This window comes from Littorina saxatilis, linkage group LG5 (genome assembly GCF_037325665.1).
Source record: "Littorina saxatilis isolate snail1 linkage group LG5, US_GU_Lsax_2.0, whole genome shotgun sequence".
NCBI lineage: Eukaryota > Metazoa > Mollusca > Gastropoda > Littorinimorpha > Littorinidae > Littorina > Littorina saxatilis.
In genome coordinates this window covers 8,667,334-8,811,512 of record NC_090249.1, presented here as the reverse complement: position 1 = coordinate 8,811,512, position 144,179 = coordinate 8,667,334, and the positions used below count along the sequence as shown (strand labels likewise).

Here is a 144,179-nt window from a genome sequence, read left to right as displayed (position 1 = left end):
ACAGGTAAGCTGTTATCGAGTGATCGTATAGAAAACAGAAAAAGCTCTGGTCTTGTACATCCGATTTCGTATGGGAAACAGGCTTTGAGAGTATGTAAGAGTGTATTGCAGAGACTGTGAACGAGTGTGCATGCATGGGTGTGTGTGTGTGTGTGTGTGTGTGTGTGTATGCGAGTCGGTACCTCTAGCAGGAAGCGAGACAAAACTGAAAATTAGTAATTTACATGACATGATTGTAATGTTCTCGTGGAAATTTGTAACTTTCACCACATAATTATAATTTTCACCACATAATTACAATTATGTAGTTCTGGCGTCATAACGGCTTACTAGTGCCAAAACCTGGGGACCATTATCACGTGAAAATGAATAATTACCACTGTCAGTTCACGTGTTAATTACTAATTTTCATGTGAAAATTATTAATTTTCAGTTGTGGCTCTAGCCATCATTTTGACTGACTTGCTGGGCAGCACGCCAAGAAGCGAGCAAAACTGAAAATCAGTAATTTTCACGTAGAAATTGGTAATATATACGTGACAATTAGTAATTCTAACGACATAATTACAATTTTCTCGTGAAAATTAGTAATTTCACCACATAATTGTAATTTTCACGTGATAATAACAATTATGTAGTTCTAGCACTAGTAAGCCGTCATACTAATGTCCTCGTGGTCAGCACTGCTTCACACCTGAAGCACGCGCACAGGCACAGGCACACGATGCCATCACTGTTGGGGAGGTCTGTGTTGTGTCTTTCTGTTCAGAGAACCATTCTCTGCCGACTGAGACTCAGAGGCACTGTGCTGACCAGCTGAACGTTGACCGTAAGTAAGTCTTGTTGTTGTTGGGGTGAGTGGGTGAGAATTTCAAGCCTCAAGAATGCCTGTGCATGGCAAGTGTCGCACGCTTGACCGTGTCGTGTTGTGCTCTGCTGAATGTCAACATTCCATTTTACTGCATGTTAACTACTTCTTCGTGCGTGTGGAAGTTTTCTTCCTTGTTGACGCGTCTAGCCTTACACGTACGTAAACATTTTGTTTTGTTTTTGGTATGAGAGACCGCGAGGGTTATTTCGCTGAGTGTGTCCCAGGTAGCAAAAGATATGGAAATCATCTGCGGGACAGATGCCAGTTGCCACATATTGTACATATGTCAGAAATCGTATGGATACCACATGGTTACAATTTGTCATTTCTCACATGATCTGACCATGACCAGCGGCATATCATAGCCAGCTGGATTCTTGCTGGCGCGGTCAGCTACTCTACTTTTTCAAGCTGAATCATTTTAAAGCTTTTGTTTGTGAACAATAAAAATTATGGTATTTATTTTGCGAATTATTATATATTAATTACAAAAATGACAATTGAAAAATCTGAATTAAAGACAAAGTATTGTATGCCATTTTTGTTGTTGAGTGCGTCTAAACCCTCCAAATAAGGTTTTGAGTGTGTGTAAAAAAAAAAAAATTTTTTTTTTTGTTTTTTTTTTTGCAATTTGTTTGTGTCATTTGTTATTTTGCAAAAAAAATCTATGTGATACTTTTTGCAACCAGCCGAAGTTTGCTGTCTGAGTTTGACTATATTTTATAAGGCAAGCGTCCCCAGCCACCATGATCCTGCATGCGTTTTGTTTTTTTTTCATGCTGGAATGCGTGACACCTTCGCTAATCGCGCCTTACATTTCGTCAACTTTTACGCAGATTGTCGCAGTCGAAACAATTTCACCACGCTTATTTGAAAAGGTGATTGCAATCTTTGTTTTCCTAATTTAATACCGTGCATTTATGTTTCTTCTTTATAAAAACACTTTTGTTAATCTTTTTTTTACCTGTATTTAATTTTGACATGTTGACATAAAAATTAGTTATTCTTCTTGGTGACATTTTTTTTATTTAGAATTTTAATTGCATTAAAACCTTTATTCGGTTATTTTTAAAGTTATTTTCAGTTTGGGTTCAAAGAATACATTTTATTTTTAATCAAATATTTTTATTTTATGTATTGGATTTTTATTAAATTTTTATCATAAAATTTGTTCTCAGCTTTTTGTTTTTTTCTTTTTGATAAAATAAATCCAAAATCAAAAAGACTGCCAACCTTAAATAAAAAAAAATTTGTTTGTAGAAAAAAATTGCTGAAGTTTTGTTTTTTGGTCAATTGAGCATTTACACTCATTTCAGTGAGCCGTTTGTTTTAAGGGAGACAATAACAACTGCAAAGAGCAATATCTTTCAGTTATTTCCCTTGTTAATTAATTAACTCACTTGACTTCCGGTTGGCGCTAGATTATTATGCCACATGTTTTGACGTTTTTCACCCTTTTATCTTCCTGCCTTGTATTTTGAGTTGCTTATTGGATGTAAGGTAATCCTTGTCTTTCATTCTAAAATAAAGATTGATTGTCTCACGAAGTACTAAGTGAATTAACTGATGGAACAATTTCATTTCGAATTTGATGACTGATGGACTCACAGTCGATCACAGTCTCGATTTTATTTTATTTTTTGCGTAGAAGAACACTGTTCTATTCATCCAAGTTTGTTTTTTTCTGAACGAGGTTTGAGTCAACTAACTTTTCCAAAAACATGATGTTGATTGATGTTGTGGTTTGTTTTTTAGAATAGAAGTTGTAAAACTAAAACAGTAAAAGTGTGAAAATGCTCCGAGTCCGGTATTCGCTGGTCACATAACAAAAATCGGGGAGGTTGCTAAATTACAACACATGTCTGATGTCTTACCCGTTCGCTTCAAATATAATCCAATCAGTTTAAAACATTGTTCACAAGTAGACGAGACTCTGCTTTTCATATTCATGATATTGATAGTGATTGAATAATATATTTTATTCGCGAGCTGATCTACATTACACACGATGACAAAATTCAATCAACCCGATTTTTTGTTGAAGTAAACAAATGTATGTAACCTGCGAATTAGATTCAATCAACCCGATTTTTTGTTGAAGTAAACAAATGTATGTAACCTGCGAATTACATGGTAGTTTTTACATTCTGTTTTAACATTTATCAGCTTCCTGTCTCTTGGTAAACTTCTGGTTTCTAATACTTATTCTAATCTACTGATACATTCCAATTTTGTTTTCATTGATGATATGAACAAGTGTGGACTTTTTAAAGATTTTTTTCTGTCTTCATTTAAAAAAATGTCATCCATCAAATGTAAATTGCATCTTCATCAAGTGTTAACTATTTCTGTGATATTTTTTCAAGGTGGCGGTACTGAACAGCTTCGGTCAGTTCAAACATACTCTGAACTACAAACAGGACCTTGCGTATTGAGCCGAGGTAAGTAACCATTCATATCGCTCTGCCTCATAAATCAATAACCGTTCAACTTCAAGATTTCTCTCTCTCCCAACCTCAATTTTTTGTTTTCTCTTTGGTGAGTCAGGTTGTGACTTTTGTTTTGCATGGCAGACTTTGTACCAACTTTCCCCCTACTTTGAAACAATTTTAGTCAGCGCCAAATCAAATCAAAAGTGCTACCCTTGTGATGTAAACTGCTAAACAGCGCAAACTGTCAAACTTGTTTTAAGCAACGATTCTTGTCAGACTTTGTAGGCCAGTGCAGCTATTGGAGCTACCTCCTAATGCGACAAAAGCAGTCTGGCTATAGTTTGACTCTATAGCTAACCAATCAGTAAGCGGCGATAAGAAAAGTCTGCGGAATTATATCTTTTTTATTCCACGGCCAAGTCCAGCAGCTTTTGTAGTCGCTGCTAAGTCTTACCTTTATTGTTTCTAAATTATATTATACATTCCAATTTTGTTATTGTTGTTAGTGTGACTTTGAGGCTTGTAAATGATGAATCATTGTGTTCCTAATTAATTTCAAGGCTTTATTTTTCAGAAAGCCATGATTGAACTTGAAGAAAGCTGAGATGGACAGTGACCTCAGCCCTCAACAGACAACATCGCCACAGATGCCGCTAACGCAGACTGTGGTTTCGCTACTGCGGCCAGGTGAAGATGTACAGGTATATCTCGATAGCAACAAATGCATCGTTGACAGCGACACATTTGTCAGGGTCTTTTTGTTTTATGAATTTGGCTTATTTTGTCTTTTATTCTTTTGTAGAACCTTTTTAAAGTAATGAAAGCAGATGTGTCAGTGTCACTTTTTTTTATTTTTAAAAAAAATTTTTTTTACTGGTTTAGGGAAACAAATGCATTGTTTTCAGTAAAGAGGAAAAACAGGGTGGTATGTTGATGATTGCTTTATTTTTTTATTTTCAAATTACCCAGGCATGTGTGTTTTTCATCGATGAACAAGTGTGGACTTTTTAAAGACTTTTTTCTGTCTTCATTTAAAAAAAATGTCATCCCTCAAATGTAAATTGCATCTTCATCAAATGTTAACTATTTCTGTGATATTTTTTCAAGGTGGCGGTAATGAACAGCTTCAGTCAGGTCAAACATACTCTGAACTACAAACAAGACCTTGCGTATTGAGCCGAGGTAAGTAATCATTCATATCGCTCTGCCTCATAAATCAGTAACCGTTCAACTTCAAGATTTCTCTCTCCCAACCTCAATTTTTTATTTTCTCTTTGGTGAGTCAAGTTGTGACTTTTGTTGACATGGCAGACTTTGTACCAACTTTCCCCATACTTTGAATCAATTTTAGTCAGCGCCAAATCAAATCAAAAGTGCTACCCTTGTGATGTACACAGCGCAAACTGTCAAACTTGTTTTTAGCAACGATTCTTGTCAGACTTTGTAGGCCAGTGCAGCTATTGGAGCTACCTCCTAATGCGACAAAAGCAGTCTGGCTATAGTTTGACTCTACAGCTAACCAATCAGTAAGCGGCGATAAGAAAAGTCTGCGGAATTATATCTTTTTTATTCCACGGCCAAGTCCAGCAGCTTTTGTAGTCGCTGCTAAGTCTTACCTTTATTGTTTCTAAATTATATTATATAGTTTTCAGTGTTGTTGTTGCGAAGCGAAGCGGCTTCCCAGTGAGTGATGAGGGTGAATGAGTTAGTTAAACTGTGACTGAATATCTATTGATTGATTGATATTAAAGTGAACATCAGGGGGGGGGGGGGGGGTAGAAATGCACCATTGTGCACCCGCCTTGATGTAAGAAACACTACTGCAGTCTCCAACAGCTTCAAAGTGGGTTAGACAGGCTCTTGATAAAGACTGAGGCAAAATGTGCCAAATCACACATTGTCTTGTAAGAAGGAAAAATCTTCATTTGTCACCTTTCTGCACTTCTTTGACTTTGTGTGCATAGCCACAATGGTCACAGACAAGATGCATCAAACAGATTTGAAAAAGACCCCAAACTGAACTTGTTATGACTATTTGTAACCCCTCTTACCTTTTTGACTTGGCCGTACCCAAGCAAGAAGGCTAAAAAAATCATAACTAATTCCATGTTGACTTTTTGGTGGGGTGGACCTATTGTTCCAGACTCGCCTTGATTAGAGCAACACTAGTGCAGTGTCCAACAGCTTTTAAAATTTGTTTTGACCTCTTGACAATGTACATGTAAACATGTAACCCTAATCCCTGACTTGTGTAGTAAGAAAAAATCTTCATTTCTCCCCTTTCTCCACTTTTTTGTGTGTCAGTGCATAGCCACAATGGTCACAGAAAACATGCATCAAACAGATTTGAAAAAGACCCAAAACTGAATTTGTTATGAATATTTCTCACCTTTTTTGGACTTAGAAAAATTTGGCAAAAAAACCACACCCAAAATCTTCATTTTTCCCCTTTCTTTCACTTCAATTCAAAACTTTTTGGAAGAACAGTTTCTTACTCTTGCAACTGTCTGTGAACTTAATTTCTCGCAATGGCATAATGCTGAAAGGTATTTTTCGGAAAGGTAGTGCGATGTTCGAACATTAGCGTCTGCTCACGTGCAGCGCGTTTGCAATATTCACTGTGATACGTCACTTCTGCCCCGGTCGCGTTGAGTTATCTTTCGTCAATCGTTCATCGTGTGACGGGTCAATGGCCTACGATTTGATCTGTGATCGGCCCCCGATCGGATTGGGGGAATAAATCTCACGATGGAATCGCCCGTGTGATTCCAACTTATGGAAAGTAGCCTCCTTTTAAAACTCAACTAAATATTCTTTTTTTTTAAATTATATAAAAAAAAAAGCCGACCTACCGACACTTATCCTTTTTGGTCACATTACCCTACACCAATGTATATTTTTGTTTGGCCTAACCTGTCTTTGATGACAGCATATCCAGCTTTTTGTGAAAGTTGACGGCTGTGGACGGGACATTTTGAAAACCTCCAGTCCTATGCGCATGTGATCAGAAATTTCAGAAACTAGGGACCTCCCATGTTGTGGATCGTCCATAATTGGGCAGCCGGCTTCATTCCTCTGATTTGGTTGGTTATGTTTCTTTATCTTTCTGTTTGCAGCTGCAGTCAGACGTACATTCGCCAATGCCACAGAACAGGAGCTGGACGCGGCCCTGGCCTTATGGCTGACATCGCAACGGGATAGGCAGATGCCACAGCTGCCTGGTCTTCAAGGGAACGCTAATCAGGAGCATTTGTAGGAACATGCAGTAAGCTACGGCTGCCTAGAGTGTAATTTGTTATACAGTTTGTCTATGAATTATTCAGAACTTTGCCTCCAATTTCAAACCAGTAGTTGCTATTACAGAGTAAGACATCCGTCTCTGAAGAGAAGTTTTTTTTTTAAGCCAGTTTTGTGAAAACGCACTCATAAAATACAAAACAATAGCCAGGCAATCCCTATATTTGTTAGTGTGGGTGCATGCAGAATGCCTCTTTACTCATCTACTGTAATCTTCAGAATCACTATTTGTATTAAAATATGATTTTAACAGAGAGTTAGGCATAACCAGCGCACTTATGCACACAAAAGATCTCTAGTTCTCAGAGGATGTTGAACTGCTAGGCGGTCAGTTGGTGCAATTACATTCAGAATGCCTTTTTGATCATCTATTGTCATCTTGAGAATCAGTATATATGAAAGAATATGGTATTAAAAGAAAGTTCAGTATTTCATGCACATGGTGCACAAAAAATATCCTAAGTTTGTAGGGAAAGTCTCAGGGCTAGGAAAACTAGAAGGCAAGGATGCATCCTCTGTGTCAATCATAATTGCCACTCAGTACTTTGAGGAGACAAACCCAATGCTGGCGTGTCGAAGAAGATAGCCACAGCGGGCTTGTCAAGTCAAAGTATCATACCATATCCTCAGCATATTATCAATTACTATCCCAATGTAGGCCAGCCGGTCTGAGAAATCTTCAAACCCTAATAGTCGGTCAGCCAGTGCAATTACGTACATAATGCTTTTTTGATCATCCCCTGTAATCTTTAGAATTAGTATTTGTGTAAGAACATGATTTTAAAAGGAAGTTGAGCATTTCCAGCACAGTGTGCACAAAAAAATCCCAATTCCACAGAGAAAGTCTAAGGGCTAGAAAAACACAAAGAAAAGCATGAATCGTCTGGCGTGTCGAACAGGACAGCCACAGCGAGCTTGTCAGGTCAAAGTATCATACCGAATCCTCAGCAAATGAGTATTTATGAAAGAATATGATTCTTTTTGTAAAGTTCAGCATTTCCAGCACATTGTTCACAAAAAAGAGTGCATTTTGCGGTTGGTTGTATGTAAGTTGTAGTTGTACTACATGTCTTACTACTACTAGATTTCCCTTATGGGCTCTTCATACCTGTTTTTGTTTTAAATCATTTTATTTGGAATGTGGAATATTCCGTGTCTGTTCCCCAGGCATGCATCAAACTAGAGCGGGCTGTGTTAGTGTGTGCTTTGGCAACATTTAATTTCAAATATTTGGAGAAGCATAAAACAATGAAATACATCAGAGAGAAAGTATTTAGTGAAATCGAGATCTATGCTAATATATGTTCCAATTTTGTTTTTGTTGTGACAGTGAGTGAGGCTTGTGATTCAATGTGTTCCTAATTAATTTCAAGGATTTATTTTTCAGAAAGCCATGACATTGACAGAGGAGAGTGCTTGTTTGAAGAAAGCTGAGATGGACAGTGACCTCAGCCCTCAACAGACAACACCGCCACAGATGCCGCTAACGCAGACTGTGGTTTCGCTCCTGCAGCCAGGTGAAGATTAACAGGTATGGCTAGATAGCAACAAATGCGTTATTGGTAGTGACAAAGTGTCAGGGTCTTTTTGTTTTGTGAATTTGGCTATTTTTTTTAGAACCTTTTGTAAGTAACAAAAGCAGATTTTTTTTAAAATGTTGTAGTGTTTTAGGTAAACAAATGCATCAATCAATTTTTAATTTTCTCTTTGGTGAGTCAGGTTGTGACTTAAGTTTTGTTCACATGGCAACTTTCCCCCTACTTTGAAACAATTTTAGTCAGCGCCAAATCAAATCAAAATTGCTTCCCTTGTGAACAGCAAAAACGCTCAAACTTGTTTTAAGCCACGATTCTTGTCCGACTTTGAAGGCCAGTGCAGCTATCGGAGCTACCTCCTAATGCAGTAAGAGCAGTTTGGCGATAGTTTTGATATAGCTAACCAATCAGTAAGCGGCGATAAGAAAAGTCTGCGGAATATCTTTGTTATTCCACAGCCAAGTTCAGCAGTTTTTGGAGTCGCTGCTTAATCTTACCTTTTCTAAATTGCTGGAGCCGTTCCCATGGCTGACTTTTTGCCGACAAACCAGGAGGTATTTTCAAACGACTTCGAGTCGGGGGAAAGTTGTTTGCTCGTCTGTCATGTGAACAGCGCTTAAATGTTTTCAGATGATCTGAAAATCTAGGCAGGGATATAGTTTTGTGTCGGTGTGATTATTCATCAATTTATTTCAACTCCTTTCAGTGCAGTTTTTGAGTGGCTGTAAGCTCGTTCCTACCCTTTTCACCTTTTTTCTTTGTGTGTGTGTGAGAGTTATGCCCCGTAATTTGAGAAAACATAATGGACCAGTCTCTATGAACCTTAACTGTCAAATTCTCTCGAAGATTTTATTAATTTAAAAAATATCAAATGTAAAAGAATGTAGTGTCCCCCAGCCATACTCATGGTAATAGGCTCAATTTTCTCAGTTTTATTATTCAGAGGATTTATTTTTAGTTCTGTAACCTGAATGGGTTTTTTTGGTAAGAGTTTTTTGCAATTGCATATATGTCTTCATCAAGCATTAATTATTTCTGTGATATTTTTTCAGAGTGGCATTAATGAACAGCTTCGGTCAGGTCAAACATACTCTGAACTACAAACAAGACCTTGCTTTTTGAGTTGAGGTAAGTAACCATTCATCACTTTGCCTTATAAATCAATAACTGTTCAACTTCAACATTTCTCTCTCTCACCGGCCAACCTCATTTTTCTTTTCTTTGGTGAGTCAGGTTGTGACTTAAGTTTTGTTTACATGGCAGACTTTGTACCAACTTTCCCCCTACTTTGAAACAATTTTAGTCAGCGCCAAATCAAATCAAAATTGCTTCCCTTGTGAACAGCAAAAACGCTCAAACTTGTTTTAAGCCACGATTCTTGTCCGACTTTGAATACCAGTGCAGCTATCAGAGCTACCTCCTAATGCAGTAAGAGCAGTTTGGCTATAGTTTTGATATAGCTAACCAATCAGTAAGCGGCGATAAGAAAAGTCTGCGGAATATCTTTGTTATTCCACGGCCAAGTCCAGCAGTTTTTGGAGTCGCTGCTAAGTCTTACCTTAATTGGCTGACTTTTTGCCGACAAACCAGGAGGTATTTTCAAACGACTTCGAGTTGGGGGAAAGTTGTTTGTTCGTCTGTCATGTGAACAGCACTTAAATGTTTTCAGATGATCTGAAAATCTAGGCAGGGATATAGTTTTGTGTCGGTGTGATTATTCATCAATTTATTTCAACTCCTTGCAGTGCAGTTTTTGAGTGGCTGTAAGCTCGTTCCTACCCTTTTCACCTTTTTTTCTTTGTGTGTGTGTGTGAGAGTTATGCCCAGTAATTTGAGAAAACAATGGACCAGTCTCTATGAACCTTAACTGTCAAATTCTCTCAAATTCACATGGCAGACTTTGTACCAACTTTCCCCCTACTTTAAAACAATTTTAGTCGGCGCCAAATCAGATCAAAATTGCTGCCCTTGTGAACAGCGCAAACGCTCAAACTTGTTTTAAGTGACGATTCTTGTCAGACCTTGAAGGCCAGTGCAGCTATCGGGGCTATCGGAGCTACCTCCAAATCAGTAATGCGATAAGAGCAGTTTGGCGTTAGTTTGGCTATAGCTAACCAATCAGTAAGCGGCGATAAAAAAAAGTCTGCGAAAAATCTCTGTTAAAGAATGTAGTGTCCTCCAGTCATACAATTTTACACTGTCAAATGGTAAACATTTTCCTCTGGCTACACTTCATTCTATCAGGTTCTATTTTTTCTCTTTTTTTTCCAGGTACCATGCCTCATGTAACAAAGTCTTGCAAGATGTCAGCCGATCAAGCTCACACATCTTCGTGATCAGGGATATCTGTTTCGGCACAGTCGGTGGTGCTAAACTCTGACGATGGGGGAGAAGTTCTGTCCAAGACACCACCCCTGTGCATCATCCAGAAAGCTGAAGAGTGACAAACCTTGACCCACATTCAGAGTGTAGGACTGATTATCTTAAGATAACATATGATCCTGAAACCAAAATTTAAAGCAGATTAATTCTTCTCAATCCAGAACTTGTCTTTAAATCATACTGCAGAGATTATATTCCCAGTGCTGCGATGGTTATTCACCACACACACTCAAGGTCCAACCCTGAAGTGATGCGAGTCATGGGTTCACTACAGAGCCTTTTTGGAGGAGAGTTGCGGGTACTTTTTTTGTTTTAGTTTTTTAAACTATACTTTGTGTGTGTGTTTGGCTGACTTGGGAGTATTATTCCTGCTGTGACTTTGTTTCATTGATTCCTTATGGAGAAAAGATACAAGTTGGCTTATTATTATGATATTGAATATAAAGTATGATCTTCAGACTGTTGTTTTGTCTTTTGTTGTGAAAATGTGATTGAGTGTGTGTCTGTGAGGTTCGAAGTATCGGTCAAACATATGACGAAGACATGTCATTCATACAGTAAACATATGACATATAGCAAACAATATCATTTGTTTCATGGCAACCATGTAATTTACATATGCCAATGTCATTTGTGATATGGCAAACAAATGATTTTCATATGTCAGTGTCACTTGTAATGTGGTATAAATGAGGTTTCCATATGACAATGTCACTTGTGATGTGGCAAACTAGTGTTTTTGACATGTCATTTACACCTAAAAACCATATGGTAGCCATTCCAAAACCATTTGCAATTTATCTATGACTGACATATGGCTTTACTATATGACATGGGTGGGAGTTCCTCCGTCTCAGACGGATTTCCGTCTCAGAGAAATTTTGACAATTTTTTTTTTTTTTTTTTTTTTTTTTTTGCGCCCTCATTGATAGTCATCTCATACTGTGTTATGCCAAATGGACTGATAGTGCACTTTTTGTTGTTTCTAATGCTTGCCAGGTCCCTAAAATTTTTAGTTTTTGTTACTTTTTGTATCTCCAACAAGGTTCTTATTTATCAGAATTAAACTCAGGAGAGGCCAGAGAAACCCTTTTAAATTCATAAAATTCGTTTTCGGCCGGGGGCCTTCGCCCCCCTGGACCCCCCACCATGGCGCTGCCCCTGGACCCCGCCAGGGCCTTGGCGGCCCCTGGACCCCGACCTTAAAAAAAGTTCAGTCTTGGAACAATTTTGGGCTCCCACCCATGATATGATTTCCACATGCCATGTCATATGTTTGTCATATGCTAGGCATATTTCTCTGCTGCCTGGGGTGTGTGTGTGTGTGTGTGTGTGCGTGCGCGCGCACGCGTGTGTGTATGTGTGTGTGTGTTGTAATACCCGCGGATCTAATCATTTTGACTGACTTGCTGGGCAGCACGGAGTCTTGAGCGCCTTGACTTGAGCTAACATGGAACACTGTATTCCTTTCTTGTCAGTTATTTATGTGAACTAAGACTAATCCGTTTCAAATGTTATACTGCTTTAAACATATATGGCCATTCAGCAAGCTCACGTAAGAAGCGAAAAACAACCAGGAATGGTGGTTTGTGCGTGTTAGGCTATCAAGATCGTCGCTATTGCATCGTGATTTCCTCAGAACTGAGCTTTTCTATACTATCCGGTTGTCGCTGCTCTATAATGCCCACCTTTTTCATTTAAAAAAGGGGTAGATTTTTATGAGCTTTGTGTGAATATTCTTACATAATTATTCCGACGGTGCATTTTATAACTACAGTAAATTATTGTAGTACTGAATACTATAGCAAGGACAAAGGAGTCGGATACTTCGATCGGCGCTTTGAAACAAGCTCCTGTGATCTGGCCGGTTTCGACAATTACATCTTCTTCAATGCATAGAGTAATAAGGACGACATGAAATACGAAAAGAAAGACGAAAAACCAAGACGAAAAGAAAGACGAGAACGTCAGTTGAGAACTGACTGAGAGGAAGTAAATTGAAATACGGACAGTCGCTGTACATCTCTCTCTCTCTCTCTGATCAACCGTCAAGGGTTGACATGCAACATGAGCGTTGTCGCTCCTGTCTGCAGTTGCAGTACATTTGTACTGGTGATGATATTAGACCGTGGCTGCGCTTGGATAGCTTGAGGACGTTTTCGTGACAACAACGAGAGCAGTTCTCGGATTCCTGGAAAAGAAACCTACGCACAACCAACAAGAAGACCAAGTCCAACGCATACTTCACGCTCGTACGACCACACTTAGAGTATTGTAGTGCAGTTTGGAACCCGCACACCGTAGAGATGACTAAAAAGGTAGAACAGATTCAACGTAGGGCAGCAAGGTATGTGACACACGATTATAGTTATGAAAGTAGTGTCAGTTCCATGTTGCAGTCACTCGGATGGGAAACCCTAGAAAGTAGGCGCACCAAGACCCAACTCACAATGCTCCACAAAATCATCAACAGTAGATATCCCCCCAGACCCCTACCTCACCCCTGGCACTGGCAGAACTCGATCCAACCACAACCTTAAACTTCGCCAAATTTCCGCCCGTACAAACTATTTCAAATACAGCTTCTTCCCGCGTACCATCCCCGTGTGGAATTCCCTCCCGGCAGCTGCTGCTGAGGCTCCCTCTCTGGTATCTTTCAGAGGGGAGCTCTCCAAACTCTCATTCTAACTCCTCCCTACTCCTTATTTTATTTCAAAGTTAGAGTAGGGTCTCAGTTATATTCAGTTCCTTCTTGATCGTTTTGTTTCGTTTGACTACTTCCTTTATGCTTAAGTCTTTTCTATCCTCAGTTACTTTTTATTTTTTCTCCGTCTTTGTCCTCTTAAAGAGCGCTAGTCACTAAAAGTCAGCAATTGACGACGTGGCGAAAATATTCTGAAATTCTGAAAGCAGTGTAAGAATGAATATTGTTCAAAAAGCTCGTGGTGTTCATTGTATCCTTGCTATAATCGGTGTTAGTGTGTGTGTGTGTGTACATGTTTATCTGTCTGTTAGAGAGGGCGAGGTCGAGAGGAGAAGACGTATACCTGTAATAAGTAGAGCAGATGTGGTCAGTGCAGGTGTGCGAGTGTCCAGTTGACAAGGCCACACAACTCACGCAGCCTACATAATTAACAGAGCTCTTGGCATCTTTCATCAAAACTTCGACCCAAGTTACAAACTCCGGGCCAAAACCAAATTTAAAAAACCCACATTTATCATAACATCTTTTGAAATACAATCAAATGTATGAAACATGTCAATGGTAACCAAAAGACCTGGTTTATCTTGCACATTCATTCGATCTATAACATCATCAATCAATCTTAACAAAGATGATACTTGCCTCCCTTTAATATATCCAACCTGATCAGGATTAATCACATTATGTACAACTTTGTTCATGCGCAGAGCCTAACACTTAGCCAGTAATTTATAGTAACTGTTGGTTAATGAAATTGGACGCCAATTATTTAATTCATCTCTAGGAAGGTTTTTACCTTTATGAATTAACACAATGACAGCATTTCTTTGAGACGCAGACAAGCTACCATTATCAAATGCTGCTGAAAAAGAACGTAATCTAAATATACTCACTCGGGACCAAAATACTTTAATAAATTCAATTGTAATGATTTGTTTTAGTGCGTGTAACAGTTCACTAGCAGTTAAAGGACCCTCGCAGCTGTTCTTATCTTCGTCAGAAAGAGAAGGAACGCTGCAGCCTTGCAAAAAACCATCAACATTACCAACATTATCTTCTGTATCTATTTTCTTTTTATATAAATTCATAAAATATTTTTTTTGCACCGTGTACTTGTTTTTGATCCCTTCATCATCTTTTACGCGATTCCATAACCTTTGCATTTGCACGTGCTTTTTCCAAACTCAAAAAATATTTTGTGTTTTTCTCCCCTTCCTCGACCCATTTAGTAGTGCGAGCTCTAACCTGAGCGGCTCGTGCCCTTTTTATTTCCATCAACTTTAAGTTGCATTTTCACGTGTTCAGGCTTTGCTTGGGTATCATTGCAGTGAGGATTTGTGCTCAAATAAACGTCTAATTCATTCAGTTTGTTACACAATTTTGCAACTTCATTTCTCCTTTGACACTGTTTATTTTTACTATGATTAATGGTAAACTCTCTTATTTTAACTTTTAACATTTCCCAATCCAGTTGACAATCCAATTCTTTGCTACAAAATCCATCAATAAAAATATTCATTTCATTGACTTAATCAATATCTTCCAACATCAAATTATTGAACTTTGCCTCGTACAATCTCACATACTTTCATTCGAACCAGGCATCCTCTATGGTCTGAAAAAGGAACACTTACGATGCCACAATCAAAGTTAAAATCAAAAATACCGGAACTTACCAAAATAAACTTGGCCAAAAATTTATTGCAACAAATTTCAAACCCAAATTAAAGCATTAATCCCCGTGTCATTTCATTAAAACTTTATATGCCAGTTAAGGCCGTTCACTCAATCTTCAGGATCACCTTTTGGATTAAATATTTCTTTTACAGGGATCACGTGATATACGAGAATAAAGTCAAACCAATTATCTACCCTCAACAGATTTGTTTTGATTTGCTACCTTGCTTATTTCGCGTGCTATGCTATTCCTACTGATGCAGGTGTCCATCGCAAGAGCGGTCAAAAACGGGACTTTTTGCGTCATTTTTTAGGGGTTGACTAACACAGATTGGACGCTGGTTACACACAGATTGTCACCGTACCGAGTTCACGTGCAGGACTGTTTACACCCATGGTCGTGTTCACATCTGGCAATGAGAAGAGATGCGAAGGTTCGACAGAAAAGTAGCTAATTGACAGACTTTAGCACATCTTTGTGTAATGTTTTTTTTAGCAAACAATAAACAATAGTTAGAGACAAAGCTCTCGGACAACTCACAGGGTCGCAGAAGCCTCCAATTGGCAGAAAATAGCCGAAATAGACGGAGCTCGTCTCACAAACGCCCTTCCGACATCGAAAGGGGACATCATCTCTCTATTTTGATGTCTATAAGAGACGGGTTGGAAAATAAAGCATTACCCCAAAACTTCATCCCTTTGTGAGAAAGTTTTCAATCTGAATCTATTTCTGTCTCTCTGTCTCTGTCTCTCTCTGGCGAGGACCAGATGAAAGATGAACATAGGTTTCCAGTTCAGTCACCCTACAAAAATAATTTTAAATACAATGTTCTCTCCCCCCCCCCCCCCCCCCCTCTCTCTCTTATTTATGCACACTTACCTCTGACATTGATCATTTGATTATATTTTCAGCGCCGTTCGACCCCTTGTGGGCATGCATGATGACGTCAGACAGGGAGAGAGGTGATAAAAGGCAAGTTGTCCAGGCAGCGGTCATGACAGACCCGGAAAAGACAGTAGAGCCTCACGCTGCGATGACCATCAGCAGAGCGAGGACAGTGTCACAGCTGCAAGGCGGGATGCCCGTGCGACGACTGAGGTCTGTAGGGTGTCGGTGGCTGGTGCTGCTGCCCCTGCTGGCCTTTGCGCTCTGGCTCTACCTCTGCATCCAGCACAACCCGATGCCAGTTGCCCATGCAGTGTATCAAGAAGGCCTGGCACTACAGAGTAGCGTCCTCGTGCAAAGCAACGAGGGACCAAGCGACTTGTCCACGCTACGCTCTGACGGGTCGCTGTCATTGCAGGACTTTGAGCGACAGGTAACGGACAACTACCTACGTGTACAGCTGGCGCTGGCTGTGTCTGCAGGGTCCCTGATCACCCCCGGGGGACCGCCATTCGCTGACGTGGGCACCCTGCGAGACCTGCGCACGTTCCAGCCGCTGCTGACTGCCGCAGAGAAGGCCCGACTGCTCTACGCCTTCCACCTCTTCTCTGCCGCCTGCGTGGCGCATGGCCTGACCTTCTTCTTGCTCGAGTCCTCGCTCGTGGGCTCGCTGCGTCACCATGGCGTGATTCCTTGGAGTGACGTCAGCGTGAAGGTGGCGATGAGAGTGGAGGACCAGCCCAGGGTGATAGAGGTGCTTGGCGGGACGGGAGACATGACGCTGGTGTGGTCAAACCCCTACAGCTGGTCACTCCGCCTCCCAGACTCCATCCCTGACCCGCCGCGTGTCTCGCGCAACATCTACCTTGCCATTCACTTCTACCACAACAACCACACGCACCTGTGGGCCCCCACCTGGGGAGACAAGCGTATCTTCACAGCGGAGAAACAGCGGGTCTTTCCGCTGGCCTACCGACCCTTCGAGGGGCGCCTGGTGCCCGTGCCGTGTGACGTTAGCTCGGTGCTAGGCCCGGGAGCTGTGCGGCAGTGCCGTGCTGTGCTGGAGGACGAGGAGGACATGGAGTTCCGTGATGCCGGCATGCTGCCGTGCCGCGTCCTGTCGCGCGTCTTCCCTTTCGTCGCCAGGCGCGTACCTATGACGTCACGATCCACTGTGGAACAGGTGTCTGTGAACACTTCCCTTCTGTACTCAGTGCTAGTAGACAATAGCTGTGATGCCACTGATGGTTTACTATGACATCACTATTGAGAACAATGCTAGTAGTAGTAGTCGGACTACTGATGGTTTACTATGACGTCCCATTCCACTCTCAGTAAGAAGAACATGTGTCTATGAACACTACCCTTTTGTACACGCTTTATTTAAAAAAAAATGTCTGTGAGTGATACCAGTTCGGGTCATAAGCTGTGCATGTATTGCCAACCAGCTCCCAGCGATACTAGCCTGAATCATGTTCAGGAAATCCTCCACGTAGAAAGGGTGCACCTTTCAGATGGTTTTCTGACGATGAGCAGTAAGGCGATGGATTTTCAGCGCCATGCTTTTGTGTCACGTACGCCTTGTTTAATTTTACATGAGATGTTTCGTGTACAAACATTATCAGACCCTGAAATTTGCATGACATGTATTCACACCTTTATGAATACATTTAGAAAAGCATTTATGAATGCAACGTTTTCTATAAGCAGCCTGTACGTGTTTGTTTGTTTGTTCGTTCATGGGCTGAAACTCCCACGGCTTTTACGTGTATGACCGTTTTTACCCCGCCATTTAGGCAGCCATACGCCACTTTCGGAGGAAGCATGCTGGGTATTTTCGTGTTTCTATAACCCACCGAACTCTGACATGGATTACAGGATCTTATTCGTGCGCACTTGGTCTTGTGCTTGCGTGTACACACGGGGGTGTTCGGACACCGAGGAGAGTCTGCACACAAAGTTGACTCTGAGAAATAAATCTCTCGCCGAACGTGGGGACGAACTCACGCTGACAGCGGCCAATTCTTTCTTTCTTTATTTGGTGTTTAACGTCGTTTTCAACCATTCAAGGTTATATCGCGACGGGGAAAGGGGGGGGGATGGGATAGAGCCACTTGTTAATTGTTTCTTGTTCACAAAAGCACAAATCAAAAAATTGCTCCAGGGGCTTGCAACGTAGTACAATATATGACCTTACTGGGAGAATGCAAGTTTCCAGTACAAAGGACTTAACATTTCTTACATACTGCTTGACTAAAATCTTTACAAACATTGACTATATATTCTATACAAGAAACACTTAACAAGGGTAAAAGGAGAAACAGAATCCGTTAGTCGCCTCTTACGACATGCTGGGGAGCATCGGGTAAATTCTTCCCCCTAACCCGCGGGGGGCTTATGTCTTATGTCTTACCATGTCCGACTGAATAGAAACATTTGAAAATTAGCAGGCATTAAGAAGAATGAAAGTTTAAATTACATTTAAATTTAATACATATTTAACTACGGCTTCCCACAGCGCACTTTTAAACGCGCACAAAAATTCTTGGAAAATGCTCTTTCAAGAGCCATGCTTAGTAAAGCGTGTCAGCAGTGAGCTTAATGCTAGGCGTAGGTTGACATTTGCGCTAAGCACTGTGAAACAGTCCACTTCTTAAGATTACATTCGCGTTAAAATCCTCATACACCACCAATGTCTCATAAAATATGTACTTGAATTTTGAGTGTGTGGTGCATCTGTTATTCTTGAAGATGACAACACATTTTTTTTCAGATGAGTCAGCAAAAACCTACCGACGATTTAAGATCTCTCTCTGGTATGTCAAATAACAACAGACCTAATGTCTCCTAATTGACTTTAAATTCTGTATAACCTTTACGACACGTGTTAGCACAAATCACCGAAAGTTTGAAGGCGATGCGTTAAGGAGTTTCTGAAATGTGCTGTTTTTTGTGTGCGACATTACCCGCTAAAACGGCCTCAAAAACCGCCTTTTAGTGCTTCTCAGAGGAATGACACCGACACCGTTCAGCATGCCATGACAGTTTTGGGTGCAGATTTGATTATCCTTTCTACTGACATGCAGAACATGTTTATTTTAGTTGTTGATTTTAATACGGGAACCTTTATTTTCCGAATTTGATTTTGGGGGTGTCTGATTTATAGGTTCCACTGTATAAGACACTACCTCATGCAAACTCAATCTGTTTTCCGCATAAGATAGGAGAATGAATGGCCTTTTCAGTCATATAATTGGTTTTACAATAAACGGCCTCATGCATCACAAAGATCTGCCCTCAAACGCATCAGCCTAGTTTTTTTTTTAATGATGGGTAGTATATAATGTGTGAGGTTTATTTGTGCTTGCATGGTCACCTATAGGCCAGCCTGTGAATTCAGTGACCTAAATTGTGCGTTGATAGTTGTGTGTATTCGCCATCGACAAGCGGTGGTAGTGCTTTATTAAGTTCAGCGAACTTTGGGACATCATCGTCGAGACGTCAATGTGTTTGTACTATATGTGAACAGCTCAGGTCATGGGTCAATAAAGTGTTACACAGATGGTCAAAATTAAAGTACAAGATATATTGCACTGGAAGTGGGACTACACTGTTGCTTAGTGTCTGTATGAAGCTACAAGGTGAAAATAGAAAAAGAAAAACACGATTATTGACTTTGATGGGCTTTTTTCTGCTCGTAAACACACATTCTTCTACTCATCACAGCATGCCCCATTATTGAGTTTAAAACACCAATTAAATTGTTTTGTTTTGAATGAAACTCACAAATTAAGAATTTAGAGACCTGAATCAATTAGGTATATCATACTTAGTTTGACTTTTGCAAAACTAAGTAATTACACATTTAATTGAATCAGTCAGACAGACGGAGACATAGAGAGACCGACAGAGGGGAAACAAAAATTTGAGAAAGAAACCCCTTTAAAAATGTAATTACCATGTTTGAAATGAAACATCGCAAGGTGAAGCCATAATTCATCACCTTTCAGTATGACGTCATGAGCGTGTTCCACACTTGAAATGACGTGCTTTTGGAGCTTGGAAGTATAATTTCCATTCAACGATCCGAGTTTGTTAAGTTTGAGCATATTTTCAACGTCAAACACCATGAAACTATATATATTTGGAATCAGAAAATGATAAGGAATAGATATAAGAAGTTGTTTTTAAGTGTCTTTTTCCATAAACAAAGATAGTGGTTATTTATCGGTTTTCTCCATTTTTAAGCATAATTATCAATACAATACAACAAAACTTTATAGTTTTAGATACAGGACGCAATAGGGAATACACCAATATACATTTTCTGTTTCAAATATTAGTTTTTAAAAATTTGAAAAAATGACATATTTCGAACAAACATTTCAAAAACAAAACTTTAAGTGACCAAGCTGAAATGCAATCCCATAATCCGGCCTAGATCTGAGATTGTGTGATAAGAAATTCGATCAAATTGATGAAAAACTGTAACTGTGAAAGTGCTGCCTCGACCTTTTGGCAAACGGTAAAATATGACGTCATCAAATTGTCCTATCAATAAACGGAAAAACATTCTATGAGAAAATCCAGTCAAAAATATCCATATCAAATTTCATAAAGATCCACTCAGTAGTTTTTGAGATATGATCTGCAGTGTGAAAAAAAACAATCTCACGCCCATAACGCAAACTCATTTGGTCGTGTTCTGCCGATACTATAATGTTTTTCTTTCCTAAAACACACTATAATAGTAGCCCTTCCCCATGTAAGACTGACTTGTCTGTGTTGTCAATGATTTTGCTACAGTGTGAGAACAAAAAGTGTAAAAAATCTCACGCCCATAACGCTGTGACACGAAACTCATTTGGTCGTATTCTGCCGATACTATAATGTTTTTCTTTCTTAAAACACACTATAATAGTAGCCCTTCCCAAATGCAATGCTAAAAATGACGGGTCTGTGTTGTCAATGATTTTCTGCGAGAATGCGATCTATCTGTTTGTCGCAAAGACCGTGTGACACGAAACTTATGAGCGGAAGACAAATCTGCTGAGTGCAATTACGTTTCAGAAGATAGTTGGTTAAAACAGTTTATCACTCAGACACGCAAAGGAACACTATAACTTTATTATTCAGGCCATATTTGCTTTCCTTTGTCATGTATGAAAGTACTGGCCTTGGTTGAAGAAAGTGACCTGTCGCTGTGCAACAAATTTGTCGCCATTTTCACCGTGTTTTGGAAATAAAACGTGTTTACTACCCACACATATAAAACGATGCTGTTGGTTCTTTTTATTTTCTTATTGTTTGATTCATGCTTAGCAGTTTAGTATGCTTTGTTTTCTTCTCAATTCAATGGATGGCTATAAAATAAGCATTTAAATGTGAAGGTGTTAAAATTACCCATGATCTGAGCTGTTCACATATGCGTTCAAGGACACTGTGAGTTGCGTCCTCGGTCTTCTTCGTTTAGGCTACCTTTAATTATTGATTGTGCATTTCTTGACTATTTTGATTGTTAAACATTGTGTATAAATGTGTTAAAATACATGTGAGTTATTGAATAATACACTAATTGTTGTTTATTTCTGTTTTTGGATTGCAATTTCTGTATGTGAGGGAATGAACATGCGTGAGTAAGATGCGAGTCAGATTTGTGTTTGATGCGTTGCATCCTGCAGGATTTAAATCCATCACACACACAACGATTTCTAAAGATGTAGGGCTTGTCTATAATACAGAAAATCATTCCAACATCAAGAGAAAACACAGATGAAAGATTTTAAAAAGAACAGGCATTAGACAATGCATTTTACTGTAGAAAACTTAAATGACATCTTATTATAAACAGAATATGTGCACATAACAACCTTAGTCCACTGGCAAACAGTTACAGGTCAGTCTGAAAGTTCGTGTACACTGTCACTCAGACCATTCTTCTCTTCCTCACCTACAACTGCATCTGGAAAATGGATGCACTGGAACTCTTTTCACATATTGCTTTACTGACAAGCACAGGGGCTTTTAAGCTCACAACATCTGGAAAATGGATGCACTGGAACTCTTTTCACATATTGCTTTACTGACTAGCACAGGGGCTTTTAAGCTCACAACACTTGGTCAGACCTGCCAACTGTCTTGTTGAATATGCTTATCATGTAAAACAAATAACAATAAGTCCTCCACTGAACAATTCCTTGCAGCTCCAGCACAGCACATGTCCTTTCTTATTTATCAATAGCAAACTTATTTTTTTGCCATGGTAAACTTCCAGAATGCCCTTCATATATTGCACAAATTATGTAAACAAGAACTACATTCCTGGACTTCAGTTGTCTGGGTGTATAATCCCTAAAAACATCTTTACACATAACAAGAAATAATGTGAAGTTATCTTCTATCCATCATTTTAGTTTTAATACCCTTGCCACTGCTAGTATTGCACTGAACCAAAGAGCATGAAAACAAATAAATGAGTATACAAATTAAAGAACAAATAAATAAAACTGAGAAAGTGTTTCAACACCTGAGATCCAACTGAGTAATAGTTGGCAATTGAACATATACTACTGTACTTTCGGTACTATAAGGCGCAATTTTCCCCCTCAACTTTAACCCCTGCGCCCCATTGACCGGTATCGCCTTCTGAATGGCAAAAGAAGAGTACATGTGTACCCACATCACTATATGCACAGAAAAATAGCAGTCCCTCTGTAGTGATATCATTTATACATGTATATGCATGTTTCCGCTACTTAATTTGACCAAGGCAAAGTTTCCTCTCAGACATCAAAGTCTCATGGATTAAAACTTGCAAAAAAAGAAAAAAAAGAAAGGGCGCAAAAAGATAAAAACAATGTGGCACAACAGAAATATGCTCCTGATAGTTACATCAATGAAATCAAACTCTACAGAACACAAGAATGATGACCTTACCTGAGGCTAAAATTTAATGTAACTATGGCAATCAAGAAAACAGCTAAAATGACAAGGTTATCATAATAGACATACACACTCAAAGTTCAGAAATACTGAGACAACCTGACCCCTGTTTATCCTAATCTCAGTATAATATTACATGTATCTGATCATGCAGAATTCAGGGACTTTTTTCATGAATTGCTTGAAAAACAACATGTTTAATTTGAAGAATGATTGTTTTAGAAACAAAATGCTGCCAGTGACACAGCTTTGCAATAAATGTTTTCCAAGATTGCTAACTTGAAAGTCTTCAAATGAGCAAAAATGAGAAAACAATCACACAGACTCGGAAAGATGAAGCATCTCAATATTATTGAGCCAAGACTGCCACGATAGTCCTTTATCGTGTCTCACTTAGTATTCTGGACATTTTCACATGTTGAAAGAGCACTACTGTACTTGACTAGACATGATTTGTATGAATAAAATGATCACTCTTGAATTGCTGCATGTGCTGATATATCCATAAAGAACATCTTCCTATGACATACAGAGATTCTGCAATGCAATTGACTACAAATACTTGTGAAAAACACTCAGATCTGTTTTTTTTGTCATCTAGCTGTCGTTTACAACTACATGTAACAATAAATTAAGCAACACTACTGATGTGAGTTTATGTGCTTGATTTTTACATTTAGTCAAGTTATGACTAATTGTTTTAACATAGAGGGGGGAATCGAGACGAGGGTCGTGGTTTATGTGTGTGTGTGTGTGTGTGTGTGTGTGTGTGTGTGTCAGCATATGATCACCATTCAGGACTTGCAACTGTTGCACACCTTCAAATTGAGGACCTAAACCAAAATGGGGACCCAAAACTGGGTCCTCATTTGTTTTATTGATCTAACGTCTTCAGAAGCTCCAAAACAAGTTTTTGGCGCCAAAAGATTTGATGGCTCATTTTGCATCAAACCTTTGAAAAAAAAAAAAACCACCTTTTTTTAAATGAGCCATCAAATCTTTTGGCGCCAAAAACTTGTTTTGGAGCTTCTGAAGACAATCTTTTGGCGCCAAAAACTTGTTTTGGAGCTTCTGAAGACGTTAAACTCTGTTTCTTCTTTGGTCCCCGATAGGTATGTGCCTTCTCAAAGTCCGCGTTTGTGACCATATGCACGTATGTGTGTATTAGCAAGTCCTCGTTTGTGACCATATGCTTGTCCGTGTGTGTGTGTGTGTGTCTGTGCGTGTGTGTGTGTAGAGCGATTCAGAGTAAACTACTGGACCCATCTTTATGAAATTTTACATGAGAGTTCCTGGGTATGATATCCCCAGACGTTTTTTTCATTTTTTCGATAAATGTCTTTTATGACGTCATATCCGGCTTTTTGTAAAAGTTGAGGCGGCACTGTCACACCTTCATTTTTCAATCAAATTGATTGAAATTTTGGCCAAGCAATCTTCGACGAAGGCCGGACTTCGGTATTGTATTTGAGCATGTAGGCTTAAAAATTAATTAATGACTTTGGTCATTAAAAATCTGAAAATTGTAATTAAAATAATTTTTTTATAAAACGATCCAAAATTACTTTTATTTTATTCTTCATCATGTTCTGATTCCAAAAACATATAAATATGTTATATTCGGATTAAAAACAAGCTCTGAAAATTAAAAATATAAAAATTATGATTAAAATTAAATTTCCAAAATCGTTTTAAAAACAATTTCATCTTATTCCTTGTCGGTTCCTGATTCCAAAAACATATAGATATGATATGTTTGGATTAAAAACACGCTCAGAAAGTTAAAACGAAGAGAGGTACAGTAAAGCGTGCTATGCAGCACAGCGCAACCGCGCTAAACATGTACAGGTTCGTCACTTTCACTGCCTTTTGCACTAGCGGCGGACTACGGTCATTGTGAAAAAATGCAGTGCGTTCAGTTTCATCCTGTGAGTTCCACAGCTTGACTAAATGTAGTAATTTCGCCTTACGCGACTTGTTATGTTTACACTTAACTGATGTCAAGTGAGTATAAATACTTGATTTTCATGAATAAAAAATCTTTGTTGGATATTCCTCCATGGGTTTAAAAATCCACATTCACACTGGGACATTAAATTATGGCACAAAATGAGATTCAGTGGTTGATGTGTCCTGACTCAAAGGTCTTCTGACTGTAAAGCATGGGAATCCATAAAAAATAAGCTGTGTGTGCTATGAAAAAACTAATGATGGCCAATTCAGAATTTCAAAAGTTCTACAGCAGCAAATAAAGAATAAGTGAACATGTTTTTTTGAATTTGTCTCCTGTGTGTAAGGGTGTGTAATTCAATTCATAAATGGTTTTGTTTCTATCCTTCCAGGGACTAAAATGTTGTCAGATCTGCAAAGCGGCTGACAGTATCATGTGTGAACTATAGCAGCACACGGTTAGAACAGTGCACTTTTTCAAAATGCTATCCATTTGATTGAGATAGCTTCTATCGTGAACATGTGAACCAATCAAAAATAACTGAGGTGGCCTAAAGTATGATCCAAGTTTGGACGAATGTAAGGACAACAATGAACATTTTTCATTGTGTAAGTGTCAAGGCCCCGACCAGATTGGCTAGATTTCCTTTCACACTTTGCCAAGTGCCACAAACCTCAGCAGAACTTGTGTGACAATATGAATTAATACTTCAGTAAACTAAGTTAGTCAAACAAAACAAAACAGTTACAATATTGAACAAACTTCCAAACAAGAAACATAAAAAAGGTAATATGTACACACTATAGATATGGATTCATAAGATCGTTCAATGACCAAAAGTCTTTCCAACAGTTACTAAAACATTAAAAACTCTTACCAGTTTATCTCCACCTGCGTATAGCCATTATGTAAATTTATATCATATGAATGTTCTCTTCAAAATGAGCTCTTCGGAGTCCTAAATTGATTGTCTTTACTCTAATGATAATGTGGTGCAATTTTTGACCAACAAGACTGACTGACTATTAAGGTTTAAGGTCCTCTTAGACCAGCTGGCCTATATTGGGACAGGTATTGGTAATACGCTGAAGATATGGTGTGATACTTTGACTCGGACAAGCCCACTGTGGCGACAGTCTTCTTCGACACACCAGCATTGGGTTTGTTTCGTCAAAGTATCGAAATACGATCATGATAATCAAAGACGAGAGATGATGCATGCGTGTCTTCGTGTTTTCCAAGCCCTGAGACTTTCGCTGTGAATTTGGGATCTTTTTTGTGCACGTGTCCATGGGTGCAACCTGGAAAATTCCAAAAACCGGCAAAAGTTGGGGTCCAGCTTTTTTAGTATTTAAAATGCCAAAAAAAACCTCTCCTGGAACAAAAACATCGGCAGCCGATGAAACCAAAAACCGGCTGCCGGCGTGTAGCCGGCAGAGTTGCACCCATGCGTGTCTACACAGGGGTGTTCGGACACCGAAGAGAGTCTGCACAAAGTTGACTCCGAGAAATAAATCTCTCGTCGAACGTGAGGATCAAACCCAAGCTAATAGCAACAAACTGGCTACAAAGCCAGCGCACTGCCAACTGAGCTACGTCCTCGCCCCTTAACCAACAAGATCACACCAAAGACAGTTACTGTTACAGACTCCAACACACATTTTCACATTCTAATTTGTGTTTTTAACCTTCACCGTGCTTCGTGGGTCGTGGACGACCCAGAGCCTCACAAAATCGTTTTTATCTCTGAAACCATTTGGAGTTTTTATTTGAGACTTCATGTAATCTCCAATCACCAAGACACCACGAGCCTTCCCATTGTCAAACTTTTGAAAGATTATCTTTGTAAACAAACAAATAAACGATGACGTAATTTGAACTACACAGTCTGGATGATGTGGGTTGTGGATGACCCATATGGAATTACATAAGGAATTTTATGTTGTTTATCCTTATTCGGATGGCGTGGGTCATGTACGACCCATACTCTGCAAAGAGGCGGCAAAACGTTTATCCATATTCGGATGGCATGGGTCGTGTACGACCCATACTTTTTATGTTGAATCCTTCTTTGGAATTAGTATGGGTCGTACACGGCCCACATAATCTGGACTGTGTAGTCCAACGTGTGATTCGGTGAAGGTTAAGCAAAGATGGCTCTTCAAGGATAATTGTTTGTTTTTTTACAGATTTCGATTTCCAAATTTAAAAAAAAGCATTGTATTTGCTTCAATTTAAATAACATAAATTACCTTTCAGTATCATGTAAAATATTGAAGACCCTAATGGTCATAGGTTATTTAAGTTTTCATCTTTCGCTCATTATTGCTTTTCTGTTATGACCACTTTAAAGAAAGATTGCTAATCAAGGTTACAGGGAATGTTTTGTTAGGTCACTTAAATATTCCATATACTTTTCATTTTTTTTCATTTACAAAGACTGCTTTTAAATGAATGTTTTCAAAGATAATACCTCGAAAATCGAACATACGGTGTAAAACTTACTCTCAGTGAGTTAGGCGCTTATTTTAAGAGGAAAGCAATTTAAGCACATCTTCTTCATTCACAAACCGTTTCAGCAAAAGTTGAACAGTAGCTATATTTTAATTTATCACAACTTTCACGATTCCACAGTGCCGGCTATGTTTGGTTCCGACCATTTCAAAGTTTATTAAATTACCTTTCCTTTGATACATCATAACTGTCATAGGCATCACATAAACTACATTATGTATTACATACATATATATAAGTTAATTTCCTCAGAGAAGAGGTTTGGCATGAAAAATTGAGAGAAACCATGTGAATTAGTAAGAGTTTGTTTGTTTGTTTGTTTATTTGTTGCTTAACGTCCAGCCGACTACGCAGAGCCATATCAGGACGAGGAAGGGGGAGATGAAGGGGGCCACTTGTCAAGCGATTCCTGTTTACAAATGCACTAACCCATTACTTGTGTCCCAGCAGGCTTTAGTAAAACTAAATTAATACCTACTGGAAGATTACCAGTTTCCAGTATGTTAAAATAGGCTTAACCTATCTACTGCTGGACTTACATCAGAACACTAACAGATTAAACTATACATGAATCGCGAGACAAGCGGCAAGAGAAGAGATTTTTGGAAAAAATACAGGTGAATGAGCAAGAAGGCAGAAAAAAGAAAAGAATTCATGAAGAAAAAGAGAGCATGACAGGAAAGAGGAACCAAAAATCTACCTAACAGCAAACTAGAAAGCTCCTGCGGTTCCAAAAACAGGAGGGGCCTTTAATTTCATAACCGCAGTGCCCCACTGCGGGAATTAGTAAGAGTTAAGCATTACGAAAATAGTTAAGCATTACGAAAATACAAAGTTTTGTAATACATGTTGCATGTAAATGTTTACAAAAAAACAACAACATTTAACAATATTTTAACACGATGAAGAGAAACAGCAGCTGACTCAGTTTTCTGAAGAGATCATCACAAAACAAATTATAGAAAAGAACTGTGGAGTTGAATCCGCTGAATGCTGACAGAATTAAACTTGCTTCACCAGATCTCTTAAAAAGGCAGTTTTTTTTCTCTCAAGACACTCTATCAATGAGAGATTCTCAGCACTGAGCAATGACCAGACTAATAGGGCTTAAAAAAGACTTGTCTAGAGACAGATAAGAATTAAAAGTCATACAGAATCCTCTGGATCAAAATCAGCGTGAAGTATTAACCTTCTTCACACCTGATACATGCTACACGACCCACAGCGACAAGGAGAATTCTTCATGAAGCAGCAAAATGACTCATCTATGTTCAAGTGATCTATGAGTAGTATACGTAGGGTGTTCTGGAAGTCCTTCGACTCCAAGCTCCTGGCAATGTCTCATAATATTTACAATGACGTATGCATACTGCAATCTTTCATCGGCGATGATACAATTTTTCATGTTTCTCAGAGTTTTTTCTGCAAAGAAAACAGCTCTTAAAGCTGTGGTCTAATAATGACTTTCCAGGGCTACGAGGTTGAAAAATAGGGACAAAATCATGTACAGATTTCTGTACAGCAAACACTACCCAAAACCCCACCTATACGGCGTGTATGACCTTGAGAGCTTCAGTCAACGCTTGAATTTTGCAGTGGTAACATCTACGCTTGAATTACCATTCATGCGTTGCAAAAACATAAAAATTGACATTAAAATTTGCCTTTATTTGCAAACATGTTTCACGGAATCGCAGTACATGTTTACACCGTCATGCTACACGACATTCGCGCCATGCAAATAGCTGCGATATCTCTATTTACAACATGCAAGAAAATGACAAGAACAGTAATTGAATCTCTCCAACGCTCTGCGCAGTTGAAACCAGACATCTAAGAAATAGTTATACATGTATTCCCTTCTGAACAATGGGCGGATAGAAATATAAATCATGCTGCTTCAAGAATAACATAACATGAATTCATATCAATGTTTTTCCTTCTTTTTCTCAATTGGCGCAGTAGCCTAGTGGTTAGGACATGAGACACGAAGTCTCGAGGTCTCGAGGTCGAGAGTTCGAATCTTCGCCGGGGCGTTTATTTTTTCCCCTTGATCTCTCTTGAAGATAAAATATGATCAGTCTTGAGAGAGCAAACCGGATGTTATCCCTGCAAAATTCAAGCGTTGACTGAAGCTCTCAAGGTCATACACGCCGTATAGGTGGGGTTTCGAGTAGCGTTTGCTGTACAGAATTCTGTACATGATTGTATCCCTATTTTTCAACCTCGTGGCCCCGGAAAGTCATAAATAGACCACAGCTTTAAAGAACACTACCCGTCCATGTTCACTTGCCTGTCATTGAGCTCCAAAAAAGGGAGTTTACAATAATGATGAATAAATATCTCTGAATGGATTGTTATGTTTCTCACACCTATATACTGCATAATGTGGGAATTTTGGGAGAAGAACGCTCCTTCCAAAACGAGTACTTACAACTGGTACAATGAATTTTAAATCGGGTAGACACGTCTTCAAAGATGACACCCGCCCAGACCGACAGTTGAATGCTGTTACTGCAACAAACGTTGCTGCCGTTGAAAAGTTGAAGAGAGATGATGCACGAATCACACGCACGAAGGTAAAGACCACATAGATAATTGAATCGGCACCCATCGATGTGATCTGGCACAAGCCTTTACGGGTACACAAGCGTTGCAGACAGTGGGTGCCTGTGCTTTTTCTGGTGTACAAAAGGGGGTATGTCTCAAAATCTGCATACAAATAGTATCCAATTGTCACTATAGAGAGTGTAAGGAGTTTGTGAGGGTTGTCACAGGCGATGGGGACTTGGGTCTATCAATCTGACCCCGGGCAACACATCGATCAGCCGTTTTGATGTTCCCAAACGGCTCCACCCCGATCAACTATTGTTGATCTCGGATCACTGACAAGAAGAAGGTGGTCCCATGTTTTTGAAAATAAGGACAAATCGCCACAATTCTAAAAGGGGAGCAGCGTACGGTTACCTCAGAGCAGTACATGCATCATTGCCTGCCCGTGGTGTTTAAAGCTTGGCGCCAAACAAGGGTACTTGAGGGTTGATGCTACTCCATTGCAATGTCCCATTTTACACAGCTTCCAAATCAATCAAATTTCTCACAGATTAGGATGTCTGCCTGATGTTCCGTTCACGATATTTTCCTGAATTGGCCCCTTTGGATGTTTTTTACATTTAAAGAATAAGCTCCGAGGAAACCGATGCTGCTGTCCGAGAGTAAACAAGGGTTATTGAGGGTATCCGCAAAAACACTCACGCCGACATGTTTGAAAGGTATTTCTACAGAATGTTAAAGTGTGTCGCAGCTCAGGAAGGATCCTTCAAGAAAATGGCGTGGTCAAATTAACGGTGAGCTGTGCGCTAATATGAGATTCTATGGACTTCCAGAACAGCCCTCGTACATGATAAGAAAATGATTTCAGAAGGATTAGATAAAAACTGTGAAAATGCTTTTCCCTAGAATGCAAATGATCATCGTCATTTTTCTGTTTCACTGTGTCATGAATGTGCATAACTGTTCCATAGAGATGTTTTTTTCACTAGGTGAGCCTGGGGCACAGAGCTGGCTCTGCTTGCCTGCAGCCACAGGGCCCCTCACTTCTCACGCTCATGCCCACGTGGCATAGCATGCATGTATGGTCAACGGTGAGGTCACATAATCACTTCTGTTTTCTGCTGAGGACAACTGAACTGAGCTGCCCTTGCAAAAGCAACATCAAAAACATCATTGCCCCCAGATTCCATCCATACAAGCTTGTGCAATCACAGGATTGACATAAACAATCAAAGAAAGGCACCCTTCAACACTACACAGTAACAAAATCAAAGTAAGGCACCCTTCAACACTACACAGTAACAAAAATTAAAGGCACAAATCAGTTGATTGCTGATGAAACTATCCAGTCACGGACGGTTCAACATGTGCAAAAAGCTGTGGTGGAATGGCCCAAGCTCTCTCTCTCTCTCTCTCTATTTGGTGTTTAACGTCGTTTTCAACCATTCAAGGTTATATCGCGACAGGGAAAGCGGGAAGATGGGATAGAGCCACTTGTCAATTGTTTCTTGTTCACAAAAGCACTAATCAAAAATTTGCTCCAGGGGCTTGCAACGTAGTACAATATATTACCTAACTGGGAGAATGCAAGTTTCCAGTACAAAGGACTTAACATTTCTTACATACTGCTTGACTAAACTCTTTACAAAAATTGACTATATTCTATACAAGAAACACTTAACAAGGTTAAAAGGAGAAACAGAATCCGTTAGTCACCTTTTACGACATGCTGGGGAGCATCGGGTAAATTCTTCCCCCTAACCCGCGGGGAGGGGTCGGCCCAAGCTACTGGCTGCCAGGCCCGGCATGTGCACTACAACCCACAACCCAATTAGCAAGGGTAACACTTCCTATAAGGAGAAGACTTTCAAATTTCACTTGTGTGATCATATGAGTATGAAGAGTATAATCGTACTCTAGTTTTTTTACCTCAACACTCAAAAGCTCATTCATCATATGTTCAAGTTATCAGTGCCATTTTCGTTTAAATAAGGATTAAAGTACATGTAGTCAGTGCATTTTTTGTGTTCATTCAAGACCAAGTGCCTGAAGGAAACTGCTCTAAGTCTAAATATCACACAGAGAGAATTATGTGCGGAGCTTGGTCAAGAGCATCTTGCTAGAAAGAACCCCTCCTGCCCTCCTGGGTAGAATGGAAGGAGTACCTCATACTCAAATAAAAGAAGACCATGAAAATGAAACATAGACAAGCTTGCAGGCTTGTAAAATCCTCAGCCCAGACACAGCACCAAAATACGTCCATCCAAGTTCAAACCACAAAAAAACAAAACAAAAAACCTCTAAGCTGTTTTTGTGTGTATGTTTTCGTTTTTGTTGTTGGAGTTGTTGCTGTGGTATCTTCATCTGCGTTTGTGGGCTGAAACGCAGACGGACACTCCTGTTGTTACACGAGTAGGTTTTTACATGTATGACCATTTTCTTCTCTGCCCTTTGGGAAGCCATGCATGCTCAGATTTGGGGGCACGCATGCTTGCATTTCTGTGTTACTGTAACCCACCAAACTCTGACAAGTGACATGGATTGCAGGATCTTTTCCACGCGTACTTGATCTTGTGCTTGCATGTACACACGAAAGGGGATAACGCACTAGCATGTTTGAACATAAGTTGACATGGGAGATCGGAAAAATCTCCACCCTTAACCCACCAGACGTGGCTTCACACTCTCAACCTTCCACAAAGGAGATCGACATCTTAATTATTCACTAGGCTATTTGCACTTTGTATACTTTCCACGACAATAAATTGATTAATGTATATCTTGTGGTATACTTTATTGTCCTTGTGGAATATCCTCAATGAAATTCAGGCTGCTACCCCTGTGGATAGCGTACAGTGATGGAGTCATGCTATTCAGTCTTTGTTATCTCTTCTGCATACATGTATCTGTGCTTTCCAATGTTTGAGACTTTTGCTGTGAGCTTGGGATCTTTATCATGCGCATGTGCACACACAGGGGTCTTCAAACACCTGGAAAAGTCTACTCAAAGTCTCTTCTGCTGTGTAAATGCAAATGTTCATTTTTTCCAAACAGTTTGAACACGATATTGTCATCATGCCCTTAAAGGAATTGACAGAAGGTCACCACCAGTAATAAAGCTCAAGCATAATCCTTCTGCAGTGACAAATTACCATTGGGCACAGCTGGTGGACATCTCACTCCTTTTCCAGCACAAACATGCTTACTCTGTAATCCTTGCACAAGGACATAAATTCAATTAAATTACATATCTTATCCCAACTCACATATAGCAGTTTACTTCAGTTTAGTGCTAGGACGCTGAACTACGCTTCACCCAGGTAAGGGGTGAAGTAACCCTAAAAAAAAAAGGCCTTGACCGGTCAAAGGTCAGAGCCAGGTCGCACAAGCATGGTCTCGCCGCCATATTGGATTCATTCCTTCTTCAGCGCTAACAGACTGAGGACGTGTTTTCAACTACGCTCGGGCTACTGATAGCCCATGTGACTGCCTTCTCGGCAGTACATACCCTGGTCACCCGACATTGTCTTAGCTTCCCGGCTAAGATTTGGTGAGATTATTCCCGTTTTTTGATTGATTAAGTTTCGTTTGCCACAAGTCAGTCTTTGTTTACATTCAAGACTAACGCCAGTATGGCCGACAGTGGTAAGAAGAAGCCTAACGCTTATAGACAGATAACGGCTACAGAGTCTCCTTCTAAGAAAGCGGCAAAGAAAGCCAAGGTTTCTAAAACCACAGTGAATGTTTATGAACCAGTGACTCAGAATTCGTTCACAGTAGAAATTGAACCAGTGACTCAGAATTCGTTCACAGTAGAAATAGAGGACCCTAAGAGTCCGGTAATGCTGGCGCTGAAACAGGAATGAAAGACAGCGCCGGTTAAGGCTAGCAAAGCAGCAGAGAAAGAAGATCTTTCAGCTATGTTTGCATCTTTTAGTGAGCAAATGAGATGCATCTTTTCAACAGAATTACAGTCGGCGAGCGCCCATTGTCAGGAGCGGAAGAAACATGCTCGCGGTTGAGGGTTAAGGCAACCCCGTCAGCCACCGTTACGTCGGCCGACGTTCACGCCGAACAAACTTCCGGTGAAGACGGAAGTTGGTCCTCTCACTGTGCATCCAATTCCGGTTTCGACAGCTACAATAAAGGTACCGTAACTGTCCCAAAGGGAAACACGCAAGGGCCGGCCTGGACTAGTCAGGACTCAGTGACGGCACAGCGTTCCCTACTTCCGCCCGGCGCCGGGCAGGAAGCCGTCACAAGACAGGTAGCTTGCAGGGGAGTCACCTCTCAGGTGCTTGCTCTTAGAACGGGAGACACGCAAGTGCCGGTCTGGTCTAGTCAGGATACAGTATCGGCACAGCGGTCCACACTTCCTCCACGGGAGCAGGAAGCCGTCACAAGACAGGTAGCCACCACGCAGATGCCTGCTCTTAGAACGGAAGACACGCAAGCGCCAGTCTGGTCTAGTCAGGACACAGTATTGGCACAGCGGTCCATACTTCCGCCCGGGGGGCAGGAAGTAATCTCAAGAGAGGTTGCTAGCGGAGGACACGCCTCTCAAGCTCCCTCACTTCCGGTTGACACCGCCTATGACGATACAAGTCAATGCAGCGGTGAACTTCCGGTATGCACTTACCTGCTAGAAGGAGAATGGGAATACGAGGCTTCCGTTATGGAGGAAGATCCCAATTTCCGGCTACCAGCCAAGCTATCCCATGCGGTAGCAATGGCAGCACAGGTAGCTTCAAGATACTTTGAGGAAGGAGTGGTTTCAGCGGCAAGTTCGACAGCACCACCACCTTCAGCGGTTGGAGATTTCCGCTCAACACAGGAAGAAACACACACTTTTAAGTTTCGTGAATCTCCCTCAGTGGCTTATGAGATGTCGAAGATTCTGGCTAAAAGTTCCCTTCATGGGAACGTGCCGTTTGATACAGTGCCTCTTCTTGCAGCGCACGGTCAGGCACCAGATTCGGCTAAGCCGTGGCTGGCCTCCGCACAGCAAGCCTCTCACGTCAGGCAGGCTGCTGGCCGGAAGTTCATGTTGAACTATAATCCACACAATCTCATAGACACCTACTCTCTACCACGCGCGGCACTCCCGGTAACACCAGAGTTAGCGACGCTCAGAGAAGACGGCTATAGTAAGGACAGACCTATACCTTATTATACAGAGGCCTCTCTTAGCTTTGGAGGAAACAGGGAGATACAACCTGGAGTTAGCGTCTCTTTCGGAAACACTTCTCAGGTCTCTCTCCCGTTCCATTGCAAACGTCACTAGATCCGCTTGAGTTCCGGCGGGTCGCGAGCGAAAAGGACGTAACAACGCTGCTCGCTACCTTGGCCAAGGTCTCAGCCGAGCAAATGCGCCTTTCTGCACATCTCTATGCACACGCAGTGCACACGCGCAGGTCCGCGTTTCTCTCTGGATCTAGGATCCAAGACAAAGCCACGCTTGAGGCTCTCAAGTTGTCCCCTTTCACTGAGGGTTCCTTGCTGGGACAGCCGTCGCTCGACGCGCTCCACAAGGAAACCCAAGATGCTCGGGATATAGCTATAGCTAAGATAGCTCAACACGGCTTTCCTAAGCCTCAGAGCAAGAGCTACGGACCGCCTAAATCTTCAGCCACCTCGGCGAATAGGGGCAGGTCAGCACAAGCCAGCTCTTCTTCAAGAGAAAGAGGCAGAGGCGCACCATACCACAAGAAGAAGCCTTCTTTTGACAACTCTAGGGGGTCAGGCCGGACGCAAGCCACACCGCCAATGATGCGCCCCCGAACCACTAGCCCACACAACCCCCACGCCTCACGGGCCCTCCCACACTGGTTACTGAAAGTAAACAGTCAGTGGATAGTGGGTACAGTGCGTTCGGGGTTCAGGCTGCTCTGGAAGGAGGGGAAAGCTCCCCTAACCAGAGCTCCACCGCCGTTCAAGTTTCCGGTCAAACCGGAAGCAAAGGCGATGACACAAGCAGAGACTGCTGCACAAAGAGGCGATAGACGAAGTCACAGACCACAACTCCCCAGGCTTCTATGGGAGAATTTTCGTGGTCCCGAAGGCTTCCGGGGGCTGGCGCCCAGTTCTAGACTTGTCCCCTCTGAACAGGTATCTGAGACAAATAAAGTTCACAATGGAGACACCCGCGTCTGTCAGAGATGCACTCAGACCAGGAGACTGGGTGACATCGATCGACCTGACGACGCATACTTTCACATCCTCATCCACCCCTCAGACCGGAAGTGGCTGAAATTTCGGCGGGGGAGAGAAGATGTTCCAATTCAGGGCCCTTCCCTTCGGCCTATCGCTTGCACCTTGGATTTTCACCATGGTGGCACGCCAGCTTTGCGCCCTAATCAGGCAGCAGGGTGTACGCCTCAGAGCATACCTAGACTGGCTGATCCTCCATCAGGATCGAGAGGCATGCAGCGCCCAGACACAGTTCGATCGTTCTGCTTCAAGCAAACGAATTAGGCTTCTCTATAAACCAAACCAGACTTTCACGTACCTGGGAATGAGCTTCGATACGGTAAAGTGGTCAGTCCGCCCCTCACAGAGGAGGTTAGACAAACTGCAAAATTTAGTGAAATACTTAGTGTCACAGAAGCAAGCACCAGTCAAGGTGCTAGCATCAGTACTTGGACAAATGGAATCCATGGCCACACTTGTCCCTTTGGGGAGAGTACACAAGAGGCCGTTCCAGGCAGCTCTGAATTCGATGTGGAACCCCTCCTTCCAGGGTTGGCAGGTTTCGGTTCAATTAGAAAACTGGTTTCAGCAGACCACAGAGCAGTGGCTACAAACATGGATCTCACAGGGAGTCCTCATCACTCCCCCTACCCCAGAGGAAGATCTGTTCACAGACGCCTCCCTATCAGGCTGGGGTGCTCATCTCTCTCACCACACAGCCTCAGGCACGTGGACAACAGGGGGTCTCCAGAGCTTCCTATCTCTAGCGGCAGGCAAGCACGTTCGTCTGCACACAGACAATACAACAGTGGCAGCCTACATAAACAGGCAGGGCGGTTCCCGCTCTCACACGCTGTTACTCAGAACATGCCAAATCCTGAAGTGGTGTCACCAGCAGGCTGATCACGTTATCGGCAAAACATCTGCCAGGGAAACTGAACGTTCTGGCAGACTCACTCAGCCGATCCTCGAGCGTCCTCCACACAGAGTGGACGATCACTCACCACGCGCTCCGGCGCATGTCGACAAACCACTCGTCGATCTTTTCGCAACTCGGTTCTCAAAGAGATTACCAGTGTTCATATCCCCGTTTCCGGACCCGGAAGCTTGGAAAGTGAATGCCCTAAAAGTAGACTGGTCAGGCCTCACGGCCTACGCCTTCCCACCATTCCAACTACTCGGAAAAGTGCTGAGGAAAGCGAAGATAGAACGACCATCCCTCATTTTAGTCGCCCCAATGTGGACGAGTCAGCACTGGTTTCCGGACCTCCTCCGCCTGGCAGAAGGGTCTCTCATTCCTCTAAACCTCGAAAAGGGAGAACTACTGCAACCACGCACGGGCATTCAGCACGAGAACCTGAGTCACTGCGCTTTCACGGCTGGAGACTGTGAGGAGCTACCTGCGCCACTCGGGCGCATTGAACATGACCCTGGACTTGGTTCAGAAAGCGCACAGAGTCTACAAGCTCAGTATACGCTTCACACTGGGCTGCTTGGGTCAAATGGTGTTCAAAGAACCAGGTCAATTCAGTCTCACTGCGTTCCATGCAGGTAGCCAACCATCTGTCCTGGTTAGCATCTCAGGGCAGCTCTCCCTCATCACTTAGAGTTAGGAGATCAGCTATTTCAGCTACACTGAGGCAACTAGGCCACAACATCAACCTCAGCTAGCTTCCTGAAAGGCGCCTCAATAGGTTTCGCTAGAACCAGAGCCCCAATTCCAGCATGGGATCTCTTCCTCATCCTAGAATTCCTAAGATCGCAAGACTTTGAACCCTTGCAATTAGCAAGCCTAGTTAACCTTACTCGCAAGACACTCTTGCTTATTCTGTAGGCCACCGCAAGAAGAGGCAGTGAGATTCACGCACCTCGGGACATCTCTTTTGAAAAGGATGGTTCTATAACTTTATGTTTTAGGCCGGAATTCATAGCCAAAAACCAGAAGCCTGATCAAACATCCCCCATAATCAGAATTCTTCCTCTTAGTAAAATTCTTGCACTAGTTAGAGCTCTCAGCAGCTATCTGTCCCGCACGGCACAAATCAGATCCAAAGAGCAAAAGCTATTTTTCTTATCTCTGAATATGGCTAGGGACAAAGACATATCTAAGGTAACCCTGGCTAAATGTGTCTCAACGCTGATCAAACAAGCGTACGAGTGGTGGCACAAACAAAAAAGGGGGGGGGGACAGTCAGTTCTCCCTTTAACGTCAGCAAGAACGCATGAGGCAAGAGCCTGGGCATCCTCTTTAACTGTGCTAAAATGAGGAAGATTATCCGAAGTCCACGACTCCGTCTACTGGAGATCAGAGGACGTGTTTATCAACTACTACCTGCGCGACATTTCAAGTGTGCGACAGGATGGTACCAATGCGCTACTAGCAATGGTAGCAGCAGGGCAATTATTGCCTAGCTCATAGGGTGAGCATCCCACCACCTTAATTAGCAATCTGCTATATGTGAGTTGGGATAAGATATGTAATTTAATAGAAAATGTTAATAATAAATTATCATTTGATTAATATACTTACCCAACTCACATCGTAAAGTCCCGCCCGCCTATCCCGCTATAGATTCCCTAAAAAAGAGAACGCTTCAGGCGGAATGAATCCAATATGGCGGCGAGACCATGCTTGCACAATGCATGCAGGGAGGAAGTAAGCCTCGAACTGGCTCTGACCTTTGATCGGTCTTTTTTTAGGGTTACTTCCCCCTTACCAGGGTGAAGCGTAGTTCAGCGTCCTAGCACTAAACTGAAGTAAATTGCTATATGTGAGTTGGGTAAGTATATTAATCAAATGAAATTTTATTGTTAAAATTTTCGATCTGGGGATTGTTGCAGGGATTTCTTTTTTAGCTGTACATTTGACTATTCAGTAGAGTCAGCAAGACAAGAACAAAATGTGCACTTTCCTGCCTCTGATAAAGTGTCCCTCATCACCAGGCAGCCAGGTGTCCGACTTTTTCACAAGCTCAAATATGATGCACCAGAATCCAAAGGTTATTTGTCACAACAGAAGGTTTCTTTGCCTGAAACTTTATGCATAAACCACAAATCAGAGTCTTACATAAGCTGGCAAACAGTCATCATTACTGTTTAGTACAGCCACATCCTCACTGCTGCCTGCCATTGTGGCATCGCTGGTGTTTGTGGTGAACAGGGAAGTTTCCTCCAGTTCATAACCACTGGCGATGGATGGGGGATCAGGATCATTCAAGGCACCAGCAGCAGAAGTGGTCGCACAGACTTTCAAATAGGGATGTACTTGAGGTGAGCGAGAAAGATGGGTCTCTAGGCTACCATCACTGAAGCGCTGTGTTTGTGGAGTTGTGGGCCTTGGGGCGTACGCTGAGGACATCCTGGTCTCACCTGATCCACCAGCACTAGGCTCTTCCCTCTCGGACACACTGGGTGACCGTCCACACGCCATATAGGCTGGAAAACTCTCGGCCCCATCAGACACCTGATCATCAGCCACACTGGGTGTGTTAGAACCACACGCAACACAGGCTGACAAACTTTCAACTGCATCAGGCAACCGATCCGGGGCAGCTGGTTGGATCTGTTGGTTGGACGGAATTACTGCCGTGGTAATTGCACCGGGATAGCGCTGACGCCTCACCTCTTCATCCTGTGAAAGATCACTGTAGGATGAAGGCACTGGCAATACTGCACCACGGGAATCTGTCAGCAAATCTTCTGTGGAATCAGGCACAGAGTTGGAATAATCAGATGACACAGTGGCACTGTTGTTCACCGTGGATGCTGTGAAGCCACTGCCGCCACCAACCTCTTCATACTCTTCTTCCTCACCCAGCTCCAGCGCAGATTCCTGAAACAAGGCACCAAAGCATGGCAAAAAAAAAACAAAAAAACTAATTTACATGGTCATTACAAAAATAAGTCCAAATAAATTGGAAACGAATTAGAGTTCTTTTCAAGATATTGTTGGGTCAGCTGAAGAGCTGAACAAACATTTGATCCTATAGGTTCACACACACGCACCCATGCATGCATGCACGCACACACACACACACACACACTCACACACAAAAGCGCATGCATACACTCACTGTCTCTCTCTCTCTACCTCCTACAAACACAGCACATACAGAGTGGAGCCAAGAAGATATCAAAATAAACTAGAGATAGATTCTAATCACAATAGTGCTGAAGTTAGGATGAAGTTTCAATGAAAACTCTGCACCTGCTCAACTTTACTCTACGTATGTAAGAGAGAAAGGAATATGACTTACTGTTCTCTGTGGAGAAGAGACGACATGAGTTGGAGTTAAAGGGAGGCCAATGTAGTTCCTGTTTAGCATCTGCTTAAAAATTAAAGACAAAAGAAAAACTTTGATAACTTTGAACCTTGATAACATGATAACCCAGTAGCTGCAAAAAATACCCATCTCACTGTCATCTCTCTAACAAAGCAATGTAGAGGATGGATCTAAGCTCTGCAAAAAAATAATTGCACCCATTTTCGTACCCCAACTAAAACATTCATTCCAGTGTCATTTCATTCAAACTTTATATGCCATTAAAGGACCTCCACTTGGCTATCTGACACTCTTTTCGGATCAAAGATTTCTGTTTTAGGTGTCACGTTACCACCACCGATGTAAGGGTACCCCCCAAATTGACCTGACAAAAACGTCAGGTACCAAGTAAAAAATCGACACAAATTCAGAATAGGCGTAACTTGGCAACTATTACATACGAGGAGAAAGCCAAATCAATTATCTATCCAGAACAGGTTGTTTTGTTTTGCTATCATACGTATCACAGGTATTATATCATTTCTACTGATGCAGGTGTCGTTTTTCTCCCAAATAAATACTTTATTTGCAAGTAATTTTATTGAAACTCTCTATGCTCTGAAAGTTTTTTGTTTAAAAAAACATATTTATTACACTTGTTTGACAGAAGATAACTTTCATTGGGATCACATGACAGCCACTGGAATGAGGCTACCACCAAAACAAGAAGGGCAAAGCCCATACGACTCACATGCTTGACCTTGACATGACCTTGACCTTCAGGGTCAAGGTCAAATAACTAAACCTAGCAATGACATCATACACTAAGAACTGCTTTACACATTTTTCCTACCAAAATACATGTGACCTTGACCCAAGGTCATCCAAGGTCATGCAACACAAAGCTGTTAATTCAAGACATAGGAAGTACAATGGTGCTTATTGGCTCTTTCTACCATGAGATATGGTCACTTTTAGTGGTTCACTACCTTATTTTGGTCACATTTCATAAGGGTCAAAGTGACCTTGACCTTGATCATATGTGACCAAATGTGTCTCATGATGAAAGCATAACATGTGCCCCACATAATTTTTAAGTTTGAAACAGTTATCTTCCATAGTTCAGGGTCAAGGTCACTTCAAAATATGTATACAATCCAACTTTGAAGAGCTCCTGTGACCTTGACCTTGAAGCAAGGTAAACCAAACTGGTATCAAAAGATGGGGCTTACTTTGCCCTATATATCATATTTAGGTGAGGTATTCAATCTCAAAAACTCCAGAAAAAATGGGAAAAATGTGAAAAATAGCTGTTTTTTAGACAACATTTATGGCCCCTGCGACCTTGACCTTGAAGCAAGGTCAAGATGCTATGTATGTTTTTTGGGGCCTTGTCATCATACACCATCTTGCCAAATTTGGTACTGATAGACTGAATAGTGTCCAAGAAATATCCAACGTTAAAGTTTTCCGGACGGCCGGCCGGCTGGTCGGCCGGACGGACGGCTCGGGTGAGTACATAGACTCACTTTTGCTTCGCATGTGAGTCAAAAATGAATCCTTCCAACACCAATAAGTTTTAAATGAAAAGTCATCAAAAATTGAGAAAGGGTCTTCAGCTGCCAATATACAGAGTTGGTTAATTTGTTTCGCTATTTTGTGTTTTTTTGACATTGGTTCATAACAATTCTAACAATAATTCAGTGTTTCAGCGGAGTAACGTATTCCTACCTTAAAACAGTAAACATTCAACGAGACTCACCCCAGAACCAAACTCAGAATAATCCATGGTTTCCCTGAATTTTCCTTTGTGATGTGAGCATCTCTTGAAACATCTGGAACAAACAAATGGAAGTTCTTCAACAGACAGTTCAATTGTTTATTCTCTTATTGATCATTTTAAAAAAAAATCCAATATTGATGTTCATTGATCCAATTTGATGCTGTTTTTGTTTTTTGATTTTGTTTCTTTACCAAATCCCATGTTTACTTTAGGATCAAAAGCAAATAAGAACACAGTTTACTTTATTGAAATTAAGTTGAACACATTCAAAGTCTTCCTTTCCTTCTGCTAGTGATTTGTTGTTGTTGCCGTTTATTCAGGAAACCTTGTTTTTTTTTACCAAGGCAATATTGACACATGCCGGAAGCAAATTTGAACACTTTTTTTCTTCTTCTTTCATTCAGACGGGCGCAGTGGCCTAGTGGATGAGACGTCGGCATCCTAATCAGGTCATGAGTTCAAATCCCGGCCGCGGCCGCCTGGTGGGTTAAGGGTGGAGATTTTTCCGAGCTCCCAGGTCAACTTATGTGGAGACCTGCTAGTGCCTTAATCCCCATTCGTGTGTACCAGAAAGCACAAGGACAAGTGCGCATGGAAAAGATCTTGTAATCCTTGGCAGAGTTCTGTGGGTTATAGACACACAAAAATACCCAGCATGCTTCCCCCGAAAGTGGCGTATGGCTGCCCTAATGGCCGGGTAAAAACGGTCATACACGTAAACATCCACTCGTGCAAAAACATGAGTGAATGTGGGTGTTTCAGCCCATGAACGAAGAAGAAGAAGAAGAAGAAGAAGAGAACAATCTCATATCATTTGTGTACTCTTATGTTCTGTAGATGGAAGACTGTGAATGAAGATAATGTGACAAAGAATGCAGAAGATTGAAGATTTGAGCATTTTAAGTTTGGAACACCGACTACTAAAATTCATTGCAGGAAAATCACTCTCTCATTGTGCTGACATATTTGCAAGGCATACTATAGAATGAACAAATGTCCATCAACTTTACAACCAAGAAACACATTTTTTACCCACATGATTGATACCATGACTGCCATCACCAGCGCAAACACTGAAACAACTGTGGGGATGAGCCAAACTGGAACGCTCCCTGCACACACAAACCATCCGCCATCACCAGTAATATTCACATTTCGTGAAAAACAGAAAATATGTTAGTGGAATGATGACTGTGTCACGTTCAAAGTACATTCTATCAAAATTAGTATAAAGAAGAAGTAGTTAGTTTTTGTTAAGAAACCCGGTGACACTGACATGAAGTGTGACACTCTTGTTTACTCGAGTAGTAAGATAAATAGGCATGAAAGCAAATCATGGAATAATGAAAATCAAAAACACTTGATGAGGTAAAAGTATACTCCCCCCACAAAATTAAGTTCTTAACAATCATATCAGTGTCAGCATAATTTAAGGTACTTAAATTGTTATATAACTGAAATATCATTCCAAACACACAGTCCTGGCATACATACTATAGAGATGGCAAATATAATAAGTCAGTAATTCACAATTTCTGCTTTTTTGCTAAGTATATAAATGTCAGCCTCAATTCCTCTTCTTTGTCATCAATAGCAAATAGTTTCTGATATACAAGCAACAGTAACAACGCCAGATGCAAAATGGGCCTGGTTAATGTGCAAGCCATCCTGTCAAACCTTGGTCTGTTGGCAAGGCAGCGAAGACGGGCTGGGAAGTAGGCCCAAAATGACCCTCGGAGTCTCCAGCCTGAACCTGGACTTTATACTCAACGTCCTTGGCACTGCTCACTTTCTTCTGATAGCTTCCCCCTCCTTCCACATCTACCACACGAAATGTACCTGCAACAATCAAACCACGCTTTGTCAACTATAACTTCCGCTATGCTAATGCTGTAGTGCCATATAGTACTCCCCGTTCTGGCCTTTTCATATGAGAGCGTATTCAATTTTGCTGGCCACAATACGGGTAATTTTCATGACTGTTATTATCAAGCATTCAAATTTGTAACTGGACTATTGACATTTTATCACAAATACCAGAGACAAAGTTGATGAGGAAGAGGAGTACTAACTTGATGAGTCACCACAGAAGTCACCATTGTGTGTGATAGTTAAGCCTGTCCTTCACTGGGCCAAGTCGACTACGCCAAGTATACTTCGCGAAGCTGGCCACATGGAGCTTTAGCACCGAGTTTTCGGTAAAAAGACTTCACGCAGTCTTTGCGTAGTCGACTTCGGGCTCAATTTGAGGACCGCCTTTAGGCTCAGGGAGGAGATGCAGTGATGACATGAGTGCTCAAGGGACTCAACACCCAATTCATGCCTCCCTGGTATCCCTCTAACCTCCTCTTCCTATTCCTTCATTCCACATTTCACAAAAGCGTTTGCGTCCGCCAGTTCGCGAAAGTTTATCAGTCAGTCAGTGCTTTCGATTTGGATTTGAACATCATGTCGCAACCACAAAAAAACCACACCTAAATTGGCCAAGGTTTGCTACCCTTCGCCAAGGTAAGTGATTCCGGACAAAATGACAGAAACACCGTGAATGTGGACAGTGTCAGTGTGAGTGGTTAGTAAGCTTAGTCACTGTTGTCGAGTCGATCGAAGCAGACGACATAGCAGACGATAGTCACCGCGAATCGAAATCTGCTGAGCCAGAGAATGAAAAGCGTCCTCCAAATCGTGGTTTTCAAGCATAATGTCCCTACACAGTCTTTTATTGGTGTTTTACCAGTCGTGTTTCCCAAGGCTTGTCAAGATTTGCACAAGATTCGAAGAGTTTTACTTTCAAGAACTTAAAGTTAAAGGTTTGAAAAAGTTTCAGAGAACTGGTGTCTGTTTCAGATGCAGTATGCAACATATAATACAGGGGCGGATTAGGCGGTGGGGGGGAGGGGGGGGGGGATTTGTTACAGGGGTTCCTGACCCCTCCCCCCCAAAAAAAGGTTTTTTTCTTCTTTTTTTTCTGTCTGTAAAGCTGGGGGAAGAGTTAATTGTTTAACTGTCACAGTATGAGACATGTCTTCCTTCTAACCATACTATATGACGTTGGGAGCAGATATCAGTGAAGATAAATCGAAAATTTTAAGAATAAATTTTCATTTGATTAATATACTTAAACAATTCACACATAGCAATTTACTTCAGTTTAGTGCTAGAACGCTGAAACTACGCTCCACCCTGGTAGGGGGGAAGTAACCCTAAAAATAGAACGGCCTTGAACAGTCACATGACCATCTCTGACCAATGGTTACCTTTTACATGCATTGCGCCTTGGTACCGTCCTGCCGCACACTGGAAATGTCGCGCAGGTAATAGTTGATGAAGACATCTTCCGATCTCCAGTACGCAGACTGGAGGACTTCGGATAATCTCCCTGATCTTAGCACAGCTAAGGAGGATGCCCAGGATCTTGCCTCATGCGTCCTTGCCGACGTTAGAGGGAGAACTGACTGCCCCCCCCCCCCCTTTCTTTTTGTGCCACCACTCATACGTTTGTTTGATCAGCGTTGAGACCCATTTAGCAAGAGTTATGTCTTTGTCTCTAGCTGTGTTCAGAGATAAGAAAAGAAGTTTCTGCTGATTAGCTCTAATAGGAGCCGTGCGGGACAAATAACTACTAAGAGCTTAGACAAATCGGGGTCTCCTGGTGCCAGAATTTTGCTAAGAGGAAGAATTCTGATTATAGGGGAAACTTGATCAGGCTTCTGGTTTTTGGCTAGAAAATCCGGCCTAAAACGTAAAGAAATAGAACCATCTTTTTCAAAAACCTATATCTTTAGCTAAGCCTGAGAGAGCATGAATTTCACTGCCTCTTCTTGCAGTGGCCAAAAGAACAAGCAAAAGTGTCTTACGAGTAAGATTAACTAAACTTGCTGATTGCAAAGGTTCAAAATCTTGCGATCTTAAGAATTCTAGAATAAGGAAGAGATCCCAAGCAGGAACTAGGGCTCTAATTCTAGCAAAACCTATCGACGCACCTTTTAGGACACTAACGATAACACCGCTGAGGTTAATGTTATGACCCAACTGCCTCAGCGTAGCCGATAATTATGGCAGAACGCCTAACTCGAAGAGACGATGGGGAGCTGCCCTGATTTGCTAACCATGACAAGTGATTAGCTACCTGCACAGAACGCGGAGAGACAGAACTGACCTGATTCTCCGCGCACCATTCAACCCAAGCTGTCCAATGTGAAGCGTACACTGAGCTCGTAGACTTCCTGTGCGCTTTTTGAACCAAATCCAGTGTCCTCTCTGAAGCACCTGACAGACGCAGGGATCTTCTCACAGTCTCCTGTGGGTTCTCGTGCTGAATGCCGGTGCTTGGTTGCAGTAATTCTCCCTTTTCCAGGTTTAGAGGAATGGGAGGACCTTCTGCTAGGCGGAGGAGATCCGGAAACCAATGCTGACTCGACCACATTGGAGTGACTAGAATCAGGGATGGTCGTTCCAACTCTGCCTTCCTCAGCACTTTTCCAAGAAGTTGGAATGGTGGGAAAGCGTAAGCCGTGAGTCCTGTCCAATCGACTTCCAGTGCATTCACTTTCCAAGCTTCCGGGTCCGGAAACGGGGATATGAATACTGGTAGCCTCCTTGAGAACCGGGTCGCGAAAAGATCGACTATCGGTTTGTCTACCTGCACCCATAACCGCTGGAGAAGCGTGGTGGGTGATCGTCCACTCCGTGTGAAGTACTTTCGAGGATCGACTGAGCGAGTCTGCCAAAACATTCAGTTTCCCCGGCAGATGTTTTGCTGATAGCAAGATCTGATGCTGGTGACACCACTTCAGAATTTGGCATGCTTTGAGAGAAAGCGTGTGAGAGCGGGAACCGCCCTGCCTGTTTATGTAGGCTGCAACTGTTGTATTGTCTGTATGAAAACGAACATGCTTGCCTGCCACCAGCGATAGAAAGCTCTGGAGACCGTGGGCTACAGCCTCCAACTCGAGCACATTGATGTGTGAGAGGGCTCGACCTGTTGTCCACGTGCCTGAGGCTGTGTGGTGAGAAAGATGAGCCCCCCAGCCTGATAGGGAAGCGTCTGTAAACAAATCCTCCTCTGGGGTGATGAGGACTCCCTGTGAGATCCATGGTTTTAGCCACTGATCTGTGGTCTGCTGAAACCAGCTTTCTAATTGAACCGAGACCTGCCATCCCTGGGAGGAGGGGTTCCAAATCGAATTCAAAGCTGCCTGAAAAGGTCTCTTGTACACTCTGCCCAAAGGGACAAGTGTGGCCATGGATTCCATTTGACCGAGAACTGAAGCCAGCGCCTTGGCCGGAGCTTGCTTCTGTGACGCTAAAGATTTCACCAAATTTTGCAGTTTGTCGATCCTCCTCTGTGAGGGGCGAACTGACCAATCTACCGTATCGAACCTCATTCCCAAATACGTGAAGGTCTGGGATGGTGGGAGTTCTGACTTGGTTTGGTTTACCAAGAAACCAAACTCGTAGGCTTGAGACAGAACAAGCCGAGTATGGGCGCTGCAAGCTTCTCGATCCTGATGAAGAATCAGCCAGTCGTCGAGGTAAGCTCTGAGTCGTACGCCTTGCTGTCTGACTAGAGAGCACAGCTGGCGTACCACCATCGTGAAGATCCAAGGAGCAAGAGATAGACCGAAGGGAAGAGCCCTGAATTGGTACATTTTCTCTCCCCACCGAAATCTCAGCCATTTCCGGTCTGATGGGTGAATGAGGATGAAAGTATGCGTCTGTCAGGTCGACCGACGTCACCCAGTCTCCCGGCCTGAGTGCGTCTCTGACTGACGCTGGTGTCTCCATCGTGAACTTGATTTGTCTCAGAAATCTATTCAGGGGAGACAAGTCTAAAACCGGGCGCCAGCCCCCTGAAGCCTTCGGTACCACGAAAATTCTCCCATAACAACCTGGGGAGTTGTAGTCCGTTACTTCGTCTATCGCCTCCTTCTGTATCAGAGACAAGACTTCTGCTTGTATCGCTGTCTTTGCTTCCAGCTTGACGGGAAACTTGAACAACGGTGGGACTCTGGTTAAGGGAGCTTTTCCCTCCTTCCAGAGTAGCCTGAACCCCGAACGCACTATACCCACTATCCACTGATTGTTTACTTTTAGCAACCAAAGGGGTAGGGCCTTTGACAGGCCGCCTGCCACCAAAGGCGTGGTGGATGCATGGGCTAGTGGTTCGGGGACGCATCATTGGGGGTGTGCTTTGCGTCCCGACCCCCTTGAATTGCCGAAAGACGGCTTCTTCTTAGGGTAAGGCGCGCCTCTTCCCCGTCCTCGTGAAGAAGAGCTGGCTTGTGCTGACCTGCCCCTATTCACCGAAGAGGCGGAAGGTTTAGGCGGTCCGTATCTCTTGCTCTGAGGCTTGGGAAAGCCGTGTTGCGCTATCTTGGCTATAGCCAAATCCCGATCGTCGCGGGTTTGCTTGTGGAGCACGTCGAGCGACGGCTGTCCCAACAAGGCACCCTCCGTGAAAGGGGATAACTTGAGAGCCTCCAGCGTGGCTTTATCTTGGATCCTGGAACCCGAGAGAAACGCTGACCTGCGCGTGTGCACGGCATGAGCATAAAGGTGCGCAGAAAGACGCATTTGTTCAGCTGAAACTTTGGCCAAAGTAGCGAGCAGCGTCCTCACATCCTTTTCACTCGCGTCCTGTCGAAACTCAAACGGTTCCAAGGACGTAGTGATAGAACGGGAGAGGGACCTGAGTAGCGTTTCCGAAAGAAAAGCTAACTCTAGGTTGTATCTCCCTGTTTCCTCCAATGCTACAAGGGATGACTCTGTATAAGGAACAGCTCTGTCCCTATTGTAGCCATCCTCCCTGAGTGTCGCTAACTCCGGTGTAACCGGAAGTGGAGCACGTGGTAGGGAAAAAGTGTCTAAGAGATTGTGTGGCTTAGAGTTCAACCAGAACTTCCGGGCAGCAGCTTGCCCGACATAAGGGGTTGGCTGTGCGGAAGCTAGCCACGGCTGTGCTAACTATGGTGCCGGATTGTGCGCTGAAAGCAGAGGCACTGTGTCCAAAGGCACATATTCCGACCGGGAATTCGTAGCCAGAATCTTAGACATCTCATACGCCACTGAGGGAGATTCACGAAACCTAAAAGTTTGTTTTTCTCCCTGTGTTGCACGAAAATCTCTGACAGCAGAAGGTGGTGGTGCAGACAGGCTTGTTGTTGCCACCACTCCTTCCTCAAAGTATCTTGAAGCTACCTGTGCCGCCAACGCCACTGCATTGGGAAGCTTGTCTGGTAGCCGGAAATTAAGATCTTCCTCAGAAAGGGAAGTCCCGTATTCCGCTTCTCCTTCCGGCACGGAAGTGCCTGCCGGAAATTCGCCGCCATATTGACTGTCATAGTCATAGGCAGTGTCATCCGGAAGAGAGGTACCGTGTGAGACATGTTCCCTACTCGTATCCTCTCTGGAGAGAACTTCCTGCCCCCTGGGCGGGGATATAGCTCAGTTGGTAGCGCGCTGGATTTGTATTCAGTTGGCCGCTGTCAGCGTGAGTTCGATCCCAGGTTCGGCGGAAATTTATTTCAGAGTCAACTTTGTGTGCAGACTCTCTTCGGTGTCCGAACCCTCCCCCCGTGTACACTACATTGGGTGTGCACGTTAAAGATCCCACGATTGACAAAAGGGTCTTTCCTGGCAAAATTGCTTAGGCACAGTTAATAATTGTCTACCTATACCCGTGTGACTTGGAATAATAGGCCGTGAAAGGTAAATATGCGCCGAAATGGCTGCAATCTACTGGCCGTATACAATTTCATCTCACACGGCATCACTGCAGAGCGCCTAGAACTGTACCCACGGAATATGCGCGATATAAGCGTCATTGATTGATTGATTGATTGATTGATTGGGCGGAAGTGTGGAGAGCTGTGCTAGGGATGCTTTCGTTGAGCAAACCGGCACTTTCTTGTCTCCTGTTGTAAGTACAGGCGCCTGCAAGTCGTGATGCGAGCAAGTCTCCTGCCTTACAACAACTTCCTGCCCCCTGGGTGGAAGGGAAGAACGCTGTGCAAGGGATGCTGAGCAAACCGGCATTCGCGTGTCTTCCGTCAAGAGTACTGACGATTGCAAGTCGTGATGCGAGCAAGTCCCGTGGCGGAAGTTGTACCGATGTTGCATCCGTATACCAAACTGGTACTTGCGTGTCCTCCGATCTAAGTACAGACGACTGCAAGTCATGATGCGAGCAGGCCCCCTGTCTTATCACGGCTTCCTGCCCGGCGCCGGGCGGAAGTAGGGAACGCCCTTGCGTATCTCCCTGTGGGACAGTCACAGTACCTTTAGTGTAGCTGCTGAATCCGGAAGTGGAGGCATGGTGAGGGAAACTCTTCACCGGAAAGTTGTTCAGCATGAACGTTGGCCGACGTAACAGTGGCTGACGGCGCTGCCTTAACCCTCGATCGAGAGCAATCGTCCACCGATCTTGCATGAAGAGAGAGCAAATGTTCGCTCGCCGAGCGCAATTCTGACGAAAACATGCACCTCATTTGATCACTAAACGTTGCAATTGCAAACATTGCTGACAAATCTTCCTTCTTCGATGCTATGCTAGCCTTAACCGGCGCTGTCTTGCATTCTTGCTTCAGCGCCGACATTACCGGACTCTTAGGATTGTCAATTTCTACCGTGAAAGTATTCTGAGAAACTGGCTCGAACACCGTAACTGTAGGTTTAGAAACCTTGGGCTTCTTAGCCGCTTTCTTAGACGGAGACTCTGTATTGGCTACCTGTCTAGAGCTGGGTTTCTTCTTCCCACTGTCCGCCATACTGGCGTTAGTCTTGCAGACGAAAGTAAACAAAGACTAACTCGTGGCAAACGAAAGCAAATACAACGAAAGAAATGGAAAAATCTCACCCAATCTCAGCTAGAAAGCTAAGATACAAACGAAACCAGGGTGTAGTCTGCCAAACAAAAGCAGAGGGTTAACAACTAGCCCGAGCGTAATCCAAACACGTCCTTAGACGCTATCGCTGAAGAGTAGAATGAAGAACATGGCGGCGAGAGTACGCATGCGCAATGCATGTAAAAGGTAACCATTGGTCAGAGATGGTCATGTGACTGTTCAAGGCCGTTCTATTTTTAGGGTTACTTCCCCCCTACCAGGGTGGAGCGTAGTTTCAGCGTTCTAGCACTAAACTGAAGTAAATTGCTATATGTGAATTGGGATAAGATATGTAATTTAATTGCCATTATTTAATACTAACGTTAAAAGAAACAATGAGTGGCTGCTGACACCAGTTGATCATGTTTAGAATCAAGGATAAGCCATAAATTGTTTATAAAATAGCTACAATTCTTCAGCTTCAGGGGGGCTTTGCCCCCCAGATCCCCCAACAGGACTCTGGACCCCAGGTTGTAACCCCCCCGGCTTAACAGCTCCGCCCCTGTAATCTGTGTTCCTAAGACAATGATTGTATGTATTGGTGTTCCCCTCTTGAGTCTTGTGCTTCAATGTTGCGGTGACTTTGGATGAGCCAACATATTAGCCGAACATTTTCCAAGATGTCCTAAAGCTTTCTGACAGTTTCGGCCAAATGTCCCAACATTAAAATGTCCAGCAACACCCCTGGACACTAGACCCTTATAGAAAGAAAAGTTGCAGCAAAGTCACTACAAGACTGCACAGTCGCAGCTTCCAGCAATGTTGTCGCGAGCATCAAAGAAGCTGAAGTATTACAGAAGTAGTTATTGTGTTATTCTTTATTAATATTATTAATTAAGAAATATTGAAGAAGAACATATCAAACCTGGTTTCCTGTTGTGTCCTCTTTTTGTTTAAATGTATTACAGAAGTGTATGGAATAAGCAAAAGCAGTTGTTCATTATTTATAGACCTACTCCACTTCAGTAGGTCAATTCTGGAATTATACTCAGCTGTTCCTGCGATCCTGCCACGATCTCCCAAGCAAACACTAGAGTTTGTGCAATGTGGCAGCGACTAGGTTACAGCTAGACGTTAAATGCCGTTGCTGGGATCTTGCCTTGGCCTGGTCGCGGTTGGCCACGACTAGGTTGTGGTAGACCTAATGTGCATGGTAACTTATGGCCTGGCTGCAATGTTGCAGCCACCTTGTTGCACACTCAAACATCAGCTACCAGTAAGGCTTTTTTTCTGTAAGGGTGCCTCCACTCAAACTCTGTCCGGAGGCGACATGTAAGATTGTGGTAATGTTGGAAATGAAATGTTTTCATTACACAAGTCTATAGATTTGTCTGCAGTTGTTTTTTAAAGTTAGTAAACCACTGAACTTTTCTTCTTCAACTATTAAACAAGAAGAGCAAACGCTCGATCGAGTCACTTTCGCAGTTCTGAATATTATATGAGGCATCAGATGGACAGGAAGAAATTGCTATTCACAACACAATGCATACCTGAAGAATTCAAGACATACCTGTGACCTTGAAAAAGGTCAAAGGTCACCAAAGCAGACGTCAAAGTGTAGAGGTCACTGGGAGTCACGTTCACATAAAATTTGAGCCCGGTCACTTTTATAGTTTCCGAGAAAAGCCCAACGTTAAGTTGTGTGTTGCCGAACAGAAAAGGCTAGTTATCTCCCTTGTTTTTCTGATAACGTTCGTAAAAGGCTACAGATGTAAATACTTTGATGTAAAGAATAATCCTACAAAGTTTCAATCACATCCGATGAACTTTGTCAAAGATATAAAATGTCTAATTTTTCCTTTGACGCTGACCTGTGACCTTGAAAAAGGTCAAAGGTCAACGAAACCATCGTTAAAGTGTAGAGGTCATTGGAGGTCACGACTAAACAAAATATGAGCCGGATCGCTTTGATAGTTTCCGAGAAAAGTCCAACGTTAAGGTGGTGTCTACGGACGGCCGGCCGGCCGGACAGACTAACACTGACCGATTACATAGAGTCACTTTTTCTCAAGTGACTCAAAAACAGAAATATGAGTTCACAAGAACTAAAACAGTCAGTTGGTAATGGCACTGGCTTGAAAACCAGTTGTCGCTATTGGCATGGGTTCACAACCCCTGCCACCCCACCCCACGTTTGGCGAGGGATTTATTATCCAACTAGAATGAATACCCGCTTCGCCGGGTAGCCGGCTTCGCCGGGAAGAAGTACTTAGAGCCATACGCCGGCTTCGCCGGGTCCGAACAATGGACCCGCCAAGCTTAGGTCCCTCCCAGATTCGTGGAATGGGAACAGCACGAAAATGATTCAGTGGCCATAATGCCATTCCTGACCATATCGAGTCCCATCCTTGTCGACGAATGTAACCGTGTTAATCACCTTTGGAGGCGAACTCCACTCAAACAGGACTGAGCAAGTTAGAGCTTATCTCTAAGCCCTTTTGAACTGTTATGGCTTCTCAAAGGAAGGCCAGTACATAAAATTACACAAAAGCCGCCAGACCACATCACAAACAGAACTGAACAATGCACAGGTGTTGCTCACATAGAGACACACACACACACACACACACACACAAACACAGAGAAGCCGTATCTATAGAGAGATAGATGACAGTGTATTTTTCGCGTGGCTATAAATTGATTCGACCTTTGCACTTTTACAGTGAGGATAATTTACGGGTCCAATTTACGTTCTGGACACTGCGGTGACCTTCTAAAAATAGTAACAGAACGCCGGGAATATCCGAAGATGCCCCCTTCATACTATAGTGCACCATACGAAGGAAGGGAGGTAAACGCTGAAAACATGGAGAAGATGAGAAGATAAGGAAGAGTTACTTATAATGGTGAAATGAACACGAAAACCAAATTCGGTTCAGCGCTGCGCGCTCAGAGCACGTGTTGAAATATCTCATCGATGATATTGTGTCCGGGGTGTAGCTGAATACGGTGTCCAAATTTGAAAAAGATCCACCGAGAACTTTGGCTTTGGTGTGTCGGTATGGGGGCCCGGGTAGCTGAGGTGGAACCAAAATAGCTGAGGTGGAACCAAAATCGGTTCAGCGCTGCGCGCTGAGAGCACGTGTTGAAATATCGACCAGGTTGTGTCCTGTACCGGGTCTACCTGAATATGCCCACCAAATTTGAAGCAGATCCATCGAGAACTTTGGCCGTGCATCGCGAACTCACACACAGACACACAGACAGACACACAGACACAAGTCGTATATATATATATAGAAGTAACTTTATGTAGACCCTCCTTGGTGTGCATGCATGCGAATTATAAAAATAAAATGAAATAAAAAAAGCTCACAGTGAAAGTCTCATGGCTTGAAAAACATGAATCCATGCATGCAGGAAAAAAAGGGCTAGTGCAAATCTTCCCCAGGGATAGCAGCCAGAATTTCCTTGAGGAAATTCCCTAGGGACAATAAGATAAATACCAAATCAGTTTACAAAAACTGAAACAGTCAGTGCATGAACCAGTTTACAGAAACTAAAACATTACTGATCTGAAAACTACCGTATTTTCCGGGTCATAAGGCGCGACTTTTTTCCTCGAGTTTGACCCCTGCGCCTTGTATAACGAAGCGCCTAATCCGTGTATGAAATACGAAGAAAAAAAATTGGGAACAAATCATGGGGAACAAAACGTGACAAGAACTTACCTCCATCTCGAATACCGGTAGTCGTTTCCGTGAGCATCAAAGAGACCGCCTGAGTACCAGTCAAACAACTTGTGATAATGCATGTTTCAGCTACTAGGTACTACCCTGGCCAAGTTTCCTCTCAAGACATCAAAGAGACCGCCCCATAAGTTAAACTCGGTCACTGACCCCGGTGCAGGAAGTGTTTCCTCTCTCAGATATGACAGGGGAACCACCTCTCATAGCTAAAACTGGGTCACTGACCCCTGGGAAGAAGGTCAGTGTCTATAAACAAGACAACCCAGCTATCACAATGGACCTGCCTTTGATCTTGCCGCACACACAGAGCACACATATTTCCACTCTGTATTCTTCCTTTGATGTGCGGCTTATTTTCATTCTTCGACCGTTTGTTACCGGTATACTTTTTCAATTTTGGTGCGCCCTATCGGCCCCCTGCGCCCAATGGGTGACTCAGGATTACAATTGTTTTTAAAAGAAGGGGGTGCGCCTTAATATGCGCTGTAGCGCATTGTAACCCGGAAAATACGGTACTGCCAATGTTGAAAAATACAAACAATCAAAAATTGAACTCTTTTCTGAAACAACAGAGAGAGAGAGTACAACAGAAAGAAGACATTACCAGGAATGTGACTCACCATTACAGCGGGATTTCTCACAGATCCTAATGCGGTACATGGTGACATGCACTGGATAGTTTTCAGCAGAGCAGCGCTGGGGTAGCCACTTGATGTTCAAGCCGTCCGTGTCAGGGTATGCCGCCACCCCTTCTGGCGCCCGGATCTTCTCTGAAAGATACACATTATACATCAGCCGCATCTGAACAGTGCTAAACACAGATCTCCTCCTTAACTTTTAATTCATTTCACACTGACATTCTTGACATTCTTGTGCTGTGCTCTGTGAGAGGTGTTTTCTTTGTGTTTAATATTATTTTGTTTGGACCTAGCTATTGATGTGTACATTGTTGTTAAACAGTTGTTTGTTGTATGTTTATCAGGGTTTGCTAGTGTGTGATAGGTAGTCCTGCGTTGACAACTCTTCGACAAGCGCTTAGAACTGTACCCACGGAATACGCGCTATATAAGCTTCATATTGATTGATTGAATAACCAAGAACATCCCCCCAAAAAGAAAAATGAACTGCCTCCAAATCAATGGACCCACTACAGTAAAACCTGACCATGAGTGGCAGGAACACATACATAGACATTTTAGGAAGGATTTGTCCAAAAATGGCCGTTTGTATTGCGTCAAGAGAAGTGACACAGAAAAAAACAGACAGACATACACAAGTTAGACAGACAGAATGTCAAATATACTTTTAGCAAAAAAATTATTGCGACAAATTTTGCACCCCAACTAACGCATTAATTCCAGTGTCATTTCGATCAAACTTTCTATGCCATTTAAAGCAGTCAACTTATCTGGCACACCTTTCAGATCAAAACTTTCTTTGATAGGGATCACGTGACAGATCACGTGACTGCCGCAAAAATAAAGGTACCTCTAAAATCCACCTACAAAAATCCACCAAATTCCTAATAGACACAACTTGGCAACTATTAGTATTGCATATGAGGAGAAAGTCAATTCAATGACTGGCTTGATTGTTTCTTGTGTGATGCCATTCCCACTGAAGCAGGTGTCAATCGCAAGAGCTGTCAAATACGGGAGGTTTTGTGTCAAATTTTGAGGGGTACCATGACAAAATGTGCTGTATATCAATGACCTGGTGGATTGCTTTGAAACTTTCAGGATATTATGTCTTCGAGTAAATGTTGTGCCTGATAGTCAAATGGACTGCCTTAACCCCTTCACTGCCCAGCACGTACTAGATACGTGGTCATGTTTGGTTTGTCATACGCCCATACACGTACTAGGTACTAACAGCACTTTTCAGGACATTTGTGAAAACTAAATGGGAGGTAACCACTGTCCAACTTCTTGTAGGGGTTTAAACACAGTTCTTTCCCATTGACCGTTCAGATAAGTTAGTACCACATGGTAAAAACATTTTTAGAAGTTTTTTCCGATCTATAAGATTCAAAATGGCGGCCGAAAGTCGGACATCAACTCGTAGACCTGTTTTCAAATGATACAGTGTTCTGGAAGCTCTACAAGAAGTGATTTATGGATTACCACACAGAAGAATACTGTTAAGGGCTGTAATGTGAGTACCTGATGTTTGACACCAGTTTTAGCTGTGTTTTCTGCGGTTTTACGTGCTGCAGTGTGTGTGTGAAAGTTTGGAAACTGTAATTTTTGACAAAAATGGTCATTATATCGATTTTTACTATAACAATCACAAACAAAGTCCAATGATCATGTTATCAGATAATAGCCAAGGATGTAAGCAAACCACATGCCAAAGATCTAAGAGATATCTCAATAAATGATTGAGCAGTGAACAGATTAGTGAACCTACCGAAGAAAGCGAAATTTGCCCTGGCGCACAGCAATACCAAAATGCTGTTATACTGTGGCAGTGAAGGGGTTAAACATTATAGAAAGTTTGAATGAATGACATGGGACTTGATGCTTTAAATGGGGTCTTAGAAGCTCAACAATGACAATACATACAATGAATCACCTAGCAGTTAAAGGCCCATTCCACAGTTTGCTTCACTGTCTCAGATCTAGCCAGGCTGGAGGGATGGTCTTAGCCCATGTAAAAAAAAAGCCTGACCGGATCTGAGACAGAGAGGCGGAGTGGGCCTTCAACTATATAGAATGAAGGTTGAAGATACCATGCCATTGATTATAAGAAATGTTACCTTCTGAAGTGAATGACTATGACAGTGATTGTGGTTTACCATGCGGATTGAAGAGGCAGCTGGTCCAAGTGAGGGCACGCCCCCCATGGGAGATGCCGTACAGGAAGTCCTGTGGATCATGTTGCTGGGGGTAGGGAATCTGCAACTGACCAGAGCTGAATGCTGCCGTCCGCCACTCCATCTCACCCTGTCAAACACACCATTAGTCATGTACTCATGGCTATGGTTGCTTGGCGGTCTCGGACCTAAAGTCTTTGGAGCCTGACTTGCAACCCTCACAATCCATCTTTCCACAGGGTCTTCAAGTTAATTACAGTAATGGCAGAGCAGAGCGGGTGCCAGGTACAAGGTAAATCCATTCCATGAGAAATGCAAATATCAATTAAATTTTACAAACACCACTCCCTCAACACAAAATTATAGTGTTTTTATAAAATTTTGACTAAAGATTACCTCCAAACAACATCTTAAATGCAGGTTGGAAAAAAATGAAGAAAGAAAGACAATTTTACTTTGTACATGTATCACCTCCCATGACAGAAATACATTAAAATAATTAAGTAGATGTGCAACGCCAAGGCACTGCATACCCCAGCGAAAGACAAACCTCTCTCTCTCTCTCTCTCTCTCTCTCTCTCTCAAACACACACGAACACACACACACATACACACACACACACACACATACACACACACACACATACACACACACATACCCCAAGTTTCACACGTACACACATACACACTCACTAACACGCACTCACTCACTCTCTCACACTCACTTCATACACACAAAACACACCCCCATACGCACATATAAACAAACACACATACACACACATACACTTACGCACACGTACAAACACACACCCACCCACCCTCTCTCTCTCTTATACAAACAGACACACACCCATACAGACACACACCCACACACATGTACATAGGCACGCATGTACGCACGCACACACCCGCAGACACACACACACACACACACACACTCACACATTGACTCACACAAATCTCATACACACAAAACACACACTCATATGCACATACACGGTTGGGCTAGTGGTAAGGCGTCCGCCCCGTGATCGGGAGGTCGTGGGTTAGAACCCAGGCCGGATCATACCTAAGACTTTAAAATTGGCAATCTAGTGGCTGCTCCGCCTGGCGTCTGGCATTATGGGGTTAGTGCATGCTAGGACTGGTTGGTCCGGTGTCAGAATAATGTGACTGGGTGAGACATGAAGCCTGTGCTGCGACTTCTGCCTTGTGTGTGGCGCACTTTATATCTCAAAGCAGCACTGCCTTGATAATTATGGCCCTTCATGGTCGGCTGGGCGTTAAGCAAACAAACAAATACGCACATAGACAGACGGACACACACACCTTTACAAACAAACACATATACATACTCATACACACACAAACATACACACAAACTCATGCACACACACACATTCACACACACACACACTCTTTCTCCCTCTCTCTCAGTCTTTCTTACACACACACACACACACACACACACACACACACACACACACACACACACACACACACACACACCCCAAGTCACACACGCACACATACACACACTCACTCACACGCACTCACTCACTCTCTCACAAAAACTTCATACACACAAAACACACACCCATACGCACATATGGACAGACGGACATACACACCTTTACAAACAAACACACATACACGCACACACATACACTTATGCACACACACACACCACACACACACACGAGTACAGACTCATGCACGCGTGCGCGCGCACACACACACACACACAAATACACACACACACACACCCCACACACACACGAGTACAGACCGTCATACACGCGTGCGCACACACACGAGTACAGACTCATGCACGCGTGCGCACACACACACACACACAAATACACACACACACACACACACGAGTACAGACTCATGCACGCGTGCGCACACACACACACACACACACACACACACACACAAATACACACACACACACACACACACACGAGTACAGACTCATGCACGCGTGCGCACACACACACACACACACACACACACACAAACAGTAACACTAACACATGTGCACAAAATGAACACAAACACCGCGCGAGAGAGAAAGACTACAGGGAGGCATGACGTCATGATGCAATAATTGACGTCAAAGACTTTTGACCGTGACGTAATCTTCTCACGCAAGCTTTATCCATAGTCTTGAACAACCACACACAAATAGACTTGGAAAGTACAGAATTTCTACCCGTCCAAAGCGGCCTTGGGTGGCGTTTGCTGAAAAAATGGGGGCGCCAATTTTACCCACCGTATTTTTGTTAGTATGGTCCCAATTTTTGGTGAACTTCCATCTCCAACTGTAGCCCATAATCGGGCACAACGAATCCTTCTTTATCATGTATTATACGCGGTGTGAACATTTTCTCAAGTCGATTACAGTATGTGGGATACCTCCAGCTTCGCTGGGATAAAATAAACATAGACATGGAAGAACATGGTAATTTTCTGCTTTTTGACCCAATTGTGACCTTTAAATATGATCATGATCAACCAGACTTGAGTCATTCCTTGGAAGCAATTGAAAAGTTTAAAAGAAAAAATTTTCAAACAATTGTTTGGGGGGAGGAAAACCCAAACTTGACCCCACTGCAATTTTGAAACTTGAGGTAGGTCAAACAAACTTGGAGGCCATCAAACCATGGAAGTATTTGAAGTTTCAAAACTCTTTCTCCAAAATCATCGAAGAAAAGGATAATTTTCCGGGTTTTTTACCCACACATAACCCTAAAAAATGTTGCAAAAGTCAACCAGATTTCCGTCATTATGTCTGAAAATCATCAAACCCTGAAAGTATGTAAAGCTTCAAAGCTCTAGCTTCAATAGCATTCGAGAAAGCTTCAATGTTAAGTTTTTTGTCTACTGATGGATGGCCTCACACTGCTCATTTCAAAGACTCTCCTGATTATTCAGGCAAATCAAATAGAAAAATAAGAATGGTGCCAATGTAAGGCTGTACCACTGTATTTTATACCCACCTTGCAGAATCTGTCTGACTGCAACTTGTCCCTCAGGCACCAGAAGACTGTGACATTATCTGGACCCTCGGCCTCCCCGACATCACTAGCACCACTGACAGGAGTGGACACAGTGTTGGGTAAACGTGTGTTCCACACTGCATGCAGTTCACCCGCTGTCATCTTCACGGCAAAGTCTGACACTGCTTCTTGCTCGTCTGGCAACAACGGTCATACTTGCACTCATTTCTTAAATCTCCTGTGTATTGTTGTTGTAATATGATATTCATACTTGCAATATAATTATGTTTATTGACGGAAAATGTCTGAGAATATACATTTTTCCTGAAAAGTGCATTTTTACACAGTATTTCCTGGTTTTAAGTTTGAGTACCTGATGTATCCTGATTGAATCCTTATAAAACTGTACGGCTTGTTTCATAAGCCTAATGAGTTTCATATGTCTTCGCAAAGTCGACTTCAGGCTCAATTGACCTTTAGCATGCACGCCAATGGCACCCATGCATGGTCGCTTATCATCAACCCTCTCCTTCAGCCAGCGGCGACTGAAATTACCAAAATTGGAGTGTTTCACTCAGAATTTTCTGGCGGTATGTTCATTTGCATTCAACCTTGACTTGTATCCAGTTTGAAAACAAGGCTCTTTATCTTCGTTGAAGCTGTTGATCGATTCTGGTCGTGTTTCAGCAACTTTTTTTACAAAGTTTTTGGAGAGAATTAAAGCGCAACTCACAATGGAGGATGAAGGGTTTGAGAAGCTTTCAGACCTCCTTCTCTTTCAAAATGTTGGCAATAAATTTCAATGTTTTTTGACAGAAAGTTCTTCGACAAATAGGTGATGGATTTTTAGCGATGTGCATGTGGAGGAATCGAACTGTGATACTGAGTCGGACATCGATGACAAAAAGTGAGAGCAAAGTAGATATTTTGATGCCTGTCAGTTTTTGGTCATGGAGATATCAGTTCTGACAAAAATCCATGAACATTAGTCAGATGAAGATTTATTTACTTCCTTTTCTAATGGACAGTGTGGTCAATCTTCTAGTCACATAAATTAGTGCAGGTCATGTGAATGAAAAGAAACCAAATGGTTATTGTGTGTGCACACAGCGTGATGTAAATCATACGGAGATTGAAATATTCAATCCGGCGTCTTCTGCTTTTAACTGGCCTTTCAAAACATTCATCTTCAACTGACTTTTGTGAACTGTGGGATTGAGTGTATCACGTCTCTGCATCATAAGGAAGATGTTTTGTTTAAGTACACTCATGTGCCTGACAGTTTAAACAAGCAAGTGAAGAATGCTGTTTTTTTTTTAAATAAATGTTATAGTTTACTAATTACACTCTAAATTACAAACCCAACCACAAAGCATACAAAGTGACTGCATGATCTTCTATGTTTATTGTTACCACATGCAGTTTCACATCAATGGTGTTGTTCAAATGGAAGTTAGCTGTGTTTTTATGTAGGCAGTGAAGCGTTCAAAGCCAGTCATAGAAAAATAATTAATAATTGGCTGCAGGGGAGAGAATACAGAAAAATATGTGTAGTAAAAGTTAAGAACCGTCTTATCTAATTTATGACATGCTGTTACATCGATACAGATGCACAGGACACACACAAACAGACACACACACACAAACACAGAGAAAGACACACACACACAAATACATGCAGAAGCAGACACTTACCTTGCACGATCACCAGCCTGGCATTTGTTCTGGATGGGCCAACTTTAGTCCTGGAGTAAATGCTGACTGAGACGTTTGCAGCGCAGGGAATATTTTGCATTTCAGCTGACGTAGGGGTTGTCTGGTTCACATCCATCACTGTCCCGTTGTATTTTAAACTGTAGCCTATTATCTCACCATTACGTTTATTTCGAGGAACAGCCTGAAGGAAATAATTGTAGGTAGCAGCCAATATGAAAGTGCATAACTTTTAGGAATATTTTGTTGATATTCACTTGCTCATTTCACTTCCTTAAAAAAAATCTATGTTGTTGGGATCACAACACAGGGATGTTGTCATTTGACAAAATGCAACCATGTTGATCCTATTTTCGCCTTCTCAATGCTTTAATAAAGGTGCTTTCTCCACACGTCTTACCAGAAAAGCAGTTGCTCAGAGCACAAATACTGCCCATAGCTGTAAGTAGCTATGCTTTGGGTCACTTCACCAAACATTGCAACATCCCCCCCCCCCCCCCCAACAGCATGCAATGGGATTTATTAAAGGCACAGTAAGCCTCCCGTAAACCATCACAGATACTGTCAGGCTTTTACACACAGTACAAGCACCTTTCCATTTGAACGCTCACCAAACGGGAACATCCTAGGTGCCCTCCGTAAAGAGCGAGCAATTTTCAGAGAATTTTTTTTTGCGTGGTTTATCTTACCCCTGAGCCATCCTGAACCCGTGTGATCAAGTTTCCCTTTTTCACAATGTAGTCGTCAGTTAGTAATTTGAATGCGACTCGCTGTGAGCTTATCTGCAATAGCACGTTATTAAGTACCTCTGACTATGGACGAAACAAACCGCTGTGGTTCACAAGAACTCTAGCGATGGCTTTTGACTGTTCAGAGGAACTGGCGATAGGTATAAACCGTCGTCTGCTACAAGAACCACGACCTTGCGTGACCCTGCTTCCGGGCTTTTCTTTTTTCAAACTTTCAAAACTTCGAATTGTACTGATCTTGCCTTGATGAAAAAAGAATTCTTTTATGATTTAAGAATGTTTGTGTAACAAGCTGTCAATTTATTATTTAGATTTTAAAAGTTAGGTCTAGCGCCAAAACGCACCACGGTCCGATTGTCTCTGACACTCTCAGCAAAATTAATTCTTTGAAAATTGCTCGCTCTTTACGTAGGGCACCTAGGATGTTCCCGTTTGGTGAGCGTTCAAATGGAAGGGTGTTTGTACTGTGTGTAAAAGCCTGACAGTATCTGTGATGGTTTACGGGAGGCTTACTGTGCCTTTAAGCTATGCCGTGTTTTCAAAACTGTCACTTCAGGGTTTCTTTAAGACCACAATAAAAGCCAATAAAACTTCTATAAGGCATCAAAATGTAAAACCAATGGTGCAGATCGTTTAATTAAAAAATACTGACACTTTTATACATTGTGTTTAGTACGAGCTTAGAGGCACTTTAATGATCGAACTGCAAACTCAAATGCTCAAACTACTGGATTAATCTTTGATATGACAGAATCAGACTTATGCCCTTTAAAGACTCAAGAATATGACTCACCTTTAAATAAATGGTGACGTTTCTTCTATCACTCATGTCACAGGAGTGAAGAACATAGCCACCTCTATGTACCACAAAACTTGAAGCAGGTTCTGTGAAAAAAGAGATACAAGGCAACATTGACAATCATGCATCCACACAAAATTGCATACTCATTTTCAGTGCATGGCCCTGCGTTGATAGATCCTTTAAAAACTGAGAATAATTTGCATGAAAGGGGAATTTAAATTGGAACATTAATGAAACTAATAGAAATCTAAGAAAGTATGGTTAGAGGTCTCAAATTGTATGATCTGAATGCAAAGAGTGTGCTTTAGCAAAGTTGATAAAAGACCAGCTAGCTTGTAAGATCCATTACCTTCTTCTTCTTCTTCTTCTGCGTTCGTGGGCTGAAACTCCCACGTACACTCGTGTTTTTTTTGCACGAGTGGAATTTTACGTGTATGACCGTTTTCACCCCGCCATTAAGGCAGCCATACGCCGCTTTCGGAAGAAGCATGCTGGATATTTTCGTGTTTCTATAACCCACCGAACTCTGACATGGATTACAGGATCTTTTCCGTGCGCACTTGGTCTTGTGCTTGCGTGTACACACGAAGGGGGATAAGCCACTAGCAGGTCTGCACATAAGTTGACCTGGGAGATCGGAAAAATCTCCACACTTAACCCACCAGGCGGCCGCGACCGGGATTCGAACCCTCGACCTTCCGATTAAGAGGCCGACGTCTTACCACCCCGCCACAGCGCCCGTCAGATCCATTACCAAATTGTTTGCATTAGAAGGACACAAACAAGGTGCGATGACAACACACAAGCAATGAGAAAATTTCTGACCAGATTCATCAGTGGTGAGGTTGATGGTCTTGGCATCACTCCAGAAGCCTTCCTGTGTGTCAGACTGTGTAGCCCGACACTCCAATGAAAACGTGTAAGTTGTGTATGCATTGAGCCCACATATCCATTCACCTGTCTTGTCCAGAATTCGGTAATTTTTCTGAAACAAGATGGGTTTGCACATGACACGTCAGAGTTTCACCACGGATTAGGTGAGTGGGTATGTAACAAAAGCTCATTCAGCACATCTTCAGAGCTGTAATCTACATTATACAAGTGCTTACCGTAAACGGTGTCAGGACACCCCCATGCAGTAACATTTCAAAATTGGTTTGTGGGAACAGAAAGTAGGCCTTATGTCACCGGCCCTTCCCTCCCCTACCCCCATTTAAATGATCGTAGCAACAACAACAACACCAAAGAACGATAACAGATCTAACACCTTAATCTTGTGGTAAAGCTGCCGCGGTAGTAAAAACATCTGCACTTAGCAGCGATTGGTATGTATTTGCTGAGTCACTTTAACAATTACCGTACTTTCCGGGTGACAAGGCGCTTCGTTATCTAAGACGCACCCCCTTCTTTTTAAAAAAAATTGTAATCCAGTCACCCATTGGACGCAGGGGGCCGATAGGGCGCACCAAAATGACCCAGTTTTTGCCATGAGAGGTGGTTCCCCTGTCATATCTGAGAGAGGAAACACTTCCTGCATCGGGGTCAGTGACCGGTCAGTGACCGACTTTAAGTGAGTGAAAATATGTGTGCTCTGTGTGTGCGGCCAGATCAAAGGCATTGTGATAGCTGGGTGGCCTTGTTAAAAGACACGACCTTCTTCCCAGGGGTCAATGACCCAGTTTTTGCCATGAGAGGTGGTTCCCCTGTCATATCTGAGAGAGGAAACACTTCCTGCATCGGGGTCAGTGACCGGTCAGTGACCGAGTTTAACAGAGTGGAAATCTGTGTGTGCGGCCAGATCAAAGGCAGGGCAGTACCTAGTAGCTGAAACATGCATTATCACAAGTTGTTTGACTGGTACTCAAGCGGTCTCTTTGATTTTTTTCGTATTTCATACACGGATTAGGCTTCGTTATACAAGACGCAGGGGTCGAACTCGAGGAAAAAAGTCGCGCCTTATGACCCGGAAAGTACGGTAAACTCTTCACCGTAGTTGATTCATTGTCTCTATTCAACAACAACAACAAAAGTGTCTGAACAAACTGCCCATGTGTGGAGACACGCCACTCGCCTATGATGTCATGTGGGAAAGCTTGCTTCAGTTTTTCCCCAAGAAAAACAACCTTTTCACAACCCATACTAACCCGACAGATTTATTTCCACAATTCGTCTATTGTTGACTGCATGATTCATCTCAAATTTGGCATGAGATTTATTCATCAATAAAAAAATCACATCAAAAATGAAGAACTTATTCTGTCCACTTACCCATATTGCAATGCTAGTATTCAGTCTGAACACCTTATCCCTGTGGATGCGAGTGTGATTCCAGGCAAGCCGTATGCATGTGCTGTTTCTGTCTTCAGCCCAAATGTGCTTAACTGGCGATGGCTTCACTGAAATGCAAACCTTGGTCTTAATAGAAACTAATCAATGAAAAAACATGTTCATGGGGTCATAATGATTCTTTTAACAATGCTGTCTTGAAATGTTTTCCCACTATTTTCTTGAATCACCACTTTTTACATTTAGTCAAGTTTTGACTAAATGTTTTAACATAGACTGGGAATCGAGACGAGGTCGGTGGTGTATGTGTTAGTGTGCGTGTAGAGCGATTCAGAGAAAACTACTGGACTGATCTTCATGAAACTTCACATGAGAGTTCCTTCGTATGATATCCACAGATATTTTTTTCTCTCATTTTTTTGATAAATGTCTTTGATGATGTCATATCCGGATTCTAGTGAAAGTTGAAGCAGCACAGTGTCACGCCCTCATTTTTTAAATCAAATTGATTGAAATTTTGTACGAGCAATCTTTGACGAAGCCCAGACTGTGGGAGTGCATTTCAGCTTGTAAGCTTAATAATTAATTAATTAATTAAAATTCAAATGTTAGTCATCGATCCAAAAATGATTTCATCTTATTCTTTATCATTTCCTGATTCAAAAAACATATAGATATGTTATGTTTGGATTAAAAACAAGCTCATAAAGTTAAAAAGAATAAAGAAAAGCGCTTTACTGGCTTGTCAATTTCTGTACATTATTCACACCGCCGGGAATTGACGATGCTATATTGTCTGGGTGAGAGAAAAAAATGCAGTGTGTTCAATTTCATCCGGTGAGTTCGACAGATTGACAAAATAAGTAATTTCGCCTTACGCGACTTGTTTTTTTTACTGCTTTCTTTAGTACTTTTTGAATTTGTCTCCCTTTTTCTGTACTCTCTAGCCTGGGAGACATGCCCAGCACCTTGTATAACATAATGACAGTTAAAGGCACACTCAGCTTCCCGTAAACCATCACAGACACTGTCAGGCTTTTACACACAGTACAAACACCCTTTCGTTTAAACACTCACCGCTTGAGAACATCCCAGGTGCCCTCCGTAAGGAGCAAGCAATTTTCAAAGAATTTATTTTTGCGTGGCCAGCCGGATTGTCTGTCAGACAATCGGACGGCTCGTTTTGGCGCTAGACCTAACTTTTAAAATCTAAATAATAAATTGACAGCTGTTGTTACACAAACATTTTTAAATCATAAAAGAATTCTTTTTTCATCAAGACAAGATCAGTACAACTCGAAGTTTTGAAAGTTTTAAAAAAGGTAGCCTGGAAGCGTGTCCCGCAAAACGTATTTCTCGTAGCAGACGAATGTTCTGCATGTCGCCAGTTTCTTTGAACGGTCAACCGCCACCGCTCAGTTCCCGTGACTCGCAGCCATTTGTTGCGTTTTAGATTTAGAGGTACACAATAACTTGCTATTGCAGATACAGCCAGTTGCATTGAAATCACAAATTGACAAATAAATTGTGAAAAAAAGGAAAGTGGATCACACGGGTTCACGATGGCTCAGGGGTTAGATAAACAACGAAAACAGGTGTGTGGTTTACGCGAGCTAAATAGCAATTCAAACGAACTGTGTCATTTAATGCTATTAAATACTATTGCAAGTGTGTTCAATAAGGTTGGAACTGCTTTTTTCATGAGAAGATTTAAATCGTTCTGTAAACCATTTGAGACAGACTGGGGCTTTAAGTTAAGGGGTAGAAACATGAAGACACAGGTTACAAAGACACAATCGGGACAAATTCAGGGTTGTCATATCAATCCATCTAGTTCTGTCCCTTGACTGAAGCCTAGCTTCTGCTGGTTTGATCAAGAGGAATAAAACAAAAGTATCTGACCAGCTTAACGGAAGAGGTGGCACGGAATTTTCATCCAAAATCGTTGCATGACATGATTTGGGTTTTCAGCATATATAGGTACTTTGAACACCCTAGAATAGCTGCATGATGTTTATTTTGTCAATTCCATTCTCTTTTTTGCAATAAAATGATGATTTGCAAAGTGAGTGAATGCTACAAATCTGGAAACTTCGTGAAAAATCGATGTTTTCAAGGCAGAGCAGCAGCAACTTGTCGATGAATTTGTCGGATTCTTTGCATGTGAGAGTGTACTCAGCGGAAATTCCCCTTTTGGGGGATGTCACAAAAATAAATTCCGTTGTACCTCTCAACGACCAAAACAAACAGCCTGGCGAAGGATGCTTTCACGTGAGTTGTTCTTTGCTACTGGTCACAAGTGGGGGTCAGCTCAGACGGACGCATTTTTTCAATACAGTCTAGGGGAGAAACTGGTCACAAAGCACCCAGTACATGCCAGAGAGATAGGAGAATCGGCACAATCAAAGAAAATAACAAAATCATTCAATAGATATGGAAATATTACGATTTACTGTGAAAATGCTAGCAAAAATGGCGTCCAAAAATGGGAACGCACACTTGGTGCGTCTTTGAAGACTTACCTCCCGTTCTGTGTTGTTGATAATAGTCGTGTTTGTGCTGTTTTTGTTGAAATAGTATCTAATAAAACTGATGCAGTTCTTGAAATGTTGCAAATTATTGTTGTCTTTGTGAAATGCGAGAGTGTTCTGAGGCGTAATCTGCATACGGCTGATGTCCCACATAGGGTACCCCACTTCGATCAGCGTATCACTCCAAATGAGCTTCATAGCAGAAAAGCAGATACACTACCAAAACACTGCATAACAGATCTACAAGTCTGAGCCAGAATCATTGAAATTTACTTTCTGTATAAAATATTGCAATCAAATTTGTTCACGCCGTCCCACAAATAACGCAGGTTACCCTCGCCTTCGATTCAAAGTAACTCCAATCTGACTGAATTACCATCGAAACGCAGATGACGAACTGATTCACCACACATTTGTGGTATTTTACACACAAATTTCAACTGTGTTGTTTCGCGATAAACAGCCATAAACAAACAAATGTGGCGCCGTCACGTCGCCTCGGAAGGAATAACGCAGGTGACCAAGACTTGTTTCCGATACCTGTCTGATTAAAATCATCGTTTTTTTCACAAATGACAGCTCTTTGGCAGATCTGGTGAGTTGGAAACTGTCTATGAATGTTTCATTTAATGTCAAATGCGTACATTCTTGTCGATATTGTTACCTTTGGGCTCATAAATTAAGTCAATCGTCGTGTTGTCCGAAAGTGACTTTTGTCAGCAATAGAACTTACTGTGCTTTGATCATTGACTGAGAAGAATCTTCCGATGACACTAGTTCATTTCACTACGCGACTGCAGATCTGCAAGGAAACTTATGGCAGGGGAAATAAGCTTAACTGAAGACGAATAAGCGGAGTAACTGTTCTTCAACGGATTGCTCTCACTGATCTAAATATTTAGATCTTGTCGTCTGCTAGTCTGCTAGTAAGTAGTCTTCGGTCGTGTGAAAGTCACATCTATTTCGACTGTGTGCATCGATCCGTGTAGTGAAATGTTGATCTTTGATGATTTGGCAACATAACTTCGCTAAATGTGCTTCGAGTGTATTCCGCATTTGAAAACGTCTTTTAACAAGACCATGTTTCGACAGCCCAGACGGGGAGGATCCTCGATAGCTCACAGGGTATATAATGTTTTCCGCCGTTTTTTGAAGAATCCTTTCAAATTTGCTATTCCAAAAGTACCTTATGACACGACTCGAGTGGCAAAGAACATTCTCTGCAATTCCTGTCTCAGTCCGTGCAGCCGTTTCGGGTCCTATCGTCATCATACAAACATACACACAGACACACAAGAACCAGCTTTAAAAGATAGATTATGTAGGAACCATGTGAACCAGTGATTTTTTCTTATGTACAACAGACACTACAGTATTTCTGCTTTATGAAAAGCAATATTTCAAAAACAAAACTAGAGATTTGAATTTTGACCACTTTTCCCCCTTTCTGTCACCAGTACTGAAGAACAACTCACATGCAAATGTTTCATATTTGGAGAGTGACCTTGAACCTTACAAAGTCAATTTGCTGATTGGTGATCACCAATAAATTTCAACCCGGAAAACGTTCTGCGCATGCATGCACACCATTTCCGCAAACACACGTGAACGTTATTCGACGTCGGTTCAACGTCTCAAACAGCGCTGTTTCCTCTCAACTCTTGCCTCTCAAAAATAAATACTGCAGCAATACTTTATGCAAGAGGCAGATCAAATTTTATTTCATATTGCGGCAGATCGAGCAGCGAGTCCGCGATGCCTGAATTGGTAGGATGTCAGGTCTTGTTTATCTCACAAAAACTCCATACTGACTCAGTGACTGTCCCCTTCCACTCAAATGTACTGCTAATCGAACGTTTGACCATATCATATTCCACTCATGTGTCTAATTTGTGGTGAAAAATGATATTTTTACTTAGAAATTAGCTTCGTCATAAAATCGTTCTAGTTCAAGGGACGTAAACAACTCGGTGCGTTTTCGAGTGAATCGATTTTTGTGTGTAAAATCTATCGGATTTCATCCCAAAACTGCTTTACTAAAAAGAACTTGATATTTTTGTCTCCCTCTAGATCATTGTACCCCTTGAAATTGTCAGGGATGCATTCAGTCTAGAGTTTGGCAGAAGCCCGACTTCCTACCCATAGCTGCATGTGTTATGGAAGAAATACCGCATATTTCGAAGCGATTTCGGGTTGAAACGTGGCCAGTTTTGTGTGATGGGAACACTAATTAGACAGAAACCATGTGTCTGCTTCTGCGATTAGACTGAGAACATCCAGAGTTGCAAGTAAAATTCCCAAAAATTGCCAGCTGATCGTATTCACTGTACTTGATGTTTTATTGAGTGTAGCATCTGTTTGATGTCAAAATGTGCAACGTTGGACTGATAGGGGATTCTGAAGAGTATTTGGAGCATTGGAAAATGTCAGTGAAAAGTACCCGAATGCACACATACTCTTGGTTTGGCAATCTGTCTTCACTGTGCGCAGCAAAACACATTACAAACTTTCAAATGCAATTTTCTCAGAATGTGATTTTTAAGGCAAGTTACATCACGAGCATATGGTATTTGCTTTGGATCTACAAAGGGGAGACTTATCATTTATGTTTTGAAATAACAAACAGTGATCTGTCCATGAAACAACACGGCCGATTTGGAGAAAAAAAACTTATTTATTTACTGTTACTGGAATGCAGGTCTAACTTGGAAAATGTCATGCACAATTGTATCTATCCCTCATTGCAAGCCTCTGAACCAAATCCGGAAATGAAATTTGTCAATAATGTTGAGTTATTACGGGAAATAGTTACTGGTGAACACATTATGACAAATTTCAAACCAGCAGCATCAACGATTTTTTAATAAAGAGCTGCAGCGGGATGTAATTTTTTGGGCCTTTTTTGACAAAAATCATTGTTTAAAAAAAATATACAGTGAAGTCCGGCTGTAGTGATAGACCCATATAGTGATAGTCAGGCTGTAGTAATAGAATTTCTGGGTCCCGGTCCCAGTTGTTCATGTTCTTTGTTAACTTAGTCCGGTTGTAGTGATATTTTTCAGTCCGGATATAGTGATAGTCCGCTTGTAGTGATACTATTTGCAAGTCCCGGGGAAGCTAAAGTCCGGCTGTAGTGATAATGTTCGAGAGTAATCTCCCTTTACCAAAATGGCGAGCAAAAGCCAGCCACGCACTGTGCTTACCCTGAAGCGGAAAATTGATCTGACAATTTTTCATTTAACCCTTATTTCTAAGTGGCCCTTCTCTCTCTCTCTCTCTCTCTAAAACACACACACACGCACGCACGCACGCACACACACACACACACCGGCTGTTGAACTGCCAGGACGGGGGTAGGGTAACACAGGACATTTGCAAGCCTGACAAAGACGACAGAAGAAACGTCACAAAACGAAATCAATAGTGGTTCCAAAATCACCTTGTTACTGCCTTGAGGCTAGTTTACTAAATGTGCCGCCGCATGTAGCAATAAAAGCTTTGAAGATATCACTACAACTACAAGCGATTGGCCGGATGTAGTAATAAAACCTACAAAAATAGAACTATAACCGGACGTCCGGATGTAGTGATAAAACCTACAAAAATATCACTATAACCGGACGTCCGAATGTAGTGATAAAACCTACAAAAATATCACTATAACCGGACGTCCTGGTGTAATGATAGTCCGGATGTAGTGATAAAAAAATTTGGTCCCGAGGGCTATCACTACATCCGGACTTCACTGTATTGGTGTTAGTTCTAAAAATGAGCATGAATGTGACTTGTCATGCTATAATGCTTCAAAATACATTCAAATATTGCCAAAAAATCTGCAAACAGAAAGTATTTAGTTTTCGTGCCACCTCTCCCCTTAACATACTTACCAATTTTACTTGTCAAAAAGTATTGACGCATTGTTTTATTGTCCTTTGTGATTGTATTTATCACAATCACCTCCAAAACATATCGAGAGGACGCGAAGAAGTGTTGTTCTGCCCAGACACACATGCGCATTGGATCCTTATCCTGGGCCTGAGTTTGACCTCGAGGACAGGGATCTTTTCTTCTGCACAGTCAGCATACACAATTAACACAAGTTAACAATTAAATAAAATGTAGGGGCATAGCCCACAGTGCATTTTGTTCAAAAGTCAACAAAATTACAGTCATCTGCGCGGTTATATGCATGTCTTCAATCTACGTTGACCATGTTCACAGTTCAGTGTTAGTATTGTTGTTTTGCAGCAGTCGGGCCAGAAGAAAAAAAGCAAGATGGAGATTGTTTTCACTTGCATTCTTTCCAAAGCCACATTGCTGTATTCATGAATGTGCTCTGTGTATTTGCTTAAACTCTTTCTAGGACAGTCTTAGAAAATTTAGAGATTTTCATGAGGAATGAGAACCAAACATTATCAGGAAAACATTTATGCAGAGAGTCTAACAATTGTGAGGTCACAGTTAAAATCTAGTGAAGCACAACTTTCGCGACCGAACAGAGCATATTGTTCCACATCAAGTTGCCACACAACTGATCATCATGCCGGATTGAATTATATTAATCTGTAATGATAACTGATTTTTAAGCACCTGGTGAAGCCAGGACAGGTTTGGTAATCACAATCTATTGTGTTATAGTTGGAGTTGTTGTCTGAGGGAATAACAGCGACAAAGAAGAAGAAGATGCCTATTGATCAACTCTTCAGTCGCACAAAAAAAGCTTTGATTTTTGTCAAAACATCGGAGGTGTGATTGACAGAGCTTGTCAGAAGTCATATAACAACAATCTGTCTGACTGAATATTTTAAAGAAAAAGACTAAGCTGAGTTTGCTGTCATCCAGCAGACACTATAGTACTTACGCTGTGCCAAGTGTAGACTGCATGTAGACAGAGGCATTAACAGCTATGGCTGGTGAAGAATGGTCTTCAATATCGTTGCTGATGTACTCTACACCAAAATCCCAGTAGCATGTCAAGTTTGAATCCCAGTCATACACCTCACAAAAGATGTTTTGTACTTCCTGAGGGCGATCTGAAACACAAGTATACGCACAACTTAAAACTGTTCATCTTAAAAACAAACTCAACATTTTTTAGTAACTAAAAAAACAGAAATAGTAAGACAGAAATAGTAAGACCCTATTTTTCCCCCAAATTTTCTGTGAAATAATGTCTGGAAATTTACCTCCATTCTAATCACGATTTTCCTCAGATTTCGGGAAGTCTTAAAATGGGAGTTCCTCTGTACATTGCTTGTTGTGTGATAGTAAGCTGGCAACAGTTTGTTTTTCAATGATTAACTGGTTTCATTTGATCACAAACTCCTTCAGCATCTATTAGTATTTTTCTTTGAGTTCTGTGTAACCAACTCTTGCAGAAATCATATGTATATACCATGAGACTTACATTGAACATAGACTTTGTGGGAGTCGACTGGTTTAGGTTTCCCCTGTGGTGTCATAACGAAGCATTCGTACTCGCCTCCATCTTTGCTGCTACTGATAAATCGATTCATCTGAAGTGTGCGGTTATTGATAACCTGCAGGTCTGAAGTTATTTTGCCGCACAGCTCATTTTCCTGAGAAAAAAAACCGAAACAAATAAACCAGAGCAATTTATGATTGAAGTTCTTGTTTGAAATTCATGTCGAGCTAACAATTACAAGCTAATTGTATCTACAAATGTTTCAATTAATTTAGAATAGCAAAAAATACTATAAGGCACAGAGTGGATAGCCAGACATACATATTGAGATTTATTCTCTGCATGAAAATCAATACTGCAAATTGGATAAGATTATCCTTTCAACGACAAAAACGTCCTGAGTACCGTACTTTCCGGGTCATAAGGCGCGACTTTTTTCCTCGAGTTCGACCCCTGCGTCTTGTATAACGAAGCCCCTAATCCGTGTATGAAATACGAAAAAAATCAAAGAGACCGCCTGAGTACCAGTCAAACAACTTGTGATAATGCATGTTTCAGCTACCATGTACTACCCTGGCCAAGTTTCCTCTCAAGACATCAAAGAGACCGCCCCATAGGTTAAACTCGGTCACTGACCCCGGTGCAGGAAGTGTTTCCTCTATCAGATCTATGACAGTACAGGGGAACCACCTCTCATAGCAAAAACTGGGTCATTGACCCCTGGGAAGAAGGTCAGTGTCTAAACAAGGCAACCCAGCTATCACAATGGACCTGCCTTTGATCTCGCGACACACACAGAGCAAGAGCACACATATTTCCACTCTGTATTCTTCCTTTGATGTGCGGCTTATTTTCATTCTTCGACCGTTTGTTACCAGTATACTTTTTTAATTTTGGTGCGCCCTATCGGCCCCCTGCGCCCAATGGGTGACTGGATTACAATTTTGTTTAAAAAGAGGGGGGTGCGCCTTATGCGCTGTAGCGGCTTGTAACCCGAAAAGTACGGTACAAGAAATTTGCCCAAAAGGACAAACCAATAACATTCTCTTAAAATCCCTGTCCAAAATGACATGCACAGCAAACAGGATGGATAGTCCTATTAGAACCTCACAAGACCCACTATCCAAAATGACAACCATAAAAACATACAAAGTGTATTTGTCATGTAAAGTCCCATACACAAGCAGGGATGTCGTTAGGCGTCGGACATCGGACATAGACCGATTAAAAGGCTCAAATGTACGATTCACATTGCCGCATGGCGGTCAGATGTCCTATCGTTTTCAACCGAGCGCTGTCATTGTCCGATAAGAACTCTATTCCTTCGGACAGCGCGTTATTTGATAATTTTCCTTTCAGGATAGAAATCTTCAAAAAGCGACCGAGAGCTCTCGCGTACATGCATGTGCACTGAAGTTGTGCAGTGCAGATCTTGCGTTTTCCGAAAGGTTTGCGGTATGAGCCGTTTGCGTACACCTGTCTACAGCACACTAAAGTTAGAAGAACGGGAGATAACTCCAACTGACCAAGGCTCGCGTCTGCTTTAATTTGCTTTTGGTTAGAGATGAAGCGCACGGCACCGAAAAAACTAAAGCCCGCCAAAGAACAACAAAAGCTGAACACGTTTGGCTTTTCAATGGCATCGTGTGCTACATTAGGGCCAAGAACATGGGAAAACACGGCTAGTATCATTCTGGAAAATGACAGTGCCCGGAATGACAGTGTCGCCACTGAAAGTGAAACCTCCACAATCACGGAAAGTAAAGTTTCGTCACCACTGGTTTTTAGAAACAAAATTCCATGACTTTTCCATGAGCCTCAATAACATTTTCCATGACTAGATCCACAGGTCGCCATTTCCGAACACGCAAACTTTTTACGTCTTGTCACTGTCAGTTTTTACACTGGCTTGCTTTGCACGGAATTTGAGTCAGTTTCTTCGCAGTGTCTCTTCGACAAGCAAGTCAAGCATTTGCTACGCAGTCAGATTATCGGTAATGTTTGCTGGTCCTGTCATTTCACTAAACTGGACCAGCCACTGTTTGTATCCATCTGCACTTTCGTAAATTCCGTTTCGTAACCGTCACTGTGACTTGACGAACTGTCATTTTTTTCACCGCGATACACAGTTCATTGCGAAGATCTTCCAATTTCGCATACTTTTTGTTGTCAAGAAACAACTCGAAAGAAAGTTTTAAACTCATCATCCTCCATCTTGCTTGTCGAAGCGCTAAAGTACTTTATCGATGCAAAAACAAAAGCAGAAAACTTCGACGAAACCGACTCAAATGCAGCGCAGACGACACGACGAGATAACGGAAGGAAGTGAGCCTTGCTTTGGCTCAAGTGCCGTTAAAAATACCGTTATTCTCGTATGCAAATACGAACGAGAAGTTGGTCATACGAACAAGCCTTGTGCTGGCGACGCAAATCGCTGCTGGCTGGGCAACGAAAATCGCCGCTGGCGTGCTAAAGGTTAATTTTTCTTTCTTTCTTATTTTTGTTAAATTCCATGACTTTCCATGACTTGAATTGAAATTCCATGACTTTCCAGGCCTGGAAAATTAAAAATCAAATTCCATGACTTTCCAGGTTTTCCATGACCTGTACGAACCCTGTAGATAGTGTCGGTACAGCAGGAAATTCACACAAACGGTCTTTTCATAAGGTTAACTATTCATGGCTGAGCCTGTTTAGAACTAGTTAGTTAGAACATAGACCATTTATCCTGGACCGCCAACTAGCTATCTCTCCGCTCTGTCTCTCTATTACGAGGTAGCGGCCTCACGCATTTAGGAAGCTACGCTTACTAGCCTTTCAGAAATCAGGGGGATGTCATATCCGGTGTTGATTGTAAACATGGACGAAGTTGCTGAGGTAAGTGCTGAAAATGCTAAAATAAACTCAGCTAAAGTGCATATGGAACATGTTTTTCGATGAGTTTTGTAAAGTTTAGTTTGGAGTTTTGGAAAATCCAATTCATTGTCACCTCCCATTATCACAAATAACTGGAGCGTGCTTTCTTTTCACTGTCTTTCAAACCGGACGCTAAGCACCCCTGTGAAAGTCGAGCGTCGTAACCTCGAAGGGTCACGTGACGAGTTGGCGGTCCAGGCTATTTGGTCTATGGTTAGAATTAGACAGCAAAGAGACCATCTATATAGGCAAACTGTTTTGTCGAATCTGTCAAGAAAAAGCTCTGTCAGGAAATCATGCAGTTTGTGTGCCAATCAAAGTAAGAGTGCCGAAGTGTTTGGTTGCTTTTTGATTTTTTGTTTGTTTGTGTGCGTGTCCTGTTTGAAAGTAATAAAACAATATACACACACAATGTTGGTGCCGGTGCATATACTGATACAGGGTGACACAAAAAAAACAGAGCTCATAAAAAGTTGAATAATTTCCGCAATATTCAAGTAATTCTGTTATTTGTTTCAGATTCATTAAGAAGACGGATTGATCTAAGAGTCTACCACGTGTGAGCTTCGAGATGCCTTGGACTACAGAGCAAAAGACATTTGCAGTTGAGACATATTTTCGGCTGAAGTCTTTCCGGGAAACGCAATTGCGATTCAAAGACCATTTTAATTGTCGTGAATTTCCTGTCAGCTCAGTGATCTGCGGATGGGTTAAAAAGTTCAGAACCCATGGGGCTGTGAATAACCTCAATGCAAAAGACAAAAACAGACAATCACACTCTGGGCGACCAAAATCAGCACGGACACAAGACAATGTTGCTGCAGTCAGAGACTCTGTTGTCCACAGCCCAAGCAAGTCTGTGCGTCGGCGAAGTCAAGAGCTTGGCATCAACCGGGAGTCTGTAAGAAGAATTTTGATCTCAGATCTCCATCTGTATCCCTACAGGATTCAAATCAAGCACAAGCTCACAGCTGACGACATGAGGAAGCGAGTCACCATGTGCCAGTGGTTTTCAGACAGGATTGACGATGAACCGGACTTTCTCGACAACATGTGGTTTTCAGACGAGGCCCACTTTCTGCTGTCTGGGCACGTTAACTCTAAGAATAACATCTTCTGGGGCAGCACACCCCCTGACCACTGCCTGCAAAGGCCCTTGCACTCTGTCAAGTGTACTGCCTGGGTGGCCATTTCAACTCATGGCATTATCGGGCCATTCTGGTTTGAGGACGATGACGAGCGGTCCTTGACTGTGAACACGGAGCGCTACATCCAGGTCCTGCGCAAGTTCTGGGTAGCACTTGGCCGACGTAGAGGCATTGACAGAGCCCTCCAGTGGTTTCAACAGGACGGAGCCACCCCTCACACCTCCAATGTATCCCTGGAGTGGCTGCAGCAGCGCTTCGAGGACCGACTCATCAGCCGCAGGTGCCACCCGGAGTGGTCACCGCACTCACCAGACCTGAACCCCCCAGACTTCTACCTGTGGGGTTACCTCAAGGACAGGGTGTATGAGCACAACCCCCAGACCATCCCTGACCTCAAAGCAGCCATCACAGCAGCCATCAGAGCCATCCCGAGAGAGGAGTGCAGGAGGGTCATTGAGAACTTTGCCAGGCGAATCCAAGTCTGCCTGCAGCGCCGGGGCGGGCATCTGGAACATATCTTTGAGCGGCTGTAGAACAAAGAGTTTTTTGTTGTATAGCATTGAGACTTTGCAGATGTTGGCTACATAGGTTGTACATAATTCCATAGAATTTTTGTTTCAAACTTAATAAAATTTCAGGAGTTATAAGACTTTTAGTGAGCTCTGTTTTTTTTGTGTCACCCTGATGTGTGTGTGTGCACATGATTTTGTGTTTTGCACAAAATTATAATCCTATTAAAATGTTTGAAAGCAGTCAAATGTCCTATTGATGCCGAAGAGCTCAGGACATTTGTTCTATATATAGGCATGAATTTGTGGCAACATCCCTGCACAAGATATTAACACTGTCCAAAAGAACAACCACAACACACAGGGAAAAGAAGTCCCTCACAATGAATTATTGAAGAAAAGGACAGCTATACCATACAGGGAGAATAGTCCCTTATACAAGACTCGCGGTCCAAAAGAACAACCATACAGTACAAAAGAACAACCATACAGTACAAAAGAACAACCATACAGTACAAAAGGAAAAGTTCTGTAAAGCCCCTTACACAAGACTCAGTATCAAGAAAGAAAAGCAGATCCTCAGCCTCCCAGCTGCTGGACTCATACAAAGTACAGTTCAACTGCAGTGTGTCCCCTATATAGACATAGCTGTAGCCCTGGCCCCTGTCATGACTCCCGCTCACTTCTGCAACACAAACGTTCACAACAGTCTAGTCAATAGAATCAGTCATTGGTACACAGGCACAGAATGCAACCATACCAATTCTTGCTAGACTTGCACAGTATTTACGACTTGCAGTAGGGTTTACGTTTGGGACAGAGCGCATGGTAGCCGCCATTAGTAGTCTCGGCTTTTCCATTTGTTTATTGACAACAAACTTCCGGGTTTTTTGTTGTTGACAAGAATTATGTTTTTAAACAAAGGGGCGTTATTACTTTTTTTTTCCCCACAGCTGAAAGTGATTATAATGAATCTCTCGCTGTCTTTGTGGCACGAGAATTGGAACCTGTCTGCCACTAAATTAAATAATGCAACATTACCTCCTGGTAGATCCATTCCACTAACGCATATTACCAAGAGGTAATACACTGGTAGCATCAACTTGAGAGGACACATGGTGATTCCTTTCACTCCAGACCATGTGCACTGCTTGTAACAACAATATTACCTGTTATAGAAATAAACAACATAAATGTATGGTAGTTGGTACTGACCACACAAGAACACTCACAGTGACTGTTATACAAGGATCAAAGAAAAAAAAACCATTAACACAAACAAAGGAGCAAACAAATGAAGAATTTCTGATGACTAATACATCAGATAGGTATAAACTATGATTCATTGTGACCCCCAACCTGACCATCTCCAAAAGTGACCTTGACCCTGACTGTGATCCAATGGCAGACACTGAGTCCCCCCTTTCCTGACTGGACACTCTCTTTTCATTCTGCATGGAGCAATGTATGACATACATGCAACATTTAAATTGTCGCTGATTATCATAATTGCACTATTTCCCTTGGCTATTCATATCACATCCTTCTGTACCACCTAAAATGTCCATTTTCCATCTTCATATTATCACTTGTATGTTTCACTAAAGACATACAGTTTGACCATCTTGTGAATGTCTAGTGCATTACTTTATCAACCACTCCTCTCATCAGCCTCTGTTGTTGATTTTACAATCTGGATTTTAGAATTTCAGCATCTAGTCCATCCATTTCAGATTTCTGTTTGATGACACACATTCATCTGTTTGTCCACTTTACTCATTTAAATATTCCTTTCATTTCTGTACTTTGATGGTTATTGATTTAAGATATTACACTAAAACAGCAACTGATTCTGCACCAAGGAGACTGTGCACATTAGCATTAAACCAGCGACATGTTTTATGAACATCAATAAAGCAAGCCAATGAGTGTTGAGCAGTCACATGGATATGCACAGATTTATGCAGGAGACAATTATTCCAAAAAGAACCTTGTAGCTGTTTGCTCAAACTAAGATTGATTATAAATATGATGGACAACTGATGCAAGCTCAGATGCAGTGCAATATGCAGCAATTGCAAGATCAATAATCATTGTGTCTGCAGGCCTGTACCTTAACATCCGCCCAACCGCCCGGGGCGGGTTCAAATCACGTCGGGCGAGTTCAAAATTCCTCTGAAATTGCTCGAACGCAGTCAATCGGAACGATCTCAAAATCTGTCACTTCTCTACTGCTCACTTTGAGAAGGACTGGACTACTACCAATCAAGCTCAGACACATTGGCTTGACAGCTACCCCCCTCTGCCTCACTTGATGTGTCATCACCCCTCCAGTGCTACTAGGGATTGCAAATCAGTCAAAATAGCTAACCCCCCCCCCCCCCACTCCCTCTCTGCGCTATTCACTTCACCCCCCCCCCCCCCTTAATGTTCTTCTCTGGCCAGTCCTTGTGTCACATGTTGTGAAAGAAAGTTTCCTCTCAGGTAAAGCTCAAATGTGTTAACCTCTTGTTCACTACACTCAGAAAGAAATGTTCCATTTTACAAACTAACAAGCTTTCTTTTCGTTCAAAACAATGCTCGTCAAAAGAAACTTGACAATAGGAATTGTCTCTGCATATAACATTGCAAGATCATCTTGGCCATGAAGCTGACACATGCAAAATCAATTAATAATTATACTCTCAGGGATTTTGTTAGGCGTAGGGCATAAGTCATATTACAACACACTAGTAGACTTTGGGTACTACAGTGGAATCCCCCTTTTAAGACCACCCAATTTAAGACTCTCTCCCTTTTACAGGGGTGGGACTCTCTTGTGATGAAAAAAGAGGAAATCCCCTTTTTCTTGGGGGGTTCGGGGGCATGCTCCCCCGAATTTTGTTAAAATGGTACATTAAAATCTGTGCAATCTGAGACTAAAATTCAACTCGTTTAGATCGGGTAAAAAATTCATTCTCCACACTCCTCCCCCCCCCCCCCCCCCAACCCAACCAAACAAAAAACACACTTTCACACAACCATGGTAACATTCTTCTTCTTCTTCTTCCATAGAGGACTGGGTTCCTGCAGTTGAGTCACTGTTACCGAGAGTGGCCGGCAAACAGGGAGATTAAAAAGGTGGGGAGGTTTAACCCCTTCACTGCCACAGTATAACAGCATTTTGGTTTTTTTACACCCCCGGTATAGGGGTGTGTATAGGTTTCACTGGATGTGTTTGTTTGTTTGTTTGTTTGTGTGTTTGTTTGTTTGTTTGTTTGTTTGTGTGTTTGTTTGTGTTCGCAAGTAGATCTCAAGAATGAACGGACCGATCGTCACCAAACTTGGTGAACAGGTTCTATACATTCCTGAGACGGTCCTTACAAAAATTGGGACCAGTCAAACACACGGTTAGGGAGTTATTGGTGGATTTTGGTTTTTTGGGGGGATCAACTACGCATAACTCTTCCTTATCTTCTCCATGTTTTCAGCGTTTACCTCCCTTCCTTCGTATGGTGCACTGTAGTACGAGGGGCATCTTCGGATATTCCCGGCGTTCTGTTACTATTTTTAGAAGGTCACCGCAGTGTCCAGAACGTAAATTGGACCCGTAAATTATCCTCACTGTAAAAGTGCAAAGGTCGAATCAATTTATAGCCACGCGAAAAATACACTCTCATCTATCTCTATATATTTATACAATAGATATAGATATATATATACGGCTTCTCTGTGTGTGTGTGTTTGAGTGTGTCTGTAGAAAACACCTGTGTATTGCACAGTTCTGTTTGTGATGTGGTACCTAGGGCGTCGTCGACAAGTATGGGACTCGACATGATATGATCAGGAATGGCATTATGGCCCCTGAATCATGTTCGTGCTGTTCCCATTCCACGAGTCTGGAAGGGACCTAAGCTTGACGGGTCCATGGTTTGAAGCCGGCATACAGTGCGCCACTCAAGCCGGGTATTCGGCTCTACGGCAGATACACCCCGGACAAAATCTGGTCGATGAGATATTTCAATACCTGCTCTCAGCGCGCAGCGCAAACCGATCTTGGTTTTTTTTTTTCGGGATCTTTTGTTTTCTGTATGCGGTCAGTAGGTGTTACAGAAAGAGTTATATTGATTTGTCTTTTTCTCCGCCTGTCTCTTTGTCCACTCAATCAACTTATTTTAACCACACTTGTTAGCAGTGCCTTCTCAGTTGGTGGCAGTGAGAATGGTAAGGACGGGGGTGTTTTTCCTACCTCGGAGGAATTTCTTGTTGTTTGTTTGTTTGCTTAACGCCCAGCCGACCACGAAGGGCCATATCAGGGCGGTAGCATTTTGGTATTGCTGTGTGCCAGGGCAAAATTTCGCTTTCTTCGGTAGGTTCACTAATCTGTTCACTGCTCAATCATTTATTGAGATATCTCTTAGATCTTTGGCATGTGTTTTGCTTATACCCTTGGCTATTATAGGATGACATGATCATTGGACTTTGTTTGTGATTGTTATAGTAAAAATTGATATAATGACCATTTTTGTCAAAAATTAGTTTCCGGACTTACACACACACACATTGCAGCACGTAAAACCACACAAAACACTGCTAAAACTGGTGTCAAACATCAGGTACTCACATTACAGCCCATAAAAGTATTCTTCTGTGTGGTAATCCATAAATCACTTCTTGTAGAGCTTCCAGAACACTGTATCGCTTGAAAACAGGTCTACGAGTTGAGGTCCGACTTTCGGCCGCCATTGTGAATGGCGGCTGAATGCTATAATCGGTTCTACATTTCAAACACAGTTTTCAACACGTGGTAGTAACTTATCCGAACGGTCTATGGGAAAGAACTGTGTTTAGAACCCCTACAAGTACTTGGACAGTGGTTACCTCCCATTTAGTTTTCAGAAATGTCCTGAAATGTTGTTGACACAAATCCCACGTATGAGATACGGTTATGGGCGTATGACAAACCGAAAATGACCACGTATTACGTACGGGGTGGGCAGTGAAGGGGTTAACACTACGTACAGGGGAGAGTGCGTTCAAGGGGCTCTCATGCCCGACTGCAGGAGACTGCCGCCGAGACGGGAGCGAAACGACTCCAGGGAGGGGGGCGACGATACCAGTGTTGGCAACTTATTCCATTCGGAGATTGTGCGGGGAAAAAATGAGTTTGAAAGGGCTGGGTTGTAATGGTGCATACTTACGTAATGAACCATGTATCTATAATCCAATCCTGGCAATAGTATATGATCCAAGTGACGCCCCAATGCATTGAAGCTCAAAATTACTATTAGTTATCAGGAGTTCAGTCAGCACAATTTAACTCTCAAGCCTCCAGTGTTCTGTTGCATCTTCACTTCTCTCCATATCATTCAGTCAACAAGTTATAGATACTGTGATGAAATGGGACGCGGAAAATAGATTACTCCAGCGGAATTCGTAAGTTGTGTCCGCGGAAATCCGCGGAAAAGTCACACCCCTGCTTTTAAGACCTTGTTTTTTTCCAGACTTTTTGTTAACCTCTGCAAATTTACCCCCCCCCCCCCCCTTTTTAAGACCTGATTTTCTCAGATTTGTGGTGGTTTTAAAAGAGGGATTCCACTGTAATCAATGCCCTGACTTCATTCTACATTGTTTTTGGTTTTTTTAATTTAAATGGCCTCATTTTTTTTAGACAGATCTGCATCAAAATTCTGTGTTTTCAGATAACTCAGTACAGCACTTTGCTTACAAAGTAAAAGCCCCAAACAACAGTCTGTGAAATGTAACATGCATGTATATCCCAGACATGCAAACCTGCAGAGTACGCAAAACTAAGTACACTGGTGTCATGCAAGACAAGCAAAAAGTACCTCAATGCATGTGTTTATTCACAGTGTAATTTTCACAAGCTGTGGACTTTATTTACTATTTTAAGTATTATAATATCGGACAGAGTGCATGTTTTGTTTTTTCTTGCCAAATCCTAAATGTTATGATTTTCCAAATTGAGAAACCCTTTTGATCTAGCTAGATTGAGCCTTGATGATTGACCTATTCCATGTGACATAAAAGTTGACATTCATTGAAGTTTTTAACTGAATGACAACTGGTGTCACTGACGTGTTAAAAGGGAAACAAAAACATATTTTGTGCCAGACATCTTGCGGTAGCTTTTTGTAGCATTGAAATATATATCTGTGTATATTATTTCAGTTCAACGTAATTGCCAAACATCCAAGAAAAAAGTTGAATCTCGTCCTGAGTCAGTTGGTTTCGTTTTCAACTAGTACTACCATGTGCACGAGTTGCAATGGCTTTTAACTGTATCAGTGTATGGCTATAGTTTTCCCCTGTCATTTAAGGCAGACAGCCTTACTCTGTGTATTTCACTACTTAATCTTGTGCCTGTGTGTACCCACAGAGGAAGATAAGACACAAGCTGCCCATAATTTGACCTCAGAGATCACAAAAATCTGCACCCTGTACCTTCACACACAGTTCCTTTATGCTTCTCGATGCATGCAATGCCCCGGTCAGATATGTATAAAGTCTGGTATAATAAACTAAGGGTAATCTTGAACTTTAGTGTGTTAAATTCATAGCTCAGAATTCAGTGGCATTCTTTACTTATATTTGATACAAGTCCATGTAAACAAGCCAAAGAACGTTTGTCGTGAAGTTAATTGACGGATTGAGCTCCAAACTTTAAAATTAATTAATTTGGTTGTTTGATCGACGAAAATGACGCCAAAAAGCTTACGTTTTCAAGCAAGGGACATCATTTACATGACAGAGCTACGTCCCCTGACGCAATTCATGGATAATTCCGTCTTTGACGCATGTAAACGAAATGCAATCGTACACAAAGGTACAGTTCATTCCGTGACTTCAAAGGGATCTAAAATGACTTAATTGTTTTACTTACAAGTGCAGGTTCTGCAAATTTGGAGGCTTAGATGCCTCTGAATTCTGAGCTATGAATTTAACACACTAAAGTTCAAGATTACCAAACTAAGTTTATAATGTTCTGTATCCGCTGGTAGATTTCAAACCAATAATTTCGGAAGCCACGACCTCCCGCTCACGGGGCGGACGCCTTACCACTAGGCCAACCGTGCCGGTTTATCCAGCATATATATGATGCATTAACCTTTTGATTGTTGATACATTGAGCATGTAAGTTCACCTGCCACTGCGTAATACAAATCCTTTCTTTGTTGTGTTGACGGTAACCATGCCAATGTGTTTCACGGTGTTTGTGCTTCTAGTCGGGACAGCCTGTTTCTTTTCACATACGCACACGAAACAGGACGCAGCAAAGCGCGCGCACTGACTGTCATATATTATGCCAGAGCCGCGAACAAACACTGATGTGGCAGATTTAGAATGACAAACAATACCACCCTTGAGAGGGTTTGGTGTCTAAGCATCATGCCCACAAACACCCTTCTCTGTGCAAAATCCCAACCTGGGGGGATCCCCTCCATCAGATCGATCGAGATCTCGCAGCTGCAGCTGCCCTCCATGATAGTAAACAACACGCACACTTCCGGTGTCTAGAGTACCTTCCCTTCGATAAGCCTGATTGGCTGAAAATCGGACACTGCCCTTTGGGGTTGTCAGTGGTATTTATGACGCCCAAACCTGAAGACAAGACTTCTTCTTCTTCTTCCATTTAACGCCCAGGGTCAACGTTCTGACTATTAGTGGCGAGAGACGGGATTTCATGAAAGCCAGCGAGCATGGGGGCAGGAGGCAGCAAAATCACCACTGGTGTCCCTGCTAATCCCCGTGTGCGTTACTCTGACCAGCTTTCCAGAAAAGAAAAGACGGTGAGCAAATCTCACAACAGCTGCATGGTGTATGTATAGAGCCAACTCTGACAAAAGTGAAAAGAGATGAGAACTATGGAATGTATAATTTATAAACCAGAGTGGTTTTCCGTCAGGGTATGTACTTTTCAGGGAATGCTAATAAGTAATAAATAAACTTGATAAACACGCACATAAAAAGCAAGAATCGAGTCTGGGTGCCTGAGATTCAGGGCACAACCGGGCCGGGAAGGCATGAAGTTTCTATAAAAGTATAACTGCTTAGCTGGAACAATTGGCAGTATATCACAAGTGAATGAAATACTACAAGTAGATAACACTGTCCATTGGCTCTATCGACGCCAGTTTTTAACCGCTTGCTTCCCTTTATAATGTTAAACCGCCCATAGATCGTCGTTCTCCCGAACTAACTCCTGAGTATATATGTCATCAAGAATAGAGGATTTTGGGTAGTTTCATGCAATGACGTCAGCGCCTTTCGGCGATTGGTCAATGCATTTTGTATCAATGATAATGTCGATCACGCTTGAAATTATCGCTACTTGATACATGTATTGCTTTCGAAACTTATATAGCGGTTGGACTTTCATTACCACTATTATAAAATAAAGGTGTTATAAAATTAAAAACTAACTTACAAAAAACTTACAACCAAAACGTCAACCTTTACAAAGTTTATTGACACAACTGACAACAACTGTCAACAAGTCTCACATTGTTTCTCTGGTCTATTTCAAGGGAGACAACTATTCTATCATTAAACTCTTGCTGCTAACACTCCTCAAAGAAAAATAACACTATAACCAATACAAGGACTCTAAAGATTCACAGACTAAAAAAGAACACTAGATTACATAAACAACTCACAAACTGACAATACTAATGACTTCACAAAAGACTTTTCACGACTGACCCAAACCCGACCCACCACATGCCCTGCACACACAAAACAACATGGCGCAAATTAGTTTCACAGCGACCGGTCATGATTATACATATTTCTTGCTAAAAAACCAACAAACACAATAAACCAAATATAGGAATATGTGTATGTAAACCTACTGCTAATACATATTTTATTTCAGTGTTAGCATGGTTAAAGGGAGGATTCGGGGTGAGGTACAATCTTGCTTTCACAATAAACAAACAAAAAATGAGGTAGTGTTCTAAGAAATTTATTTTGGATAAAGCATTTCCTTTAAATCAGTTTTCAGATTACAATCATATGTTCAACCGACAAAATATAAAAGTTCTTCTGTTTAAATTACTTAGTTTCAAAAATACAAAATCTCCTCTCTAAAAATCTAAAACTCTCTCATCAAAAACCAGACACAACCAGGGGTCCACTAGACCAAAAAATATCCATCGTGAATCAAACGCTTGCTGATCGATGATCAACAACAAAAAGGTTACCCCTGGTTTAGGAATAAAACGTTTTATAATTCAGGACAAATTTGGGCTGGATCAGCTGGTTCAGTCAGATTCTCAAGGAAAAGAAGATTCAAGTCTTGTAGAAACCCAAAGGTAATTATTAATTTAGAACAGTTTACCTCTTAACAAATAAAACAACATTTCCAAATATTCACTAAAATTACCAAGCTTCAATTAAGCATCTTTCAAATAATTTCTAAACACTAAATATATTTTTAAAGTTCCCAAAAACTATAAACTATAACATTCCTGGTTATTAAAAACTGGGATCCAAGACATGTCTATACTCTTAAACTAAAACAAATTTTCTAATAATAATATTCTAAAACATCATTAAATCATTACTAAATAGTACAAGTAAAGCATAACTAAACAATAATACAACTTTAGACCTTACAAAACAAAATGGTAAAAAACGAATTGGAACCAAACAAGGGAAGTAATTCAAATCATCAAATATTTTAGAACAGCCACAGTTCTTCCCCTTGAGTTGATATAGAAGTTTCTCAGAGCAGCTAACTAGTAAACTGTGAAAGAACTACTAATCTTTCACTGGTTTACATACACCCCTCCAAAGAAAATGTTTCCTTATTTTCTCAAAAAATTGGAACATTTCCCAAAAAATTAAATAACATTTTAACAAAAATGTTCACAAAACCATAATTGTTCCCAACAACTGAACACAGTACAAAACACAACATAAATGCAAGTCATTAGCTATACTTTCCTTCCTGAGTATATATTCAAAACGTCTGGAGAAAACAAAATCTTTTGTCAACTCTTCATAGCACCAAAACACTGTTGCAACTAGCAGTCACAACAATAGGTTACTCTCCACAATTCCACTTAATTGTAGCACCGTCAAAATCATATCATCATCAAAAGGAACAATTCTTTTGAAATAAAAAATGACCAATCTCAGTAAATCTCACTGTTCAACAAACTTACAATAGCAAGTAAAGTTAAGTAAGACTGCAAAAATCTCAACATCAAAATCATCAACACATATGCTTATGACCGAAAAACCGAAAATGCACAAGCATAACATGTAGATTTATCCTCTTTAAAAATACAAACACTATCAAAGAACTTAATACAGTTCTCTAAAAACTCAAAACCAAAATATTCACAATAATCACATGAATATTTGTTCACATCAGCACCAAAATATCCTGTTTTGACTTCAACAAGGCAAACAATCCTCAAAACCAAATTCTGAACTTCAAAAGAAACAAGATCAGACAAAAAAATAACAAAGCATCAAATGACAACTCAGAACATGATCATGAACACAAATGTATGATTGTCCGAAGAGCATCCTCTATGTCCCTAGCCATACCATCTGACATGGGTATGTCCTGCAGTGTTACCAAGGACTGAGTCACTACCTCGGATAGTCGACAATTTACCAGACGTTCCAGACCCACACGATGACACAGGTTAAGCCTTTCTACAGGTCGTCTTATTCGAGTCGATCGCCTGCGTGGGGGTGATCTAGCAGAAGTTTCTCCCTCAGTCTCAGAAATTTCTTCCTCACTCCCAGAAGTTTCTTCCTCATTCCCAGAAGTTTCTTCCTCAGTCTCAGAAATTTCTTCCTCACTCCCAGAAGTTTCTTCCTCATTCCCAGAAGTTTCTTCCTCAGTCTCAGAAATTTCTTCCTCACTCTCGGTCTCTTCTGACGATGCATCTGCTTGCTCTCCTGATGAACTGTCTTCTGACTCAGACTTAGCCTTTTCACTGTCATCTCGGGTAGAGGGGACAAAGGCTGGAGCATTAACATTCAACCCATCTCTCTCAAGTTTGATTAAAACTTGAAAAGGTTCCATATCAGTCTCCTCCTGTTCATCATCTGACTCGATGACTGGGATGTTCTTCTTGGGAATGTTGCGTCTGGGTGCAGGTGTAGGTCGTACTGCCATTGTGTCACCTCCTAGCATACCGATCGGAAGGAGAAGATTTCTGTGCAGCGTTCGCTTGGGACCACTGCCCGTCTCCTCTTGAACCGTGTATACTGGAACGTTAGGCGACTTTGACACAACAATGTAGACTCCCTTCTCCCACCTGTCTGTCACCTTGGAGACAATCCTGGGTCCCAGTCGTCGAACCAAGACCCGGTCTCCACATTCCAACTCAGCTGCATGAGCAGCAGAATCGTATCTGGCCTTGTTTCTGTTTGCTGACTTGGTCATATTTGCTGTGGCCAAGTCGTACGATTTCTTCAGCTGCTCTTTCAGTGTTCTGACGTACTGCCGTGGGGTTCTTTTGTCTTTACTCAGATCTATACCAAACGCTAGATCAATCGGCAGCCGTGGTTGTCTCCCGAAAAACAAGAAATACGGACTAAAAGAAGTGCTTTGGTGAATACAGCAGTTGTACGCGTGGACTGCTGCGGGTAAGCTTTTCCTCCAGTCAACCTTTTGCTCATCTTCCAGACTTCGCAACATGTGGATTAGTGTTCTGTTCCACCTCTCCACCGGATTCCCAGAAGGGTGGTAAGGTGTCGTCCTACACTTCTTTATGCCTGCCAGATCGCATACTTCCTTCAGAAGTTGTGACTCAAAATCACGTCCCTGATCTGACAGAATGCGTTTAGGAAACCCATAGATCATGAAGAAATTGTTCCACAGAGCCTTAGCCACAGTCTTAGCAGTCTGGTCTTTAGTACAAATGGCAGTACCAAACTTGGTAAAATGATCCATTACCACTAAGATATTCTGCTTCTGTCCCTTCACATCAATAGTAAGATAATCGATGGAGAGTAGCTCAAGAGGGAATGATGTCTCTATGCTGTTCATAGGAGCTTTCTGTTGACGCGCCCCCCTTCGAATACAGCGACTGCATTTCTTGATCTTAGTTTCAATGTCTCGAGCCATGTACGGCCAAAAGAAACGGAGTCTGGCTTGTCGGATTGCGTCTTCAGCATGTGTATGGAACAAATCCTCATGGACTCCCCTCATGGCTTCAGCCCTATGGGAGGAAGGAACAACTAGCTGCCACCTAATGTTGTCTTCTTCCAGCACTCTTCTGTATAAGACACCGTCCTTCACCTCTAATTTTCCCTGTTCTTTGGCAAGCATCTTCAACTCGGGGGTACAGTGTTCTGTTTTGCTGGCATCCAACTTCACTCTCTGTTCCAAGTGTTTTATCACTATCGCTAAGTTTTTGTCTTCCAGCTGAAGTTTTCGCCAGCAGCGCTCAGATCTCGGTGTTGGTTCTTCAGGCGGGCCCAGAATGTCATCACTAATCAGTTCCGGGTTCTTGACTAAATGTTCAACTGCTGGGTACCACTCTGACTCAGAATCCTGAAATTCTGTGTCGTCTTGAAACTGTTCGCGATGCTGGACTGACTGGCGACAAAGAGTAGCAGTACGACGGACTCCCTTAGCGGTGAGGATGGCACACACAGTTTCCCGGTTCAATTCTACGGTTGCCTGGGCCTCTTCCTCAAACCTTTTTGCCTTATCGCGCAGGAACTCAGTCTCCTCCATCATTTTCTGGTACTCTAGGTCTCCTTCAGGCGGCTCCTGCGGACGTCGGGATAGAGCATCGGCATCGACGTGAGTTGTCCCCTTCTTATACCTCAGTTGAAAGTCAAAGATTGATAGTGATGAAAGCCAACGGTGACTGGTCGCGTCAAGTTTTGCATTTTTTAGAATGTAGCAGAGCGGATTGTTGTCCGTCACGACGGTCACTGGCGAGCCCAGAAGATAGTCGCTGAACTTGTCGCTCATGGCCCACTTCAGTGCAAGAAATTCCCGTTTGTGTGCCGGATAATTCTGCTCAGACTTGTTCAATCCCCGGCTTGCGTAGGCTATCACCTTCAACTGTTTGTCCTGTTCCTGGTACAGTACGGCGCCTAAACCTGTGCCACTGGCGTCGCAATGAAGAGTAAAAGGTTTTCTCTTGTCGGCAATCCCCAGAACAGGTGAATTTGTGAGCGCTTGAATGATCGACTGGAATGCTTTTTGTTGTTTCTCACCCCACAGATGGGAAATATCTGACGAGAGACTCAGAGTGGGCTTCTTTGATCCTGTCTTCTTCTTGCACTTAGCTGGAACATATCCTATCGTCAAGTCATTCAGGGGTTTTGCCAGACTGGCGAAGTCTTCGATAAAACGGCGATAAAACCCTGCAAAACCAAGGAAAGACTTGACCTCTTTCACGGTGGAGGGTCTTGGCCATGAAGTGACAGCCGCAAGTTTCTCTGGGTCAGGGCGTATGGTCCCTTCTGATATCATGTAACCCAGATGACGGATCTCGGTGGCTCCGAAAATACATTTGGACGGATCAAGCTTCAAATTGAATTTTCTCAGTCTTTCGAGCACTTTCACTGTTCTTTCCTCCAGTTCTTCAAGCGACTGTGCATGAATCAAAATATCGTCCAGAAATATTATCAGCTCAACAAGATTCATGTCACTAAAAACAGTCTCCATGAGTCTCTGAAAACAAGCGGGAGCATTCACTAGTCCTTGGGATAACCTATCCCACTCAAACAAACCAAAAGGAGTAATAAATGCTGACACTTTGCTGGCATGATCAGACATGGGAACCTGATAATAAGCTTTACACAGATCCATGCTGGAAAAATACTTAGCTCCGCTTAGTGTCAAAAACAGATCCTCAACCTTTGGGATGGAGTAGCTATCTCTCACTGTACGTGCATTAACTTTTCTGTAATCAACACACATTCTGAGCGCACCAGTCTTCTTTCTCACAAGGACTATGGGACTTGCAAAAGAAGAGTTTGATGGTCGTATGACCTTTGAATCCAACAACCCCTGAATATGTTGTCGGCATTCCTCAAAGTCTCTTGGAGAAAGAGGTCTTGCTCTTTCTCTGATGTCAGGTCCAGGCTGCAGCTCAATGTCAAAAAGTCCTGTCTCAGCCCGACCAATGTCAAACTCACTTTTAATAAAAACATCACTAAAACTGTCCAGTCGTTTTCCAAAACGATCACACCACTCAGGCGGAGCTTTCTCACCAAACTGAAACTTTAGTCCTGAGGGTTCTGAGGATGTGGTAGTAGTTGCACTGCAAGCATGTACAGTATTGCTGTCACTGTCACTGTCAGTACTCTCACTGGATGACAACGTACTCAATAGTTTGTGAAGGTCATACTCAGCATGTACAACAAACAAATCTGCAACAATCTGACGTTTTCTAACAACAATGTTACAATCAGAACTGTTACATAAAAAGACTTTAAGACGGGGTAGAGCACTGGTAGGCACCTTGCAACTGATCACCCTCAGACCTTCAGGTAGGGTATGAAAAACTGGCTCTTGAACAAGAACTGAACTTCGCGTACTTGGTACGTGAGCTCCGCTGAAACCCTTGACCTCAACGGTCTCACCGGCCGGGACAGTGACATCCTTTTCAAGTAGTCTCACTGAACCAAGCCGTCCGGTCTCATTTCTGGCTAAGTCTTTGTATGCAAAAGCTACTTCACTTCTGAGAGGTAACACAGTTGCGAAATGCCCCCCGACTCTCTGCTCACACTTCTTCGCGAACAGATTAAGGGTGTTTGTGCCGATAATGAATGGTACTTTAGAAGAATACTCAGTATCGGGGCAAACAAGAACCATAGTGGACACACTCTCCCTCACACCAACAACATCCAATGGCAAACACACACTCATCACAACATAGCCCAAATATGGTACAATACTTCCACCCGCCCCTCTCACAGTGAGTTCAGTCTCCAGATCACGCAGTTCCAAATGCTGGAAATGTTTTCGATAGAAAGATTCACCGACTGTAGACACCTGTGACCCTGTGTCGATGAGACACGTACTACGCACATCACCTATCTGGATAGGTGTCTCACAGGCTGGTCCCACTAAAGAGTCAATGTTACTGTCACAATCATCTGTATTAAGTTCGGCAATAATATCTGTGCTGCTTAAATTAACCGACGTCCTGGAGGTGTTCTTCACTACTACTCTCACAGTCAGATCAGTGCACTGTGCACTGAGCACTATCAACCCTGGTGGAAGTAGATCAGGATATCGGGGAAAAATGTTAATATCCTTGGTCGTTTCATCAGGTATTTTCCCCCGTAGTTCTAATGTCTTCCCAGGATTGATACTGACTGTGAGAGGACTTTGCAGCCTAACTGCATTGAGACTCAACAAACCGCTGTCGATGATGTCGGCGGCCTTGTTGAGTCTCCGGGCTCTCTCCGTGGCAGGAAGCTCAGTCAACGGCGGCCCGTTGCCATTGACTGACGACCGTTTAACGGGCTGCCCATCTTGGACCGCTCCTCCGCGACTCTCCTGGGATTTGGAGGACTCCTGCAATCCCTCGCGATGTGTGCCCCAAACACCCCGCAATTGAAACACAGTCTCTTGCCCCCCCTCGGTGCAGGTCTCACGCCCTCTGTTGGGGCAGGCCGAAGGCGCTCTGCCACTTTGTCGGCCAGCTTGTCGTAGTCAATGGCAGGGGCCTCCACCTGGTGGGCGTGTGCCTGTGTTGTGGCCTTCGTTGCCGATGCTGGGGCCATCTCCGCCGTCCGGCGGACCATCAGCAGTAAGTCGTCCAGGGCTGGTGCTGCTGTCCCTGGAAAACCAAATTTGTTGCGCATCTCCAGGGCCAGCAGAGGCAGGGTCGACTGTAAACCCGTACAGAAGGTTCTGTAGAGTTTCGTCTGGAGTTCTTCTTTTCCGAGCTTGGCCATCGTGTTGATCTCCAGCAGCTCCCCCCAAAGCTGAAGCAGAAAATCAGCTGCCTTCTCTTTTGGTTTGAGCCTTCTGCTGGCAAAGGCAAGGAGCTGGGCCTCAGTGTCCTCCACACACCCAAAAAGACTACGGATTTTAGAAATAATGTCCGCGTTGGTGGTCAGTTCCTTCACGGCGTTGAAGGCCACTCCCCTCAAGCTGGCCAAGATGCGGGAGTCGCAAGGCTTGAGGTCGGGTGTCAGCAGAAATGATTCCATCTGCTGAGCCCAAGCCCTAAAATCACACTCGTTCCCTCCAGCGGGGGCAAGGCCGGTGAAAGTCTTCAACCTCTGAGGCTGGGGAGGGTTGTCCACTTGGACCGTGATGGGTTGCTGGCGTTGACGACCCAGTTCCTCTGTGACGCCAGCCAGTCGCTCTCGCAGGTCGTTCAGCTCGGCTGTGGCGGCGTCAGTCGCCTCTTGCTTCTGCTTGATGGCCTCCTCCTTCTGACGCCCCAGCTCATTGGCCATCTCCTTGACCTGGTCCCGCAACTCCGCCATCTCGTCAGCGGTTGGGGCCGTCTCACGAGCCATCTTTTTAAATCTGTATCACCCTGGTTGTGTACCGCGTGTTACAAATTAAAAAAAATATGTCCTACAAAAATCCAAAAATTTTCCTTCTTCTTACTACTGTATAACTTCTTTTTCCTTTCTCTATTTTTTTTATGTACTAAGTTGAAAATTTTCTGTGAAACAAAAAAACCTCAGCCCCACATTGGGCGCCAAAATGTAAACCTACTGCTAATACATATTTTATTTCAGTGTTAGCATGGTTAAAGGGAGGATTCGGGGTGAGGTACAATCTTGCTTTCACAATAAACAAACAAAAAATGAGGTAGTGTTCTAAGAAATTTATTTTGGATAAAGCATTTCCTTTAAATCAGTTTTCAGATTACAATCATATGTTCAACCGACAAAATATAAAAGTTCTTCTGTTTAAATTACTTAGTTTCAAAAATACAAAATCTCCTCTCTAAAAATCTAAAACTCTCTCATCAAAAACCAGACACAACCAGGGGTCCACTAGACCAAAAAATATCCATCGTGAATCAAACGCTTGCTGATCGATGATCAACAACAAAAAGGTTACCCCTGGTTTAGGAATAAAACGTTTTATAATTCAGGACAAATTTGGGCTGGATCAGCTGGTTCAGTCAGATTCTCAAGGAAAAGAAGATTCAAGTCTTGTAGAAACCCAAAGGTAATTATTAATTTAGAACAGTTTACCTCTTAACAAATAAAACAACATTTCCAAATATTCACTAAAATTACCAAGCTTCAATTAAGCATCTTTCAAATAATTTCTAAACACTAAATATATTTTTAAAGTTCCCAAAAACTATAAACTATAACATTCCTGGTTATTAAAAACTGGGATCCAAGACATGTCTATACTCTTAAACTAAAACAAATTTTCTAATAATAATATTCTAAAACATCATTAAATCATTACTAAATAGTACAAGTAAAGCATAACTAAACAATAATACAACTTTAGACCTTACAAAACAAAATGGTAAAAAACGAATTGGAACCAAACAAGGGAAGTAATTCAAATCATCAAATATTTTAGAACAGCCACAGTTCTTCCCCTTGAGTTGATATAGAAGTTTCTCAGAGCAGCTAACTAGTAAACTGTGAAAGAACTACTAATCTTTCACTGGTTTACAGTTACTTAGGTTCTTAAAAACAACCCTGCCAAATAAAACCCTTCCACTCACCATGGAGTTGGACTTCTAAGCCCAAAAACAAATTTACATCAGCAGCTGGTCTTCTCCCAAAAACAACAAGTCGCGTAAGGCAAAAATACAATATTTAGTCAAGTAGCTGTCGAACTCACAGAATGAAACTGAACGCAATGCCATTTTTCAGCAAGACCGTATACTCGTAGCATCGTCAGTCCACCGCTCATGGCAAAGGCAGTGAAATTGACAAGAAGAGCGGGGTAGTAGTTGCGCTAAGAAGAATAGCACGCTTTTCTGTACCTCTCTTTGTTTTAACTTTCTGAGCGTGTTTTTAATCCAAACATATCATATCTATATGTTTTTGGAATCAGGAACCGACAAGGAATAAGATGAAAGTGTTTTTAAATTGATTTCGACAATTTAATTTTGATAATAATATTTATATATTTAATTTTCAGAGCTTGTTTTTAATCCGAATATAACATATTTATATGTTTTTGGAATCAGCAAATGATGGAAAATAAGATAAACGTAAATTTGGATCGTTTTATAAATTTTAATTTTTTTTTACAATTTTCAGATTTTTAATGACCAAAGTCATTAATTAATTTTTAAGCCACCAAGCTGAAATGCAATACCGAAGTCCGGGCTTCGTCGAAGATTACTTGACCAAAATTTCAACCAATTTGGTTGAAAAATGAGGGCGTGACAGTGCCGCCTCAACTTTCACAAAAAGCCGGATATGACGTCATCAAAGACATTTATCAAAAAAATGAAAAAAACGTTCGGGGATTTCATACCCAGGAACTCTCATGTCAAATTTCATAAAGATCGGTCCAGTAGTTTAGTCTGAATCGCTCTACACACACACACAGACACACGCACATACACCACGACCCTCGTTTCGATTCCCCCTCGATGTTAAAATATTTAGTCAAAACTTGACTAAATATAAAAAGGGCCTTAGCTAAGAATGCTGGGAACTATGGAAAGGGAAATTAAGAAGGGAAGCAACTCGGAACCTTCTGGCCTATACGCCTTTGACGAGGTTATCTCCCGTCCTCCACACTTATACAAAGTGACAGGGAGCGTAGGGTCAGTTATGAACTGAACTAGTCCCGAACAGTGAGATATAGAGAACAGTACACAAATACAAACAGAGAGACTCAGAAACTCGAGTCAGTCGTCGCCACGCTCGAGAACTCAAGTGTAATATTTGAAGTTAAAATCTCCCTCGCCAGCACTTTGACAGAATAGCTAAGTTGGTAACGCGCTCGGCTAGTCCTTACTTTTGTGTTCCCGGGTTCGATCCGCTTCGACGGCAATTTTATTTTTATTTTTGTCTAAACTCGTAATTCTTGTATTTTATTCATTTGCTTCATTCAAAACATTTTGGATGAATCGAAATAATAAAAAGTTGCAAAATTATTGAGTTCTTCCAGCGGAACAATATCATCATCCCCAGAATTACCCATTCATTTTTTTTTAACATCGGCTTTGGTGAAAACTGATTTCCCTACAGGCAACACCGCGACGTACAAAACACAAATACGAACGGGGAAAACGACGAGTCAACGAATGCTCAAGTCGAAAACCCGGCGCACGCACGTGGCAGTTATGTGGGCATTACAAGTCTTAGTTTTCACGCCTAAAAGTTGTGAACGTTGTGGCGGGGTGCTAAGGCGTTTGCCTCCAAAGCCGGCGGTCTCGAGTTCGAGTCCCCAAAAGACTTTTGTCAAACATGATTTTTCAACTTTTCTTTCTTCTTTTCTGAACTCTATATATGCTTGTATTTTATTCTTTTTGATTTATTCCAAAGGTTTTGAGTCGAGAATTGAAAATCAAATATAGTGCGTGAGTGCCCTTGAACAGCTTTCCCACAATCCCGTATTCTATTTTTAGTAAAGGATATCCCCAAGGAAAGGTCAAAGAGCATATATGTATCACCGCGTGTCGACTGCTGGTAATAGTAGTTAATTACTTCTAGTATAATAGACTTCTGGCAGTATATATTTGTATAAATGTCCCTTTCCCATACGAAATGAACATATATGGCCATAATATAAGAAACCTATAAGTTTCTTATTAGAAACATATAAGTTTCATATATGACGGGTGGACTGGGTGGCCGAGTGGTAACGCACTTGCGCTCGGAAGCGAGAGGTTGCGTGTTCGACCCTGGGTCAGGCCGCAATTTTCTCCCCCCTTTCCTAACCTAGGTGGTGGGTTCAAGTGCTAGTCTTTCGGATGAGACGAAAAACCGAGGTCCCTTCGTGTACACTACATTGGGGTGTGCACGTTAAAGATCCCACGATTGACAAAAGGGTCTTTCCTGGCAAAATTGCATAGGCATAGATAAAAATGTCCACCAAATACCCGTTTGACTTGGAATAAAGGCCGTGAAAGGTGAATGCTCGCCTAATAGGCTACTGAGCTTTACTGGCCGATGTGAATGCGTTATATATTGTGTGTAAAAAATGTCTGTTTGTCTGTCTGTCTGTCAAAAATTCCATTTCAAACGGCAGAAATTAATATGTAAGCGCCTAGGGCTATATCTAGATTAGGCGCATAAAAATGATCACAATAATAATAATAATAATGACAAGTAAAAAGCTGTGTATGTCAGTTATAGCAGAGACATACATACAGAGATGCGAAGCGAGGCCTCTCGCGATGAACTCTTGGGGTACCGCGCCTGGCGGTCAGCGTGACCTCGCGCGATTGTCAGCCATCATCTAAGTCAGCTAAGTTGTTCGCTTGCTCTCTGACACCGATTTGAAGTGCTTTTTTGTCATATTTCTTTGGATATATCTAGCTTCAGACTAGAGATATCAGTGGTAAGTAAACTTGATTCATATTCCGTAGCTTCAATAGTGTGCACACGAACGCATTTGAGAGGATTGGGTTCCCGAAGTGAGTCAAAAACACGGTTCCCTGCGGCCATTGTTCTAAGTCCATGCCTCGTGGAGGCAATGTTTGGGAGCTAATATTTTCTTTTGTACGCAACGTTACTTTCTCTTAACTGGCAAATGCATTACTGGTGTATACATGAATCTGTTTGTATAAATTTTGACGCTCTGTAATTAAATTTGATGCTTTTAAGTCTCACTCAAGTGGTTCTCGCACTTACACTGGTGTGTGAATAAAAAGTTTTTAAGGAGAAATGAGCGAAATTGCTTACTTTAGGATTCATCTTCTAATCACCAAATGATGCAATAATCTTTTTCTTGTGATTTTCTGTTTCTCTTGAGTGCAAATAATGAACACTTTGCATGTTTTATTATCTATGATTTTCTATGAAACAGTTATAATTCTTTAAAAACACAACAATTGCCAGCTTGGCGCCAGTGGGAGGATTACTTGCCCCTGCCGTAGGCGAAGATACCGCGAGCTGGAAGACAGCGCTTCGCATCTCTTCTATCTATGTCTCTGGTTATAGGAATAGGTTTCTTATAAGTCTCTTATATGAAAAAGACCCCAATTCATATATGAATCATTTAATCACATATTCTTACTCCAATTCTTATGAATGCATTGACTTTAGTCCCACATGCTAGATGTCGAAAAACCTCTCAAATTACCTGCCCTTAGTAGGGTGGTAACCAAGCTAAAAGCGACGCCATAGCCGTTGCTATGGCCTGACCTTGCTCGGTTACCCATAACACCCTGCGCACCACGTGAGCGCCAGCATCCGTAATAATCATTCTCGACTTTCGACAACACACGGTGGACGTGTCCGAATTTCGCTCTCACTTTGGCCTTCACATGCCTGCTCGTCCTTGAGACTAGCCGGTTCTTGGGGGTCTACCTGTCCGTCTACCTTTTGGTGAGATCTTTCCTGTTTATGTTTGGTATAAATGTTGATAGCTTTGTGTTGAACGCGCACGCAGAAGTTTTTTGTTCTGGGTGACTGTTTTTCGCCGGTCTTAAAATGGCCGACAACAAAGCTAAACGTGGCGCGAGACTGGAAGGTGACAAGGCTCTTAGCCTGGTTTAGAAAACTATACCTAAGAGTAGCCTAAGAACTTTGATTTGCCTATTATGCGGGTCTTAGATCCGTCAAACAGCACTTCTTTTTATGTTCCTATCCCTCCGAGGGCGGGTTCAGTTCTTTCACAGCTCGCTTCCCCTGTTGGGGTTAATTAGCCTTTAGGCTTCTTATAGACTTTTTGTTGGATCGTCGTCGGGGCGACTGATGGGGGGGGGGGGGGGTGGCCGTGTGGCTATTCTTTCCCCTTTCTCTGCGTAAGAGGAATCAGTCAATGTCCTCCTTTTGGGGGGACTTAACGATGTTTTGGTCTGTATTCTCAGCTGTTTCAGGCGCGATCGGCGGTTCCCGCCCTCCCGTTCGTCAGCTTCGCACTGTGGTCAAGTGCAAATGGCCTGTTCGGTTCAGCCCGTTTTTTGCCTCTGGTGGCTCTGGGCTGTTCTCGAGCACCCCTTCCTTTTAGGAGGGGGGGCCTGCTCCCTGCCTGCGTCTAACCACTCTGATTACCGCCGGTACTTCACAGTGTGTTACGCAGCCCCCCGCCAATGGGGGGGGATAGGGGGGGCGCTCCTGCGTCGCACCGTCGCCTGGTGCAATCGGCCAGTTCGGTTCAGTCCTTTCTGCCACTGGTAGACTGGGTTGTTCGCGAGCACTCTTTCCTTTAGGAGAGGGGGCCAGCTCCCCGCCTGCGTTGGCCGCTCGGCTTGCTTTAAAAACAGCACTGCTGGGTCGGTCATGCAGCCCCCTTACCGTGAGGAAGGGGGAGTGGGGGGGCACGGTAAGTCACGGCCAGGGCTTGTCCCACTCTGCCCTTTGCGGGCAGGGGGCCGTGTTAGCTTCCCACCCTTTCCCGCCCCCCGGGCGCGTTCGGGTGGCGGCTTTCCAGGCTACGTTACATACCCCTTCTCTGCTCCATTTGGGGCAGGGTGGGGGGGCTATCGGTGGCCCACTCTTTCCCGCCCACCGGGCGGGATCGGGTGGGGGCTGGAGTAGCGTTCCACCCTTTCCCTCCCTCTGAGTTGGACGGGGTGGGCGCTGTTGGACTGTCTTCACAGTCTGTGCCTCAATTGTCCTGGCCCGACAATCGTTCGCCTCCCCTATCGGGGTGGGCGGGCGGTGGGCTATAGGACTACGGCAGGTGGACGGAGGGGGGTCGGCCGTTGCTCGGTTCGTCTCTCTCCGTCGCTCTTACTGCTGTGACGAGCCACCCCCCTCCCCATCTGGGGCATGGAGTGGCTCAGGCCTTTCTACACAGCGGGGGTGCTATGTACGGCTTTCCAGGCTACGTTACATACTCCTTCTCTGCTCCTTTTGGGACAGGTGGCTGTGTTAGCTGCCCGCGCTTGTCGCGGGTCCACCCTTTCCCTCCCTCTGGGTTGGACGGGGTGGGCGCTGTTAGACTGTCTTCACAGTCTGTGCCTCAATGGTCCTGGCCTGACAATCGTTCTCCTCCTCTATCGAGGCCTTTCTACACAGCGGGGGTGCTATGTACGGCTTTCCAGGCTACGTTACATACTCCTTCTCTGCTCCATTTGGGACAGGTGGCTGTGTTAGCTGCCCGCGCTCGTCGCGGGTAGCGGTCGCGGAACAATGAGCTTGACTCTCTTTTGTTCTCGGCAGGGTGTCTCGCACAGTGGTCAGGGAACAATGAGCTTTGCTCCGTTTTGTTCTCTGCACGGGCTGTGCCGGCTGTCTACCTGGGACAGGCGGAGACAGAATATACTCTTTCTCTCCAGTCTCCCATTCTTTGTATTCACAATGGTCTGCGGGGACTCGGCTATAGTATCACCTGGCCAGTGGTCATTGTCCTTAGCCAGCATAGGTCACCCCTCCCCCCTCCTAGGGGTGGGTGAGTGATAGGGCTACTTGACTTTGGCAGGTGGACGAGCGAGGATCGGCCGTTTACGGCCGTTTCTCTGTTTCAGTCCTTACCCCCTCTAGGGGTTGCGGCTGTGCTGGACCACCCCCCTCCCCACTTGGGGTGAGTTGTGGTTCAAACCAGGTAGTCTGGTTCTTAGCACTGGGATGCTTCTCTCGCACAGCGGGTGGGGTAAGATGCGCCGGGCCCGGCTTTGTCTTGTTTCTCCACTCTATCTCCTTCTCGGCAGAGATCTGTGCCAGTTACCAACCCCTCTTCCCCCCACCTCTTGTTCAGGTGGGCGGTTTTGGGTTGGCAGTCAGAGACTGATCACGCTTTTCATCCACACTCTTGGCGGTGTTATCGGCAGGAGTATTTAGTGCGCGACCTCCCCGGTCTCCCCTCCTTTTGTGTTTTACACAACTGGTGGTTAGGTTCGGACTCCTTGTTGGAGGAGGGGGAGTGTATAGGGTTGCCTACTGGTTGTAGGCTTCCCATACATAGAGCGGCTGCTGTTGCAGTTTACTTTGTCCCGGATAGGTTGGGGGTGTCTCTCTTCCTTCCTCTTCCGGGATGGCTTTGGGTTTTCACAGGCTTTCTCGCAATTTGTTTCATTTGCTGAGTCTCCGGTGATTGCCTACCTCATGCCACACTTTTGGCTTGTTCCGCACCTTAGGATAGTGGTCTTCAGCCTACACCTTTCCCGCTGCTTTATACGCAGGGGACTGCTGGCTTCGGGGTTTCAGGCTGCTTCGTCCTCACTTTTAGTGCGGAAGAAGATAGCAGGGAATTTTCAGGCTCAGGGTCTGATCCGCACTTTTTATTGCCAGGGGCTAGTTTCTGGCTTCGCTTACAGACCACAGGGAACATGGAGTTTTCATGATGTTACTCCTCCCTCTCCTCTCTGGAGGAGCTAGGATGGCATGGTTTGGAGTTTTCTGCTTTGGCTGAGACTCTCTTCTGTGCTTTCTTATAGGCAATCTTATCCTCCCTGAACGCTCTTTTGGGTTAGGGAGGATGCCTTGGATAAGGCTTTAGCCAGGCTGCTGGCAGCTTGGGCTAGGGTCGTCACTGAGCGGAGAAGTTTCTCGGTGACGTTTTAGGCCCACACTGTTTTTGCTTGGTGTGATCTCCTTCCTTTACAAGGGGTTTGATTTCATGCTGGTTGCAGGAAGCAAGGGTCAGGCTTTTTCGGGGGTTGTTAAGACCTACTCAATAGCTGGAATCTTTCCCTTCCTTCGTGGACCTCTGGCAGCGCATTTATGCGCTCCCGGTTACAAGGGGGTGTTTTGGTTCAGTGTCGCCTCCCTCTCTGCGGGAGGTGGGTCGGCATGGGCTAGAGCTTTCAGCTTTGGCTGAGATTTTCCTCGGTGCTCTCACATGAGCTTTCCTTCTGCGTTTCTGCACACAGGAAAGGGCTCGGTTTCTGGGGGTGTTGGTCTCTGGACTATCTCGGGGGCTGGTTGAGCTTTTTCAAGGTCAATCAGCTTGTCAGCTGCACTTCCTTTTGGTGTTGAACCAGGCTTTTTGCCTGGTGCTCTCAGTAACCAGGCAAAATTCCGAGCTGTCCTTATCCCAGGTTTTTTACCTGGGCATGCTGTTCGACTTTGTCTCTTGGAAGGTTTATTCTTCACACAAGAGAGAATAGGGAGGCTTTTAGCGCTTTTCACTGCCAGACTGGCACGAGAGCAGGCCTCTGCGGGGTCTTTAGACCCGATCTTCGGTCGGACGGTATCGATAGCTATGCTGGCCCTCTAGTCTTTCCTCAAGTTTTTTGGGGGGTTCGGCCTCACAGGTCTGGGACATGAGGGTCCGCCTCCAGAGTGGGTTCCTCCACGCGGGAATCCTTTTGGATCGCTCAGGGGACTTTTTTCCCTAGCTTTGTTTCCCCCTGGACTTAGACCGCTTTTTGGATGCGTTTTCGTCTAGATGGGGCCTGCAATGGCGATTGCAGTCTTGAGGCTGTGATGTAGACGTGAATCCTTGGGCTTCTCTTTTGCCTGAGGTTAGGAGCAGTAGCTCTTAGTCTACTAGCCTTTCCTTTTTGGCTATTTACAGGCATGTCCTGTTGCATTCGGGCAATTCGTCTGTTGCTTCTTATGTGAACTAGCTGGGGTGAGCAAGTTCTCACTCCCTGTCAGACAGAGTATAAGGGATTCTGATTGGGTTTTCACACTAAATCATTTTCTCAGGGGAATTTCTCCCCGGCCAGCTCTGCGATCGGGCCGACTCGCTCAACAGGTCCTCTCAGGGCTTGCTCAGGGGTTGGCCCATCTGCTTACGGGTCTGGAGGCGTGCTGTTTGTGTTTTAGATCATGGGTTCTTACTCTGTTCTTTGGGCACGAAGCATATATTTCCTCCACTTTATCTGTGTATGCTCCTTGTTTGGCCTCTTTGGCCAATTGGGGATTTAGAGCGGGGGTGCAACTCCTTAGCGCCCCTCTCTCAAGCCAGGTGGTTTTTCACCTCTGTTTCAGTTTTTGGCTTTGGGCAGCTGGGCCTCTTCTTTGAGGTTCCGGCGTCTCGGCTATCTCAGCTGTTTTGAAACAAATAGGCCTCTCTTCTGTGGCTCATGGCCCTCTTGTGGGCATGATCAAGGACCTTGTTTTATGAGGTTTAGAGGCTCCCCCTTGGTTAGCGCGTGGGACTTTGTTCTACTTACTCTGGGCCTCAGCCCTATAGGGCAGTGAGGCGCATGCGTTTTTGGGGTTTGCCAGAGGATGTAGCCTTAGGGCTTTTGGTGCCGTTTGTTCACGGTTTTTGGCCAGGTTTTGGGGTTTCAGAAACCTGGTCAATATCCTCTGGTGTTTGATTCCCTCCTCTTGGGAGGATTTTCGCTCCGGGAGATTCGGATTTTCTAACTGTCTGGTTAGACTTTTTTAATCCCTTTTTTGACGTTACTGTCTTTTGGAACCACGAGCTTTAGCTCAGGTTCTTATGTCTTTACAATGGAGCGAAAGAGACATCTTTTATTTGTCTCTCTCTAGGGGCTCTGCTACATTTATTGCCGTGTTGCGTTCTGGTCGCCTAGGCGAAGCTTTGCAAACGGCTTACTGGAGGTCAGATGATGTGTTCATCGGTTTCTATCTTTGGGATTTCTCCTGCACGCGGCTAGACGGCTCCAGTTCATTGCTGGTTTTAGTTGCTGCAGGGCAGGTTCTTACAAGGACATAAGTAGGTTCCCTCCACCTTTAGGAGGAATCTGCATTCATAAGAATTGGAGTAAGAATATGTGATTAAATCGAAAATTTTTAATTAAATTTTGATTTAATATAATATACTTACCCAATTCTTATAGTTAATACCCTCCCATCCGTCCCCGCTGGATTATGTCCTTGGGGGTTTGTTTGACTAATAGTCTCGAATGATTATTACGGATGCTGGCGCTCACGTGGTGCGCAGGGTGTTATGGGTAACCGAGCAAGGTCAGGCCATAGCAACGGCTATGGCGTCGCTTTTAGCTTGGTTACCACCCTACTAAGGGCAGGTAATTTGAGAGGTTTTTCGACATCTAGCATGTGGGACTAAAGTCAATGCATTCATAAGAATTGGGTAAGTATATTATATTAAATCAAAATTTAATTAAAAATTTTCGATATATGAGAACCTGCACTTCCCGAAACCTAGTTTTCTTATATGTTTCTTATATGAATCTTATATGAGTCTTATATGAATCAGAATTTAGGACTTAGAAAATGTTTGGATCATGCTGAATAACTGGTAATACTGCTGGCTTTCATATATGTTTCATTTATGAACAGGAAGTTGATGGTTTGCCTTGAGCATTATCTCCCCCTGATAGAACGGCCATGTTGGATGGAATTCAAACTTCTTTGTGACAGCAGCTCTGTAAATGTTAAGCAAAAAATCAGTGAAAGAGCAGGACTTAAATGCAGAATTCTTACAGAAATGATTTGACTTGATGTATGAACATGTGAAGAGAATGTTTATATCATGCTGATGTTTTTGGGTCAACACCTTATTGACAGGTTTGTGTTTTTATTGAAAATCCAATTTCCCTCCATTACTGTATTGTTTTTGCTCTAGTTCTGGTTCTGCCTGCATGGTGATCAGTGATCTAGAGATCTGGTGGGTTTTTTCCTCAAACTGAACAAAAATTCAGTAAAGATATATCCAGATAAGGTATTTTTCCGTTGGATTCATTATAATTCAAAGTCAAGACAGTTTAGTTGGGTTAAGCAGGTCATTTTTGCTGTTATTTCCCTTGTAAACACAAATGTAGGTCAATGTCGTGTGTCTAGTATTTAGTCCTGTAAGTGTCATATAAGAGGCAAAAAAGGAAAATGTAGGTTTCATATAAGATTCCTATAAGTTTCATATATGAACATTTCATATAAGAGACCTATAGGTTTCATATAAGAGAATATAAGGTTCATATAAGAGACCTATATGAGTTCAGGTCGGTGCGTCCCGCTAGCGCTACGTGTCATTTGTGCTACGTATCGTTTGCGCTATTTTCTGTAGTGCTATCGACACAAATTGCCAAGAACAGTAGTGCTATCGGCACGTAGTGCTATTGCCACAATTCACACATGCCATTATCACTACGTCTCAATAGAACTACGTGTCGATATCACTATTTTTGAAAAACCAATTAATGTAGCACTACGTGTCGATAGCCCTACGTGTCGAGAGCACTATACTACATGTTCAAACGGCAGACACTTCCCTTTGTGTTAGCGTGTGAGTGTGTATATATATATTGTCTGCATGGCTGTCTGTCGGATCTGTCTGTCTCTGTCTCTGTGTGTGTGCGTGTGTGTGTGTGTGTGTCTCTGACTCTCTCTCTCTCTTTTCACCACGTATTAATTTCATGGTTGTTGGTGTGTGGTTTGTTTTTTTGATTTTGTTCTTCCCCCATCCCCCGTGGTTTTTATACGAGTCTGTGGCCTTAGTATAATAAACCATTCTGAGCTCTCTCTCTCTCTCTCGCTCCCTCTCCCCCCCCCCCCCCCCTCTCTGCACCTCTCAATCGCTCTTTCTCTGTACTTCTTTAAAATCGCTCTCTCCTTGTCTCTCCCGCTCTCCTCTCCATCTGTCTTTCTGTCTTCTCTCGCTCTTTCTTTCTCGCTCGCTCTTTCCCCCTCCCCCCTCTCTACCTCTCTCTCGCATGATACCGTATATACATACACGGATGTTTTTCTGTGTGTGAGTTTGTGTGTACGATACTGTGTGTACGTATGCATTTGTGCGTGTGTGTGTGTGTGTGTGTGTAAAGATACACACACACACACACACACACACACACACACACACACACACTGAAACAGACACACACACGCACACACATACACCGACATACATATACACGTACAAACCAGGAGTGAGAGAGAGAGAAAAAGGAGAAAGAGAGAGTCGTCAGTAAGTAGTGGTATTGACACGTAGCGATAATGACACGTAGCGCTAAAAGATGTAGTGCTGTCGACACGTAGTGATAATGAACGAATGATAGCGTCCATTCATCGACAAATTATTTGTAGCACTAATCAACGTAGCGATAGCGGCACGTAGCACAAATGACACGTAGGACAAATGACACGTAGCACAAATGACACGTAGCGCTAGCGATACGCACCCATTCAGGTTATAGGTTTCATATATGATTCATATAAGTTTCTTATAAGAATTTACCTCAGTTGCATTTAAAATACCTATAGTATAAGCCCCATATATGATTCTGTCATATAAGAATCTTATATGAATGGGGTCCAATTTCTTATAAGTTCATTTCGTACAACCGAGAGGATCGATGCCTTAATTGCTCATTTCTCTTGCCTTGATGTTGCTTTCTGTTATTGATTGTGAATACCCATGACACTGACCTTAGTTTTAAGAACTGTTAACTATTACAGGCGTTTCGCATTGATGCACCCGTTCTGGTGGACATGCACCATGGGTCAGTACGCTACAGAGAAGAATCAAAGGGACTGGCGACAGAAGACAGGGAGATGCCACATGAAGGCAACACAGACCTTGACCAGAAGAAACACTACTTCTACCACACCAGGCTCAACAATTTTGGTGGTGGTAATTTAAAGGATGCAATCTCCTCTTTGTCTGTGTCGGTCTGTTTGACTGAAAAAAAGTGTGTCCCCAAAGTATGTACAAGTGTTTCAAACACTCCTTGAACTTCATACATGTACAAAACTGTATGCTGGAAGAGATCTTCTTTAAGGCTGGAGTCTTAACCCCTTGTAAAAAGGGATATACTTTTTTAAATGGGAACTTTTTTGTATGTTCAAGGAGACTACTGAGGCCAAAACTTCCAAATAAAATAGCATTTAGCATGCTAATTTCCAAGTTAACAACTGAAACTTGAGTATGGGGTATCAGGCTTTTCTGCAAAACCACTACTGATGACATTTTTAAGATTCTTACGTCGATATGTAAAAAAAATAATAAATCGACAATCAAATGATCACACCTGAAGAAGAGTGATGGAACATTAATATATGCTTGAGCAGAGTTTAGCCTGGAAGAAAAAGACAATGGGACATTTGTCCCCCTCAACCAAATTCTGATGGGACATTACATAGTCGAAGGCAAAAACGCACAAAGCCGCAGGCTAGGTGGTCCGAAAATGCTTTTGTCGAAAGATGCAAAATAGTGCTATTTAGTGCCATATGATGATATGAGAATTTGCCAGTGTATCCGGATAGTGTCTGTGTGTTTGTCTGTGTTTCGATCGATATCGCTTCTGTTCACAGTTTCAACAGAGGTAATCGCGCAAGCACAGATAGTTCGCAGTTTTGTTAGACTGTGAGTGTGAATAGTACAGTTCTAAATGGTTCTGTAGAACAAGCTTGAATGCTTGATTGGGAGAACTGGAAACACATTGAATAGTGAGTCATGTTTTGTACTGTTAACATCAATTCAGATTTGTTCAACATTTGTTTCAGATGCAGACAAAGCAAAGGAGGATGCCTTCAAATTTTACTACGTGACAAAAGGGCCAGCCAGAGCCCACGGGAAGAAGGTGTTCTATGTGTATGGTCAGGGGTGGGAGGCAAAGGACAGCACGCATGTCCATCCAACACAGACAGCGCAAGAGGGAGAGGACTTTGCATGGCCCAGCAGACATGGCCCCAATGATCTTCTCTACAATGTTCACATCACAGGCTCCAGTAAGTCACAGTTCCCCTTACACATACTGGAATAAGAATAACTTTACAATAGACGTTTTCCAGAAATAACTCCGTCAGGATTTTTAAGCGTTGTGGTAGAGTAAAGTGCTGCAGTGTTCACATGGCAGACTTGCTACAAACTTTTGCCCAAGTTTCAAACGATTTTAGTCGGCGGCAAGTCAAATCAAAATCGCTGCCCATGTGAACAGCACAAACTCACAAACTAGTTTTAAGCAGCGATTCTCGCCAGACTTAGCCTTTCGGGATTGTCCGGTCGTCCTCGTTGTTTTCCGGAGAAGGGAAGACTTAGAGCTAACCCAAGTAACCTTCCCACATGGATCCCATGTGGGCCCCAAGTGGGATTTGATTACGACTTCCAGTGGGAGCCCAGTGGGAAGTAAATGGGACACCAGTGGGAAACGGGTTGGACACGACTGGGAAACGGGTGGGGCACGAGTGGGATCAGGGTGGGGCACGAGTGGGATTCACGGGTGGAAAACGAGTGGGATTCAGGTAGGAAGCGAGTGGGATTCAGGTGGGAAGCAAGTGGGATTCAGGTGGGAAACAAGTGGGGTTTATATCGGAAACGTGTGGGACTTCTTCTTAATTCTTCTTCTTCTGACTTCCGTAGAGGACTGGGTTCTTGCGAACGTCTCAGAGTCCTGCGAATTTAAAAATCATCAATGTATAAAAATAAAAAATAAAAACCAAGAACAACTGATACACACAGATACATATTCAAGCACACACACACTAGTTTTTAATCACTCAAATCAACTTGACGCTGGATTACGAGCGCGCGCGCAGCCACGTGGGAAAGCCGTGTTGATGCGTTCATCAACCTTCGAGTTTGACAGTAATCCCACTAATCGTCTTCGCTTTGTTGAATATGAAGCCGCCATTATATTACTCTGTGTTCTTCAGATGTAATCTTTGATCCATGCACATGCAATACTTGCGTGCACGGAACATATTCACAGTATATTCGCCGGCAATTGTAGCAAATTTCAAACACTCTCAATCGGCAGGCCCAACGCAGAACTGAACAGGGCAGAATAATAGTCTCGCAGTGAAAACAAAAATCCTTGAAAATATTTAGTCATCACGTGAGTAAATAAACCATTCTAGAGACAACAGTTGTTATTAAGAGAACTGCAATAATTACACACATATAAAATACTTCGGTGTATTTTGAATGATAGTATTCTTCAACGTTTGCTACGATTCAAACGAGTCTAGTGTAAACAGCGTGTGCTGTGACGTCACCGATCTCGATGGGGCAACTTGCAGACTCGCGCAGTGTGACTCGCGCTCGCAGTGTCGGAACATTTTCCTCGCACGCTGTGTGGGAACGAAGAGGGAATTCCCACTTTTATCCCATTTCTGTTGAAGTGCAAGCTTGTTTCCCAGAGACTAAGGGACGGCCCAGGTCTACACCACTTTTTTCCCATAACTTTGACTGTGGGAGTTCTGTGGGATGGGAGTGGGCCCACTCTCCCATCCTCTTCCCACTTATTCACCACTGGGAAACCAGTGGGAATTCAATGTGCGTGTTACTTGGGAACCAATCAGTAAGCGCGATTAGAAAAGTCTGGACAAAATCGCTGACGAGTCACGGCCGAGTCGAGCAGTGCTCAATTGAGTTTTGGAGTCGCTGACAAGTCTGGCCTGAATCGTTTCTAAATCACTGGGGCTGTTCACATGGCAGACTTTTCGCCGATTCGGCCTCAACGACTCAGGAGCGATTTTCAAACGACTAAAGTTGGGCAAAAGTTGGTTGCAAGTCTGCCATGTGAACAGCACTTAAGAGCTCCTAGCGAAGCAATTAAGTACCACCACAAGTGAATGAAATACTACAAGTTCCCATCCCTGTTCATTGGCTCTATCGACGCCCATTTTTAACCGCTTGCTTCCCTTTATATAATAAACCGTCCATCTCTATGAGTCATGCGTTAGTCTTTACTTTTGTGGTCCCGGGTTCAATTCGCTTCGACGGCAATTTTGTTTTTATTTTTTTCTGAACTCATAATTCTTGTATTTTATTCATTTGCTTCATTCCAAACATTTTGGGTTATATGAAATGAATCGAAATAATTAAAAAAAAGTTGCCTATATATTCAGTACTTCCAGCGGGACAATATATATTTTTTAAATTTTTTTGGTAACATCGGCTTTGGTGAAAATTGATTGCCCTAATAGGCAACACCGCGACTCCATGATATCAAGAAAACGTACAAAACACAAATACGAACGGGGAAAACTACGAGTCAACAAATGCGCGATTCAAAAACTGACCCGGGCTCGTGGCAGTTATGTGTTGGCAGTTCAACTCTTAGTTTTCACGCCTAAAGGGTAAGCGGCGTTGTGGCAGGGTGGTAAGACATTTGCCTCTAAAGCCGGCGGTCTCGGGTTCGAGTCCCCATAGACTTTTGTAAAACATGATTTTTGGAAAAAAAATTTCTTCTTTTCTGAACTCTATATTCTTGTAATTTATTCTTTTTACATTTAGTCAAGTTTTGACTAAATGTTTTAACATAGAGGGGGAATCGAGACAAGGGTCATGGTGTGTGTGTGTGTGTGTGTGTGTGTGTGTGTGTGTGTGTGTGTGTGTGTGTGTGTGTGTGTGTGTGTGTGTGTGTAGAGCGATTCAGAGTAAACTACTGGACCGATCTTTATGAAATTTGACATGAGAGTTCCTGGGTATGATATCCCCGGACGTTTTTTTTTCATTTTTTCGATAAATGTCTTTGATGACGTCATATCCGGCTTTTTGTAAAAGTTGAGGCGGCACTGTCACACCCTCATTTTTCAATCAAATTGATTGAAATTTTGGCCAAGCAATCTTCGACGAAGGCTGGACTTCGGTATTGCATTTCAGCTTGGTGGCTTAAAAATTAATTAATGACTTTGGTCATTAAAAATCTGAAAATTGTAAAAAAAAAATTATAAAACGATCCAAATTTACGTTCATCTTATTCTTCATCATTTTCTGATTCCAAAAACATATAAATATGTTATATTTGGATTAAAAACAAGCTCTGAAAATTAAAAAAATTAAAAATTATGATCAAAATAAAATTTTCGAAATCAATTTAAAAACACTTTCATCTTATTCCTTGTCGGTTCCTGATTCCAAAAACATATAGATATGATATGTTTGGATTAAAAACACGCTCAGAAAGTTAAAACGAAGAGAGGTACAGTAAAGCGTGCTATGAAGCACGGCGCAACCGCTACCGTGCCAAACAGGCTCGTCACTTTCACTGCCTTTTGCACTAGCGGCGGACTACGTTCAATTTCATTCTGTGAGTTCCACAGCTTGACTAAATGTAGTAATTTCGCCTTACGCGACTTGTTGATTTATCCCAAAGGGTTTGAGTCGTGTATTGAAAATCGAATATAGTGCGTGAGTGGCAGAGTGCCCTTGAACAGCTTTCCCATAATCCTGTATTCTATTTTTAATATGGGACATCCCCAAGGAAAGGTCAAAGGGCATATGTATCACCGCGTGTCGACTGCTGGTAATAGTAGATAAATTAGTTCTACACTTATCGCCATAAAAAACTAAACCACATACAACAAAGAGTTTTATTTTTCATCAATTAGTTTTTATGCAGTGTACCGGAGACCTAGGACACCCCCCAAAATTCAAATTTGCAAAAGCAAATTTGCAGACACTAAAATAAAAAAAATAAAAATATAAGCAAGAGTGTCACTCACAGCGATAAAAAGCGTGCGAGTTCAGTCTGCTGCGCTAGACTGGGTTTTCATGTTGGAAGACCTGTTTTTCGTATTGTTGTTTCGTGTTCACATTTCCATACCACCCAAGCGCGTTGTTGCTTTTGTACTAAAATTGATCCCTAATTGTAATATTCATTTGTGTTGAAGTGTGCAAAATTCTGAATTTTTGCAACTATACTGAAAAGAGTTATTACAGTTTAATCAAACTTTTCTGAAAAGTTCCAGTATGTCAAAAAACCTCATCGAAACGCCATGATATTTTACACACTCTTTTGCAATTGTATTAACAATATTCATGTCAAATTTAAAAGCAATACCACTAGCCAATACCAAACTACAGGGTTTTTACCCACATAGCCCACACAAAATGATGCGAAATCAAGCCTTTTACAGCTTTTGACGAGGCTGACACCAGTCTTCTTCAAAATGGCAAAACAACACTGCTAGGCACAACAGCTGAACCAAATCAATTTGTGTGGGTAAAAAATGAGTTGTTCTTTAATTTGAGATAAAAAAAAACAGGGTCACTCTTGCTTATTTTGATTTTTTGTGTATTTTAGTGTCTGCAAATTTGCTTTTGCGAATTTGATTTTGGGGGGTGTCCTAGGTCTCCGGTACACTGCATAAAAACTAATTGATGAAAAATGAAATCCAACGGTGGGGGAATAAATGACCTTTCTGGCAATATACTTGGTTTGACTATAACTGGCTGCATCACAAAGTTCTACAGCTAAATGTATGTGTTTAGTTTTTTATGGCGATTAGTGTAGATAATGGACTTCTGGTACCACGCTTTAACCTGCAATGAAGGTTAACAACTATGATGTGTATGTGCGCTCAATTTACCAAGTTAATTCACCATTAAATTACATATTCTTACCGCAATTCTCATAAATGCATTGACTTCAATCTCACGTGCTAGATGTCGAAACACTACTCAAATTACCTGCCCTTGTAAGGGTGGTAACCAAGCTAAAAAACAGACGCCATAGCCGTTGCTATGACCTGACCCCACTTGGTTATCCACAACCCCCCGCGCACCACGTGAGCGCCAGCATCCGGAATAATCATTCTCGACTTTCGACGATGCACGTAAGATGTGCGGAATTCGACTGCTCACTTGGACTTCACTAGCCCTCGTCTTTAAGACGATCCAGGCTTGTGGGGGCCTTTACCTGTTCGCCATTCATTTGGTGAGATCTGCCCTTTTTGTTGAATTGAATTGTTGTTGTTAGCTGCTTGTTTTTACAGCCGCTTCAGAAATTTACTTTTCTGGTGGGCTACGGTTCGGCCATTTAGCTTTTCCAAGATGGCCGATAGCAAGCAGTAACTTAGTGCGAGGCAGGAAAGGGAGAAGGCTTATAGCCTTATTTAGAAACCTCCGTGCGGGTCGACGACCCTTTGAGTAGTACTCCTTTTGTAGTAGCTATTCAGGCGGATAAGGTTTCGTTTTTTCTCCCCAGCCCGCATCTCCTCTTAAGGAGAATTAGTCAGTGTCTTCCACTTTCGGTGGGCTTAACGATGAAATATGTGTTTTTATTTCTCAGCAGTTTCAGGCACGATCGGCGGTTCCCGCTCTCCCGCCCACTGTGGCGGACACTTCCTTGCTGGCTGGAGGGGGCCCTTCGGCCTTGGCGACGTCTGCCGGCGTACTCCTTGGCAGCCGTCCTACTTCAGCTTCGCACCGTGGTCTGGTGCAAATGGCCAGTTCGGTTCGGCCCTTTCTGCCTCCGGTAGTACTGGGTTGTTCACGAGCACCCTCTCCTTTCGGAGGGGGGGCCTGCTCCCTGCCTGCCTCTGTCCGCTCACCTCTCGTAGCTGAGTCGGACATGCAGCCCCCCTACCTATGGGAGGGGAGATTGGGGGGGCTTGCTCCCTGCCTGCCTCTGACCGCTCACCTTGCTTTTAGCGTAGCTGAGTCAGGCATGCAGCCCCCCCTACCTATGGGAGGGGGGAATTGGGGGGGGGGGGGTACGATAAGTGTGCTCTTACGGGTTCGCGTGGTGAAGATCAGTTTGCTGACAGACCCACGTCCCTCCCTTTAGGGGAGGGGTTCCAACCTGAGCACAGCCAGTCTGCGGGCTCCCGCCTGCCTGGCATTTCTTTCGCTCATTCACAGCTGGGGTGGGACGTACGACTTTTCCAGGCTATGTTACATACCCCTCCTCTGCCACATTTGGGGCAGGGGGCTAGCTGTGTCAGCTGCCCACTCTTTTTCCACCCTCCGGGCTGGACAGGGTGGGGGCTGTCAGACTGCCTTTGCAGTCTCGAGCGTTACCGCCTTATTAGCGGTAATCGTCCTCAGCCAGCAACTGCCCCCCCCCCCCCCTCGTGGGTGGGTGAGAGGTGGGGCTACATGACGTCAGCAGGTGGACGGGTGGGGGTCGGCCGTTTTACGGTTGCGTCTCTCACCCCGTCTTTTCCCCCTCCAGGGGTTTACTGCTGTGACAAGCCACCCCCCTCCCCACTCGGGGCGCGGCGTGGCTCAAACCAGTCAACACAGCTGGGGTGGGACGTACGACCTTTCCAGGCTACGTTACATACCCCTCCTCTGCCACATTTGGGGCAGGGGGCTGTGTCAGCTGCCCACTCTTTTTCCACCCTCCGGGCTGGACAGGGTGGGGGCTGTCAGACTGCCTGCGCAGTTTCGAGCGTTACCGCCTTACTAGCGGTAATTGTCCTCAGCCAGCATCCGTCCCCCCCCCCCTCCCCCCCCCTCCCCCCCCCCCCCCCCCCCCTCGGGGTTGTGAGCGGTGGGGCTACAGGATGTCAGCAGGTGGACGGGTGGGGGTCGGCCGTTTACGGTTGCGTCTCTCATCCCGTCTTTCCCCCCTCCAGGGGTTTACTGCTGTGACGAGCCACCCCCCTCCCCACTCGGGGCGCGGCGTGGCTCAAACCAGTCAGACCGGTTCTCTGCACTGGGACGCTTCTCTCGCACAGCGGGCGGGGTACGGCTGGCCGGGCTTGGCTTTGTCTCGTACCCCCACTCGCCCTCCTTCTCGGCAGGGCGCTGTGCCAACTACCCACCCCTCTCCCCCCTCGGGTCAGGTGAGCGGTGTGGGTTGGCAGGCAGAGACAGATAACGCTTTTCACTCTCACTCTTGGCAGTGGTATCAACAGGAGTTTTAGTGCGCTGCCTCCCCCGTCTCCCCGCCTTTGTGTTTTGACACAGCTGCTGGTGGGGATTCGGACTCCTCGGTGGAAGGGTGTGTAGCGCTGCCAACTGCTTTTAGGCTGCTGTGGCAGCTTCATGTTTCCCGGAAGGGGTGGTGGATTCAGAGCAGGGTGTCTCTCTTCCCCCCTCTGCTGCGGATGACTTTAGGTCTACGTGGGCTGACCCGCAATCTTTTCGATTTTTTTAGCTCCTGTGATTGCCTACCACATGTCGCAGCTCTTGGCTTGACCCGCACCTCAGGGTAGTGGTCTTCAGCCTGCACCTTTCCCGCTGCTTCATGCACATGGTCCCGCTCCTCCTTCTGCTAGCCCGTGGCTGGCCTCTCAGTGGGTTTCAGGCTACTTCGTTCTCACTTTTAGTGCAGAAGAAGATAGTTTGGAATGTCAAGTCTCGGAATCTGATCCAGACATTTTCGTTGCCAAGGTCTAGTTTTCCCGTTCCGCCGGAACTAGTCTCTTTGCTTCACAAATAGACCACAGGGAAAGTGGGTGCATGGTTCGTTACGTGACTCCTCCCTCTCCTCTCTGGAGGAGGTGGTCTAGAGTTATCAGCTTTTGCTGAGACTCTCCTCTGTGCTCTCACAATAGCCATCACAACCTCCCTGGACTCGTTTCGGTTCAGGGAGGATGCCTCGGCTAGGGCCGTAGCCACGCTGCTTGCAGCTCTGGCTATGGTCATCACCGAGCAGATGAGTTCGTCAGCGAGGCTCTATGCCCACACTGTCTTCACCCGGCGTGATCTCCTTCTTTTGCAAGGGTTTTGTTTTCACACCGGCTACAGGAAGCAAGGGACAGGCATTTTTCGGGTTTTTGTTAAAACCTACTCGGAAGCCTCAGTCTTACCCTTCTTTCAAAGACAAGTACCGTACTTTCCGGGTGACAAGGCGCTTCGTTATCTAAGACGCACCCCCTTCTTTTTAAAAAAAATTGTAATCCAGTCACCCATTGGACGCAGGGGGCCGATAGGGCGCACCAAAATTGAAAAAGTATACCGGTAGTCGAAGAATGAAAATAAGCCGGCGAGATCAAAGCCAGGTCCATTGTTTATAGACACGACCTTCTTCCCAGGGGTCAATGACCCAGTTTTTGCCATGAGAGGTGGTTCCTGTCATATCTGAGAGAGGAAACACTTCCTGCTTCGGGGTCAGTGACCGGTCGGTGACCGAGTTTAACAGAGTCGAACTCTGTGTGTGCGGCGAGATCAAAGACATTGTGATAGCTGGGTGGCCTTGTTTATAGACACGACCTTCTTCCCAGGGGTCAATGACCCAGTTTTTGCCATGAGAGGTGGTTCCCCTGTCATATCTGAGAGAGGAAATACTTCCTGCACCGGGTCAGTGACCGGTCAGTGACCGAGTTTAACAGAGTGGAAATAATTATGTGTGCTCTGTGTGTGCGGCCAGATCAAAGGCAGGCATTGTGATAGCTGGGTGGCTTGAGAGCTCGAGGAAACTTGGCCAGGGCAGTACCTAGTAGCTGAAACATGCATTATCACAAGTTGTTTGACTGGTACTCAGGCGGTCTCTTTGATTTTTTTCGTATTTCATACACGGATTAGACGCTTCGTTATACAAGACGCAGGGGTCGAACTCGAGGAAAAAAGTCGCGCCTTATGACCCGGAAAGTACGGTAGCAGCGCATTGATGCGCTCCTGGTCACAAAGTGGGTGTTTCGATTCAGTGACTCCTCCCTCTCCTCTCTGGAGGAGGTGGGACGGCATGGTCTAGAGTTATCAGCTTTTGCTGAGATTTTCCTCTGTGCTCTCACACGAGCCTTCCTTATGCGTCCTGCAGACAGGAAGTGGCTCCGTTTCTGCTGGGGTCACCAGGTTTTTTCAGTTCAGGGCTCTGCCCTTCAGGGTATTGCTGGCTCCATGGGTTTTTACCATGGTGGGCAGTCAGTTGTGTGTTCTGATCAGACAGAGAGGTATTCGTCTCTGGGCGTACCTCGGTGACTGGTTGATCTTGTATCAGAGTCAATCAGCTTGCCAGCTGCATATTCAGATCGTGTTGAATCAGGCTCTTTACCTGGGGTTCTCAGTAAACCAGGCAAAATCCGAGCTGTCCCCATCCCAGAGTTTTTTCTACCTGGGCATGCTGTTCGACACAGTTTCTTGGAAGGTTCGTCCTTCACAGGAGAGAATAGAGAGGCTTTAGGCTCTTAATTATCACTGCCAGGCTGGCACGACAGCAGACCTCTGCGAGGTCCTTAGCCTCGATCCTCGGTCAGATGGAATCGATGGCCATGCTGGTCCCTCTGGTTTTTTTTTTTAAAGAGACCATTTCAGTCTTTCCTCAAGTCTCTTTGGGACTCGGCCTCACAGGTCTGGGACAAGAGGGTCCTCCTCTAGGGTTGGTTCCATCACACGAGTCGGTGGCTGGAATCCAATTGGATCGCTCAGGTCGTTTCCCTAGCTTTGCCCCCTCTGGACTTAGACCGCTTTATGGATGCGTCTCTGTCCGGATGGGGAGCCTACATCGGCAATCACATTCTCGGGGCTGTGGACGTAGACACAACTCCTTTGGCTTTTCAATCGCCTGGAGTTAGGAGCAGTAGCTCTCAGTCTACTAGCTTTTCTCTCTGGCTATATGCAGGCATGTCCGGTTGCATACGGACAATACTACTGTTGCTGTCTATGTAGACGAGCAGGGAGAAGCAAGATCTCGCTCCCTGTCAGACAGAGCTTACGAGTTTCTGATTTGGTGCCTCTCACACCAAGTCAACATCTCAGTGAAATATCTCCCCGGCAGGCTCAATACGCTGGCCGACTCGCTCAGCAGGACCTCTCAGGGCTTGCACACGGAATGGGCCTTCTGCATACAGGGCTGGAGGTTGTGCTGATAGCGTTACAGAACGTGGGTGCTTCCGTTCTGACGCTGGACTGGGTGCATGAAGCACATAGGTCCTTCACTTCCTCAGTGTATGCCTCTCATTGGCCTTCTTTGGCCAAGTGGTGTATAAGAGCAGGGGTTTAACTCCTTAGCGCCCCGCTCAATCCAGGTGGCAAATCACCTCTTTTTCTTATCGGCTCTGGGCAGCTCGACCTCTTCTCCGAGGTTCCGGCGTTTCGGCTATCTCAGCTACTTTGAAACAAATAGGCCTCTCTATCGATGTTCATGGCGCTTTTGCGGGCATGATCAAAGGACCTTGTTGAAAGAGGTTAAGAGGCGTACCCCTGTCCCTTCTTGGGATTTGTTTCTGGTTTTGGAATTTTTGCGTTCTTTGGCATTTTGAGCCCTTACACTCGGCTAGTTTGCTAGACTTAACACGTAAGACTTTGTTCCTCTTACTCTGGGCCTGAGCCCTCACGGGCAGCGAGACCCACGGGATACGCGCGATATAAGCTTCTTATTGATTATATTGATTATTGATTAATTGATTGGGGTTACCGGAGGATGTAGCCTTTGAACGTAATGATTCCGTTTCACTGCATTTTCGGCTTGATTTCCTTGCCAAGAATCAGAAACCTGGTCAATCTCCTCCGGGATTTAATTCCCTCCTCTCGGGAGGATTCTCGCTCCGGGCGATTTGGATTTATCTAACTGTCTGGTTAGAGCTTTAAAATCCTACCTAGCTTGCGCTGAGTCAATTGGAACTAAGAGCCAAAAGCTCCTGTTCTTATCTCTTAACATTTTATGTGAAAGAGACATCTCTAAATTGACTTTCACAAGAAGCGTTGCTACTTTCATAGGACAGGCCTATGAGTGGCTGCTTATTGAAAAAGGGGGGGGGGGGGGGCGTTCAGTCCTCCCTCTGTCCTTTACAGGGGTTCAGGAGTCCAGAGCCTGGGGCCAACAGCTCATTGGAGGTCTGATGATGTGTTCATTAATTTTTACCTCCTGGACATCTCCTGCTCTTGACTTGACGGGGCCATTTCCTTGCCCTTGTTAGTTTCTGCAGGACAGGTTCTCTCAGGGACATAAGTAAGTTCCCTCCTCCTTTAGGAGCAATCTGCGTTTATGAGAATTGCAGTAAGAATATGTAATTTAATCGAAAATTTCAATAGTAAATTTTCATTTGATTAATATACTTACCCAATTCTCCCTCCCAACCATCCCCGCTACTTAATTTCCTAGTTTTTTTTTGAGAAGTCGAGAATGATTATTCCGGATGCTGGCGCTCACGTGGTGCGCGGGGGGGTTATGGGTAACCAAGTGGGGTCAGGTCATAGCAACGGCTATGGCGTCTGTTTTTTAGCTTGGTTACCACCCTTACAAGGGCAGGTAATTTGAGTAGTGTTAACGTTTCGACATCTAGCATATGAGATTGAAGTCAATGCATTGATGAGAATTGGGTAAGTATATTAATCAAATGAAAATTTACTATTGAAATTTTCGATTTTCATTCTCTCATGAATGTTTGGATAGACATTCTTGAAGAATCTTGGTTGCGACATAAACAAAAATAATTTCGGAGCACTTCCGGGTAGTGTGGTAGACTTCCCCATCATCCTGAGCCATCCTTGAAGGTGCTGCATTATGATTATGTACAATGTCAGCATCAGTGTGTTTATGTCAAGAGTGTGTGTGTATATATAATTAATGCTCGTGATTGTGTGGATATGAACGTCGATCTGTCCGACAGGGCGCATTGTCAGAAGTGAGGGGGGTTGTGTGACCCAATATTAGCTCTTTCTGAATGCCTCTGTTTCTGTCTCTCCGTCTGTAGCTGTCTGTCTTGACGTACATAGTGGATGTGTTTGCATCCAGGGGGAATAGGCATGTTTACTCTGACGATGTGGATGTCAGCATGTCTGTAATATGACTTGATTTTTATTTCACTATTTGACCTTGGTGAACCAAGTTTCAATTACATTACAGCCCCTTTGGAGCATGGCGATGGTGATTGGGAGGAGAACCAACTGTTACAAGATTTACAATCCACGCCAGATCGATCGCAGATCAGGTATATAATCAAGTGCATATATTGTTGCATATTGACCCCTCCATCCCTTCGCTCTGTAGGGCTTCAATGAGGCTTAGGCCGGGAGTCAATAGACCATGGCAACCTGAAAGTTTCAAATGGAAGCCTATAATCCATGTGTAATTCATAAACTTGTAGAAGCAGACAGTTGTGTAGTAAAAGTTGCTGTCATATCCTGTTGCTAATGCATGTTTTATGTTATACCTGACAAATGAATAATCTTATTTGTATCCCTACCATGAATAGTATTAATTAAAAATTAGTCACTTGCTGTTTCTTTCTTTTATTGCCCAGGTTGAAAGTAAAATCTGATGAGCAAGTGTCATCAATAAAAGCACGCCTTGCTGTGAAACTTCTGAAAGCTGCAGCTAACATGTTCATCTATGACAAAGCAACACTCCTCAGGTACATAAAATCTTCCTCAGTGTGAGCACATGTGTGTGTATGTGTGCATCCATATGCAGACCTGCCAACCCTTGTGAAGCCTCAAGCGTAACAAATACACATTGTTTTGAATTTTCAGCGTAGCAAATGGTGTGTAAGTGTAGTATTTTGTAAAATGTGTTCGCACATGCCGATTTATATTTTTTGCAAGAATATGTACATTTTTTTAAAAGTTTATTTAGAAAGTTAGGAACATAATTGTTTGCAGTGCCACTTTTCAGTGTGGAAAATGTTTTGTGACCCATAGTCTGCCTGCTACAGGAGTGAGAATCATAAATGAGTACCAGGACTCACAAGAAAGAGCTAACTGTTGCATGCTTGTGATAATTTACTTGAGCGTAGCAATTTTAAGTTTGGCATAGCAGTTGATCATTAAACGTAGCATGCTACGCCGAAAGCGTAGCAGTTGGCAGCTCTGCATATGTACGTCTGTGTGTGTGTGTGTGTGTGTGTGTGTGTGATCAGGGGTGGCATCACAACCGTCGCTCCCTCACTTGCATGCTAATTGATAACAAGAAGGGCAAAGCCCATACGACTCACATGCTTGACCTTGACCTTTACATGACCTTGACCTTCAGGGTCAAGGTCAAATAACTAAACCTAGCAATGACATACACTAAGAACTGCTTTACACATTTTTCCTACCAAAATACATGTGACCTTGACCCAAGGTCAAGGTCATCCAAGGTCATGCAACACAAAGCTGTTAATTCAAGACATAGGAAGTACAATGGTGCTTATTGGCTCTTTCTACCATGAGATATGGTCACTTTTAGTGGTTCACTACCTTATTTTGGTCACATTTCATAAGGGTCAAAGTGACCTTGACCTTGATCATATGTGACCAAATGTGTCTCATGATGAAAGCATAACATGTGCCCCACATAATTTTTAAGTTTGAAACAGTTATCTTCCATAGTTCAGGGTCAAGGTCACTTCAAAATATGTATATGTCGTATCCATTCTGTACAATTTGCGCATTATGTACAATGAGCAGCATATCTTGCACATTGTATACAATGAGCAACAAGTTTTGCTCATTCTATACAATGAGCAAAACTGTTGCCCATTGTATACAATGAGCAAGACCATAAAGTTGCACATTGTATACAATGTGCACCGAGTGAGCAAGATTGTTGAATGACGTTCAAGCTACACTGATATGACTAAGTGCCAAAAGGTGCTCACAGAACAGAAGACGACTTTGTTTTACAATAAAAATGTTTCTAAAAACGTGTGTCTGCTGAAAATTGGTGTGTGTGTGGATGAATGTGCGAAGAGATAGTGGACATAATTTCGTGTGTCTGACTTGAACGGTTTTGAAGTTATCTTTGTTTAAAGTCAAAAATAACGCCAAAACCGGCCATCTGAAAAAGGACATCGTGATACCTCGTGTTTTGAATATGCCACAGAAAAATAACAAGAAGCACAAATGAATTGCATTTAGTTTGATTGAATGCCTGAAACATCGCTTTACAGACGAGACCAAACGTCAAATCTAAATCTCGAGAGAATTTTTTTTTTTCGATAACCGAATTTTAAGGTGTCGCACGCAAGATGATTCGTCATCACGGCATACATTTTTCAATCGCAGATATTTACTAAATTTCTTTTTCAAAAACTCTGGAATTGATGTCGACACGTCAAGCGATAACGGTGTATCAAACTGCTGTCTTTCAAGTAATCCAGCAAAGACTGCAGAACTTTTGAACAGCATTTTTGAAAACGATTTGAAAATTTCGTCATATCTTGCGTGCGACAAAATGTTCGGTAATTAACGGTTATTTTCTTTTAAAAACAAAATTTACATGTACAAAGATCTACTTCATTTACGGAACCACGTGACACATTCTGTGTTCAAAATTTGTGAAGAAATCACGAACCACGATTGCGCTATCAAGTGTTGAAATTATGTCGTCAACATCTTTTCAGATCTTGCGTGCGACACCTTCTTGCGTTCAACATAAAATGTCACTACCTTATCGAGTTTAATGGGTAAAACTAACTATTTGTTGTCTTAGTTTAATCTTCTTAATTAAAAGCGTAATAAAACCGAACTTCTAAGATGAATTTTAATTGAGATTAGCGAAAGAGCGGGCACGCAAGTCGACCTTAAAGTAAAAGAATGATAACACGAGCGTTTGTCGTGTTGTCTTGCGTGCAACACATTGTCCAAAAAGGAAAATGTATATTTTTCTCAGACGTTTTTTAAGTTGAAACCTTGAAACTTCACACACATTTGGGGTTTAATCGCCCCCATGCATGGTAAAAGTCTTGTTGACCCTTGTCAGATTTCAAGGTCACGGCTGGGTCACATGTGGTTCAGAAAACGGATGAAACATATTTTTTCAGAGATTTTTGAAGCTAGAACCTTCAAACTTCAAACAACGCTTTTGCTTAATGATTGTTCAACATGGAGAATTCAAGGTTGATCCTTGAGAAATGTGAAGGTCACAGCAGGGTCTCGTGTGGGTAAAAAAAAAAAACATAACCTTTTTCTCAGAGTTTTTCAAAGCAAGAACCTTGAAAGTTCACATCTTTGGGCTTAATAGCCTCCATACACGGTTAAAGTCTTGTTGACCTTTGTCGAATCTCAAGGTCACATGGGCAAATCAAAAACACGAAAATGCATCATTATCTCAGTTGTTTTTAAAGGGAGAGCCTTCAAACATCACACAACTCTCAACTCCGACTTAAAGAAGTTAAGGTAGATCCTTGTCACATGTCAAGGTCACAGAAAGGTCTCGTACGGGTAAAGCAAACAAAACAAACAGATAATATTCATTTTTTCAGCTTTGTTGTTAGCTAGAATAGAGGCACATGCCACCATTCCATTCAACATGACTCATAGAAATGTATGATGTATGACGTAATTGCATTGTGTGTAATGACGCGGCTGCCTCTGTAGTTATTCCAGCCTTTGAAGAAATGGCGTTTTTCCTTGCTTGGACACATTTTTCCTTTTCTTGGATGTTTCCGGAGTTTGGGTGAGTTTGGTGTATATGGTTGAACACAATTTAAAATTTGCATAAAAGTGTATTAAAATAAACAGTGGTAGCCAGTCTCATCTGTTGTGTCGACAATTTAATCTCTTTTGTGTGACCTCAACTTGACCCCTCTGAATGCTCTCAATCATGGAAATTGACCACACTTTGATTATAACCAAACAACATCAAAACTTTGGAATGTGTGAAGTTTCAAAGGTGTTGCTTAAAAGGCGTTCGTGAAAATGACAATTGTATGTGTCTGACTTCAATGCGACCCCGCTGCGACCTTGACGTTTGATTTTATCAACCAGACTTTCATCATGTGTGAATGACTTCAAACACTATAAAACTAGTTGAAGAAATTGACAATTTTTCAAAGTTTAAGCCAGATGGCACTGCTGTGACCTTGAAATTTGACAAACATTAACCAGGCGGTCACCTTTTTTAGAAAATATCCTTAAAGGATCTTTAACCTCACTGTGACCTTGGAATTTGATGAGGTTTAATTTAACTTGCGTAGTGTGCCAAGTTTCAAGGCCCTAGCTTCAAAAACATATGAGAAAACCTCATTGAAAAATGTATATGTTTGACCTCAACGCGACCCTGCTGTGACCTTGACTTTTTCAACCAGACTTTAATCGTGTGTGAACATTATACACTAGAACTGTGTGTATTTTCAAAGCTCGTGCTATAAACGCGCTGAATAAATTGAAAATATTCCACATTTGGACCAGATGTGACCCCGCTGTGACCTTGAACTTTGACAAAGATTAACAAGCAGGTCACTTTTAATGAGGTTTTATAAAAATGCTGAAAGTATGTGAAGTGTGTAAAGTCTAACTGATCTAGTATTAAAACATGTAAGACGTGACAACGACAATTTTCCAGTTTGCAAAGGAAATTTAACCTCGCTGTGACCTTGAAATTCAATGTTGTTTAATGTGATGTGCACCATACCTGGAGGTCATTATACTTTGGTTGTGTGCCAAGTTTCAAAGCCCTAGCTTTAAAAACGTGCGAGATAACCTTAATGCTATGACTCAGTGCCGTTTTGAATGATATAACGAACAAAATTATCGTTATTTGTAAAATCATTTGGGTAAATTTATCTTTTCTTTTCGTAATTGGGTTCCAGCATCTGTTGTCTTAACAAAAATCACAATATCAGTCGTGTTTGTCAACTTTTATTTTTTAGCCCCTTTGTCCGCTTTTCGTGCGCACCTTTTGGCACTTAGTCATATATAGATAGTGAATGGTAAAGTGTTCAAATAACGATGTTTGTTATGTTTAAGCATTGTTTTAATTCTCATTTCGCTAAAACTAAACAGTGTATTAAGAATTTAATTATTGTAAATTAAAGGGGCAGAAAACAGCTTAAAACAACTTTGTTTAAAAAATTCTTTGATGCATAGGAACCACTTTAGTGAAACCGCACATCGATAGCGCTGTTAGTTTGGCTGGAAATAACATTGAACTTTGTAGTGGAAGTAGAATGACGTCATATTTTTTTATTTTAAAACGGCCGTAACTCGCTTCAAATTTGACCAATATGCATGCGTTTTTGTTTTTTTTGCTTTCGGCGTTTTGAACTGGCGTGCATCTGATAAGAAAAAGAATGGAACGAAAAATCCAAAACAATTTTTTCAAAAAAATATTCAAAATCTTTTCTTTTTTTAAAATATATTTTTTGTTACATTTACCTAGAGTAAAGAGTAAAGAATAAGCAATCTCTTTTTGGCCCGAAAACATGAAACGACAGCAACCTGTTGACTGCCCCTTAAATTAAACAATAAAAACAAATACAACAATTAATGTTGTTTCAACTAGGAATTTCGCAGAAATGTATTTTAAACTACTAGGGATTAACGTCGCCTGTATTTAGGCCTTTAGCTCCCACGGCTGTCGCTACGCTGAGTGAATCAGCAAGTTCACGTGCGCGTGTCGCTGTGAACACAGGCCTGTGTCCACTGCGTCAGTTCGCTGCCAAACTCACGCGAGTGCGCACACAACAATGTTTCCCCTCCCTCCCACCCTTTTGAGCTTAGTGTGACTGGAATGCCTTATCCATTTTTAATAATTATGAAGAATTAACTGCCTATGCATGTATTTTTTGTATATGCTTGTTTGTTGTATGGTGTTGGTTATGCTTATGTTACAAGAAAGAAATAATTATGTGCGTGTGTCTGAGTATTAATTCGTTGTGTGTGGTTGTTGTTTTTCCTTTGTGTTTTTTTAGCGCGTATGTTTGTGTGAGCCAAGACAGGATTATCCATCCTGCTGTTGTGGAGTTTTCTTTGTTTTGATATGTATGCGCCACTGTGGGATGTTTATTATGCGCGCAGCAAATCCCCAGTGAAAATATGTACATGTCTTTTAATCTCATTTCAAGCGCGACATTTTGCATTATTTTAGTATGGTATTTTATTGAAGCATGAATAAAGCTTCCAGTCACCCCCTCATCTTTGGGTGGTCTCCTTTTGTTTAAACACGCACACACACATAACATTCGTTCATAATAACGCTCACATTGTCATGTCATGCTAAAAGTAAGAGATAGAAACAACAACGTCAGCTAATGAGAGCGTCGTTTTCACGCCTTTCACACTTTTTCTATTTGTGAGTAAAGGGTTCAAATAACGATCTTGCAAACTACGTGCGATTTTGACCAAATAGGACTGAACCGAACTCGTGTTTGAAATTGTTTGGATTGTCTGTCCACTCTCTTTCTTTCAGTATTTTAGTTTCGGTGTCAGTGTCAGTCTGCCCGGCGATAGAACGCGACCACCATGGATCAAACGAATGTTATGTGTGTGTGCGTGTGTTGAAACAACATTATTTGTTGTATTTGTTTTTATTGTTTAATTGGTTTAAGCGTGTTTTTATTCATTTATTGTATACATGTTATATACAGTAACAACATTAAGAACGTTAACAAGCAGACTGCTTATGGACACGTTCCAAAACTAATAATCAATACACATTCTGATAACAAGACATGGCGAACAAGTGATAACTTCAACCCTTTTCTTTCAAAATATTTCATAATATTTTATACAAATAAAGAGAGAGACAGAGAGAGAGACAGAGAGAGAGGGAGAGAGAGAGAGAGAGAGAGAGAGAGAGAGAGAGAGAGAGAGAGAATGCTTTGCTACATCTATTGCTGTCACTGTTAATATAATATCAGCCGAAGCGATCAGTTGACATAACGTAATCTTGTACAGCAGAAAATATTTTCATATTCAAAGATATAGTTAAATCAGTATTGCCAAACAAAAGTGTTTTGCAATCCAGAGCGTACGTTGGTAGACTATTGAAAAAAATGGTTCTATGTTCGTTAAATTTTGGACAATGTAACAAAAAGTGTTCAGCGTCTTCCGGGCGTACTCCACACGTGCATTCTAAATTATCAGAGAGGTGTCGGTTAACAAGGTCTTGTTGCAAATCGCTCATATTTAATCTCAGCCTGCTGTGAAATACCTGTGCCTTACGGTTGCCTAAATAATAATACTGTGGAACAACAACATCTCCATTCATCAAAAATCTTTTAAATTCACCAATTGACTGCGTTTGTCGTATATTTTCTGGAAGATTATTCCACAAAGCTGTCGTTGAAGGAAAAAATGAAGATTTACATAACTCACTTCTGCATAATGGAACCTTACGTTCAAGAGGGCGTCGTCTGTGGTAAGGATTTACATCGGAAACCAAGACAGGCAGTTTGGAATATAAATATGCTGGGGTTAAACCATTTACAATTTTATAATACAGCAAGAGTTTATGACGACGTCGCCTTTCTTTCAGGGGCACAAAACCCGATTCATTATACAATTTTTGGTGGCTTGTACCACGAACTGCACCTACACTAATTCGGATTGCATCGAGATGCAATGTCTCCAACTCGTCTGCTAAACACTTCGTACAGTTATCCCAAATAACGTCCGCGTAATCAAACAATGGTAATATAAAGGATTTGTATATATAACTTCAAGCGATTTTCTGTTTAGACGATACTTGAATAAACCAAAACACGCAATTGACTTTCTACACTTAGCAATGAGACTTTTTATGTGGGAATCCCATTTACAATTACCTTGTAGAATGACGCCAAGGTGCTTGTGATTTTCAACATCAATCAAAAGTGCATCTTCAAAATACAATGGTGGAAGTAACACATTTTTTTGCCTACAAATGTCCAACAATTCTGTCTTTTGACAATTAAAAGTGACTTTCCATTTTAAAGCCCATGCGCAAATTTTATCCAAATCAGAATTCAAAATCTCAGCTCGTGTAACATCGTTATCTAAACATAAATACATGCTCGTATCGTCTGCAAAGAGTTTCAACACTGATTCAAGACCAATACCAATATCGTTAATATAAATGAGAAATAATAGAGGTCCTAAAACAGAACCCTGAGGGACACCAGCAGAAGGGGTGACATAACTTGATTTGGTTCCTTTCAGTACTACTGCTTGTCTGCGATCACTCAAGTAATGTTCGAACCAAACAAGCAAGGGACCCCCTATACCTATCGCCTCAAGCTTGTTTAATTAATTTACAATAATTAAAATCCTAATGCACTGTATACTTTTAGCGAAATGAGAATTAAAACAATGCTTAAACATAACAAACATCGTTATTTGAACACTTTACTCACATATTCCATTCAACCATTCACTATGATTCATATATATCAGTGTAGCTTGAACGTCATTCAACAATCTTGCTCACTCGGTGCACATTGTATACAATGTGCAACTTTATGGTCTTGCTCATTGTATACAATGGGCAACAGTTTTGCTCATTGTATACAATGAGCAAAACTTGATGCTCATTGTATACAATGAGCACGATATGCTGCTCATTGTACATAATGCGCAAATTGTACAGAATGGATACGACATATACAATCCAACTTTGAAGAGCTCCTGTGACCTTGACCTTGAAGCAAGGTAAACCAAACTGGTATCAAAAGATGGGGCTTACTTTGCCCTATATATCATATATAGGTGAGGTATTCAATCTCAAAAACTTCAGAGAAAATGGGAAAAATGTGAAAAATAGCTGTTTTTTAGACAACATTTATGGCCCCTGCGACCTTGACCTTGACGCAAGGTCAAGATGCTATGTATGTTTTTTGGGGCCTTGTCATCATCATACACCATCTTGCCAAATTTGGTACTGATAGACTGAATAGTGTCCAAGAAATATCCAACGTTAAAGTTTTCCGGACGGACGGACGGACGACTCGGGCGAGTACATAGACTCACTTTTGCTTCGCATGTGAGTCAAAAATCCATTGATTTTGAATTCCTCAATGTGCTTGTTGGTGTTTTTGTTTTCTTGTTAAGTGACACCATTGAAGAAAAGACAAAAAAAAATTTCTTTGGTGGAGGATTTTGTGGGGATTTTTATTCTTTCTTTTATTTCTTGCAGGAATGAGAACATACTGGGAGATCTAAGGCCACAAGAAGAAAGGTCTCCAGCTATTCTTGATGTGCTACTGACACTTGTGTAACTTCTGTTATGCATGATGTGAAAGCGCGTTTCTGATGGATACAGGCATATACTGTTTGTTTCAAAGAGCACATTTATAAGTTTATCTTGTTGTGCTCCTTTATTATAACATTTAATTATGGGTTTGTATTTATGCAACTGAATAAAAAAAATGTTTTAAACCAAATACTGTCAAATTCAAATACTTCATGTAAAACTGGATGGGCAGTGATGGCATTTTTCACTTTGATGTTCTTGATACTTTATAATTGTGTTCATCTAGTAATACTTTGATTTAAAGAATGTGGCCGATTCTTGCAAAGTTAGTTGCCTTAGAAAATGCAGAAAAAAGGGCAAATGTTTCTTTTTTTCTCAGAGAATATAATCATGTGTGTGTGACGTCCACTATGTACATTTTTGTGTGCAGGACATATAGCCAAGTAAAAAATAAAAAGCCTTATCAATTTCCATTTTAAACCCCTCATTGACCCTACATGTACCTACAAGTTTGAAAAGCGATTTGTTTGGAAGTCATCAAACACCAGAAACAAGTGCAGTTTCAGTGCAGTGGTCTATTTGTAAAAATGTTAGAGAAAACCTCACTTATGTTTAAGGGAATGTTTTATGTTTGTGGCCAGCATGCAAACAGTTAATCAGTTACTGCTGTATTCCCATGACTGACTGATAACTCAGACGAGTCCCCAAAAATATCTATGCAAGTTTATTCCCATTTCAGTGCCCATATGGCCGATTCTAGGTGATCCGCTAACGTTAAGGCAGGGACCCTTTTTGTTTATCACGCTAAAAATGAACAAAACAAAGTAAACATTTGAAGTAACAAAATCAGCGTGATTTATACTTACACATTAACATGCTTCCATTTGAAACTTCGAGGTCGTCATCGTGGAATTGACGCCCGACCAAAGCTAATTGAAGCCTGACGGAGGGAAGCGACGGAGGGCTTCAATTAGACTTTGGGAGGGCGTCAATCCACGATGAAGACCGAGAAGTTTCAAATGGAAGCATGTTAATGTTATTGTAATTCAATCTGACGACGATCTCTTTCCTGCTTTCATGCGGTTGTAAACAGACAGAATTGGTTCTGTTCTGTTCACACACTACTTTCAGTCCACCTACCTGCAAGGGTCGTCAAGTCCCAAGAAATATGTCTCTGTATTCCTATCTTATCACTCTGCTCCTGGTTTTTTGGCTCACGTAAGTGTAGCCTATGCGATGCTAAACTTTGTCTGTCTGTGCGTGCATGCGTGCGTGCGTATGTATGTATGTATGTCACACGCTTTCCTTCTTTGCCACTGTGAACAGCTCAGATCATGGGTAATTTTAACACCTTCACATTTAAATGCTTATTTTATAGCCATCCATTGAATTGAGAAGAAAACAAAGCATACTAAACTGCTAAGCATGAATCAAACAATAAGAAAATAAAAAGAACCAACAGCATCGTTTTGTATGTGTGGGTAGTAAACACGTTTTATTTACAAAACACAGCGGAAAATGGCGACAAATTTGTTGCACAGCGACAGGTCACTTTCTTCAACCAAGGCCAGTACTTTCATACATGACAAAGGAAAGCAAATATGGCCTGAATAATAAAGTTATAGTGTTCCTTTGCGTGTCTGAGTGATAAACTGTTTTAACCAACTATCTTCTGAAACGTAATTGCACTCAGCAGATTTGTCTTCCGCTCATAACTTTCGTGTCACACGGTCTTTGCGACAAACAGATAGATAGCATTCTCGCAGAAAATCATTGACAACACAGACCAGTCATTTTTAGCATTGCATTTGGAAAGGGCTACTATTATAGTGTGTTTTAAGAAAGAAAAACATTACAGTATCGGCAGAACACGACCAAATGAGTTTTCGTGTCACAGCGTTATGGGCGTGAGATTGTGTTCTCACACTGTAGCAAAATCATTGACAACACAGACAAGTCAGTTTTAGCATAGACATTGGGAAAGGCTACTATTATTGTGTGTTTTAGGAAAGAAAAACATTATAGTATCAGCAGAACACGACCAAATCATGACAAATGAGTTTGCGTTTTGGGCGTTATGGGCGTTTTTTCACACTGCAGATCATATCTCAAAAACTACGGAGTGGATCTTTATGAAATTTGATATGGATATTTTTGACTGGATTTTCTCATAGAAGGTTTTTCCGTTTATTGATAGGACAGTTTGATGACGTAATATTTTACCGTTTGCCAAAAGGTCGAGGCAGCACTTTCACAGTTACAGTTTTTCATCAATTTGATCGAATTTCTTATCACACAATCTCAGATCTAGGCCGGATTATGGGATTGCATTTCAGTTTGGTCACTTAAAGTTTTGTTATTGAAATGTTTGTTCGAAATATGTCATTTTTTCAATTTTTTAAAAACTAATATTTGAAACAAAAAATTTATATTGGTGTATTCCCTATTGCGTCCTGTATCTAAAACTATATAGTTTTGTTGTTTTGTATTGATAATTATGCTTAAAAATGAAGAAAACCGATAAATAACCACTATCTTTATTTATGAAAAAAGACACTTAAAAACAACTTCTATCTATTCCTTACCATTTTCTGATTCCAAATATATATAGTTTCATGGTGTTTGACGTTGAAAATAGGCTAAAACTTAACAAACTCGGATCGTTGAATGGAAATTATACTTCCAAGCTCCGTGCAGCTGACAACATGATAAAAACACGTCATTTCAAGTGTGGAACACGCTCATGACGTCATACTGAAAGGTGATGAATTATGGCTTCACCTTGCGATGTTTCATTTCAAACATGGTAACATTTTTAAAGGGGTTTCTTTCTCAGATTTCTGTTTGCCCTCTGTCTGTCTCTCTATGTCTCCGTCTGTCTGACTGATTCAATTAAATGTGTAATTACTTAGTTTTGCAAAAGTCAAACTAAGTAGGATATACCTAATTGATTCAGGTCTCTAAATTCTTATTGTAAAATTGTGAGTTTTATTCAAAACAAATTTAATTGGTGTTTTAAACTCAATAATGGGGCATGCTGTGATGAGTAGAAGAATGTGTGCTTACGAGCAGAAAAAGCCCATCAAAGTCAAGAATCGTGTTTTTCTTTTTCTATTTTCACCTTGTAGCTTCATACAGACACTAAGCAACAGTGTAGTTCCACTTCCAGTGCAATATCTTGTACTTTAATTTTGACCATCTGTGTAACACTTTATTGACCCATGATCTGAGCTGTTCATCACTACTAAAGCAAACGTGTGCAAGATTGTATGTTACACGCTTTGGAGCATGTGCAAGAACGGATTCAAACTCGAAATCGTCCCCCCAAAAACCCCAAAATGCACACACGACTTTTATTTCTCCTGCTGTTATCGTTTCTTCTCTTAACAAATTCTTCAACGCTCAGAATACTGAAAACGGCATCCCAGACGACAGTACTGTTTCCATACGCGAATTTAGCTGCCCTTGGAAAGTGGCTCGCTCAGGAGGCCTGTTAGTCTGACACTATAAGGACAGAGTTCTGAACATAGATGACAAAGATCCCGGAAAGAACAAACATTTCGCGGATGCAGACACAGAAAGACGTCATGAAGATTGCGATGCTTCAAAAGATACAGACTGTGACGATGACTGTGACGTCATTCACATATACCGAGACGTCATTTATAGTTGTTCGGTCACTTTCGTCAAAAAGTAGATCTCTCCACAATGGCTGCTCCTGTGTTTAGGTTTATCAAGCGTGAGTACGCAAAACGTGTTTGTTCTCTCCTCTGTTGAAGCTGTGAGACATAATCGCCATTACGAGCTAGTCGTGTGACAGAGAGTTTTCTTGCACACTCGACTGCTGCTGTTTCACTCCGGCTAAAGCCGTCGTGAAACATCTACAGTCTCGTGTGCAAGAAAACTCTTTGTCACACGACTAGCTCGTAATAGCGGGTAATGTCTGTGGTAGAAACTTTAACATTTGACTAAACACCGAAATACTCATTTCACCTGGTTATTTTTCAAGCACCATCTTCAAAATATTGAAGCAATGATCAACATTGTGTCGGCATGTGTGTAGTTAAAGCGTGTATCCAAAGAAAACGGGTGGTGGGGGGTTTTGAAGGGGTACAAGCAGTTGACTGGTTTGTGTCGTGTGTGGTATGTAGGCCAGGTCAGGTGTCAAGACCAGGTCAGGGGTCGCGCGAAGGATTGTGGTATAGATTCACTTCTCCAGTTTTCACTTCTGCATTCGCCGATTCGGGGAAGACGATTTCATGTTGTTCGGTTTCTAAGCTCCAGAAAAGTAAATAAAGAAGATACCAAAGGGAGATTTCCTACAATTTGATCTGCACAGCGTTTTTCCAATGTCCACGCGAGGAAGAGCTGTCGAAAGCGCAGTGTCGATCTGGCAGCCGTATCCCGGTAAGTACAGAGACAGATCTAGTGTCTCCCACTCTGATAACGTGTCACCTACTGTTAATCCGTTTTGTTTTAATTTCTTTTTATTTCAGCAGACACGGATGTCAAACACAGTGCTAGGCAGTCACCTCTAGTGAAATGAGTTGATCTAAAGTGCCTGTAATGTTTGGATGTCTTTAATTGTTCGTGGTTCGATTTATGTGAATTTCAAGACTTGCAGTAGAGTCTCAAGTTAAGTTTACTCTGCCCGAAAAAAACTGTCCATCATTTACTTGAACATGCAGATATAAGGAAACGGAATGAATCTGTTCTCAAAGTCAAAATGATCACGATTTTTTCCTCAGATTCAAAACATGCACTGTCATGGTTTTGTCTGTACAATTTAGCAAGTCTTACCTTGCAACAACTTCCTTGAACTTGAAAGACAGTTTTTGAATGCTAGATCTGTATCGCGTTTCATTCCCGACTCGATCCTCTCTTTGATTGTACCGGTTTTTTTACGCACTATCATGATTCGCTATGTAACGTTTGGTAAGCTTACCTTGCAACAGCTTTCTTGTCTTTGTTGGCATTTTCTTTCAAGGCAGTACAACGCAAGATTAGATTCTTTCGGACAGAAGGTAGAATGTGAGTTTTGAGACAACGACAGTCGTCCAAAGAAAGTTTGCTGTGGCATTTGTTTGTAAATAATGGTACATGTGTCACAGTGATTCTGTATTTTTCTGCGGTTGATGTGGTTTCTTTTTTCCTCTCTTGTTTTTTTCCTCCTGAGTTCTTTCTTTCTTTATTTGGTGTTTAACGTCGTTTTCAACCATTCAAGGTTATATCGCGACGGGGGAAGGGGGGAGATGGGATAGGGGAAAGGGGGGAGATGGGATAGAGCCACTTGTTAATTGTTTCTTGTTCACAAAAGCACTAATCAAAAAATTGCTCCAGGGGCTTGCAACGTAGTACAATATATGACCTTACTGGGAGAATGCAAGTTTCCAGTACAAAGGACGTAACATTTCTTACATACTGCTTGACTAAAATCTTTACAAACATTGACTATATTATATACAAGAAACACTTAACAAGGGTAAAAGGAGAAACAGAGCCTGTTAGTCGCCTCTTACGACATGCTGGTTAGCATCGGGTAAATTCTTTCTCGTCCCAACCAATATGGGACTCCCCCTAACCCGCGGGGGGTCCTCCTGAGTTGATCGTTATCATTTAAACAAGACCCTCAGAGAGTACCTCCGTTGCTCCTTAAAATGGAATGTGAATAGTGTGTTGGTTGTGTTGACCGTCAGAATTATTTTAAGAACCAGGCTGCTGCAGTCAGTTGACATGTTTCACATACAGTATTGTAGGGTTACCATGCTGCATAGGTAAAGTGGCTTGTATAACCTGACTATTCTGTTTCAAAACACTGTTTATATTTGTGTAGGTTGTAGTCATCATAACTAATCGCATTTTGCCATTTGTTTCAGAAAGGAGGTTAACCTACAAGATCGACGCTATGTCAGATATGCCTCAGCCACATGAAGACTTCCGAATTTAGATCCACTCGGCATGGTGACAAGTCTTGAGGACAGCAGTGGAAAAAGTGGCCACATGGCAGGTACCTATTGCTTAGTGTCTGCAGTGCAAAAGACAGATAAGCTGATGGTAGATTTGCAAATGAACACAGTGCCCTCTATACTGCTGATTTACGACAGGCAAGCAACAATTATGCTGATGCAGTTTAAATGTGTGTACGTGCGTGCTTGTGCGGTTTTGTCACGGTATGTTTGTGTTTGTGTGTGTGTGTGCGCGTGCGTGTGTGAGTGAGTGTGTGTGTGAGTGAGTGAGTGAGTGTGTGTGTGTGTGTGTGTGTGTGTGTGTGTGTGTATGAGGATTGCACAAGATCTCCTTCAAGGACAACTGCACCAACAACAAATACACAGTCATTTTATCTGTTTGCCTTCTTTTGAAAATTATACATGGAGTTGATATGATGCGTTAGTTTTAACTGTGTGTGTGTGTGTGTGTGACGGAGTGAGTGAGTTTGTGTTACTGTTTGTTGATTTCTTACGGGAGCCTTGAAGGCTTCGCCTCTTGTTTTCTTTCACATACATTTTCCCTTCTTTTTTGACGGGTTTCTAGACAGCAAACTCTAAAACAAATTCTTTTCATCACAAAAGCGATCTTTGGAATTGACTGACGTAGTCCGGAAGAATTCATGCATCAACTTACGTCACGTATTCGACGTCATCACTTCGCATAACTTATGTTCTCGGTATTTCGTTGGCCTTCATATTTCCTACTTTATAAAATGACCCTCAAAGCTAACCGAGACAAGTTGAGGTTGTATCAATGCGCCTCGCCAGCAGGTTGTCGATGGCTTTTTTAGCGAGTGTACATCGACAATTAATGACCGGTAATTTTTAATGAATTGGGGGCATTCTGACCAATCACAGGATCTGTTTCATTAAAACGCCAACTTGATTGAATTACAATAAAGAATGACACCTTAAATGCTGTCGGCTCATGCTTGATATCCGTTTTCTCGACATGTCTGTTATCATTTGCTAACAGTCAGCACATTAGAAATAACTTGAATACACTGTAATCAATATTATATGTTCTAACTGATCCTTATTTAATTAGGTTGTATTCATTTCTTTGAATTGAATTTAATCGTAATAAGCTACAATGATTTGCTTTAACCAAGAACTGTTCTGGCTTACTACATTGTTATGTGTTTGTGCAGTGAATTCAGTTGTGTGGTACATGTTTTTGATATAGATCTATACCTTAAAAGTTATAATTATGTGTGAAATTAAAGGTATTTTGTAAATATAACTGAAAAAAAATTATGACAGAGTTAATTAGTTATGATTTTGTTGTACATTGTAAAGCCTTTAATGCAGAGCAATATTTTAAACGCTATTCAGGTTGGCATTCTTCTGGGTCAAGCAGGTTCAAAATAATTTAATTAAATGACATGTATGTGTGTGTAATTTTTGTGCAATATATTTACTTCAATTTATTTTCAATCGTTGGGGAATTATATTTTGAAACTCAGTTAACATACTAAAATGGAAAGCTTGCCGGGTTGTGAATTTTAATTAAACATAGCATATATTGTATTATAAATAAGTGTCACTGTGTGTGTGTGTGGAGGAGCATGCATAGCATGTATGCAAACAGTATACTTGTTGTGACTGCATGCCTCTTGTGTGTTACATGTGCATGTGTGTCTAGTGGAAGCATGCACGGCATGTACGTGTACATGTGTTTGCATATATTCTACACTACTCGTCATAAAAAAACTATATCTGAGGGCAGATCTTTCTGATGAGGCTGTTGATTGTAAAACCAAGTATATCACTGAAAAGGCCATTAATTCCCCTACCTTGTTTAGAAAACAGATGTTTACATGACGCAGTGTCAATACACTGTAACCTACAACACAGACACCCCCCAAAATCGAAAATTTTCAGTAAATTTTCATTTGATTAATATACTTACCCGAATCACATAAAAGCATTGACGCAGTCTTACATGCTTAAGGTCTGAAAAGGCTACCCGTCTTAAACAATTTTAAAAGGGAAGCAACCCAACACAAAAATTGTAAATACAGGTATGGTAATGACCATCTACCCAGGGAGTTACCTCCCGTCCGGGTTACGTGACGTCACTTCCCCTGTAAACACCACGTGTAACTCATACGACTTAATAGACTAAAAAATCATATGCGGGGTTGGCGGGAGGGAATACACTATGTGATTCGGGTAAGTATATTAATCAAATGAAAATTTACTTAAAAGTTTTCGATTAAATTACATATTCTTACTCCGAATCACATAAAAGCAGATAGCTTCAACAAGACGGTGGGAAAGAAAAATCCAACTCACTCTAAAAAACCTTGCCTGCTGCCAAAAGGTCAGGAAAAGGGCCCAGTGAGAAAGAAAATCTAACTCACTCTAACCCTTGCCAGGAACTGGCCCACTGCCAAAAGGCAGAAAAGGACCTGAGAACCATCCTGATTGACAGTCCTGATGTCTCTCAGGCAAAAGTTGCGAAAGACAACATCAGAGAGCCAGAAAATGTGTGCCCAGCACTTCTTCCAATCTCCTGGACCAAACGACCCAGAAAGAGAACCCAGCCTTGGATTAACCCGAGCCGAGTAGGGGAAAAGACAAGCTGCCCCCCCCCCCTTTCTATTGGAAGGAAATGCCGATGCCCAAGAAACGATCCATGCGTAGGGATGTCCACTCAGTGCAGTGAAGGACAACCTCACGAAGACCGTAAAACAGTCAGCCAAAGTAAGCAAACCTTGGGATGGAGTGAAGCCCGAAAGGACTGTGAGATAAAAGTCAGCTTCCAGAGAAGAGTGACCAATATCCAACAAAGATAGAGAGAGAGACAGCTGAGTACAAGGTACCAGAGCCCACCTGGACAGGAAAATCCCAAAAAAGAGACAGTCGCCAGTAATCCTCTACCAGTCAATGCGAACGCAGAGAGAGAGGTAATACAAGGAAAAAACCGGAAGTAAACTTCACGGCCAAATCAAGAGAGACAGAGAGTCAGACGCGGAGATCAACGGGCAAACGCCGTAGTCATAGTTGCCTGTGGTGGGAGGGTGACTGTAAAACAGAAACCCGACCCAACGGAAGTCGTCCTGATTCACCTCGTGCTAAGACGAGGAAGAAGAGGAAGAGCCAAATCCGAAGTCACAGGAACCGAAAATGCCATAGTCGCCCACGCTAGACAGGAGGCTATAGCACAGGCTAAGGCTGAAAGCCATGATGCCCGAAGGACAACCATGTACCAAAGTACCAACAGTACCAGGTAAACATAAGAAACGTAAGTTTCGGCTGCCAAACAAGATGCTGGGCTAAAAGCCCACAGCAAAGAAAAACCGGAACATTAGCTAACCCTCTGCCCAAAAGGAGAGGAGTAGCCAAAAACCTGAGAGAGGTGTTAAGCCACAAAGAATGACTCCTCAAACATACATTGCCAAAGACAATGCCCCCTCAGGAAAATCTGAATGTTACTTCCAAGGCCAACTCAAGCGCACCTTAAGTTTGGACGAAACACCAGAACGAGTCTGATCGCTAGAGAAAGACAGAGTCAGACTCGGCGAAAGACAAACCAGGACCAAGTCCAGAAGCTTGTGGCAAAAGTGAGAAAAACGGGAAAGCCTGAAGACAGGAGACCCCACTCAAACGGAAATCGTCCTATCTCATCTCCTGCTTAAGATGAGAATAAAGGAAGAAAGTCGAAGTCCGAAGCCACAAGAACAGGGAAAGCAACAACCATCACCGCAAACAGGTGGAATGGCTGTTGCACCAGCCGAGGCTAAAAAACCTGGATGCCCTAAGGTCAGTCGGTGTTCCAAAACTCAGACGTACCTATGAAACGTCTGTGAAAGAAACAACCTCTCCGGTAAAACCGGAAGTGCCACTGCAGCAGCCCGTGGCTGAACTACTGTTACACTGTGATGACTGGGGCCGGAAGCCCGAACGCCGTAGGCCAGTCAGCGGTCAACTCCAGGAAAGAACACACAGTGTAATTACAAAGGAGGACCTATGCTTCCGGAAGCGCAGTGCCAGCGGCTACCGCCCTTGCTCTGAAAACGCCAATGCCCGCAGTGGGACAAAGGAGAGGTCAAAACAGTGCCGCCGGCGCTCAAAGGGGTGTCGACCCAACACCAGGGTGGTGAAAAGAAGACTGCCCTAACAGCCCATAGGGCGGATGCTGATCCTCGCTCACCGACATCCGTAAAGGAGTGTCCAGAAGAGGAAAAGCTAATCCGTACTGAGCCGGAAACACAACGGACGAAACCGCACCATGATGCGGAAACGAAGGTTGCGATGACTGGGGCCGGAAGCCCTGATGCCCGGAGGCCAGTCCACGGTCAACTCCATCCACGACCTCTGTGTGTACGTGTGAAGGAGGACCTTCGCTTCCGGGAAAACCCGGAAGCGCGACTTCCGAAGGAAACCGCCCTTGCTCAGAAACGAACGAACACACCTTGATGTGAACGGACGAGACTGAACAGTAAATCAGGTAGTGACCCTGCCCAATGAGCTCCGTCCCAAAAGGGACCGTCCAGTGGCCTCACGAGGGCCGGACAAGCTCAACATACCTTGCGTGCCCCCAGAGGAGACAGAAGAAAAAGCGGAAACCCGACGTCACAGGCGGCCGTCACAGACGGAAACGACAAAGACGCCAAAAAGCGGGCGTCACCCACTGCCGGCGGAAGTACAACACTCGCAGGCAGCATAGGGCGCTAAAATTCTCGCGCATCAAGTTGCGAATCTGAAAAAACAACATATACACAAGAGATACTTGCCCAGACGCCGAAAGGCGGGAGAGCAAGCAGTAGAAGAAAAACAAAAAATGACTGCCCCACGACCACGCGGTCATCTGGGGCATAAAAAGTAACGGACATAGCGGTTGTTTACAGGGGAAGTGACGTCACGTAACCCGGACGGGAGGTAACTCCCTGGGTAGATGGTCATTACCATACCTGTATTTACACTTTTTGTGTTGGGTTGCTTCCCTTTTAAAATTGTTTAAGACGGGTAGCCTTTTCAGGGTAGCATGTAAGACTGCGTCAATGCTTTTATGTGATTCGGAGTAAGAATATGTAATTTAATCAATTTCGCAAAATCAAGGTTCCCGCAATAAAATCAACAAAAAATCAGAACAACTAAATCGAAACATGTTAAGCGTGTCCTTAGACAGTCTTCAACAATCAAATCTGCATCCAAATCAGTATCCAAATCAGTCAGTGTTGTTCACATATCTTGTCTAACATGGACGCTATGGCATGCTGAGCGGTGTAGCTGTCAATCCTCTCGGCAGGCATAAAAGGCAGTTTTTGAAGCCGTTTTAGCGGGTAATGTCGAGACAAAAAATGGTACATTTGAGTAACTCGAAAACGCATTGCCTTTAAACTTTCAGAGATTTGTGCAAACACATGTCGTAAACTACACACGAAATCTCAAGTCATTTGAGATATTAGTTCTGCTGTTATGCGACATAACAGAAATAATTTTAACAAGAAGAGCAAACGCTCGATCGAGTCACTTTCGCAGTTCTGAATATTATATGAGGCATCAGATGGACAGGAAGAAATTGCTATTCACAACACAATGAGTCACGTTCACATAAAATTTGAGCCCGGTCACTTTTATAGTTTCCGAGAAAAGCCCAACGTTAAGTTGTGTGTTGCCGAACAGAAAAGGCTAGTTATCTCCCTTGTTTTTCTGATAACGTTCGTAAAAGGCTACAGATGTAAATACTTTGATGTAAAGAATAATCCTACAAAGTTTCAATCACATCCGATGAACTTTGTCAAAGATATAAAATGTCTAATTTTTCCTTTGACGCTGACCTGTGACCTTGAAAAAGGTCAAAGGTCAACGAAACCATCGTTAAAGTGTAGAGGTCATTGGAGGTCACGACTAAACAAAATATGAGCCCGATCGCTTTGATAGTTTCCTGTCAAAGATATAAAATGTCTAATTTTTCCTTTGACGCTGACCTGTGACCTTGAAAAAGGTCAAAGGTCAACGAAACCATCGTTAAAGTGTAGAGGTCATTGGAGGTCACGACTAAACAAAATATGAGCCCGATCGCTTTGATAGTTTCCGAGAAAAGTCCAACGTTAAGGTGGTGTCTAACACTGACCGATTACATAGAGTCACTTTTTCTCAAGTGACTCAAAAATAAAGATGTACCCTGTCCGATTGAACAGAAAACAAAATAAAATTAGCATGCATTTAGAAAAATGAAAGCTTCAATTTACCCTTAAATTTAATACAGTTTTAACAATGGCTGTTCACAGCGCACTTGTTTAAACGCACACAAAAATTCTTGGACAATGCTTTTTCAAGAGCTTTTTCAGTTAAGTCAGCAGTGAGCTTTGCTAGGCGTAGGCCGACATTTGCGCTCAGCGCTCTGAATGAGTCAACTTCTTAAAAACTACTTTCGCGTTGAAATCTTCATACCACCCAAGTCTGATAAAATATGTACATGAAATTTGAGTACGTGGCGCATCTGTCATTGTTCTTCAAGATTTCAACAAATTAAATTTTTTCGATGAGTCAGCAAAAACCTATCGTCAATTTAAGAACTTTTTCCGACATGACAAATAACAGCAGACCTGAGTGTCTCAAATGACTTGAAATTCCGTATGCACTTTACGACATGTGTTAGCACAAATCTCCAAAAGTTTTAAGGCAATGTGTTTGCAAGGTACTCAAATGTAAATTTGTTTGTCTCATTACCCACTAAAACGGCTTCAAAAACTGCCTTTTATGCCTGCTGAGAGGATTGACACCTACACCACTCAGCATGCCATAGCGTCCATGTTAGACAAGATATGCATGTGAACAACACTGACCGATTTGGATGCAGATTTGATTGTTCTGTCTACGGACATGCTAAACATGTTTTGTTTTAGCAGTTCTGATTTTTTTGTCAATTTCAACGCGGGAACCTTGATTTTGCAAATTTGATTTTGGGGGGTGTCTGTGTTGTTGGTTCTACTGTATCGACACTACGTCATGTAAACTCAATATGTTTGCTGAATAAGTTAGGGGAATAAACGGCCTTTCCAGTCATATAATTGGTTTTACGATAAACGGCCTCAACAGAAAGATCTGCCCTCAAACGCATCTGTATAGTTTTTTATGACGAGTAGTTTAGCAATATTTAATGTGTATGTGTGTACATATTTGAGTCATTTTCAGTCTTGACTTTTGGAAATAAATGAAGTTGTTTACACATGAGTTGGTATTTTCTCCAATTCATAAAGCAATACTTCTTTTTAAATAAGAAAAGAAAATGCTCATAAAACCTTCATCTTACATTATATGACTCATAAATCATCTGACCCAAAGCTAGCTTCATAAACATTTGTGACCTTGAAATTTGAACAAGGGCAACCAGATCTGGGCCAGGCCCTGCGATCATCAAATCATGGTTTTAAAGGTATAGGTTAAATAACACCTGAGAAAAGTTCAAAACCTCAACTCTAATTTTTTTATCCAAATTTCTGACACTGACGGCCTAACACTGCTCATTACTAAGACTCGCCTGATTGCTCAGGTAAGTGCAAAAGCAAAGCATGCCTTTTAAACACAACTCTTGCCAGCAATAATTCTTCAATTGAAGCACAGACTCTTTCATAAGGTTTTTACCAGGATCATAACAAATGAAGATGAATGCATTTTTTTCGTTCTTTTCTCTGTTAACAATTTCAGCAAAGTATTGTGAAAAGGGGTAGGGTAAGAAAAAACAGAATTGTATGCACTGTTTCTGGGAACTAAAAGTTAAATGTGGGTGGATAATCCGCACGGAAGAGAGATTAAGGCATTTGTACGTGAGTCGAGTCCAAGCGAGTCGTGCAATTTTCCAAATACATGTAATAGCATTGCGTATACACTAAACACAGCAATGAGAAGTAATAGATAAGAGTATGGACATGCTTTCATTATGTGACTGTCTGCAATTATATGGTCCGTTATGCGTTGCAGTTTCAAGCACGGTGCATCTAGACCAATAAAGACTCTAGTACCGGAACGGGTGACATCATATCTACACTTACACATGTTTGCTACACATACCGTATTTTCCGGGTTACAAGGCGCTACATTGTAATCCAGTCACCCATTGGGCGCAGGGGGCCGATAGGGCGCACCAAAATTAAAAAAGTATACCGGTAACAAACGGTCGAAGAATGAAAATAAGCCGCACATCAAAGGAAGAATACAGAGTGGAAATATGTGTGCTCTGTGTGTGCGGCGAGATCAAAGGCAGGTCCATTGTGATATCTGGGTTGCTTTGTTTAGACACTGACCTTCTTCCCAGGGGTCAATGACCCAGTTTTTGCTATGAGAGGTGGTTCCCCTGTCGTAGATCCGAGAGAGGAAACACTTCCTGCACCGGGGTCAGTGACCGAGTTTAAC

The 144,179-nt window shown here is 42.5% G+C and overlaps 4 protein-coding genes and 1 long non-coding RNA gene across 7 annotated transcripts in view; 2 read left to right on the top strand and 3 right to left on the bottom strand.

Moving 5' to 3' along the window:
* The window catches only part of LOC138966239 (uncharacterized), a 21,841-nt gene extending 472 nt beyond the window's left edge, over nucleotides 1-21,369 (top strand). Inside the window, exons 1-2 of one of the 3 annotated variants that reach the window (XM_070338381.1) lie at nucleotides 1-4; nucleotides 15,811-21,369. The exon at nucleotides 1-4 is cut by the window's left edge and continues 472 nt beyond it. In XM_070338381.1, coding sequence (XP_070194482.1) covers nucleotides 15,837-17,042 — 1,206 coding nt within the window. In that variant the 5' untranslated portion in view covers nucleotides 1-4; nucleotides 15,811-15,836 and the 3' untranslated portion in view covers nucleotides 17,043-21,369. The other 2 variants (XM_070338380.1, XM_070338379.1) reach the window with 2 other exon arrangements.
* Nucleotides 21,370-35,556: 14,187 nt separating this feature from the next.
* Nucleotides 35,557-60,556, bottom strand: LOC138966238 (uncharacterized). The gene is made up of 8 exons (XM_070338378.1): nucleotides 60,373-60,556; nucleotides 57,347-57,494; nucleotides 55,170-55,319; nucleotides 43,656-43,817; nucleotides 43,015-43,090; nucleotides 41,958-42,030; nucleotides 40,190-40,258; nucleotides 35,557-39,765 (listed from the first exon to the last, which is right to left on the bottom strand). Exons 1-8 carry the CDS (start codon nucleotides 60,532-60,534, stop codon nucleotides 38,989-38,991), a joined length of 1,617 nt encoding a protein of 538 aa, XP_070194479.1. The 5' UTR covers nucleotides 60,535-60,556; the 3' UTR covers nucleotides 35,557-38,988.
* Nucleotides 60,557-61,947: 1,391 nt separating this feature from the next.
* LOC138966237 (uncharacterized) lies at nucleotides 61,948-66,194 on the bottom strand. Its single transcript, XR_011455647.1, has 4 exons — nucleotides 65,905-66,194; nucleotides 64,462-64,621; nucleotides 63,628-63,719; nucleotides 61,948-62,269 (listed from the first exon to the last, which is right to left on the bottom strand). It is a non-coding gene; the product is annotated as an uncharacterized lncRNA (long non-coding RNA).
* A 6,052-nt stretch (nucleotides 66,195-72,246) lies between these two features.
* On the bottom strand, nucleotides 72,247-79,568 carry LOC138965991 (uncharacterized). Its single transcript, XM_070338075.1, has 6 exons — nucleotides 79,527-79,568; nucleotides 78,997-79,161; nucleotides 73,861-74,032; nucleotides 73,315-73,486; nucleotides 72,341-72,522; nucleotides 72,247-72,254 (listed from the first exon to the last, which is right to left on the bottom strand). The coding sequence occupies exons 1-6, from the start codon at nucleotides 79,566-79,568 to the stop codon at nucleotides 72,247-72,249; spliced, it is 741 nt and encodes a 246-aa protein (XP_070194176.1).
* A 6,426-nt stretch (nucleotides 79,569-85,994) lies between these two features.
* Nucleotides 85,995-130,015, top strand: LOC138966243 (uncharacterized). Its single transcript, XM_070338387.1, has 6 exons — nucleotides 85,995-86,241; nucleotides 107,792-107,966; nucleotides 108,839-109,063; nucleotides 120,799-120,883; nucleotides 121,196-121,306; nucleotides 129,769-130,015. Exons 1-6 carry the CDS (start codon nucleotides 86,152-86,154, stop codon nucleotides 129,848-129,850), a joined length of 768 nt encoding a protein of 255 aa, XP_070194488.1. The 5' UTR covers nucleotides 85,995-86,151; the 3' UTR covers nucleotides 129,851-130,015.
* The last annotated feature ends 14,164 nt before the right edge of the window (nucleotides 130,016-144,179 follow it).

Excerpts from the sequence above, each read along its gene's own strand:
- LOC138966238 (XM_070338378.1), bottom strand. The coding sequence starts at position 60,534 with ATGACAGCGGGTGAACTGCATGCAGTGTGGAACACACGTTTACCCAAC. Across the intron at positions 43,091-43,655 it reads TGCCTTGCCAACAGACCAAG|GGAGCGTTCCAGTTTGGCTC; the intron begins GTTTGACAGGAT and ends TTGTGTGTGCAG. Across the intron at positions 39,766-40,189 it reads TCTCTTCTCCACAGAGAACA|GAATCTGCGCTGGAGCTGGG; the intron begins GTAAGTCATATT and ends GCCTTGTTTCAG.
- LOC138965991 (XM_070338075.1), bottom strand. The coding sequence starts at position 79,568 with ATGTGTCCTCTCAAGTTGATGCTACCAGTGTATTACCTCTTG. Across the intron at positions 79,162-79,526 it reads TACCAGTGTATTACCTCTTG|ACTGTTGTGAACGTTTGTGT; the intron begins GTAATATGCGTT and ends TCTATTGACTAG. Across the intron at positions 73,487-73,860 it reads CCACAAAGTCTATGTTCAAT|ATCGCCCTCAGGAAGTACAA; the intron begins GTAAGTCTCATG and ends CTTGTGTTTCAG.
- LOC138966243 (XM_070338387.1), top strand. The coding sequence starts at position 86,152 with ATGGGGGCAGGAGGCAGCAAAATCACCACTGGTGTCCCTGCTAATCCC. Across the intron at positions 109,064-120,798 it reads TGTTCACATCACAGGCTCCA|CCCCTTTGGAGCATGGCGAT; the intron begins GTAAGTCACAGT and ends ATTACATTACAG. Across the intron at positions 120,884-121,195 it reads CCAGATCGATCGCAGATCAG|GTTGAAAGTAAAATCTGATG; the intron begins GTATATAATCAA and ends TTTATTGCCCAG.